This window comes from Salmo trutta, chromosome 35 (genome assembly GCF_901001165.1).
Source record: "Salmo trutta chromosome 35, fSalTru1.1, whole genome shotgun sequence".
NCBI classification, from domain to species: domain Eukaryota; kingdom Metazoa; phylum Chordata; class Actinopteri; order Salmoniformes; family Salmonidae; genus Salmo; species Salmo trutta.
The window spans coordinates 16,802,376-16,946,554 of record NC_042991.1 but is presented as its reverse complement, the minus strand read 5'-3'; the positions used below and the strand labels follow the sequence as shown (position 1 = coordinate 16,946,554).

Here is a 144,179-nt window from a genome sequence, read left to right as displayed (position 1 = left end):
AGGAAAACCAACCAACTCCATATCCACTGCTTCCAAAAATCACCTGTGGTGAGTCCGTTATCTGAATTGCTCGCTGTACATCCTCTTCCAAACTAACTTTGGATTTGGTGTGTGTGTGTGTACTCTCTGTGGATTAACAGTGTACACTGTGCTTCAGGAAACAGGTGTTGTTAGGTCAGTGGTACAGTACAGTAGTTTGTCTCTGGGCACAGTAGCAGGTTGGCCCAGTGTGTGTGTCTCAGTGACCATGGTTGGTAAACTGCCCACTGGGCTGCAGCAGCACTGACCAGACAAGGCCAAGGTGTACTTCAGACAGCCACTCACCTGTAAAATCTGGGGAATGGATGTTCACAACACAAAAAAGCAACTCTGGGAAGTCAAATAGACAGTGTAAACTGTAAAGGAAGCTCTGAGGACAAGTCATCTGGATATTGGCAGATTCAAACAGATGATCATATTTAGCAGAAAACACTTCTTGAGGCCTTGAACAAAAAAAGCTGTTTGCAATTTTGTTCATACTAGTTAATCAGCATTTGATTTGTGTGGCTGCAATATCATTAGACCCTTATCTCTGGTGAATCTTGGAATGAATCATTCAAGGCTACGTTTAAATTGTGTGCAGTGCGATGGACATACAGTATAATTCGCAATGTCTGGGTTGGCAATACTCAGTATAGAAAACAGTTGGACCCGAAACTTGGACCTTCATGCAGTGATGAAAACATTTGCACACAAAAAAGGAGGACTTCAAGACACCAGGGGAGACTCTCAAGTTGGGCTTCATTTTATTTTATTTAATTTACCTTGAATATTGCAGCCCATTTGTGTAGGCTATTAACCAGACAAAACCCGTTGAGTTCAACAATAAATAGCTATTTGATGTGTAATTTTTATAAAATGTTTATAAATAGCAGCTAAATACGTTATATAGCTATAGATAGTACACTGCAAAATGAAACAATCCTTAGTAATCTAATATTTTGAGGGTGGACTGACTGTATTACTTGGCATTAATAGTCTGGTTTTAAGCACATCTTTCTACCCAAGCTGGGAGAGAGCACAAGGACGGCTCATGTCATGCAGGTTCAGGTAGCATACACAGGATAGTTGTACTGTATATACAGTACCAGTTAAAAGTTTGGACACACCTACTCATTCCAGGGATTTTCTTTATTTTTACAATTTTCTACATTGTAGAATAATGTGTAGAATAGTGAAGACATCAAAACTATGAAATAACACATATGGAATAATGTAGTAACCAAAAAAAGAGTTAAACAAATCCAAATAGATTTTACATTTGAGATTCTTCAAAGTAGCCACCCTTCGCCTTGATGGCAGCTTTGCACACTCTTGGCATTCGCTCAACCAGCTTCATGAGGTAGTCACCTGGAATGCATATCAATTAACAGGTGTGCCCTGTTAAAAGTTAGTTTGTGGAATTTCTTTCCTTCTTAATGCGTTTGAGCCAATCAGTTGTGTTGTGACAAGGTAGGGTTGTTATACAGAAGATAGCCCTATTTGGTAAAATACCAAGTCCATAACATGGTAATACAATGCACCTACCGCTGTAATAGAGATCGCCAGCTTGTAGTCCTAAAAAATTGAAATTAGTTGTCATTTTCTACCTCTGGTTTGTTGGGCATTCCTATGGAGGCCGGGCAAGAAGGGAGTTTAGGGATATGCTGAAAATAAGGTCTGAGGTTAACACAGGTTTAGGAGATTTTATACGTTTTGTTCTGTGAGATAATATCAGTCAGTTAACATAACCTTTATGAATTATGAAGCCTTTATGTGTTCAAAATATGTCAGTTGCTAACCAGTCGCTAACTGTCGGAGAAATGGAACGACAACATCAGTTGCAAAAATGTTTGTCACTATGCCAACTACGCAAACTAGTTTAGGCTACAGTCCGCCAAAAAGCTAGTTATTATAGTTAGTTTTCTGCATACCAGCTCGAACGAAAATGCAAGGATTGTATATTGTTTTGCTCCAGGCTGCAACCATATCTCTCCTTCTGGTAGGTGCTCGTTTTGTCGGTTCCCGAACTAAGCTAAGCATGTTAGCTAGACGTAAAGGTATGCAAACTGAGCTGTAGTTGTATTTTTTAAATGTTAGCACATAGTAAGCTTTTTACTTGATTTGATCACATAAATGCTTCAAAATTCACAAAAACTGATGTTAGCTGATGAGATTATATTTTATTATACAACAAAATGTATAATATCTCCTAAGCCTGTATTTACCACAGACCCTTTAAAAAAACATTCATTTCCCCATAGGCTTTCGCAAATGAGCCATTAGTGCCTACGAAAAGACGCCATTACTGTTGCTCTCTATGGTAATCCTAACCATTACCCTGATCTTGGCATAACCCTAGCTTCATGTCCACACCCCGGCTCAACCTAACCATAGCCATAACCCTAACCCTAATCTTGGCATAACTCTAACCTTAGCCCTAGTTCAACCCTGGCTTAACTCTCACCTTTACCCATCCAAATAGGGCTCAGCCACCTCTGAATTCCCAATTTAACCCCTAATGACACCTAAAGAACCCAACATATTTAAAGCATTTGGAAGTTTTACCATAAAGATTTCACATAATTCAGAGAGTAAAACCAGATTATGAGAACGGACACCGTCCATACAGACAGATATGTTAAAACTTTCTATTTGATATCTAATGAGACAGAACCTGTGGTGGGAATCAAAAGGTTCTGTGTGCTTTGACAGCTGGATTCTCTTTCTACTGAGCCCTGACAGCTTTATACTTTCACTACAGTGGGTGGCACAGGTAATAACAGGAGTACAGAGCACTCTCATTATACGCTCAACAGGAGAGTCAAACATCACATCAGCAATGCTGTTTGGTGCATACATGAATGAGAAAGCACGGTGAGCGAGGATGAAGGGAAGATGGAGGGAAGAAGGATGGAGGGAGGATAGAAGGAAGGAGGAGAGAGGGAGGAATGGAGGGAGGATAAACACTCCCATGCATAAGCAGTAAGCATCAGTGCTGAGCTGGCTGCAGAGCCTGTGTTCTCTTCTCACCCAGGCTATTTTAGCCTCCCCAGAGGCAGCATTTTACACTCCAGTCCCGCTGGAGCTCTGTCAGACGTGAAGTCCAGGACAACACACACACACAAACACACACACAGACACACACATACACATGCAAGCCCACGACTGCATTAAGACCTTCACAGATTGAGGTTATTTGAGGAATCTAGGAAAAAGTGTCTCTAGTCGATGGAGTAACACGTAAAACTAAATTGATAAAAAAATCTGAATGTAAACCTACAAAAAACTGACAGTGAGGTGTTCCCCGTAGACTTTGGCCAGCGAGCCATAGCGGAGTTAGCCTCTGTTAGTGCCTACGAAAAGACACCATTACTATTGCTCTCTATGGTAACCTTGGCATAACCCTAACCCTAGCATCATTTCCACAACCCGACTCAACCCTAATCGTAGACATAACCCTAACCCTAACCTTACTCTATGTTCAACTCTGGCTTAACCCTAGCCCCTCCAAATAGGGCTCAGCCACATCTGAATTCCCAATTAACCCCTAATGACACCTAAAAACGGCAACATATTAAAAAGCATTTAGAAGTTGCTTCGCTGGAGAGTTGGGAACCTGTCGGGCGTTTCTCGCTCAGTGTTTTCTCATCATCGAGCTGCAGCCCTTCTCCTTCCCCCCGGACCGCTTAAAAATAGTGTACCTCATCACGCTGATGTTTGGGAGGGCTCTCGGCACAATAGTCAGTGAGAGGCTGCCCGGAAGTTACTCCAGCTTCGGCAAGACTCAGTGTGACCGCAGTGTGGCAGACAATGCGGTGGATTTCCGCACGTTGGCAGCTGAGTGTGCCTGGAACCTGGAATCGCTGTTCAACATGTTCCTGCATGGAGTATCGGAGGAGGTAAAGGATGAACTAGCAGCCCGGGAACTACCGATGGATCTCGACTCGCTCATTGCCTTGACCATCCAGATAGATGGGCAGCTAAGGGAACGCAGGAAGGAGAGGGGGTACAATTCCACTTGCCTGCCCAAGGATTCCACCTTGCCTCCGAGGCTTCACCAAGAGTCTCCGAAGTCTGCCGAATGCCCTCTTCCTCAGCCGATGCAACTAGGGAGAGCTAGGCGGTCCCCAGCTGAACGTCTACAACGGCTTCACACGAAGAGCTGCCTGTATTGTGGGACTACTGGTCATTTCGTGTTGTCCTGTCCACTAAAAGACCAGGCTCAACAGTAGGGGCGGGAACTCTGGTGGCCATACGCAGAACTTTTCCTCTCCCCTTACTCGCACCCCTTTCCATGCCATTCTGCTGTGGGGGAACCTGTCGAAATCTCTCCGGGTACTCATCGACTCTGGAGCCGATGAGAGTTTTATCGATGCTACCCTGGCGTCTGAGCTGGGCATCCCCACTCAGCCCCTATCCATTCCCATGGACGTTAGAGAGCTGGATGGGCACTCTATAGGCCCGGTCACCCACACTACCACTCCCATCAACCTACCAGTGTCAGGGAACCACAGCGAGGCTATCCAATTCATGCTAATTAAGTCTCCTCGGGTTCCCATAGTATTGGGATTCTCTTGGCTCCAGCCCTTATTGACTGGACTGCCCTTATTGACTGGACTGCTGGTGCCATCATAGGCTGGAGCCCGTTCTACCAAGCCCATTGCCTGAAGTCAGCGCAGCCTGCCCCGGGATGTCTTCCGGTGGGCTCAGAAGTTGCCCCGGACCTATCCTCCATTCCCGCGGGGTACCAGAACCTCCGGGACATTTTCAGTAAGGCCTGGGCAACTTCACTTCCTACGCACCGACCCAATGACTGCGGGATCGACGTTCTCTCAGGCACCACACCGCCTCTGGGACGACTGTACTCTTTGTCGGGTCCGGAGCCCAAGGCTATGGAGACCTACATCGAGGACTCCCTAGCTGCAGGGTGAATCAGTCCTTCTGCCTCCCCCGCCGGCACAGGGTTTGTCCTTGTGGAGAAGAAGCACAAAACCCTGCTCCCGTGCATCGACTACCGGGGCCTCAATAACATGAAGGTGAAGAACCGCTACCCTCTACCACTCATCGCCTTGGCCTTCGAGCCGCTCCAGGGGACCACCGTTTCTCCAAGTTGGACCTGTCAATGACATTCTCTGTGACATGTTGAACTGGTTTGTCTTCGTCTACCTCGACGACATCCTCGTTTTCTCCCACTCAGCCCAAGAACACGTGCTCCACATCTGACAGGTCCTCCAGCTCCTCCTGAAGAACCAGCTTTTTGTTAAATCGGAGAAATGCGAATTCCATCGCTCCACCATCCCCTTCCTTGGTTACAACATCGCTGCAGGGAATGTACAGATGGATACCAGGAAGGTGAGAGTGGTGGTGGATTGGCCCCAGCCTACGTCCAGAGTGCAGCTGCAACATTTCCTGGGATTTGCCAACCTTTATCTCCGCTTTATCTCGAGATAGAGCACCCTGGCTTCCCCCCGTCTGGACTCACCTCTCCCATGGTTCCGGTCACGTCATCCCCAGCTGCTGACCGGGCTTTCGGAACCTCAAGCATCGCTTCACCACAGCTCCCATATTGGTTCAACCTGACCCGTCCCGTCAGTTCGGGGTGGAGGCTGATGCTTCGGATGTCGGAGTGGGGGCTGTCCTGTCCCAGCGTTCTGCCCTGGACCTCAAGTTACGTCCCTGCATCTTCTTCTCCCAATGCCTCAATGCCACGGAGAGAAATTATGATGTGGGAAATTGTGAGCTTTTCATTGTGAAGATTGCATGGAGACACTGGTTAGAGGGGGCAGAACATACGTTCATTGTGTGGACGGATCACAATAACCTGGAATATCTCCACACCGCCAAGCGTCTCAATTCCAGGCAAGCTAGGTGGGCCCTGCTTTTCACCCAGTTCAACTTCTCCCTCTCCTGCCGACCGGGGTCCAAGAATGTGCTGTCACACCGCTATAGCCCCACGGCTACACCCTCGAACCCCGAGACAATCCTTCCCACCTCGTAGCTGGTGACGGCACTCAGCTGGGGAATAGGGAAGCAAGTCCGTGAGGCGCAGCATTCCTAGCCACGATAACCGGATGTTTGTTCCTAACGCTGTCTGCTCCTCGGTCCTGAAGTGGGCCCAATCCTCCAGGCTTGCCTGCTACCCGGGCTCCCGTCGGACCGTGGCCTTTGTGTGGCAGCGCTTTTGGTGTCCGGCCATGGTACCGGACGTCTCCACGTTCGTTGCCGCCTGCATGGTCTGTGCGCAAAACAAGATGCCTTGGCAAGCTCTGGCTGGTCTCCTTCAACCACTGCCTGTCCCTCACCGTTCCTGGTTTCACATATCCCTGGACTTTGTCACGGGTCTTCCCCCGTCTGATGGCAACAGACAGGGGGAAGCAGTGGACAGCAGTGGACCGGTTTTCCAAAGCCGCCCACATCATTCACCTCCCCACGCTACCCTCTGCCCAAGAGATGGCCCAGCTCATGGTGCAGCATGTCTTCCAGATCCATGGACTCCCGGTGGGCATGGTCTCCCGACCTGCGTCCTCAGTTCTTGTCCCGGTTCTGGAAGGCGTTCTGCCCCCTCATTGGGTTGTCGGCCATCCTGTCCTCTGGGTTCCACCCTCAGTCCAACAGCCAGTCAGAACGAGCAAATCAAGACCTGCAGAGGACTCTTCACTGCCTTGTCTCTGCCAACCCCACCACCTGGAGCCAGCAACTCATGTGGGTTGAATACGCCCGCAACACCCTCCCCTGCTCTGCCACTGGACTCTCGCCTTTCGAGTGTTCCCTAGGTTATTAGCCTCCGCTCTTCCTGGAGCAAGAGGAAGAGGTCGGCATACCCTCGGCCCAGATGTTTGTCCGTCGCTGTCTCCGTACCTGGAAGAGAGCCCCGGATGGCTCTTCTCAAGACTACCTGCAGGTATTGACGACAAGCGGACCGTCACCGGACCCCGGCTCCCCGGTATCGCCTCGGGCAGAGGGTATGGCTGTCCACTTGAGACCTGCCCTCCGGATGGAGTCCCGCAAACTTTCCCCCCGTTTTTATCGACCCTTTCCCTATCCCCAAGATTATTAGCCCCCCTGCTCTTCGTCTTCTGTTGCACTGTACCCTCTGTATACATCCCACTTTCATGTGTCTAGGATTAAACCTATGTCTCACAGCTCTTTGTCTCCTGTTTCTAGGCCCACACCCCTCTTCTCCCTCTCGTCGATGGTCAACCAGCATACACGGTGAAGCGCCTCCTGAAGGTTCAACTGCAGGGAAAGTGTGCCTGGTTGACTGGGAGGGTTATAGAGAGGTGCTGGGTCCCCGCTAGGGACATCCTAGACCCAGGCCTCATCGCTGAGTTCCAACGCCAGCACCCCGGTAAACCAGGTAGGCGCCCATGTAGGACACCAGGTAGCACCCCTAGAGGGGATACTGTCACACCCTGATCTGTTTCACCTGTCTTTGTGCTTGTCTCCACCCCCCTCCAGGTGTCGCCCATCTTCCTCATTATCCCCAGTGTATTTATACCTGTGTTCTCTGTTTGTCTGTTGCCAGTTCATTTTGTTTCATCAAGCCTACCAGCGTTTTTTTCCATGCTCCTTTGTCTCTAATTCCTGTTTTATAGCTTTCCAGTTTTTTACCATTATGTCTGCCCTGATCCTGAACCTGCCTGTCGTTCTGTACTTTGTCACACCACCCTGGATTACTGCTCTGGACTACTGACCTCTGCCTGCCCATGACCTGTCGTTTGCCTTCCCCCTGTTTTTGTAATAAACTTTTGTTACTTCAAAACCGTCTGCATCTGGGTCTTCTCCTGGGCCTTGACAGAGAGTAAAATCAGACTGTGAGAATGGACACATTCCATACAGACAGATATGCAAACATTTTTGGGATGATATCTAATGAGACAGGAACTGTGATGGGAATCAGAAGGTTCTGTGAGCGTTGACATCTGGATTCTCTTTCTACTGAGCCCTGACAGCTTTTTATTTCCACTACAGTGGGTGTCACAGGTAATAACAGGACTACAGAGCACTCTCATTATACGCTCAACAGGAGAGTCAAACATCACATCAGCAATGCTGTTTGGTGCATACATGAATGAGAAAGCACAGTGAAAATACAGGCTTTGGCGCTCAGAGTGCCGTGGTTCAGAACAATAGGCCATGCAAGGTCAGCAGCTATCGTCTGTAAAAACTCCACGCTCAAACCGCCTCTCCCTTTAGGGGACCAAGCAAAGAAAATGGCTCCAGGGTGATCAATTGAGATACTTTTCAAGAACTAGAATCACTACAGTAATGCCTCTCCGCCCTGTCATAACATTTGTGACTCGTTTCAGGAAACTTGGCGTATGTCATGTGTCACTACATCACAGGAGAGGCATTTGAACGTACATTTAAAAAAAAATCGAAATGCTTTTTTTGGCAGAAATGTTTTCTGGAACATTTGCACTTTCATGTGCCTCAATAACAAATTTGTATGCCATCTGTAAATACGAATAAACTTGTTAAATTACGAGCCTAATTGGTTTAAAAAGACAGGAACCTTCCCGCTAACCATGATTGGCTGAGATAATGGATGGGTTGGACATGCCAAGAGATGAGTTTGGATTGGTCTGCATGCTTCTGTCTACAACATGAGCTGTTCAGTATGTGTAGGTAATCCTTTCTAACGCGGCTTTTTTGAAAGATATCACTTAGTAGAACTGAAAAAGTGTTGCTCTCCACTTTCTGGAGGACCGAGTTTTGAAATCAGTGTAATGCCCGGTGAATTAGAGTATGATAGCTAAGGAGATGGAGAAAACTCTGGCGTTTTATTGCAAACATGCAGAGTTGAAAAGAGAACACTGTTGTATAAAACACCTGTCTCCAGATTACATCTTCAAACTAAGGGCAACCATGACATCTGTGACAGAGAGGGGGAAGTGTCCATCCATTTATATGGGTAAGATAGTCTAGCTAGCTACATTTTCAGATATTATAAGTTTCTAATTTTGTCACAAAGTCATTTTCATTTCAAGTTAAAGTGTACTGTTAGCTAGCTAGCTAACGTTAGCTGTCTGTCTCGCTAGCTAACATTACGTGTAGTAATTGCTAGTTGTAGCCTAATGTTAGCAAGCTAGCTAACATTGATCCTGGTTGGTTAGCTACCTGCAGATTCATGCAGGGTAGTAACGTTATGAGTTGGGATTATGGTTCATTGATTATCTAGCTACATGTAAAAAAAAAAAAAAAAAAAAAGACTCCACTATGCAAGTAACCATTTCGCTACACCTTCTGTATCCTGTGCATGTGACAAATAAAGTTTGATTTTATTTGATATAGCATGTGTTTACCAGATACGGTAATATGAAGAACATGACCTGTACCAAAGTCAAATTAGGATATAATGTTAGGCCAACAAGACAGTGTCCGAGTTCTAAAATTCTCTGGTAGAATGCACTGCTTTTATTTTGTCACACTCACAACCGTAAGCTATTTTCTGTAATTGGCTCACCATTAACTTGTAAATAATGATCTTGTTGTGAGTCTATTTTCCTGTAATAATGAAGACAAATGAGCTAAAGTGAAGATGTTGTCAGCTATATGATACGGTCATTATTTGATCTGGCTAGCCAGCTAACTTAACATTAGCTAGCTAGCTAACAAGCTAGAAACTAACCAAACATTATTTAGAAAGTTGATTTTAGTTGCCTGTTTTGCTAGATTGACATATACTAAATTAATTTTTAAACGGGTGGGTTTATTGGTGATAAAATACACTAGTTATGCTATTTTGGACCACAAGGCTGTAATGCAGCCTGTAGTTTTTTGTGTTTATACTTTTTCATAACGACAATGACAAGTTTGATTTGGACGACAATAGAATGTTGTCACTGATGTCACTGCGACAACCAGCCTTTAGTCTTTAAATCTTTGGCTGTTTAGTACATGGCCTCACTGTAACGGCTGTCGTCTGAAGAAGTGGACCAAGGTGCAGCGGAGTTAGTGTTCATTATTTGAATTTAATGTAAACAACATGAACACTATACAAAACAAGAAAATAGTAAACCGACAGCAAACAGTCCTGTCTGGAACAAAACACTGACAGAAACAATTACCCACAAACCCAAAGGAAAAAACATGCTCCTTATGTGTGACTCCCAATCAGCAGCAACGAGCTTCAGCTGTGCCTTATTGGGAGCCACACTCACGGCCCAAAACAAAGAAATACAAAAACATAGAAAAAGGAACATAGAACGCCCACCCAATGTAACACCCTGGCCTAACCAAAATAAAGGACAAAAACCCCTCTCTATGGCCAGGGCGTTACAGTACCCCCCCCCAAAGGTGCGGACTCCGGCCGCAAAACCTGACTCTGAAGGGGAGGGTCCGGGTGGGCCCTCTTACGGCGGCGGCTCAGGTGCGGGACGTGGCCTCTGCTCCACCCTTGACGTCGCCCTCTTCGGTGGCGCACCTGGCCGCGCCGAAGGTCTGGTGGGCGACACTGACTGCGCCCGGCTGGCGGCCGGCGATGGTTGCGCCCGGCTGGCGGGCGGCGATGGTTGCGCCCGGCTGGCGGGCGGCGATGGTTGCGCCCGGCTGGCGGGCGGCGATGGTTGCGCCCGGCTGGCGGGCGGCGATGGTTGCGCCCGGCTGGCGGGCGGCGATGGTTGCGCCTGGCTGGCGGGCGACCCTGGCTGCTCTGACGGCACTGACCCAGGATTCACCAGGCTGGGGAAACATGACAGAGGCCTGTCCCTAGGCGTAGGCACCGGACTCACCGGGCTGGCGGGCGTCCCTGGCCACTCCGGCAGGTCAGGGCAGTCTGGCCACTCCGGCAGGTCAGGGCAGTCTGGCCACTCCGGCAGGTCAGCGCAGTCTGGCCACTCCGGCAGGTCAGCGCAGTCTGGCCACTCCGGCAGGTCAGCGCAGTCTGGCCACTCCGGCAGTTCAGCGCAGTCTGGCCACTCCGGCAGTTCAGCGCAGTCTGGCCACTCCGGCAGTTCAGCGCAGTCTGGCCACTCCGGCAGTTCAGCGCAGTCTGGCCACTCCGGCAGTTCAGCGCAGTCTGGCCACTCCGGCAGTTCAGCGCAGTCTGGCCACTCCGGCAGTTCAGCGCAGTCTGGCCACTCCGGCAGTTCAGCGCAGTCTGGCCACTCCGGCAGTTCAGCGCAGTCTGGCCACTCCGGCAGTTCAGCGCAGTCTGACCACTCCGGCAGTTCAGCGCAGTCTGACCACTCCGGCGACTGTTGACTGGCGGGCAGCTCCGACGACTGTTGACTGACGGGCAGCTCCGACGACTGTTGACTGACGGGCAGCTCCGACGACTGTTGACTGACGGGCAGCTCCGACGACTGTTGACTGACGGGCAGCTCCGACGACTGTTGACTGACGGGCAGCTCCGACGACTGTTGACTGGCGGGCAGCTCCGAATACTGTTGACTGGCGGGCAGCTCCGACGACTGTTGACTGGCGGGCAGCTCCGACGACTGTTGACTGGCGGGCAGCTCCGACGACTGTTGACTGGCGGGGCTGGGGACACGCACCTTGGGCTTGGTGCGGGGTGCTGGTACTGGGCGTACCAGATTGGAGACACGTACCTCAGGGCTAGTGCGGGGAGCTGGCCTGGGGCTCCATCCTTGCCCCTCTTCACAGCCCTTGTGCCCCCCCCCAAAAATTTCTTGGGGCTGCCTCTCGGGTTCCCTTAACTCTTCCATAGCCCTGGACACGAACCTCCTTAAATCCGCCCATGTCCATCCATCCATGCTGTTCTCCTGCTGCTTGGTCCTTTGGTGGTGGGTAATTCTGTAACGGCTGTCGTCTGAAGAAGTGGACCAAGGTGCAGCGGAGTTAGTGTTCATTATTTGAATTTAATGTAAACAACATGAACACTATACAAAACAAGAAAATAGTAAACCGACAGCAAACAGTCCTGTCTGGAACAAAACACTGACAGAAACAATTACCCACAAACCCAAAGGAAAAAACATGCTCCTTATGTGTGACTCCCAATCAGCAGCAACGAGCTTCAGCTGTGCCTGATTGGGAGCCACACTCACGGCCCAAAACAAAGAAATACAAAAACATAGAAAAAGGAACATAGAACGCCCACCCAATGTAACACCCTGGCCTAACCAAAATAAAGGACAAAAACCCCTCTCTATGGCCAGGGCGTTACACTCACATGTGAAACCTTAAAGAGATGGATGGGACTAAGGCTTAAGAGGGTGTGAACAATGCTGAATGGGTGTGGACAAAGAAGAGCTCTCTGGTAGGTGTACCAAAACATTCAAAGCCCATTTTCTCAAAAGTGAGGTTACAAGTTTATCAACATTCAAAGCAGAATTACTTTTCCATTGTTCCTCAACTGTAGTGTATGATAGACTATTTTCTAGCACTGAGTCTCTACTTTTATCCAATGTAAAAATCAAAATGTCAAATTTTGCTACAGAAAACCGAATCCAGCCGGTAGGTCACATTTGGTCTAAGAAGCCATTTATAGTTCCTGATGTGGGGGTTTGGGAAGTCCTTTTCCTCCACCGTAGACAGATCTGCTGAGGAAGATGGAACAGACTGAGAAGGATAGAGGATGGAGGGAGGGAGGATGGAGGATAATGGGAGGATGGAGGAAAGAGGGAAGTTTGGAGGGAGGGAGGATGGAGGGAGGATGAAAGGAGGGAGGATGGAGAGAGGATGAAGCAAGGGAGGACAGAGGGAGGATGGGGGAGGGAGGAAGGGGAGAATAAAGAATAAAGGAGAATAAACAACCCCATGCATAAGCAGTAAGCATCAGTGCTGAGCTGGCTGCAGGGCCTGTTCTCTTCTCACCCAGGCTATTTTAGCCTCCCCAGAGGCAGCATTTTACACTCCAGTCCCGCTGGAGCTCTGTCAAGTGTGAAGTCCAGGACAACGCACACACACACACACACACACACACACACACACACACACACACACACACACACACACACACACACACACACACACACACACACACACACACACACACACACACACACACGCAAGCACACAACTGCATTAAGACCTTCACATATTGAGGCTATTTGAGGAATCTAGGAAAAAGTGACTCTAGTCAATGGAGTAACACGTAAAACAGAATTTATGAAAAATTCTGAATGTAAAAAAGCGACAGTGAAGTGAACATCTTGGTGCATAAGTCTTCCATTGTTTGCATGAAGACCATTTGAGAGGCATCCCCACTCAGCCCCTATCCATTCCCATGGACGTTAGAGAGCTGGATGGGCACTCTATAGGCCCGGTCACCCACACTACCACTCCCATCAACCTACCAGTGTCAGGGAACCACAGCGAGGCTATCCAATTCATGCTAATTAAGTCTCCTCGGGTTCCCATAGTATTGGGATTCTCTTGGCTCCAGCCCTTATTGACTGGACTGCCCTTATTGACTGGACTGCTGGTGCCATCATAGGCTGGAGCCCGTTCTACCAAGCCCATTGCCTGAAGTCAGCGCAGCCTGCCCCGGGATGTCTTCCGGTGGGCTCAGAAGTTGCCCCGGACCTATCCTCCATTCCCGCGGGGTACCAGAACCTCCGGGACATTTTCAGTAAGGCCTGGGCAACTTCACTTCCTACGCACCGACCCAATGACTGCGGGATCGACGTTCTCTCAGGCACCACACCGCCTCTGGGACGACTGTACTCTTTGTCGGGTCCGGAGCCCAAGGCTATGGAGACCTACATCGAGGACTCCCTAGCTGCAGGGTGAATCAGTCCTTCTGCCTCCCCCGCCGGCACAGGGTTTGTCCTTGTGGAGAAGAAGCACAAAACCCTGCTCCCGTGCATCGACTACCGGGGCCTCAATAACATGAAGGTGAAGAACCGCTACCCTCTACCACTCATCGCCTTGGCCTTCGAGCCGCTCCAGGGGACCACCGTTTCTCCAAGTTGGACCTGTCAATGACATTCTCTGTGACATGTTGAACTGGTTTGTCTTCGTCTACCTCGACGACATCCTCGTTTTCTCCCACTCAGCCCAAGAACACGTGCTCCACATCTGACAGGTCCTCCAGCTCCTCCTGAAGAACCAGCTTTTTGTTAAATCGGAGAAATGCGAATTCCATCGCTCCACCATCCCCTTCCTTGGTTACAACATCGCTGCAGGGAATGTACAGATGGATACCAGGAAGGTGAGAGTGGTGGTGGATTGGCCCCAGCCTACGTCCAGAGTGCAGCTGCAACATTTCCTGGGATTTGCCAACCTTTATCTCCGCTTTATCTCGAGATAGAGCACCCTGGCTTCCCCCCGTCTGGACTCACCTCTCCCATGGTTCCGGTCACGTCATCCCCAGCTGCTGACCGGGCTTTCGGAACCTCAAGCATCGCTTCACCACAGCTCCCATATTGGTTCAACCTGACCCGTCCCGTCAGTTCGGGGTGGAGGCTGATGCTTCGGATGTCGGAGTGGGGGCTGTCCTGTCCCAGCGTTCTGCCCTGGACCTCAAGTTACGTCCCTGCATCTTCTTCTCCCAATGCCTCAATGCCACGGAGAGAAATTATGATGTGGGAAATTGTGAGCTTTTCATTGTGAAGATTGCATGGAGACACTGGTTAGAGGGGGCAGAACATACGTTCATTGTGTGGACGGATCACAATAACCTGGAATATCTCCACACCGCCAAGCGTCTCAATTCCAGGCAAGCTAGGTGGGCCCTGCTTTTCACCCAGTTCAACTTCTCCCTCTCCTGCCGACCGGGGTCCAAGAATGTGCTGTCACACCGCTATAGCCCCACGGCTACACCCTCGAACCCCGAGACAATCCTTCCCACCTCGTAGCTGGTGACGGCACTCAGCTGGGGAATAGGGAAGCAAGTCCGTGAGGCGCAGCATTCCCAGCCAAGATAACCGGATGTTTGTTCCTAACGCTGTCTGCTCCTCGGTCCTGAAGTGGGCCCAATCCTCCAGGCTTGCCTGCTACCCGGGCTCCCGTCGGACCGTGGCCTTTGTGTGGCAGCGCTTTTGGTGTCCGGCCATGGTACCGGACGTCTCCACGTTCGTTGCCGCCTGCATGGTCTGTGCGCAAAACAAGATGCCTTGGCAAGCTCTGGCTGGTCTCCTTCAACCACTGCCTGTCCCTCACCGTTCCTGGTTTCACATATCCCTGGACTTTGTCACGGGTCTTCCCCCGTCTGATGGCAACAGACAGGGGGAAGCAGTGGACAGCAGTGGACCGGTTTTCCAAAGCCGCCCACATCATTCACCTCCCCACGCTACCCTCTGCCCAAGAGATGGCCCAGCTCATGGTGCAGCATGTCTTCCAGATCCATGGACTCCCGGTGGGCATGGTCTCCCGACCTGCGTCCTCAGTTCTTGTCCCGGTTCTGGAAGGCGTTCTGCCCCCTCATTGGGTTGTCGGCCATCCTGTCCTCTGGGTTCCACCCTCAGTCCAACAGCCAGTCAGAACGAGCAAATCAAGACCTGCAGAGGACTCTTCACTGCCTTGTCTCTGCCAACCCCACCACCTGGAGCCAGCAACTCATGTGGGTTGAATACGCCCGCAACACCCTCCCCTGCTCTGCCACTGGACTCTCGCCTTTCGAGTGTTCCCTAGGTTATTAGCCTCCGCTCTTCCTGGAGCAAGAGGAAGAGGTCGGCATACCCTCGGCCCAGATGTTTGTCCGTCGCTGTCTCCGTACCTGGAAGAGAGCCCCGGATGGCTCTTCTCAAGACTACCTGCAGGTATTGACGACAAGCGGACCGTCACCGGACCCCGGCTCCCCGGTATCGCCTCGGGCAGAGGGTATGGCTGTCCACTTGAGACCTGCCCTCCGGATGGAGTCCCGCAAACTTTCCCCCCGTTTTTATCGACCCTTTCCCTATCCCCAAGATTATTAGCCCCCCTGCTCTTCGTCTTCTGTTGCACTGTACCCTCTGTATACATCCCACTTTCATGTGTCTAGGATTAAACCTATGTCTCACAGCTCTTTGTCTCCTGTTTCTAGGCCCACACCCCTCTTCTCCCTCTCGTCGATGGTCAACCAGCATACACGGTGAAGCGCCTCCTGAAGGTTCAACTGCAGGGAAAGTGTGCCTGGTTGACTGGGAGGGTTATAGAGAGGTGCTGGGTCCCCGCTAGGGACATCCTAGACCCAGGCCTCATCGCTGAGTTCCAACGCCAGCACCCCGGTAAACCAGGTAGGCGCCCATGTAGGACACCAGGTAGCACCCCTAGAGGGGATACTGTCACACCCTGATCTGTTTCACCTGTCTTTGTGCTTGTCTCCACCCCCCTCCAGGTGTCGCCCATCTTCCTCATTATCCCCAGTGTATTTATACCTGTGTTCTCTGTTTGTCTGTTGCCAGTTCATTTTGTTTCATCAAGCCTACCAGCGTTTTTTTCCATGCTCCTTTGTCTCTAATTCCTGTTTTATAGCTTTCCAGTTTTTTACCATTATGTCTGCCCTGATCCTGAACCTGCCTGTCGTTCTGTACTTTGTCACACCACCCTGGATTACTGCTCTGGACTACTGACCTCTGCCTGCCCATGACCTGTCGTTTGCCTTCCCCCTGTTTTTGTAATAAACTTTTGTTACTTCAAAACCGTCTGCATCTGGGTCTTCTCCTGGGCCTTGACAGAGAGTAAAATCAGACTGTGAGAATGGACACATTCCATACAGACAGATATGCAAACATTTTTGGGATGATATCTAATGAGACAGGAACTGTGATGGGAATCAGAAGGTTCTGTGAGCGTTGACATCTGGATTCTCTTTCTACTGAGCCCTGACAGCTTTTTATTTCCACTACAGTGGGTGTCACAGGTAATAACAGGACTACAGAGCACTCTCATTATACGCTCAACAGGAGAGTCAAACATCACATCAGCAATGCTGTTTGGTGCATACATGAATGAGAAAGCACAGTGAAAATACAGGCTTTGGCGCTCAGAGTGCCGTGGTTCAGAACAATAGGCCATGCAAGGTCAGCAGCTATCGTCTGTAAAAACTCCACGCTCAAACCGCCTCTCCCTTTAGGGGACCAAGCAAAGAAAATGGCTCCAGGGTGATCAATTGAGATACTTTTCAAGAACTAGAATCACTACAGTAATGCCTCTCCGCCCTGTCATAACATTTGTGACTCGTTTCAGGAAACTTGGCGTATGTCATGTGTCACTACATCACAGGAGAGGCATTTGAACGTACATTTAAAAAAAAATCGAAATGCTTTTTTTGGCAGAAATGTTTTCTGGAACATTTGCACTTTCATGTGCCTCAATAACAAATTTGTATGCCATCTGTAAATACGAATAAAATTGTTAAATTACGAGCCTAATTGGTTTAAAAAGACAGGAACCTTCCCGCTAACCATGATTGGCTGAGATAATGGATGGGTTGGACATGCCAAGAGATGAGTTTGGATTGGTCTGCATGCTTCTGTCTACAACATGAGCTGTTCAGTATGTGTAGGTAATCCTTTCTAACGCGGCTTTTTTGAAAGATATCACTTAGTAGAACTGAAAAAGTGTTGCTCTCCACTTTCTGGAGGACCGAGTTTTGAAATCAGTGTAATGCCCGGTGAATTAGAGTATGATAGCTAAGGAGATGGAGAAAACTCTGGCGTTTTATTGCAAACATGCAGAGTTGAAAAGAGAACACTGTTGTATAAAACACCTGTCTCCAGATTACATCTTCAAACTAAGGGCAACCATGACATCTGTGACAGAGAGGGGGAAGTGTCCATCCATTTATATGGGTAAGATAGTCTAGCTAGCTACATTTTCAGATATTATAAGTTTCTAATTTTGTCACAAAGTCATTTTCATTTCAAGTTAAAGTGTACTGTTAGCTAGCTAGCTAACGTTAGCTGTCTGTCTCGCTAGCTAACATTACGTGTAGTAATTGCTAGTTGTAGCCTAATGTTAGCAAGCTAGCTAACATTGATCCTGGTTGGTTAGCTACCTGCAGATTCATGCAGGGTAGTAACGTTATGAGTTGGGATTATGGTTCATTGATTATCTAGCTACATGTAAAAAAAAAAAAAAAAAAAGACTCCACTATGCAAGTAACCATTTCGCTACACCTTCTGTATCCTGTGCATGTGACAAATAAAGTTTGATTTTATTTGATATAGCATGTGTTTACCAGATACGGTAATATGAAGAACATGACCTGTACCAAAGTCAAATTAGGATATAATGTTAGGCCAACAAGACAGTGTCCGAGTTCTAAAATTCTCTGGTAGAATGCACTGCTTTTATTTTGTCACACTCACAACCGTAAGCTATTTTCTGTAATTGGCTCACCATTAACTTGTAAATAATGATCTTGTTGTGAGTCTATTTTCCTGTAATAATGAAGACAAATGAGCTAAAGTGAAGATGTTGTCAGCTATATGATACGGTCATTATTTGATCTGGCTAGCCAGCTAACTTAACATTAGCTAGCTAGCTAACAAGCTAGAAACTAACCAAACATTATTTAGAAAGTTGATTTTAGTTGCCTGTTTTGCTAGATTGACATATACTAAATTAATTTTTAAACGGGTGGGTTTATTGGTGATAAAATACACTAGTTATGCTATTTTGGACCACAAGGCTGTAATGCAGCCTGTAGTTTTTTGTGTTTATACTTTTTCATAACGACAATGACAAGTTTGATTTGGACGACAATAGAATGTTGTCACTGATGTCACTGCGACAACCAGCCTTTAGTCTTTAAATCTTTGGCTGTTTAGTACATGGCCTCACATGTGAAACCTTAAAGAGATGGATGGGACTAAGGCTTAAGAGGGTGTGAACAATGCTGAATGGGTGTGGACAAAGAAGAGCTCTCTGGTAGGTGTACCAAAACATTCAAAGCCCATTTTCTCAAAAGTGAGGTTACAAGTTTATCAACATTCAAAGCAGAATTACTTTTCCATTGTTCCTCAACTGTAGTGTATGATAGACTATTTTCTAGCTCTGAGTCTCTACTTTTATCCAATGTAAAAATCAAAATGTCAAATTTTGCTACAGAAAACCGAATCCAGCCGGTAGGTCACATTTGGTCTAAGAAGCCATTTATAGTTCCTGATGTGGGGGTTTGGGAAGTCCTTTTCCTCCACCGTAGACAGATCTGCTGAGGAAGATGGAACAGACTGAGAAGGATAGAGGATGGAGGGAGGGAGGATGGAGGATAATGGGAGGATGGAGGAAAGAGGGAAGTTTGGAGGGAGGGAGGATGGAGGGAGGATGAAAGGAGGGAGGATGGAGAGAGGATGAAGCAAGGGAGGACAGAGGGAGGATGGGGGAGGGAGGAAGGGGAGAATAAAGAATAAAGGAGAATAAACAACCCCATGCATAAGCAGTAAGCATCAGTGCTGAGCTGGCTGCAGGGCCTGTTCTCTTCTCACCCAGGCTATTTTAGCCTCCCCAGAGGCAGCATTTTACACTCCAGTCCCGCTGGAGCTCTGTCAAGTGTGAAGTCCAGGACAACGCACACACACACACACACACACACACACACACACACACACACACACACACACACACACACACACACACACACACACACACACACACACACACACACACACACACACACACACACACACACACACACACACACACGCAAGCACACAACTGCATTAAGACCTTCACATATTGAGGCTATTTGAGGAATCTAGGAAAAAGTGACTCTAGTCAATGGAGTAACACGTAAAACAGAATTTATGAAAAATTCTGAATGTAAAAAAGCGACAGTGAAGTGAACATCTTGGTGCATAAGTCTTCCATTGTTTGCATGAAGACCATTTGACCTAATTGAAAGCTAAGCCCTTCCTTCCTGCTGGATGTTGTGCAGCAAACACGCTGGAGAATAAGGAGTGCTTGTGGAAATGTTGTGGTCTGGCAAAGGCTTTAATCCCTTCAGACATAGAAACACTGAAAGGAAAGAGGCAGGAGCCAGTCTCTGACTGCCATTGACTCATTACACACACACAGGCACACACACACACACATACAGACGCACGGACACATTTATTTTGTGTACTGCAGATTGAACACAATTAAGTCCGAAAAGATGACATGCCTTGATTACATCACACGAAAACATACTGTGCATTCGGAAAGTTTTCAGACCCCTTGACTTTTTCCACATTTTGTTACGTTACAGCCTTATTCGAAAATTGATTAAGTAGGTTTTTCCCCTCATCAATCTACACACAATATCCCATAATGACAAAGCAAAAACAGATTTGTATACATCTTTACAAATGTATTAAAAATACAATTATTCAGACCCTTTACTCAGCACTTTATTGAAGCACCTATGGCAGCAATTACAGCCTCGACCCTTCTTGAGCATGACGCTACAAGCTTGGCACACCTGTATTTGGGGAGTTTCTCCCATTCTTCTCTGCAGATCTTCTCAAGCTCTGTCAGGTTGGATGGGGAGCGTCGCTGCACAGCTATTTTCGTGTGTTTCCAGAGATGTTCGATCGGGTTCAAGTCCGGGCTCTAGCTGGGCCACTCCAGGACATTCAGAGACTTGTCACTCCTGCATTGTCTTGGCTGTGTACTTAGGGTCATTGTCCTGTTGGAAGGTGAACCTTCACCCCAGTCAAAGGTCCTGAGCGCTCTGGAGCAGGTTTTCATCATGGATCTCTCTGTACTTTGCTCTGTTCATCATTCCCTCGATCCTGACTAGTCTGCCAGTCTCTGCCGCAGCATGATGCTGCCATCACCATGATTCACCCTAGGGATGGTGCCAGGTTTCCTCCAGACGTGACACCTGGTATTCAGGCCAAATAGATCAATCTTGGTTTCATCAGACCAGAGAATCTTGTTTATCATGAGAGTCTTTAGGTGCCTTTTGGCAAACTCCAAGCAGGATGTCATGTGCCTTTTACTGAGATGTGGCTTCCGTCTGGCCACTCTACCATAACGGTCTGATTTGTGAAATGCTGCAGAGATGGTTGTCCTTCTGGAAGATTCTCCCATCTCCACAGAGTAACTGTGGAGCTCTGTCAGAGTGTCCATCGGGTTCTTGGTCACCTCCCTGACCAAGGCTCTTCTCCCCTGATTGCACAGTTTGGCCGGGAGGCCAGTTCTAGGATCACTCTTGGTGGTTCCAAACTTCTTCCATGTAAGAATGATAGAGGCCACTTTGTTCTTGGGGACCTTCAATGCTGCAGATCTGTGCCTCGACACAATCCTGTCTCGGAGCTCTACGGACAATACCTTAGACCTCATGGTTTGGTTTCTGCTCTGACATGCACTGTCAACTGTGGGACGTTATATAGACAGGTGTGTGCCTTTCCAAATCATGTCCAGTCAATTGAATTTACCACAGGTGGACTCCAATCAAGTTGTAGAAACATCTCAAGGATGATCAATGGAAACAGGATGCACCGAGTCTCATAGCAAAGGGTCTGAATACTTATGTAAATTATGTATTTCTGTTAGACATTTTGCAAATGTATAACATTTTTCAAAAAACCTGTTTCCACTTTGTCATTATGGGGTATTGTGTGTGGATTGATGAGGGGAAAAAAATATGTAATACATTTTAGAATAAGGCTGTAATGTAACAAACTGTGGAAAAAGTCAAGGGGTCTGAATACTTTCTGAAGTCACTGTATGTCTCTTTTCTTATTTGTCGGAATAGAATCTTTTTTTTGCTGATTCCCGGTTTTGGCCCGTGGGTTGCCTGTTGCCGACTGCTGCTGTAGGGTTTTACAGGCTCCATCCGCTCCATCTCTCTTTGTTTTAGTGGCTTTATCCCTCAGTAAATAGACATGTCCTGCAGAGGTTAACATGGTACGAAACAGCCAATGGGGTGATAATGAGAGAGGAGAATGGGGTGTCATTGTATGTGTTTGAGAGCAATATTAGCACTGTCATAAGCCAAATCATGTTTTTGGGTTCAAACCTAGGGAATGCCCTATTATACCTGCATGACTGCCCTTATGTTTGCATTGAATGACCTGTCGCTGCCTATACCCTTATGTTTACATTAGATACCCTATCACTGCCTCTACCCTTATGGATATCATAAGGTGAATGCACCAATTTGTAAGTCGCTCTGGATAAGAGCGTCTGCTAAATTACTTAAATGTAAAAAATGTAATACCCTGTCGCTGCCTATACCCTTATGTTTACATTAGATGCCCTGTCACTGCCTATACCCTTATCTTTACATTTGATACCCTGTCACTGCCTATAACCTTATGTTTACATTAGATACCCTGTCACTGCCTATTTGTTCCTCCATTTCCAAAGAGCACAAAGCAAGAACGGGGGACATACAGTACAGAACTACTGTATATAAATAGCAACAACATTTAAACAGCTCCTATCTGTAGACATGTAAAAATAAGTCAAACTGCTGCCAGAATGTTAAACCAACAGCCTGTGAGAGAATACCACTCTCCTCTCCTCTCCTCTCCTCTCCGCTCCTCTCCTCTCCTCTCCTCTCCTCTCCTCTCCTCTCCTCTCCTCTCCCCTCCTCTCCTCTCCTCTCCTCTCCTCTCCTCTCCTCTCTCAGGACCACGGCAGGACTCCCGTGAGTATTTGAACACACTCCACTTGCAGACAGTGGGCCGGATGTAGCTAGCTAGCCGTAGCATGCAGAAGGCAGGCAGAAGCTGGAGTCATCCCAGTAGTCACACAGGAGCTCGGCTATTTTAGGAGGTCCTCCGTCTGAAGCAGCCCGCGGCTTCTTTGATAATAGATTTGTTTATGAGTAAACACAGCCGCCTCGCATTGGCTCCCCCAGTGCACAGTGTGTGGTGTGTTTGAGTTTGTGGCGTGCACAAAGAGTGTGTTGGTTTCTCTGTATGGTGAGTGTATTTGTGTGTGTGTGTGTGTACATGAGAGACTGAGTATGTGTATATGGTGTCTGAGTGTGTTTGTGTGTGTTTAACAGATAAATGTGTGTGTGTGAGGTTATTATATGGTGAACATCAGGGGGGCCGAGTATGTGTGCAGTATGTGGGTGTGTATGTGGGTGTGTGCCTCTCTACTCTATGTGTGTGTAGCTCCATGGCTGTGCTGGAGCCCTGTGTTGGCCAGCCTTCAGTGGCAGTGGTAGGGTCCAGGCTGTGGGCATGCTGACATACCTGATGTAGAGGGACAGCCATGGGCTACCAGACACAGGCTAGCCCCGTTCCCCAGAAATGCAGCCTGATACACGACAGCTATCACATTCATCATCACTGTGGGAACCCCACCAATAGACCACGTAGAGATACTGAAGGGGAATGCATGTTATGACATAACACAGGAGAGCAGGGGTGCGTGTGGAAAGACCACTAACATACATTTCTGTGTCCGTGGACTTGTAGGGCTGAGTAGTACATTGTGTGTGTGAGATAGAGAGCGAGAGATAGAAAGAGAGAGAGGGGGAGCATGCGTTAGAGCAGGTGGGCGATAAGGACATAGAAAAGCAAGCGAACACAGACATGGTGAGCCATGCCACAGACAGTGAACAAATGGTAGCATGCTGTAGTTAATCTGAATACAAGCCGAGAACAACAGAGGTCCACAGTTATGAGCCAGTGTCTTATTTTAGAGCTGCTGCTTTTCTTAGAAGTTTTAGTATTTTATTAGGATCCTCAGCAGAACAGGTTATCAGGAAAGGTCAGGAACAATGAGAATTGCCATCTTCTGGGAAAGGAGTGGCGTATGACCCACTGTGCTCATGCTGAGAGACGCTCTGCGCGTGTGTGTGTGTTTGTGCAAACTCCAGTGTATACAGTAGCACTGATTGAGGGAACAGTGATGAAGGTCATTTCAGTGCCGAGGAGAAACAGATCGGTGCTAATTAGCACTCTGACTGAGAGCCCAGCATCTGTGTCTCAGCAAGCCGCAGGACACACACACACACGTGGACAAACACCCACGCGCACACACGCGCACACTGGCACACGCACACTGGCACACGCACACTGGCATGCGCATGCGCACACACACACACACACACACACACACACACACACACACACACACACACACACACACACACACACACACACACACACACACACACCCCCTTAATCCGCCTACGTGTCACCGAGATATGCCTCTGCTCTGATGGATGCTAATCTAGACTTCTGCTGGCCATTCAAACATCTCAGTTACCATCACTAATTTCCATTGAAGTCAATAGGCGTAAGGAGCAAGAAAGTGCCTTTCCCACAACTTCTTTCTCAGCATATCTACTCTCAGATCTATATCAAACCTCAGAAGCAATATCACATAGCGTTGATCATCCACGGCCCAAAGCTTGCTATGATAAGGATCAATAGAGGATATCTGCTCTGGTGAAGAGCAGACCATTTAAAAGTAGTTCCGTTAAATGAGTATATCCACTGCCTATGACCGCAATGATTATAGATAGTTCTATACAGCAATCATCAGACAGTCACGAATCTAGTCTTTCCTAAAAACAACCCACCTCTGCGTGTGTGTGTGTGTGTGTGCGTGTGTGTGTGTGTGTGTGTGTGTGTGTGTGTGTGTGTGTGTGTGTGTGTGTGTGTGCGCATGCGCATGCCAGTGTGCGTGTGCCAGTGTGCGCGTGTGTGCGCGTGGGTGTGTGTGTGCTTGTGGCATAGCTCGCCTGTCTTCTGACCTTTTGTCTAGATCAGGGAAGGGCAACTTTGATGGGAGCCACAAACAATCTGAAATCATCATGAGGGGCCGCAGTGACTGCGTACCCACATCCATGCCCATTCACAGAGAGAGAGAGAGAGAGAGCATGCGTTAGGACAGGTGGGAGATAAGGACATAGAAAAGCAAGCGAACACAGACATGGTGGGCCATGCCGCAGACAGTGAACAAGTGGTATGATGCTGTAGTCAATCTGAATACAAGCCGAGAACAACAGAGGTCCACAGTTATGAGCCAGTGTCTTATTTTAGAGCTGCTGCTTTTCTTAGAAGTTTTAGTATTTTATTAGGATCCTCAGCAGAACAGGTTATCAGGAAAGGTCAGGAACAATGAGAATTGGCATCTTCTGGGAAAGGAGTGGCTTTTGACCCACTGTGCTCATGCTGAGAGACGCTGTGAATATGTTTGTTTGTTTGTGTGTGTGTGTGTGTGTGTGTGTGTGTGTGTGTGTGTGTGTGTGTGTGTGTGTGTGTGTGTGTGTGTGTGTGTTTGTGTGTGTGTGTGTGTGTGTGAGAGAGAGAGAGAGAGTGTGATACCAGTGGTGTGCTTTTTGCGAACATATTTGAACGGGCCCTCTTTTGACAGCGGAGATCCATATGGGCATAGAGAAAATGTTGCAGTTTTAAAGCAAGTTTTCTGCCATTCTACACATTTGCCACGGGGCAGAGAGAAGACTTTGCAATTATATAACTCATTTCATGCAATTTTACAAATTTTGCCATGGGGTGGAGAGAAAAATGTTCTGTTTTTAATATAAATATCTGAGTGGGGCCCCCCGGTCGGTAATTCAACCATGATTACTATAAGTTTACATAGCTGGCCGCTAGACTAACTTACCCCAAAAACTATATGTTAACTGACATGGGCTAATTGAGTGACTGTCAGTGACTGACATAACAAGAGAAAAACTGCTGATGCACTATGAAATTTAGAAATTGCACCTTCTGTATTCTACTAGTCTAACTCTCAACAATAAATTGAGACTACGATTTTCTTTTTGGGGGGGGATTGATCCGCGGGCCTACAAAAGGGAGTGGGTCACCTATTCTAGTTAGGTTAACGTAGCAGCCAATAACTGAGCACACTGAGCACAATGGGAAAGGCAGTGGGATATTCTAGACAGCAGTTTGCTCTATGCAGGTGGTGGGAAGTAAATGGGGAGATATTTGGTGCAGACAGTCATAGGCTGTGTTTTTAATCTGATGCCATCGTGTTAGTCTCTCAGCGACATAGAATTACATATTCATTTAATAGGATCTCTGCTCTCAGCACTGTGCGTTTACTGGGCCTGGTGGGCTGTGGACTGGATTTTATTCACACCAGCCGATCCACAGTGGAAGGAAACAAAACTCACTCCCCTCTTATCCTGGTTCCAGATTTGTCTGGATGGGCTTTAGCGAACTGTCTAACTGTCTGACTATGACTCTGATACAGGTCTAGTCTAGCACATGAGAACAATCATTATTCTAGAGGTGTCTCCTTTTTGGGTTCATGAAATGCTCAACCTACATACAGTAAAGGCACTAATATGGTTCAACATACAGTATATCAATGACCTCTGTGTTTGTATCTCAGACAAACCAAAAGTGAAAGCCTGGAGCAGTCAGGTACCTTCAAGTAATATTTTTCAGTCTGCTTGCTTCACCACTGACTAATGAGCCGTACATCACTGTGTGTTTGAGGAAACCCCTTAGCAACAGGCCTGGAGGGTGTCACGGGCAGACACTCACTGTGCTAATTATTGAAGAGAGAGACTGTACTTTAACTTGACCCAGTTGACTTCATCAATATTGCTGGCAGAAACTACTGTATAAAGAGAGATCTCAGTCAAGGAGCGAAAAACATCTTGGCCATTTAGCTAATCCTGAACACTGAGCCAGATAGTGTTGTAAAGTGATTATGATAAGTCTCTCATTATTTCTTAATTAATCCAGCTTTTTTGTCTCCGCATCCCAACTCTGTAGGCTATTTTACTAGAAGGTAATAAGATGTTACTAGAACGCTAACTCTCAGAACATTCAGAGGTTGATTTGAAGCATGGAGTCTTAGCTGGATATTAATATAATCTTTGGTGTGATGATGATAATTTAAACAAGCAACGAAACAATTACTTGTTATTATGGGATGATTCTGTAATCTGACAGGTTTTATTTGAGATTTTTACAGCCTTCCCTAAAACTAACAATGACTATTACTGTATAACCTCTGACAAGACGATTTCTGAAACTTTCTTGAATATGTCAAGTTTATCCAAATAGCAAATACTGTACACTGTATGTCTGGTTACTGCTGATTTACAGTGCATTCGGAAAGTATTCAGACCCCTTCACTTTTTCCACATTTTCTTACTTTACAGCCTTATTCTAAAATTGATTAAATTATTGTTTTTCCTCATCAATCTACACACAGTACCCCATAATGACAAGGCAAAAACAGGTTTTTATACATTTTTGAAAATGTATAAAACATAAATACCTTATTTACATAAGTATTCAGACCCTTTTCTATGAGACTCGAAATTGAGCTCAGGTGCATCCTGTTTCCATTGATCATCCTTGAGATGTTTCTACAACTTGATTGTAGTCCACCTGTGGTAAATTCAATTGATTGGACATGATTTGGAAAGGCACACACCTGTCTATATAAGGTCCCACAGTTGACAGTGCATGTCAGAGCAAAAACCAAGCCATGAGGTCGAAGGAATTGTCCGTAGAGCTCCGAGACAGGATTGTGTTGAGGCACAGATCTGAGGAAGGGTTCCAAAAAATGTCTGCAGCATTGAAGGTCCCCAAGAACACATAGGCTTTGATCAATCTTGGCCTCAATCATTCTTAAAAGTTTGGAACCACCAAGACTCTTCCTAGAGCTGGCCTCCCAGCCAAACTGAGCAATCAGGGGAGATGGGCCTTGGTCAGGGAGGTGACCAAGAACCAGATGGTCACTCTGACAGAGCTCCAGAGTTCCTCTGTGGAGATGAAGTTTCTCTGGTCTGATGAAACCAAGAGTGAACTCTTTGGCCTAAATGCCAAGCGCCACCTCTGGAAGAAACCTGGCACCATCCCTAGGGTGAATCATGGTGGTGGCAGCGTCATGCTGTGGGGATGTTTTTCAGAGGCAGGGACTGGGAGACTAGTCAGGATCGAGGGAAAGATGAACGGAGCAAAGTACAGAGAGATCCTTGATGAAAACCTGCTCCAGAGCTCTCAGGACCTCAGACTGGGGCGAAGGTTCACCTTCCAACAGGACGACCCTAAGCAAACAACCAACACAACGCAGAAGACCTGAAAATAGCTGTGCAGCGACGCTCCCCATCCAACCTGACAGAGCTTGAGGTGTGCCAAGCTTGTAGTGTCATACCCAAGAAGACTCAAGGCTGTAATAGCTGCCATAGGTGCTTCAAGAAAGTACTGAGTAAAGGGTCTGAATATTTATGTAAATGAGATATTTCTGTTTTTTATTTGTAATAAACCTGGAACATTTTCAAAAAATCTGTTTTTGCTTCGTCATTATGGGTTATTGTGTGTAGATTGATGAGGAAAAAAGGGTCTGTAATGAGGCTGTAATCTAACAAAATGGAAAAAGTCAAGGGTCTGAATACTTTCCGAATGCACTCTATATGCCCTTTTAAATGTCACATTCAGATTTGCGTTTTGATCTACAGCTGAGGCCAAGAGTTATTTTAGCATTTCAATGATTTAACTATTTAAACTCTTTCTGAAAAATACATGATGTTAGAACTTATAACACTGTTTCAGACTCCCATCTACTGTGTCTGGTATCCCATTTAAACCAAAGCCAGTGGAGTGGACAGTACGAGACAGACTCTGATCTGGACCGGGGATGAGTTATGACGGGAGATACAGCACAGGGTGTCATATGTGTTCAGATCCAGGGTTAGAGGGAGTGGAAGGAACAGGCAGGAACAGGCAGGTGGCTTTAGACGTAGGGGGTATTTTCAGGTCAGACTTCAGGTCAGACTAGGTAGAAAACAGAAATTCAGACGTCATAAGGCTTTAGAGAAAAGCTGGGATCTGGAATCTGTCACTCACTGCTGAGGGAAGAGGTGAGACGTTACACCGTAGCAAGACATGACATATGAACATCTCAGTCACCTGATCACACTCTAAAATTAAAAGATCAAAAAGAGATGTCCTGTACAGAGCCTCTTAGCACATACAGTACAGCACATCTACTGTACAACACAGGCGTCTGTAGTTGGGCAAGGGGCGTCTTTGGAGTGGGAGCACAGAATCAGTTAAGTGAGTTTGAGATTGAGTGCCAGAGGCGTTCGACATGAGCTGAATGCCATTTCACGGCTATAAGTGAGGAGCGTCAGATGCTGCCAAGGGGAGCAGAAAGGGAGTGAGGGGGGAATGCGGGGGGAGGGAGAGGAAAGGAACGTCGAGGATAACGGCAGTCTGAGTGCAGTTTAATTATGAGGCATGTGGTAGTGATTTGGAGAGTGCCCAGGTGCCCAGGTGCATTGTGGGAGGACAGGCTGTCACCGATCTGTCGCCGCCCTCACGTCGCATTGGCGACATGGGCACAGCTCTGAAAGCATGCATGAAAGCACGCACACACACACACACACACACACACACACACACACACAGGGTTGTATAATCACACAGGTAAGGACTGCAAATGACAACAGCAGGAATCACAGCTTCCTTTGCTCTTCACACAAATCAGAAGAACAAAGGATCCTACCTCTCCGTAACCACATTAAGGAAGTGATACAGATGCCAGACAGGTGGACAGGATACAGCAGGAGACAAGAGATGTGGTAGTAGGGCAAAGTGAGGTAAGAACACATACTGTAGGACTCTGACAGTGTCACTGCATCAAATATTGTTATCAGGAAACAACTAGTCTCTGGTGATATATTCAGTTCTAGGTGCTGAGATTAGGAAACAACTAGTCTCTGGTGATATATTCAGTTCTAGGTGCTGAGATTAGGAAACAACTAGTCTCTGGTGATATATTCAGTTCTAGGTGCTGAGATTAGGAAACAACTAGTCTCTGGTGATATATTCAGTTCTAGGTGCTGAGATTAGGAAACAACTTGTCTCTGGTGATATATTTAGTTCTAGGTGCTGAGATTAGGAAACAACAAATGCATGTGTGCATAAATAGGTTATAGTCCTTTATCCATTTCAAAAACCTACACCATGACAGGAAAAGATAAATAAAAAAATAAACACATTACATTTCAAAAAGAGAAAGCTTCTGATGTCACATTTTAAAATAGTCATACTTTATTTCATAAACAATTATCTAAATTCATCTTAGGTTGACACATACACAGTAAACATACAAAATGCTCTTAAATCAGAAAACAACAATATGGGCATTCCCGTCTTGTCCTTGAGTAAAGGTTAATGCAAAACTTCTGCGTAAAGATGCATGATTACGAACTATGCAGCAAACCGACAGCATTGGTATAATGAATTCTCTGAAAGACAATAAAATGAAACAGCATTGCCAAAAGCTCTGTAGTCCATAGCTGTTTTCAGACACTGTTTCATTATTGGCAGCATCTGCTAGCTAATGGTAATGACAGAGGGGGTAGTTAGAACATTAACAGTGTCGTTCATTTGATATATTAGTCATCTTACAGTGGAGGCTGATATGCCATTCACTTATATTTGCTGAAAAGTATATTGGACAAAGTGTGAAGGGAAACAATTCATTTTAAATGACTATGAATAATTTAAGTGAATGAATAAGTACCACATTCGGTCCATTATGGAAACAGTGATACCTTTGCTCACTTGGGTAGACTATAGAGTATTGAAACACAACCAAACATCGCAAATATTTGGCAACAAAAATGATATAGGCGTACACTACTGTGCAAAGAATTACTGCTTTTCTAGTTCTAAAAAACAAGCTTTAATTTCTCTACCAAATAACAACACTATAACCACAGAGAATCACACAATACTCCATTTGTATATGATTCTTCGTAGATCATATTTCCATTAGAAAGGATTTTGTTAAGAATACACAAAATGCACACATCACAAAAGCCATTCACATATGTAATGTATATAAACACACAGGCCATGTATTGTATTGCAGCAGGTAAAAATGCAACATTCGCTGACCCGGTTTCCTTGTCCCTGAACAGAAGGTTCACCATGTCTCTGTACAGGATGTGTCATCTCCCCTTCCCACCAGTGAAGAAGAAGCTACTATCGGTGAGACTCTAAGGGCAGATGGGTGTAGAAGAAGACCTGTTTGTCCCGATGACAAACACGACTGTGCTGTGCTGTGTTTCTATGTGCTGTGCCTGAGACAAACTGTGCAAACACTACTGTGTACCCTACTACGGTAGTGGTGATGCTACTGTACTTCTCCAGGACAGGACAGGCTGTAAGTACAGACATTAGCCGGGCAGTGACGGACAAAAGTAGATATGGTGGTCACTGTGACTCATAAAGGACTTTTGAACTATAGAGAACTGTAAACAGTAATGTCCCTTTACATACATTGAGGAGACAATGGGGACTGGAGCTGAAATTCTTCCCTTCCCCCCAGACCAGACCCACCGACTGTCCTTCTGATGAAACAGAAAAATTGTGACCCAAAGTGCTATTTTTTGCTGCAAAGTTGTTTTTTGTGCTAGCTAGTTGGAATTCCAGAAAACAGTCTCTGATATCCGGAAGATGGCTCAAATACTGAGAGTTTTACTGTTATGAGGTTACCAAGGAGTAGACCATACTGGAAGACAAGAGAGGAGGAAAAACACAAGATAACAAATCAATGACTGAGACTACAGTACATGATTGGACCAAACAGTAAAAACAACAACAATAACTATCAACAGTGCCAAAAATGATCCCATTATAAACTGATCCACTGGAATGAATAAAAGAAAGGAGCATTCAAGTGTGTGTTAAAAGTGTTTCAGAAACAACTGATTAATCCATGTGTGGTATAGTAGTGTGTAGTGTCTTTTTTAGGACCCATGCCTGGGTGCCTGCCAGATTCACTGATATTTGTTTGTGTTTCTTTATTTGAAGTTGCAATTAAAAGAGCCCTTTAATGTTGTGCATATAGCCTTCTCAACCACAAAGGATAAACATTTTGCCTATTCAAAACACGAGCAAATAAATAAGCAAGAAATTGATGTGAGGCCGCTGCAGTTATGCTTGATTAAGCTTGTCGATAAACCAAATGTAAATATTTAATATTAATTTGAAGAACTGGGCTCGAACTAAGAGGTATGCCTATGTCTTAGCGTGGACAACACTGTTCATGAAATATACGATTTGATGGTTTAATAAAGTAAGGACAGCCCTAGAGTTTTGTTCTTTACAAACTATTAGTCATGTTAGCCTAATAACATTTTGTGAGCTGCTCAGACAAGCCTAGATCTCCCAGATGCCAATACTTAACATTTGTTCTTAGCCTTAGGTAAATAAACATCTTCTAAAATAATTCAGCTTCCTAGCTAACTGTACCATAATAGCTTATTTACTGCTTTAACTAATCATGATCACTTAGCTACTCCCAAATTCAGAAATGTGGTGTCCTCTGGCCAGCGAGACACTAATCCCTGCTGCTGTGGTGAAGCCTGAGCTCACCTGTCTGTCTGGGTTATCAATATCCATGTTTCCTAATGTAATGGACGCACAATACGTATGGTGGCCTGGAGGTGTCATACGCAGGGGAACCAGAGGCAGCTTAGATAGACCATGCCCTCCATAATGCCCAGGCTCCATCACCCCTCAGAGCTGTAGCTAGATTAATAAGTAGCCTGTATCTACAAATTGTAGCTCATCAGATGATCACTGGGCCTATTCTACCGTACAAACATCTTCATTATTACTCAGCTGTTAGGTGAAAAAACACTGGTTTAATCACCTGGTCACTTGATGAAGACCAAGCCTGGTCTTCAACACTGCACCAAACAGTAAGACAACAAGCTGAACAACAGCTGATGAGATGTGTAGAACAGACACTCTCTAGCTACTGGATCTCCCACTTACTGGTACTGTAAAAAAAACTTCAAGCCCTGTACTTGGAATCTACATTCAGTTTGACAAGAGGTTACCGTTACTGCATTAACATAAAAAAAATTCATTACATCACATTATGTCTTTAGACTGCTATTCATGGTAGACAGAGATGCTACATATGTCCTTGCTGTCAGCTTGTCATCTCTCTGTCATCGAGGTTGTTTCAATTCACCCAGTAGCTTGGCTTCCACAGGCGAATATAGCATATTCCTCACTGAGGGCTTGTCATAAACATTTATATGGAGCTCTGCTTCCTTATCACAGCCACGTAATAATTTCTTGTTCCATTACATTTAAACGGCTGTTGGGCTAATGAACCGAAGCAAACCTGGCCATTGTAATTGGGAGGATTAGGCCTCCAGAGTCAATCTTTGATTTCCCATCAATCTGTGAGTGGGAGAGCATTATTCAGCTGATGCTCAATAGCTTCAGACTGTGTGTGTGCGTGTGTGTACAGTAAATGTGCGTGTGTGTGTGTGTGTGCGTGCGAGAGAGCGAGCGTGAGTCTGTGTGTAAGTGTGTGTGTGCAAGGAAGGGTTAGAGATCATGCCAAAGACAAGTGAAGAAGTGGGTGAGAACAGTTTAGGAGTGGTACTTATTAGACAAAGAGGGAAGCATTCATATACAGTAACGTTACATAACATCCATAGCAGTGGTTAAACATCAGGGGAAAATGCACATCTCATCAAGGTTAAACAATGGAGGTCAGTTGTTATATTGGATTCCATATTGGACTCCACCAGAGTGACCACCTCCACTGTGACAAACACCAGTAGGTCAGGGGGGACTGAAGTAATGGAGGTCAGAGGTTAGGGGTTAAAGGTTATCTCCCTGAGGAGGCCCATTCTCCAGAAAAGGCTGTGTCCGTTAGTGTTACAGTATCGCTGAGTGAGGAGAAACAGAGAATGAGAGGGAGAAAGGAGGGGAGAGAGAGAGAAACAAAGAGAGAGAGGGAAAGATTCACAGGTGTGGTATGGTGGTGTGCAGGGGGCAGGGCACCGTGGGGCAGTGAGGGGGTCAGTATCACGAGGTGACAAACCCACTGAAGAGACTCACTACTAGAGGAAGGTCCGGTCCAGTACACGCTACAGGCGAGAGGAGGAGAGTCACATTCAACACTTCTGATTGGTCAATGGAAAAACCCCCTGTGCCTCTGGTGAGAGGTCACTAGTACTCCAGGGACTGTGGGGTCCATTCCATTTCAACTTAATCAATGAAATGAATGGGTTTATGAAAATGTTTTATTAATGCGTTTTAGTTCGGGAATTGAAAATTACCCAATCACTACCTGAATTGGCTAAACCGAAATGGAATTGACCCCATCCCTGGTCAAATCAAATCAAATAAATGTTTAGTGGTTGCGTACACAGATTTGCAGATGTTATCGCAAGTGCAGCGAAATGCTTGTGCTTCTAGCTCCAACAGTGCAGTAATAATACCTAGCAATACAAAACAATATGCACATAACATGCTTGTGAAAGCATGTAAAAGCCTGTACTAAACATCTGGAAAATGTACAAGAGTAATAACAACTATACTCTACTTAGGCTAGATGTACTGTATATAGTTGATAGTCACTTTGAGGTGAATGATGATCATTGTCTGTATCCTTAACACATTACCAAACAACACAGTGGAAAGCGCATTTGTCACTCACCAGTAGAGATAGTAGAAGAAGGACAGGACGAAGAAGGACATCTTGCACCAGGCCTCTTTTTGGCAGAACTTGAGTGTGTCCCCGTTCATGACCGAGGCTGGGTCATAGAGGAGCTCCTTAGTGTCTGTGGGGCTGTGGAAGTACCTACCGAATAGGGACACGACACACGAGGGGTAGTTGACCCGTAGAGACGGAGGGACGGAGGGGAAGATGAAAGGAAGAATGGAGAGATGGAGGATGAGTAGGGGGACACATGAAACATCTGACTGTTCATGATTAGTATGATTAAGTTGTACATGATTAAAGGTTGTAGGAATTGTAATGCATGGTTTATGCATATACGTAGGTACAGTGGCTTGCGAAAGTATTCACCCCGCTTGGAATTTTTTCTATTTTGTTGCCTTACACCCTGGAATTAAAATGTATTTTTTGGGGGTTTGTATCATTTGATTTATACAACATGCCTACCACTTTGAAGATGCGAAATATTTTATATTGTGAAACAAACAACAAATAAGACAAAAAAAACTGAAAACTTGAGCGTAACTATTCACATAACTACAGCATAACTATTCACCCCCCCAAAGTCAATACTTTGTAGAGCCACCTTTTGTAGCAATTACAGCTGCAAGTCTCTTGGGGTATGGCTCTATAAGCTTGGTGACAAGGCTGTGGGTAACTGGTGAAAGGAGTCAGGCGCAGGAGAGCTGAGATGTGTGGACAAGGTATTTAATACAAGATAACACCAGTATAAACACAATACTATGGTGCGGGAAACATACCGGTACCACGAAATGAACGGGCATAATAACAAAACCCGGCAACAATAATACCAGCCGGCAGACACAGCTTTCACAATAAATCAAACACGCACACAAACATGGGGGAAACAGAGGGTTAAATAATGAACATGTAATTGGGGAATAGAAACCAGGTGTATAGAAAACAAAGACAAAACAAATGGAAAATGAAAAGTGGATCGGCGATGGCTAGAAAGCCGTTGACGTCGACCGCCGAACACCACCCGAACAAAGAGAGGGACCGACTTCGGCAGAAGTCGTGACACTTGGCACATGTAGCCACTGGGATTTTGGCCCATTCTCCAAGGCAAAACTGCTCCAGCTCCTTCAAGTTGGTTGGGTTCCTCTGGTGTACAGCAATCTTTAAGTCATACCACAGATTCTCAATTGGATTGTGGTCTAGGCTTTGACTAGGCCATTTCAATACATTTAAATGTTTCCCTTAAACCACTCGAGTGTTGATTTAGCAGTATGCTTAGGGTCATTGACCTGCTGGAAGGTGATCCTCCATCCCAGTCTCAAATCTCTGGAAGACTGAAACAGGTTTCCTTCAAGAATTTCCCTGTATTTAGCGCCATCCAGCATTCCTTCAATTCTGACCAGTTTCCCAGTCCCTGCTGATGAAAAACATCCCCACAGCATGATGCTGGCATCACCATGCTTCACTGTGGGGATGGTGTTCTCGGGGTGATGAGAGGTGTTGGGTTTGTGCCAGACATTACGTTTTCCTTGATGGCCAAAAGCTACATTTTTTGTCTCATCTGACCAGAGTACCTACTTCCATATGTTTGGGGAGTCTCCCACATGCCTTTGGGCAAACACCAAACATGTTTGCTTATTTTGTTCTGGCCACTCGTCCGTAAAGCCCAGCTCTGTGGAGTGTATGGCTTAAAGTGGTCCTATAGACAGATACTCCAATCTCCGCTGTGGAGCTTTGCAGCTCCTTCAGGGTTATCTTTGGTCTCTTTGTTGCCTCTCTGATTAATGCCCTCCTTGCCTGGTTCGTGAGTTTTGGTGGGCGGCCCTCCCTTGGCAGGTTTGTTGTGGTGCCATATTCTTTCCATTTTTTAATAATGGATTTAATGGTTCTCCGTGGGATGTTCAAAGTTTCTGATATTTTTTTATAACCCAACCCTGATCTGTACTTCTCCACAACTTTGTCCCTGACCTGTTTGGAGAGCGCATTGGTCTTCATAGTGTCGCTTGCTTGGTGGTGCCCCTTGCTTAGTGGTGTTGCAGACTCTGGGGCCTTTCAGAACAGATGTATATATGCTGAGATCATGTGACAGATCATGTGACACTTAGATTGCACACAGGTGGATTTCATTTAACTAATTATGTGACTTCTGAAGGTAATTGGTTGCACCAGATTTTATTTAGGGGCTTCATAGCAAAGGGGTGAATACATATGCACGCACCACCTTCCCTATTTAAAAAATAAAATAATTAAAAATTACTTGTTTATTTTTTTTCACTTCACCAATTTGGACTATTTTGTGTATGTCCATTTCATGAAATCCAAATAAAAATCCATTTAAATTACAGGTTGTAATGCAACAAAATAGGAAAAACACCAAGGGGCTGAATACTTTTGCAAGGCACTGTACATGCATTTAATTATGTTAATAGATACATGAGCACATGGTTTATAATGATTTACCAATAGTTTGCTAATGACTAACAAACTATTCAGTAATGGTTTATAAGTCGTTTGTACTAGACAGACTATTAAATAAATTGTGACAGGGCTTTTGAAATTCATGTAGAACAAGATTGCTGTTAATGAGAATGTGTGAGAGAATGCCTTGCCAGACAGTTTAATGTACCTGATAAAATAAAGGTTAGTCAAAAATAAATAATACAAAATCAGAACCATTCTGCCCATTCCATTTCTACTCATGCACCTTGTAACACCTGAAAAACCCAGCTGAACCTGAATCTCAACCCACTACCACTACTACTACCACCTGGTAAGTCACTCCACTAACACATCTGCATCATATAGTACCTCTACTGTTAGGACAAGCACCACCTGAGACAGTAGTGCCCTATTTCACAGCAGACCGTAACTCATTGCTGTGGGGTGGCCTATATTTCTACAACACACTGATTGACTCCACCTGATAGGTTGTGGGGCTCCACAGCACCTGAGGTAGCGTGAGCTACAGGCACAGAGAGAGGGACCCACATGGAGGTTTGTAGAGAAAGACATCCCTCTCTGTGACAGTGAGGGGGTCATGGTGGGGGATAAGGAGCAGCTGTCTGTACAGTATGTGTGCTAAAGGATGAGTTCAGCTCAAAACACAGAGAGAGTGGGATCCCTTCTACTGTACACACACAAAAAAAGAAGATTCCTCAAGGTTCTTTTGGAAGGGTGATGGTTCTATGGGGATCCATAATGACCCAAAGAAACCTTTGAGCTCTTCAATGGTTCTTTACAGTTCACAAAATGTTTATTTGCTCTTTTAAAATGTAGGGGAGGCAGCTCATTACAATATTTTGGGGTGTGGTTTGCTTACAGCTCTTTTTGCGCAACAGTGATGTCACGTCCTGACCAGTAATAGGGGTTATTTGTTATTGTAGTTTGGTCAGGACGTGACAGGGGGTATTTGTTTTATGTGGTTCGGGCTGGTTGTGTTAGTAGTTGGGTGTTTGATTTATTATTCCGGGTTTTGGGCACTGTTCTATGTTAATGTATTTCTATGTTTAGTCTAGTCATTTGGTTTTCTATGTTTAGTTAATTGGGGGTTGGACTCTCAATTGGAGGCAGGTGTTGTCTAGTTGCCTCTGATTGAGGGTCCTATAAATAGGTATGTGTTTGTGTTAGTATTTTGTGGGAGATTGTTCTTGTTTAGCTATGTGTGCATGACAAGACTGTCAAGTTCGTTTTGTGTTTTGTATACGTTTTTGGTGTTTTTCCTTCTTCACATAAATAAAAGAAGATGAGTGTACATTTTCCCGCTGCGTCTTGGTCTCAACCCTACGACAACCGTGACAAGCGAGTGAATGTGTCATTCCACTAATGTGTTGTGTTATCCTGTTACATATTATACTGTATATTACACTTGAGTCTCCTCAGAGGAGAAAGGGGAGGACTATCCTACTCAGTGAATTTAATAAAATAAAAATCGTGAAACATTAGAAAGTTATCCTTCTTAGAACTATAGTAAATATATTTGCATCACCAAATAACTGATTTAAACACTGTTTTGCACTAAAGATCTACAGTAGTCTCAAAAGCACTCTGTAGGGTAGCACCATGGTGTAGCCGGAGGACAGCTAGCTTCTGTCCTCATCTGGGTACATTGACTTCAATACAAAACCTATACAAAACCATGGTTCTCGCCCCCTTCCTTAGACTTACACAGTAATTATGACGACTTCCGGAGGACGTCTGCCTTGCAGCATGAACTGACATGTTGTCCATCCAATCAAAGGATTAGACAATTAATCTCGTACTGAAATCATAAACTACAGCTAGCTAGCACTGCCGTGAATAAAATATGGTGAGTAGCTGACTCAAAAAGTTTGTCAAAAATGTTTGTTTTTTTAACTTTCACTTACACTAGATCATTTTGCCTGCTCAACATCCTGACTCAAAAAGAGAGGAATGATATGTATGTTAGCTAGCTGGCTAAGGCTATCCAACACTTCCAATTCAAGGTAAGCTTTCGGTTTTATAAATGTATTGCCACCGGGGGCCGCCGGTGTAACTGCTAAACTGCTTGCTGTACACTACTGTGTGATTGTACACATGGATTGGATTGTGGGTTTACTAACGCGTTAGTTCTTGTAGCTATGTTGACTATGACGTTAGCTAATATGGTGACAACGATGTAGGTTGTGTGTTGCGGTTAAGGTATAAAGTTTTTTTTTTCTTCGCCTGGTCACAGACAGTTGTTGTGTTGTGCACCGAAGTCTACAAGTGATAATGATATACGACTATGGCCAGTGACGGTGTCTTGTGAAAGACTCATGTATAGCCTTGTGTCAATTGAGAACAGTTGACTAAATCAGTCAGTGGTTCTCTCCTCAGGGACCCCCAGCTGTTCCAGAGATAGCTCACTTGATTCAACTTGTCAATGAAGACAATAATAAGAATTAAATGTTAACAATATAATATGGCTGACCAGAATAGAAAACCCTGTGTGGTTCTTCAAAATAATCTACAAAGAACCTTTAAGATTGAGAAAGGTTATTTATTGAACCCTTCTCCATAAAGGTTATATAAAGAACCATAAATAATTGTTCTATATAGCCCCAAATAAGGTTGTAACCATAGCGGAACCATTTTTGGTGCTATATAGAAAGAAAATGGTATGGTTCTTTATAGAACCTTAGGAAAGGGTTCTTTATAGCAACATACAGGTTCCATTTAGAACCTTATGAGCATGGTTCTTTATTGAACCTTCAATAGCACCAAAAAAGAGTTCCGTTATGGTTACAAGCTTAATAACCCCTATCTGGTACCATTTAGAACAGTGGAGGTCAGTGCCGTTTCAGATTAGGGATGACAATCTTTTTTTCATGAGCATGGCCTTATTTCTATTACATCATATTGGATGACTGTCATTCATATTCCAATCACCCAGCTCAATGTAACAGCGATAGGTTTAGGCTACTACATGATACTCACATTTTGCCTGTACCCATCATGCCTATGAATGAAAGTTTACAACGTAGGTGCACACAGGTCGAAAGACAAATTTGATGTGACAGACAGTGACACATGGACAGACAGTGAAATCAATACCGCCTTGCACATTGTTGTCTGCATCTAGCTGATAGTGGGTGTAATCATTAGTCCAACAGTTGCAAACGAGAGTTTCTATTGGATAAATTCAGGTATGTTTATCCCCGTTTTGTTTTGTTTGCTTCTGTTTGTGAAACATTTTTCAACAGAATCGGAAAGATTGAATACACCCCGTTGTATTCCTTCACAGCCATGTTGTATTCCTTCTTGCATCTACGTTATGCGCTCTCCTCCTTTCACCTCTTCCCTTCACTTGTGGACTTCAATGCACAACACATCAGCTGTTTGTGACCAGGTGATAAAACCTTTCCAAGGCAAACCGCTACACATAGCCTACATCGTTGTCACCATATTAGCTAAAGTAATGTCATAGTCAGCATAGCTAAGAGAACTAACGCGTTAGTAAACCCACTACAATCATGCAGTAACGTTACAGTGTACAGTAAGCAGTTACACCGGCGGGCCCTGGTGGCAATAAATTAGTCAAACCAAAAGCTTGCCTTGACTTGGAAGAGTTCCAGTGTTGTGTTGCATAGTCATAGCTGTTTGAGCAGGATGTTTCAGTAGGCTAAACTAGCTAGCTGCATTTGCTAGCTAAGTAAGTGAAACTGAAGAAAAAAAATTACAAAATCTCTCTCTATTTCTCTCTTGCTTCTCCTTCATTTAGGAATAAATTAATTTGTACAAAACTGTTTAACAATTTTTTTTCTCTCTCGTTTAGTTAGCTACTCACCACATTTTATGCACTGCAGTGCTAGCTAGCTGTAGTTTATGCTTTCAGTACTAGATACATTCTCTGATCCTTTGATTGGGTGGACAACATGTCAGTTCATGCTGCAAGAGCTCTGATAAGTTGGAGTACGTCCTCCGGACGGAAGTCTATGGAAGTGGGTGAGAACCATGAGCCTCCTCTTTTGATGAAGCTATGGAATTGGCCTTAAACTGAGACGTCTTTCTCAGAAATGTAGCCACTGCTTTACATCGGCATGTACAGTATGTACATTATCTCCGCTACACAGGTAGTGGTGCTCCATTCCACTGTGTTGCTGCTGCTAAACCTACTTCTAAACCTCTCTACTATCCTGTGTGTCACTGAGCCCCTGCTGCATGTGGAGGTGGGGAGGAGAGGCTGGCAGAGAGGCAGAGCCAGTGGGGGCTGATGGAGAGGAGAGGGACGAGCTGAAGACATCAGGCATAAGCTGTGCTCACTGGGAAGGAAAACAGAAATGGACAGATCTATAGCTGCTGTGGGTCACCCTCCCCCATATCTCTGTATCTCTCTCTCTATTTCTTCATCACTCTTTGTCTCTGTGCCTCTATTTCTCTCCCCCCCCCCCTCTCCCTGTCTCCCCTCAGATGTGTAGAGAAAACAGCATCTGTTGCCACTGGGCATCTGGCAGAGTCTGCAATTAATGAAACAGTGAGTGCTGCTGCGTAACTTCAACCGGCTGAGCAAAACAATCACAGAGTTCTGCAAGTGATTCACATCAAATAACGAAACAACAACAAGCCCAAAGAAGGGAGAAAACAACATATTAATGGGAGGAAGCCTTGACAGGTGACCAATTTTCAAGGTGAGATTTCAGTGCATCATAACCAAAGTCACTGACAGCCTGTCTGTCAAATTATAAATGCTCAAGTCGTTAAATACAGTGAGGGAAAAAAGTATTTGATCCCCTGCTGATTTTGTACGTTTGCCCACTTACAAAGAAATGATCAGTCTATAATTTTAATGGTAGGTTTATTTGAACAGTGAGAGACAGAATAACAACAAAAAAATCCAGAAAAACGCATGTCAAAAATGTTATAAATTGATTTGCATTTTAATGAGGGAAATAAGTATTTCACCCCTCTGCAAAACATGACTTAGTACTTGGTGGCAAAACCCTTGTTGGCAATCAGAGGTCAGACGTTTCTTGTAGTTGGCCACCAGGTTTGTACACATCTCAGGAGGGATTTTGTCCCACTCCTCTTTGCAGATCTTCTCCAAGTCATTAAGATTGAGGCTGACGTTTGGCAACTCGAACCTTCAGCCCCCTCCACAGATTTTCTATGGGATTAAGGTCTGGAGACTGGCTAGGCCACTCCAGGACCTTAATGTGCTTCTTCTTGAGCCACTCCTTTGTTGCCTTGGCCGTGTGTTTTGGGTCATTGTCATGCTGGAATACCTATCCACGACCCATTTTCAATGCCCTGGCTGAGGGAAGGAGGTTCTCACCCAAGATTTGACGGTACATGGCCCCGTCCATCGTCCCTTTGATGCGGTGAAGTTGTCCTGTCCCTTTAGCAGAAAAACACCCCCAAAGCATAATGTTTCCACCTCCATGTTTGACGGTGGAGATGGTGTTCTTGGAGTCATAGGCAGCATTCCTCCTCCTCCAAACACGGCGAGTTGAGTTGATGCCAAAGAGCTCCATTTTGGTCTCATCTGACCACAACACTTTCACCAGTTGTCCTCTGACTCATTCAGATGTTCATTGGCAAACTTCAGACGGGCATGTATATGTATTCTTGAGCAGGGGGACCTTGCGGGCGCTGCAGGATTTCAGTCCCTCTTGGTGACTATGGTCCCAGCTGCCTTGAGATCATTGACAAGATCCTCCCGTGTACTTCTGGGCTGATTCCTCACTGTTCTGATGATCATTGCAACTCCACGAGGTGAGATCTTGCATGGAGCCCCAGGCCGAGGGACAGTTCTTTTGTGATTCTTCCATTTGCGAATAATCGCACCAAATGTTGTCACCTTCTCACCAAGCTGCTTGGCGATGGTCTTGTAGCCCATTCCAGCCTTGTGTAGGTCTACAATCTTGTCCCTGACATCCTTGGAGAGCTTTTTGGTCTTGGCCATGGTGGAGAGTTTGGAAGCTGATTGATTGATTGCTTCTGTGGACAGGTGTCTTTTTTTACAGGTAACAAGCTGCTCCTAATCTCAGCTCGTTACCTGTATAAAAGACACCTGGGAGCCAGAAATCTTTTTGATTGAGAGGGGGTCAAATACTTATTTCCCTCATTAAAATGCAAATCAATTTATAACATTTTTGACATGTGCTTTTCTGGATATTTTTGTTGTTATTCTGTCTCTCACTGTTCAAATAAACCTACCATTAAAATTATAGACTGATCCTTTCTTTGTCAGTGGGCAAACGAACAAAATCAGCAGGGGATCAAATACTTTTTTCCCCCACTGTACATACATCATATAATATAATACATACATAATATAATATATGCACTTTATAACATAATATAATACATACATAATATAATATAATTCATACATAATGTAATACATACATAATATAATACATACATACATAAATAAGTGCTTATCTTCTGGGCACCATACTGAATTAATGACATCTTACAAAATGAAAGAAAGACAAGAAAAGACTAGTCCAGCTTCGATAGTTACCTCCATGTGTTGTAGAAGAACAGAGGGATGTTGAGGCCTACTGTCAGCCACTCCTGGGCACACAGGAACATGATACAGAACAGCCCATGGATAGAATACTCTGGAAGCACCAACTGGCAGGGAGAGAAGGAGGGAGGGAAGGAGAGAGAACGGAAGAGAGGGGGGAGTGAAGGGGGTGGTAAGAGGGAAAGTGAAACGCTCTTGAGAGAGGTCATTTCCCATCAAATCTTCTCATTCACAGATTATTCATCACAATTTGACATGGCGTTAAGGCGGCGCTTGTGTCTAACACAGTTCGTCATGCAAAAACTGGGGCACTCGCATTTTCCAGCCCTAACGCCAGGTTCGGCTGTTTACCTGTCTTAAAAACATGATCCGAAGTGCTAATTTCAGGCAGCGCTGATGGATAATTAAGACCAACCAAAAGCTGGTTTTAGCGGTAACGCAGTTGGTTATGGCATGAATTTGGACAGCGGAAACGCAGCCTATCCAGCCATGGCACACACTGCCCATACGTGCATGGAACAAGAGTAGCCTAATGTCCCCATGTACTTTTTGTATTGATTTGTTGTTAATAAAATAAATAAATCATGAAAATAGAAATAAAAAGACAAACAAATAACACAATAAAACATTAACAAGAAGAGCAGCCAAATGTGATTTGAAGCCTGCATACTTCGTATTTAGAAACATACAACCAAGCATAGCCTCCCCTCATCTCAATGAGGGCTTTTCTTGTTGACCCAATGCAATCTGGAAGTAATCAAAAAGACCGTCAATAAAGAGTTTGGCTTCTGAGGCTTCTTGGAAATAAATCTTAATCCCGAAAACTTTATTAAAATATCAAGTTTGAGAGGAGTGAAACAGTGAGCTGACATTCCCTTTTTATCTATGAATTGTAGGCAGGCCCACATTATTTTAGCCATGCAGGTACCGTTTTGGATGTCCATTAAATTCTCCATAGTCTGAGTTGTTTTAATATTATATGCCCACGGGGAGAAATGAATATGCCTGTAAGTGTGACATAGCTTATTTAAAACAAGTTGTTGTTTAGTTTTGTTTAGATTAGAATTATTCATTCTCTTTTTAGGCCATCAATAATGAATTTAATCTTGCTTATTGACAATGTTTGGCATGTCCATGCTCAACCATAATGCAATATACAGTAGGCCTAGCCCCTGTATCAGTGTGAATGCTACTGAAGTCATTCAATAACTTAGAACAATGTGGACTGCAAATTTAGCAAAGATCGGATAGGTCTATATTTGATTATTTTGTTTCTGAAAGCCATTTGATAAACTAATACAGACAAACATTGAAATTGGTGTTGATTGAAAGGCAATACATTAAAGAGAGTAAATATACAAACGAAAGCAACTGTCACATCCTGACCCTAGTAAGATGTCATTTTCTATAGTAGAGTAGGTCAGGGTGTGGCAGGGGGTGTTTTGGGTTGTTCTATATTTTCTATTTCTATGTTTAAGTTCTAGTTTTTCCATTTCTATGTTGGGATTGTTTGGGTTGATCTCTAATTGGAGGCAGCTGATCCTTGTTGCCTCTGATTAGAGATCATATTTAAGTAGGGGTTTTTCTTCCTGGGTTTTGTGGGTAGTTTTCTGTTTAGTGTATGTCACCTGATGGAACTGTTGTCGGTCGTTTTGTTTAAATATATTCATTAAAAGTAGATATGAGCACATCCCACGCCGCACCTTGGTCTCCTTTAGACGACCCACGTTACAGAACTACTCACCATGATTGGATCAAGCGGCGTGCCTGGGCAGAAATGGACACCTGGTCACATCAGGAGTGGATTGAGAGGAGAGACAGGACTTGGGGCCAGGTAATCGAGCGATATCGGAGCCTACCTGGGAAGAACGAGAGGCAGCCCCAAATTGTTTTTTGGGGGGGGCACACAGATAGTTTGGCTGGGCCAGGACTGGGACCTGAGCCAATTCCCTGGGCTTTTTGTGGTGAGCATGTGCCTGCCTCTCTCACTCTCTCTCCAGTGCGCCTCCATAGCAAGGTACGTCCTGTGCCTGCTCCTCACGCTCTCCCTCCAGTGCGCCTCCAGAATCCAGTACGTCCTGTGCCTGTTCTTCGCACTCTCCCTCCAGTGAGCATCCATAACCCAGTACGGCCGGTGCCTGCTTTGAGCACTCGGTCCTCAGTGCGTCTCCCCAGTCCGGTGAGACCAATTCCTGCTCCACGTACAAAGCCTCCAGTGATAATCGATGGTCCGACGCCTGTAGAGATGATCCATGGCACTAAGCCTCTAGTGATGATCCATGGCCCGGAGCATGTAGGGATATTCCATGGCACGAAGCCTGAAGAGGTAATCCATGGCCCGGAACCTGAAGAAATAATCCTTGTCAAGAAGCCTGGAGGGATTATAAATGGTCTGGAGCCTGTAGGGATGAACCATGGCACGAAGCCTGTAGGAATAATCCATGGCCCGGCACCTGTAGAGATAATCCATGGTAAGAAGCCTCCAGTGATGATCCTTGGCGCGGAACCTGTAGAGATGATCCATGGCATGGAGCCAGCAGCAACGGTCACTAGTCCGGAACCTATTATGACGCCTCCCAGTCCGGAGCCTCTGGCGACGCTTTTCCGTCCGGAGCCTCCAGCGACACTCCTCAGTCCAGAATCTTCAACGGCGGTCTGCAGCCCGGAGTCTCCAACGGCGGCCTGCAGCCCGGAGCCTCCAGCGGCGGCCTGCAGCCCGGAGCCTCCAGCGGCGGCCTGCAGCCCGGAGCCTCCAGCGGCGGCCTGCAGCCCGGAGCCTCCAGCAATGATCTACAGTCCGGTTCCTTCAACGACGATCCACGGTCAGGTGGTAATAAAGCAGAAGGATCAGCGGATGGAGCGGGGAGTACGCCCAGAATCGGAGCCGCCTCCTATGCTGGAGGTTATGTGGACTGCATTTGAGCCACCATAGACTTTTGTCACCCTCCCTTTGTGTTTTGTGGTTGTTTTGTTTATGTTGCATTCGGGGCCTGCACCTTTGGGGGGGAGGGGGGGGGTACTGTCACGTCCTGACCCTAGTAAGATGTCATTTTCTATAGTAGAGTAGGTTAGGGCGTGACAGGGGGTGTTTTGGGTTGTTCTATGTTTAAGTTCTAGTTTTTCTATTTCTATGTTGAGATTATTTGGGTTGATTTCTAATTGGAGGCAGCTGATCCTCGTTGCCTCTGATTAGAGATCATATTTAAGTAGGGGTTTTCTTCCTGGGTTTTGTGGGTAGTTGTTTTCTGTTTAGTGTATGTCACCTGACGGAACTGTTGTCGGTCGTTTTGTTTAAATATATTCATTAAAAGTAGATATGAGCACTTCACACGCCGCACCTTGGTCTCCTTTAGACGACCCACGTTACAGCAACCGTATATATTTCGCCATGGACCAAGCCTCGACACACTCACAACTTGTTAATTCATCAAAACCCAGCACTTTCGAGCCAACAGCAGCAATTGTGCGGATAATTGTAATAGTGAAAATAGAAAAAATATTTCTGACACACCCCTCAACCTATAGTGCTACCGCCTGCGCTTAGATTTACCATTGTGTTAGGTTTGTTAAAATAGAGCTCTAATTATACACTGAACAAAAATATAAACGCAACATGTAAAGTGTTGGTTTCATGACCTAAAATAAAAGATCCCAGGAATTTTCCATACACACAAAAAGCTTATTTTTCGCAAATGTTGTGCATACATTTATTTACATCTCTGTTTGTCAGCATTTCCCCTTTGCCAAGATAATCCATCCACCTGACAGGTGTGGCATATCAAGAAGCTGATTAAACATGATCATTACACAGGTGCACCTTGTGCTGGGTACAATAAAAGGCCATACTGAAATGTGCAGTTTTGTCACACAACACAATGGCAAAGATGTCTCAAGTTTTGAGGGAGCATGCAATTGGCATGCTGACTGCAGGAATGTCCACCAGAGCTGTTGCCAGAAAATTGAATGTTAATTTCTCTACCATAAGCCACCTCCAATGTCATTTTAGACCACGTGTAACCACTCCAGTCCAGAACCTCCACATCCGGTTTCTTCACCTGCAGAATCGTCTGAGACCAGCCACCCGGACAGCTGATGAAACTGTGGGTTTGCACAACCAAACAGTTTCTGCACAAACTGTCAGAAACCGTTTCAGGGAAGCTCATCTGCATGCTCGTCTTCCTCACTAGGGTCTTGACCTGACTGTATCATAACCGATTTCAGTGGGCAAATGCTCCCTTTTGATGGCCACTGGCACTCTGGAGAAGTGTGCTCTTCACGGATGAATCCTGGCTTCAACTGTACCGGGCAGATGGCAGACAGCGTGTATGGCTTCGTGTGGGCGAGCGGTTTGCTGATGTCAATGTTGTGAACAGAGTGCCCCATGGTGGTGGTGGGGTTATGGTATGGGCAGGCATAAGCTACGGAAAACGAACACAATTGCATTTTATCAATGGCAATTTGAATGCACAGAGATACTGTGATGAATGCAACTAAATGCATGCTATTCAATCGATCACTGCCCGCACCTGCCCGCCGTCCAGCATCACTACTCTGGACGGCTTTGACTTAGAATACGTGGACAACTACAAATACCTAGCTGTCTGGTTAGACTGTAAACTCTCCTTCTAGACTCACATTAAGCATCTCCAATCCAAAATTAAATCTAGAATTGGCTTCCTATATCACAACAAAGCATCTTTCACTCATGCTGCCAAACATACCCTCGTAAAACTGACCATCCTACCGATCCTCGACTTCGGCAACGTCATCTATAAAATAGCCTCCAACACTCTACTCAACAAATTGGATGCAGTCTATCACAGTGCCATCTGTTTTGTCACCAAAGCCCCATACACTACCCACCACTGAGACCTGTACGCTCTCGTTGGTTGGCCCTCGCTTCATACTCGTCGCCAAACCCACTGGCTACAGGTTATCTACAAGCCTCTGCTAGGTAAAGCCCCGCCTTATCTCAGCTCACTGGTCACCATAGCAGCACCCACTTGTAGCACGCACTCCAGCAGGTATATCTCACTGGTCACCCCCAAAGCCAATTCCTCCTTTGGTCACCTTTCCTTCCAGTTCTCTGCTGCCAATGACTGGAACGAACTGCAAAAATCACTGAAGCTGGAGACTCAGATCTCCCTTACTAGCTTTAAGCACCAGCTGTCAGAGCAGCTCACAGATCACTACACCTGTACATAGCCCATCTATCTACCTCATCCCCATACTGTATGTATTTTATTTATCTTGCTCCTTTGCACCCCAGTATCTCTACTTGCACATTTATCTTCTGCACATCTACCACTCCAGTGTTTAATTGCTATATTGTAATTACTTCGCCACCATCGCCTATTTATTGCCTTATCTCCCTTATCTTACCTCATTTGCACTCACTGTATATAGCCTTTTTTTTTCTTTTTTTTCTACTGTATTATTGACTGTATGTTTTGTTTATTCCATGTGTAACTCTGTGTTGTTGTATGTGTCGAATTGCTATGCTTTATCTTAGCCAGGTCGCAGTTGCAAATGAGAACTTATTTTCAACTAGCCTCCCTGGTTAAATAAAGGTGAAAAAAAAAATGAGATCATGAGGCCTATTGTCGTGCCATTCATCCGCCACCATTACCTCATGTTTCAGCATGATAATGCAAGGCCCCATATCGCAAGGATCTGCACACAATTCCTGGAAGCTGAAAATATCCCAGTTCTTCAATGGCCTGCATACTCACATGACATGTCACCCATTGAGCAAGTTTGGGATGCTCTGGATCGACGTGTACCACAGTGTGTTCCAGTTCCTACCAATATCCAACTACTTCGCACAGTCATTAAAGATGAGTGGGACAACATTCCACAGGCCACAACCAACAGCCTGATCATCTGAAGAAATGTGTCGCGCTTCTTGAGGCAAATGGTGTTCACATCAGATACTGACTGGTTTTCCACACCCCTACTTTTATTTTTATAGGTGTCTGTGACTAACATATGCATATCTGTATTCACAGTCATATGATTTCCTTATATGAGCTGTAACTCAGTAAAATATGGCAATCATAGACAGCTCCAAACAATTACCCACAGGGCTTCACAATGTCATTGAGCAACTGGCTAGCCTGTAAATGTTTTTTTTGTAAAAATTTTAATCTTTATTTAACTAGGAACAAATTCTTATTTACAATGACGGCCTACCCCGGCCAAACCCTTACCCGCTGGGCCAATTGTGCGCTGCCCTATGGGACTCCCAATCACGTCCGGTTGTGATACAGTCTGGAATCAAACCAGGGTCTGTAGTGATGCCTCTAGCCCTGAGATGCAATGCCTTAGACCGCAGCGCCACTAGGGAGCAAATATACATGGGCAATTATCATAAATGTTACTCACTGATCTTGTGCCATGTCATGTGTTTGATAGCATTACTGTACATAAGCTTTTCAAATTGAGTGAGTGGGGTCAAACACATGGTGGCAAACTGCCATCAGTCACTATAATGAATCCAGCATCAGCAGCTATTAGTCATCAGAGTGGAGCTCCAAACATGGTTAGAGTCTGACAAAGAGTGAGTACCGAGATTACAGAGTAGTCATTAGCACTAGCTGGGCCACATACAGTGTCTCTCTCCCCAAAAAGTCAGCGTCATCTTTTCTTGTGGTGAAATGAACGCTGTGTGAAATAAAACATTTGGAGGACGCTAGGAGCCTACCCAATAAACGTTAATGCGTCAAGTCAAAAATGAAAGCCTTAGTTTAAATTGTGTCTGCTCTGAATAGTTTTTATAGAACTTTGTGGATATGATTATGGTACGAGTCAGGTGTGTTAGTCATAAGCGTATCCCATTGATTATATTGGCACATAGTGGTGGAAGACTTAGGATATCCATACGGTAATACAACAGGATTAGTAGTTGTATTCATGTGCGTAGTCAACCTGAAATTCAGTGCGATTGCCACCCCAGTGCTGATAAATACAATGTCTTGAGTCCTAAATGCTCACGGTGTAAGCCCTGTTTCCAGCTCTGTGTTTGTGTAAACACACGGAAAGGGGTTTTAGGTTATTATGTTTGACTCATACAGAAGGTTTTATCCTAGGCAATACCAACAATACCAGGATTTGTGCTCCTTAGCGCCACAGATGTACCCTGTTGAAAACTCTAAAATATGTAACGATTTAAAAAGAAAAAAAGCTTTCAGAGAAGCAGAAGGAGAGATGCACCGGCCGAGTTAAACTACTGTATGTAGGCTTAATGCTATTCCCTAATGCTATTTTACTGCTGCTCTTTAATTATTTGTTACTTTTATTTCTTATTCTTATGTCGTTTTTAGGTATTCTTTTATTTTGGAAAATGTTTCAGCTGCATTGTTGGTTAGGGCTTGTAAGTAAGCATTTCACTGTAAAGGTGTACACCTGTTGTATTCGGCGTATGTGACAAATAAAATGTGATTTGATTTGATGTGAAGCCCTCCACACGTTCATGTATATTTAACAAGCTAAAGGCACAACTGGAGCCTTGTCTGAAACACCTGGACTTGTACACGATGTGCATTGGCTCTATTATACATTATTCACAGTGCTGCATACTCCCTAATAACATAAAAACACATTGGAGCACAGTGGAGAAGCTCCTTAACAGCAGGTGATGGAGAAACCGCTGCTCAAACAGATCTATATATAAACGCGACACTTCGCCATGCTTCATTAAAATACAAATAGTCACGCTAAACTTTTTATTACCCCCGCTTATTCTCAGCCCCCATCCATCAAGTCCCAATCCTACCCTCGCTGTCGCTGGCTAAACTCCTGCTGAATGCAGACAAACATTATGAACCACTCCCATGCTAATGTACCAGGCTTCTGTATAACTAAATTCAACCTACAACCTAAAATACATTGTGAGCACATACATCAGTAGCAGTCATCACACCAACCGTGACTAAAACAGTGACATGATGGAAGACAAAGGGTTTGGTTGCGAGGCACATGGAGCAACACATGATACTGTAGGTCTAATGACGAGGGGATCTGTCTCTGGGCTCTGAGCCCTGAAGGGTTCCTCCCTCTCTGTCTTCCACATCTGAACACCCCAGGGCACACATACACACACACACTAGCCGGTAGCGAGGCAGGGTTCAACCTGTAGGCCAATTAGAGCGGACTCCTGCGAGGGTCCAACTCAGCCACAGTTCAAAGAGGCTGGAGTGTCAAAGTGCTTTTCAAGTGTGATTTGAGGCAGCTCCCTGGGAGGGAGAGCAGAGCAACACTTGAAGGCAGGCTCTCTACAGCACACAGAGCTAATGACAGAGGGCCGCTGCTGCAGAGCGACTCGCACTACTCTGCTCCATTCTGGTGTTATACAGAGCTATAGCCCACTCTCCTCTACTCCACTCTGGTGATATACAGAGCTATAGCCCACTCTCCTCTATTCCACTCTGGTGATATACAGAGCTATAGCCCACTCTCCTCTACTCCACTCTGGTGATATACAGAGCTATAGCCCACTCTCCTCTACTCCACTCTGGTGATATACAGAGCTATAGCCCACTCTCCTCTACTCCACTCTGGTGATATACAGAGCTATAGCCCACTCTCCTCTACTCCACTCTGGTGATATACAGAGCTATAGCCCACTCTCCTCTACTCCACTCTGGTGATATACAGAGCTATAGCCCACTCTCCTCTGCTCCATTCTGGTGATATACAGAGCTATAGCCCACTCTCCTCTACTCCATTCTGGTGATATACAGAGCTATAGCCCACTCTCCTCTACTCCACTCTGGTGATATACAGAGCTATAGCCCACTCTCCTCTACTCCACTCTGGTGATATACAGAGCTATAGCCCACTCTCCTCTACTCCACTCTGGTGATATACAGATCTATAGCCCACTCTCCTCTACTCCACTCTGGTGATATACAGAGCTATAGCCCACTCTCCTCTACTCCACTCTGGTGATATACAGAGCTAAGGCCCACTCTCCTCTACTCCACTCTGGTGATATACAGAGCTATAGCCCACTCTCCTCTACTCCACTCTGGTGATATACAGATCTATAGCCCACTCTCCTCTACTCCACTCTGGTGATATACAGATCTATAGCCCACTCTCCTCTACTCCACTCTGGTGATATACAGAGCTATAGCCCACTCTCCTCTACTCCACTCTGGTGATATACAGATCTATAGCCCACTCTCCTCTACTCCACTCTGGTGATATACAGATCTATAGCCCACTCTCCTCTACTCCACTCTGGTGATATACAGAGCTATAGCCCACTCTCCTCTACTCCACTCTGGTGATATACAGAGCTATAGCCCACTCTCCTCTGCTCCACTCTGGTGATATACAGAGCTATAGCCCACTCTCCTCTACTCCACTCTGGTGATATACAGATCTATAGCCCACTCTCCTCTACTCCACTCTGGTGATATACAGATCTATAGCCCACTCTCCTCTACTCCACTCTGGTGATATACAGAGCTATAGCCCACTCTCCTCTACTCCACTCTGGTGATATACAGAGCTATAGCCCACTCTCCTCTACTCCACTCTGGTGATATACAGATCTATAGCCCACTCTCCTCTACTCCACTCTGGTGATATACAGAGCTATAGCCCACTCTCCTCTACTCCACTCTGGTGATATACAGAGCTATAGCCCACTCTCCTCTACTCCACTCTGGTGATATACAGAGCTATAGCCCACTCTCCTCTACTCCACTCTGGTGATATACAGATCTATAGCCCACTCTCCTCTACTCCACTCTGGTGATATACAGAGCTATAGCTCACTCTCCTCTACTCCACTCTCGTGATATACAGAGCTATAGCTCACTCTCCTCTACTCCACTCTGGTGATATACAGAGCTATAGCTCACTCTCCTCTACTCCACTCTGGTGATATACAGATCTATAGCCCACTCTCCTCTACTCCACTCTGGTGATATACAGAGCTATAGCCCACTCTCCTCTACTCCACTCTGGTGATATACAGAGCTATAGCCCACTCTCCTCTACTCCACTCCCTCCATTCTTCCTCTCTCTCTCTCTGATCAACAGTCCTTCACTCCTTCTCTGCCGCTTGATGTCAAGTCGCTTGCAACGGCCAATTAACACCACTTAACAGTGATTATACAGCCCTCAATACTACAAAGGCTCCTTATGACATGCACTCCCCTCTATATGTATTTGGACAGTGAAGCTAAAATTTATACTCCAGCTTTTTGGATTGGAGATCAAATGTTTCATATGAGGCAACAGTACAGAAGGTTGTTTTCATACATATATGTTCTACCGTTTAGAAATTAAGGCACTTTATGTATCTAGTCGACCCATTTTAGGAAGTCAGAAGTATTTGGAAAAATTCAATTACAGTGTATTAAAGTAGTCAAACATTTAGTATTTGTTCCCATATTCCTAGCACTCAATGACTAAATCAAACTTGTGACTCTACAAAGTAATATATTCTGGTGTGCTTTCTTGGTGACCGATGTGATGTTGTCCTCCCACTTGATACTGTGGGAGATGATGGTCCTCAGGAATTTGAATGATTCAGCCGTACCAACAGCAGAGCCATCAATCTCGAGGGGGAGAGATGGTGCAGGGTGTTTCCGGAAGTCAACCACCATATCCAGGATTTTTTCTGTGATGAGTTTCAGGTTATTGTGACTGCACTAGGCCACCAGCCAGTTGACCTCCCCAAGGTACATGGACTCATCGATGAGATGAATGGGAAATTTACAGAGGCACAAAGATCATACCCTCCCAAAAATGCTGACCTCCCCTGTTATTAGTAATGGTGAGAGGTTAGCATGTTATGTTGTAGATGTTCTCACTCACCATTATTCATGATTCATTCATGATTTGTCTTAATCATGGCATAATCAGGATTCATTTAGACGTGTTCAGAAACATCACCAAAACAAACTGTAAATGCATTCAATGAGTTTGTAGAGTCACAAGCTTGATGTAATCATTGCATGCTATGAATATGGGACCAAATACAACACTTTTTGAATACTTTAATAAACTATAAGTGCATTTGTCCAAATATCTATTGACTTCTTCAAATGGGGGGACTAGATACATAAAGTGCCTTCATTTCTAAATGGTAAAACAGATATGTATGTGAAAATACCCTAAAATAAAAGATGACATTCTGTACTGTCGGCTCATATGACACATTTTATTTCAAATCCAAATTGCTGGAGTACAGAGCCAAATGTAAAATAATTGCTTCACTGTCCAAATACATGGAGGGGAGTGCATGTAGCCTTCACTACACTCACAATACAATGGAACCAGAGGATCAAATGTTCTAAAAAGTTAACAAGGTTTACTAACTGTCTGAAACCATAGCACCAACCCAGAAAGTCCATCTTTCTACAAGTGCCATGACAGTGCCAAGTGTTGCTGCCATTAATGGCTATGGTACAGGAAGTTCATAATTATACAGTAGCAGTTTGTCCATTATAAAAAGGAATCAATTACATGACTTGAATTAACTTGAAGCAGAAAAGGGGTTGAAACTAGCTGAAGTTTATCTGGTTCAGCAAACCCAGTGGCCTCTCCAGGCATCCATCATATGAAACGCCTGTAACACATATGCAATCACGTATGCAATATTGTTCTCCGCCTCGCTCATTTGGGTTTGTGACTAATCTGGATATCACTCTCATTTGAGCAGCAGTAAAATGTCCTCTGCTGCCGCCAGAGATCAAAAGAGCTCCTTCTCTCCATGTACTCTCTCTCGTTACAACAGCAACAATAATTAAAAGTAGCAAATAATTATACATATTTTCTCTTTAAAATAGACGTATTCCTCTGAGACCCAATAGCACATAAGTCTACAGTACATTTAGTTTGTAAAACCTTGTGGATAGATGAAAAGTTGGCCCCAAAGGCTGAACTGGAAGGCATCTGTAGAATATTAGGCGACACGTGTGCATGGGCACTTTTTCTTTACATTTATTTCCAACTGACTTCACAGAAAGGTATAATTGCATTACAAGCATACAGAGTTGCTACTGCTTTGATAGTCATACGGTAGCTCCAAAACATTTCTACCGACAATTTTCAACTCAGCACCTCTGATATTTGACATGCTTGAAGATAGAGTTAATCAGGAAAACCTGTTACTAATCAGGTTAAACATTGTTCATGTTCTGAACACAAAAGTCTGCGGACCATTCTTGTTTTTACACATGAAAGGAACAAATGGTTTGAATTCCACTCCAATCCATTCCAGTGAAAGCCATGGTCACTACCCCATGGTTATAGGAATAAAACAATCCACAAGTCCCCATATAAACAGAAGCTAGAGTGACTTCAGATGACACTTGACAATAAAGTAGGTGACTGGTATCTCTGCAGTATTTTGCTACTAGACCTTTGATCCTGAGTATCCAAGGACACATCAACACCCTTGTTAATGAAGTGCAGGTATCTAGGCAGTATGCTGCTGCAGAATGCTGCTGCTAGCCCCCTTTGATCTAGTGCCCAGTGACATAGCAGAAATCTGCTGGGAGCTGCTCTGCTCCACACACCCCGTCTGGAAGAGTCATGGCATCATGAACACAGAGCTCAGACATGCCTTACTCACTCTTATAGCCCACTAAGAGAGGTAGAACAACATACAATGACAGAGAAATGAGGGGCAAAGTGAGGAGATAATGGGTAGACTACTGTATACTAGAGGATCGTATGGAACAAGACACAGGCTAGATGTAGAACAGTGGGTTTCAGTGTGTTTCACCTAATGATAACATGCAGTAGTTCTGCGAGGCGATCTCACACCTCCACTGACTGCACATTGACTCGACGTGTGACACACTAATGGCTCCGTCCAGCCCCCAGCCCCCGGCCCCCGCCCCCAGGCCCCAGCCCCCAGCCCCCGCCACGCACCCAACACTAACTCAGCCGCATCAGGCCTTGGCAAGACACATCAGCTGATTACATCCTGCATACAGTACTATTCGATTTTTAAAATCGTAGAGATTTGAGAATGTATTTTTCTATGAAAGAGAGCTAGAAGGGGACTTTAAACACCAAGGCATAAGAGTTTACTTATTTTTTCTGTCTCATATTTGGGTAAAGCCAGTTTAGCATTTACATGTACAGCTTAAAAGCCACTAATGTTGGACTACCACGCTGTTTCTCGTTGTTTTCCCAGCTGTATATTGTGGCTGCTCATGTCTACTCACAGTAGTCCAACTCAGCAGTGGCCTGCCAAACTGCCTGATGTCTATCAGGGATTCATCAAAGCGTCTGAGAAAGAGAGAGAGAGAGACGGAGAGAGAAATAGACAGAAAGAGAGAGAGAGAGAAATAGACAGAAAGAGAGAGACAGACAGAAAGAGCGAGAGAGAAATAGACAGAAAGAGAGAGACAGACAGAGACAGAGAGACAGAGACAGAGACAGAGATAGAGATAGAGATAGAGAGATTGACAGAGAGAGAGAGATACAGTGCCTTGCAAAAGTATTCAGCCCCTTGGTGTTTTTCCTATTTTTTTTGCATTACATCCTGTAATTTAAATGGATTTTTATTTGGATTTCATGTAATGGATATACACAAAATAGTCCAAATTGGTGAAGTGAAATGAAAACAATAACCCCTAAATAAGATCTGGTGCAACCAATTACCTTCAGAAGTCACATAATTAGTTAAATAAAGTCCACCTGTGTGCAGTCTAAGTGTCACATGATCTGTCACATGATCTCAGTATATATATACACCTGTTCTGAAAGGCCTCAGAGTCTGCAACACCACTAAGCAAGGGGCACCACCAAGTAAGTGGCACTATGAAAACCAAGGAGCTCTCCAAACAGGTCAGGGACAAAGTTGTGGAGAAGTACAGATCAGGGTTGGGTTATAAAAAATATCAGAAACTTTGAACATCCCACGGAGCACCATTAAATCCATTATTAAAAAATGGAAAGGATATGGCACCACAACAAACCTGCCAAGAGAGGGCCGCCCACCAAAACTCACAGACCAGGCAAGGAGGGCATTAATCAGAGAGGCAACAAAGAGACCAAAGATAACCCTGAAGGAGCTGCAAAGCTCCACAGCGGAGATTGGAGTATCTGTTTGTAGGACCACGTTAAGCCATACACTCCACAGAGCTGGGCTTTACGGACGAGTGGCCGGAAAAAAAATAAGCGAACATGTTTGGTGTTCACCAAAAGGCATATGGGAGACTCCCCAAACATATGAAAGAAGGTACTCTGGTCAGATGAGACTACAATTGAGCTTTTGGCCATCAAGGATAACACTATGTCTGGCACAAACCCAACACCTCTCATCACCCTGAGAACACCATCCCCACAGTGAAGCATGGTGGTGGCAGCATCATGCTGTGGGGATGTTTTTCATCGGCAGGGACTGGGAAACTGGTCAGAATTGAAGGAATGATGGATGGTGCTAAATACAGGGAAATTCTTGAGGGAAACCTGTTTCAGTCTTCCAGATATTTGAGACTGGGACAGAGGTTCACCTTCCAGCAGGACAATGACCCTAAGCATACTGCTAAATCAACACTCGAGTGGTTTAAGGGGAAACATTTAAATGTCTTGGAACGACCTAGTCAAAGCCCAGATCTCAATCCAATTGAGAATCTGTGGTATGACTTAAAGATTGCTGTACACCAGAGGAACCCAACCAACTTGAAGGAGCTGGAGCAGTTTTGCCTTGAAGAATGGGCAAAAATCCCAGTGGCTAGATGTGCCAAGCTTATAGAAACATACCCCAAGAGACATCCAGCTGTAATTGCTGCAAAAGGTGGCTCTACAAAGTATTGTTTTTTTGTCTTATTTGTTTGTTTCACAATATAAAATATTTTACATCTTCAAAGTGGTAGGCGTGTTGTGTAAATCAAATGTGTAAGGCAACAAAATAGGAAAAATGCCAAGGGGGTGAATACTTTCGCAAGCCACTGTAGACAGAGAGACAGACAGACAGACAGACAGACAGAGAGAGAGAGAGAGAGAGAGAGAGAGAGAGAGAGAGAGAGAGAGAGAGAGAGGAGAGAGAGAGAGAGAGAGACTGTTTCCCCTGTGGATCCTCTCCTCTCCTCCACTTTTCCCTGGCCACAGCACATTAAAGGCAAAAGGCTCCAGGCAGTACTGGTTGTTTCTTCAGAGTGAATTACAGCACAGAGGGTGTAGATCAGGTTTGTCTGAGACAACACAAGCATCTCACTGCTGCTGTGACACAGTGCCTGAGGAAAGTAAAGGTCCTCTCTGTGGCCTTGTAGTATGGTAGTAAGGCAATACAGATACTTTGTATTGTATGCGGTCACTGTGCAAACAAACTCAACTTGATTCACTAGTCTCCCTACAGTACATCAGTACCTGCACAGCACCATTACAACTGGACTGAATTGCAACATATTCCTCAACGTCAGCAAGACTAAGGAGCTGATCATGGACTACAGGAAACAGGGAGCGGGGAGGACTTTTACAGCTGCACCTTTGAGAGCATCCTGAATGATTGTATCACTGTCTGGTATAGCAACTGCACCGCCCTCGACCGGAAGGCCCTACAGAGGCTGGTACAGACGGCCCAGCGCATCAAAGGGGATGAGTACCATCCGGCAGGCGGTCCCGGCGCATCAAAGGGGATGAGTACCATCCGGCAGGCGGTCCCGGTGCATCAAGGCTCAGACCAACAGACGCCTAAACAGCTTCTATCCCCTGGTCATAAGACTGTTAAATGGCTAACAACTACTGCTCTCCCTCTCTCACAGACTATCTAGCCACAATGACTCGATGCCCATCCACAGGTCTCTACCCACTCAGACATACACACCTTCACTGTCACTCTTACTCACACACACACACTCCCACACACCCTCACTCACGCAGTCATTACTGAAGCCACACACTTAGACCCACAGGCACAGACTCCCTCACACCTACACTGCTACTAAAATGATTATTGACTAGATTTATTACTATCATTAAGCTGCTGTTCATTAATTATTGATTGCATTTACCATTAGTATCCATTTATTTATCCTGCTACTGGTCAATATTACTTGTTTGCATGTATATATTATCATTTATATTACCATAAATATTTTCATATTCCTGCTACCAGTCACTTTTCAGTCCTGTTTACACAGTTATATTGTTTACTATTAATATTATTATTATTATGTATCCTGCTACCAGTCTCTTTCTCCTAATCCCTTCCTATATGTACATATCTACTATCTAGCTAACTCAACTACTCCAATATTCCTGCACACTGTACATTTGGTACTGGCACTGACCCTGCTTACACTCTCCTGTTGTTTTTATTCTTTCATTATTACTTCCGATTTGTTGTGTTTTTTGTTATACTATTTTGATTTTGAATACCGCATTGTTGGGTAGGGCTTGCAAGTTAAGCATTTCACTGTACTTGTGCGTGTGACAAATAAAATTGGAAACTTTAATGAATTACTGCAGGATTTCAGACTAACAAATCTCGTTCCTGTCTTGAAGGGAATTCCTTCGTTATACTGTATTGATGTTGAGAGAGAGATGAACATTGATTTTATGCTGAGTTCACAATATCCACCAAAGTAAGTTAATGGGCTCAACAGTCTGAACCAATGATTTGGGGGATTTCCTGAAAGATTATCTCGCTCTGTCTAACGATGTCTATGTGCCTGTCTCTATCAGTACATTGTAAATGAAGTAGCCTAATGTAGTATATATATATACAGCTTCAGGTCCTCTACAAAATATGTATTTTCTCTATCAGAGCAGTGAAAAGAAAGTATGTATTTTTTTTTTATATAGTAACTCAATCGGGCAAATATCATAATGTATATGCGTTACCGTGAGAGTGAAAGTGTATCTCACTATCCAACCATAACATCAAAGCAGCAACAGTTCGGACATCATACACTTGAAATAACCCACACATCAACATAACGACAAGCAAACCCATAACCACAGTACAGTATAGCCCCAGATCTTCAGTGCAGTGTACCTTGCCATGTCGTACTTCCTGGTTCACATCAACAGTCCTTACAGGAGCTTCCTCAAACCACCAAGTTATCTATGGCCTACATCAGACACTGTAGCTACATCATCTGACTACATCACCAGTCGCTTGTGTCTGTACCCTGGTAACATCTACTTTCTCCACATGAAGCACTCATCTTATCTGTCAAGCCTACCTCCCTCCCCGCTTCTCTGCAAACTGACAATCCTATGCAAATGCTTTTTGGAGAGATGAATGCGGCGTGAGACGGTGTGACAGAGTGGACGGAAACCTCTGTACTGAAACATCAAAAGTAGCTCCTCGTTTGAAGAATAAACATGAGGCGCTACGGAAACCACCGGGGACTGTTCTGTGCTCAACCACTCGCTGAGCACTGATTGGATGTGAGGGAGATTCACCTTGACACTCACAGTGGAGAAGAAAAAAAAAACAAGGCTTCTTCATCCAGGAGGTTTTCTGCAACCGGGACATTAACCCTTCTCGATTAGGGAGGAAAGGAGGAATGAACAAGGGATGAAAAGTAGATGCAGATGGATGTGTAAAGCGCTGGGGAGGTCAAGGCATGTATCCAAGTCTTCCTGCTGGGGACGTTTTATTATTCGACAGCCCAAGCATCAAAGCAGAGGAGTAGAGTAGCACTAAAGCAGCGCTCCAATCAAAATACTGGAGGCTACAGGAGCAACTCCGGCATGAGTTACCCAAATCAATGGATGACTTGGAGAAATAACAAATGCAAACTTGAATGAATCGATCCGAGATTAAACGTACAATATGAGTCTTTAAATTAATTATTAGATGAATGGAATTCTACTGTTATAATGTACAATCCCTTCATTGCAAGCATACAACACCAACAACAGTCAAATAACACTATGTTCCCCACTACTCATATCCCAGTTCCATTTCCAATGCCAAACACACTGCACTGGCGTGATTAATATTAATTCCATTTGCTTAGCGGTGGCTGTCAATCACCAGTGGTGTTATTTTCCTCTCTCTCACTGCCTGGGATCAGAGCTCCAGTTCTTTTGCATAAATTCAAAATATTCTGGAGAGAGAAGTTGGCAATTTCACGCACCTGGGCGAGGGAGGGTGCTGAGGAAACACTATTCCTTATCACCGCTGAGCTCACAAGGATTTGTTGTTTTTTCTGTCATGATGATGCAAAGCCACATGCAGGATTTGAGGAAGAGTTTTTTTTTATTGACTTCTTTTTTAATCTCCTTCTGTAGGGTAATAATGTGGGGCTGGGAACTGGGATGAGCTGTTAGAAAGACAAGAGGATAGTACAGTCAAGTATGAGAGATCTAAGAATATCAGGTAAAAATCGATTTTCAATATCCTGTGAAGACAGATCCACACACGCATCTACTAAGACTCTCTAATGTTAATAATCCATGGTAATCCTCTCTTCCTTGGTTGTGTCATAATTTACATTCATATTTCATCATCATTACTATGTCGCGGCAGGTAGCCTAGTGGTTAGAGTGTTGGACTAGGAACCGGAAGGTTGTGAGATCGAATCCCCTGAGCTGACAAGGTAAAAATCTGTCGTTCTGCCCCTGAACAAGGCAGTTAACCCACTGTTCCTAGGCTGTCATTGAAAATAAGATGTAGTTCTTAACTGACTTAGTTAATAAAGGTCAAATAAAACACTGTGCTCCCTTAATAGTACAGACAGTAAGAGGATGCTTTGACTTTGATTGAGAAACAGCATAACAGGAGGAGTGCAAATGACACAGTGTTCAAAATATTAAGAACACCTTCCTAATATTGAGTTGCACCCCTTTTGCCCTCAGTACAGCCTCAATTCGTTGGGGCATGGACTCCACAAGGTGTCGAAAGCTTTCCACAGGGATGCTGGCCCATGTTGACTCCAATGCTTCCCACAGTTGTGTCAAGTTGGTTGGATGTCCTTTGAGCGGTGGACCATTTTTGATACCACGGGAAACTGTTGAGCGTGAAAAACACAGCGTTGCAGTTCTTGACACAAACCGGTGCGCCTGGCACCTACTACCATACCCTGTTCAAAGGCACAAATATTTTGTCTTGCCTATTCACACTCTGAATGGCACACAAGTCTCAAGCCATGTCTCAATTGTCTCAAGGCTTAAAAATCCTTCTTTAACCTGTCTCCTCCCCCTCATCTACAGTGATTCACTTTAACAGGTGACATCAATACGGGATCATAGCTTGCACCTGGATTCACCTGGTCAGTCTATGTCATGGAAAGAGCAGGTGTTCCTAATGTTTTGTCCACTCAGTGTATAGCTTGATGAGCTAAACTGTGCCTGGTGGTAATATAGTAGGACAGAAGGTCAGAAGGTGTACGCTCCTTATCGCTTCATAACCCCTTACATTGGGAAACAGCATACAAGGTGTTCTGTTAACTCTCCATGAGCTGAACTGTGCCTGAGTGTAATACAGTAGGTCAGGATGACACTCCCCATCCATTGCCAAACAACATGTTGAAGTGTTGTGAGAAGTCTAGTTTGCTGAGCTAAAAACGATGCGTGGTAGTACAGCCTGAATGACTGGAGGCTGTCTGTTCAGTCTGTGGTAGTACAGCCTGAATGACTGGAGGTTGTCTGTAAAGCCAGACATGGTGGCATGGCGTGGGTCCAGCCAGGCACCATGTGGGGGGGAGTGGAATCCTCCATGACTCAACAGTAGACAGAAATGCTCTGATTGGCTCGGAATCAGCAGCCCTCCCTCATCTCTATCTCTCTCCATCTCTTCCTATCTTACCCCCTCTCTATCTTTCTCTCATCTACTGTACCGCCATTTCATGTCCCGTCAAATGATAGGGGAGGGAGAAAATGGAACTCCTATGTATTTTAGGAGCAGGAATCGAGCAGGGTTGCAGGCTCCACCGCCTTGCAAATGAACACGCTGGCCTAACCGCCTCTGTGCTTCTGCTTCTGTACTCACAGAGGTGTGTGGGGAATGGGGAGGGAGAATGAGACAAAAAAAGAAAGAAAGATAGACGAGCAGCACTCTATGGTTGGTTCTGTTGCTGTGACAACACCGCTGTTTTACACTCCCAAAGCGAACGGGAGAAATAAAACCACCAGCCAGTGACTGGCTTGCAAAGCACAGCACCTGCTGCCATAACACAAACCCCACAATCTATCCAAGATCAATTTCTATGTAATATTGTGTGGGGTGACTCATATCCGCAAATGCTGAGAGAATGCATTTGTAACAGACGAGGAACAAACAATAACCATTTCTACAGTAACATACACGTAGTCCATGTAGTGCTGAAGATCCTCTAGGAACGATGAAATCTAATGAATAAGCTTTATGACTCCAGGCAGGGTAGGACATTAACTTCTGATGTGGTGTTGATGGTGCAGCTCAACACTCTCATTGGGTCAGTACTGCAACAGTCCCCAGGAGTGACAGACGAGCCTAAGGCAGGGTTGACAACACAGATAAAGAACAAAAACGGCCTCCATTCCAGCAGCCCCAGTATGAAGGAAGTTAGAGGCAGTTTCGCGAGCCAATGCTAACTAGCATTAGCGCAATGACTGGAAGTCTACCGGAACAGCTAGCATTCGAAACTACCTCAAACTTCCTTCATACTGGATGCAGAGACATGAAAATGGTATCCATGAGTTCATCTGACCCTCGGTAAATCGCTAAATCTCCCACTATCCCTTTAATGTTTTGAGATACAGTGACTGAAGTACTGTACTCACCCCTGTGCAAAGTCTTGATCAGGGATGGGCAACTTTGATGGGGGTGGGGGCCACAAAAAATCTGAACTCATCATTTATTTATTTAACCTTTATTTAACTAGGCAAGTCAGTTAAGAACAAATTCTTATTTACAATGACGGCCTACCAAAAGGCAAAAGACCTCCTGCGGGGACAGGGGCTGGGATATATATATAAAACATAAATATCATGAGGGGCCGCAGTGGCTCGTGGGTCTGCGTACACACATCTATACCCACATATGCAGTCAGTGCCCTAGCCCTAAGTGAAATTTAGCAGTCAGAGCCCCCCCACTACATTGGATGTAGTGATCATAATATAATAGCCATATGTAGAAAAAAACTCTATTGTGTATAAGCGAATATACAATATACAAGAGGTTTTGCAATGATTCCGATGTCAAAGATGTGAAAAATATTTGTTGGTCTGATGTATGTAATGAGGAACAGCAGCACTTGCAGCACTTATGAAATTGCTTCTTCCGTTTACTGATAGGCATGCGCCCATCAAGAAACTGACTGTTAGAACTGCCAAATCCCCATGGATAGATGATGAATTGAAAAACTGTATGGCTGAGAAGGATGAGGCAAAGGGAATCGCAAATAAGTCTGACAACACAGCAGATTGGCAAACAAAATCACGTAACTAAACAAAAAGAAGAAGAAACTATACTATGGAACAAAGATAAATTATATAATGAATGATAGTAAAAAGCTCTGGAGTACCTTAAAAGAAATTCTAGGCAAAAAAGCGAACTCAGCTCCCTCTTCATTGAGGCAGATGGCTTGTTCTTAACAAAACCCTTTGGTATTGCCAACCACTTTAATAACTTTTTGTTGATAAGATTTGCAAACTTAAGCATTACATGCAAACAACAAATGCTGAGCCTTCATATTCATGCATGCCGTCTTTCGGATGGGACGTTAAACGGGTGTCCTGACTCTCTGAGGTCATTAAAGATCCCATGGCACTTATCGTAAGAGTAGGGGTGTTAACCCCGGTGTCCTGGCTAAATTCCCAATCTGGCACTCATACCATCACGGCTGTCTAATCATCCCCAGCTTACAATTGGCTCATTCATCCCCCTCCTCTCCCCTGTAACTATTCCCCAGGTCGTTGCTGTAAATGAGAATGTGTTCTCAGTCAACTTACCTGGTAAAATAACGGTAAAAAAAAAAAAAAAAAAAAAATATCGAACCAAATAATGAAAAACAAGCGCTGTATTTTTGAGTTTGGCAAAAATGGTGTGAAAGAGTTACATTTTTTTAATAAGGACAAACCACCTGGTACCGACAGTCTGGGTGGTAAATTACTGAGGTTGGAAGCAGAATACATTGCGACTCCTGTTTGCCACAGCTTCAATTTAATCCTAGAAGATGGTGTGTGCCCTCAGGCCAGGAGGGAGACAAAGGTCATTCCGCTGCCCAAGAATAGCAAAGCATCCTTTAATAATGGTATAAACAGGCGACCAATCAGCCTGTTACCTACGCTTAGCAAACTTTTGGAAAAAACAGTGTTTGACCAAATATAATGTAATTTTACAGAAAACAAATTGACAATGGACTTTCAACATACTCATAGGGAAGAACACGCAACACGCTCAGCACTGACACAAATGACTGATGATTGGCTGAAAGACATTGGTAATAATAAAGAGCTGTTTTGTTAGACTTCAGTGCAGCTTTTGATATCACTGATTATAACCTATTGCTGAAAAAACATGTTGTTATGGATTTACATTCTCTTCCTTATCATGGATTGAAAGTTACCTATCTAATAGAACTGGGGTGACCACATTTAAAATCCTCCTGGGACAACAGGAGGATTTTGCTGGACATTTTGCTGGACAGTGTACACACACACACACACACACACACACACACACACACACACACACACACACACACACACACACACACACACACACACACAACTCTCGCTCATGGTGCAGTGCACATTTTTTAAGTGCCGGGGAGAGCAATCAAAATGTAAATTATGTCAATATTTCTCAAAGTATGTACCGACAGAAGTACACTATTGAATATCATTATAGAATATGCATAAAATGCATCTTCCAATTGCAACATCTGCCTATGCCCACACATATTGTCTCAAAATAAAAATGTATTTTTAATACCCTCAAACACCATTTGAAAATAGGCCATGGCATCATCACTGTAAATTATGAATGATAATTCTTCACGTTTTACCAGTGAAAATGTCCAAACTGCGTCTGCCTGCCAATCATTTGATCTCAATCAGTTTCATGGGAATATGTATTTAGATCTTCTGGAAGTGTTTTGCGAGCAAATTAGAGCAGTTGGTGTTAAACTACAGAGCCTTCCTGTGTTTTGTTTCAATCGGAGCACATTCAACCTAGTGGTGCACTGTTTTGAGTTTTGGTGGTGTGAGATTATTTTGGGACTAATCAGCTAACCATCCTAAAATCTCATGAAATGAGGTGGTGTTTTTGATGTAACAGCAACATTATACTATGCTATTATACTTGGTTATGTTATGCAGAATACTAATGAATCATTATGTGATCTTCCAAGACACTGATTGAGCTTTGATGTAAATTTACTGAACGAGCACCATTGTGAGAAGTGCAGCACTACACCCGGACTACACAGCACTCGGCGCAACTAGCCAACTAATTGTTGCCTACCGCAAAATTTGGTGATGCAGAAACGAGAGACCACGTGTGGCCGTTTTATGAAAATCTGGGAATATTTGGCCAATATTTGGTTTTAGGGAATGTAAAACAGCTAGGAAGGGAGGCTTTTCAAGTGGGATTGAGACTGAGTGAAGCAGCAGCAAATTATGTTGAATGAGAAACTAATGAGCGTGGAGAGCCTCACAAGTTTGATGAAATTACCTCATCCAAAAGTATGTGGACACCTGCTTGTAGAACATCTCATTCCAAAATCAGGGCAGTCGGCTTGGGCCATTATTGTTTTCTGTTTTTACCAATGACCTTCCACTGACCTTGAATAAAGCCTGTGTGTCTATGTATGCTGACGAGTCAACAGTATACACGTCGGCTACGACAGTAAAATAAATAACTGGCACCCTTAACATAGAGCTCCAGTCAGTTTTAGAATGGGTAACTAGCAATAGGCTGGTGCTAAATATTGTAAAAACTAAAAGCATCGTTTTTGGGACAAATCACTCGCTCAACCCTAAACTTCAGATCTATTATTGAATAATGTGGCGTTTAAGCAAGTTAAGGAGACTGAACTGCTAGATGTAACCCTAGATAGCAAGCTGTGATGGTATAAACATATAGACTTAATGGTTGCTAACATGGGAAGAGGTCAGTCCAAGATAAGGCGTTGTTCTTCTTTCTTGACATCTCAATCAACCAGACAGGTCCTAGAGGCCCTAGTTTTGTCGCACCTGGACTACTGCCCAGTTGTGTGGTCATGTGCAAATAAGGACATAGGCATAGTTGCAGTTGGTCCAAAACAGGGAAGCACATATTGCAACTAGATACATATGGAGGGCTGAATGTCAATGGCATTCATGTCAATCTCTCCTGGCTCAAAGTTGAGGAGAGATTGACTGCATCACTATTGGTCTTTGTGTGAGGTGTTGATGTGTCGAAGGTACCGAACTGTCTGTTCAAGCAGTTGGAACACAGTTCGGACACTCATCGGTACCACACAAGACATGCAACCAGAGGTCTCTTCGCAGTCCCCAGTTCCAGAACAGAGGCTGGGAAATGCACAGTAGTAAATAGAGCCATGTCTACATGGAACTCCGAGCCACCCCAGGTAACTCAAGCTAGCAATAATTTGTTGTGTTTTGTTTCCTGTTTGCACCCCATTAAGAGTAGCTGCTGCCTTGGCGGATCCTAATAAAATACTAATATTAAATATACCTTGCTAGCAAAACATTTTAGCGGAACCCCTCTTTTGTCATGGGGCATAGATAAAATATTGCATTTTTAAAGCTTATTTGCGGCAATTTTACACATTTTGGCATGGGCAGAGAAAAGATGTTGCAATGTACAACAAATGCAATTCATTCTACTAATTTTGCCATGGGGCGGAGAGAAAAGGTTGCAGTTTTACAGCTAATTTCCTGCAATTCTACACATTTTGCCATGGGGTGGAGATACATGTTTTTTATATGATATCTGAGTTAGAGTGACTAACAAAATCAATGGGGGGCCCCCTGGTCGGTAATTCATCCATGATAACTACAGGTTTAAATAGCTAGCTAGACTAATGTTAACTGACATGGGCTAATTGAGTGACTGTCAGTGACTGACATAAGAGGAAAAACTGCTGATGCACAACCACATTTAGAAATTGCTCCTTGTGTGTTCTACTATTTTAACTCTCACAAACTAGCAGGCCACCAGTCTAGATATAGAAGACCGTGATCATTTGCTGGCTTTAAAATGTAGGCTAAATGACACATGCACATGAAGTAATAAAGGAAATGTTTTAAATAGGACAGTGTTCAGTGGCTATTTACCTTTCTCAGCAGGCAGCAAATCCTCTCAATGTTCCGGAGTCGCTCTCTCTGTTGGAGCCAAACAGGAAACAGTTACATCACCTGCATTAAATATACATATGGAAACACAACAGTTGTTCTGATGAGGTTCAGCAGTCCAAAAATATGGGTATTTTACAGGCCTTAGTGACTAGATAGTGTAGTAAGTCCAACTGTCTAGTCACTAAGGCCTGCAGCATACTTGTTACAAGCTGGGGAGAATCAGGAATGTTTCAGGAGTGTGTTAGGTACACAGGAGTGTTTGGGTAGCATGATGCCGCTGGCCTGTGAAGCTGGATTTGCACTGTGTAGGCCCACAGTGAGACATGGATGATGCTGGTTCCTTCCTTCCCACCTCTGCTTAGCTATAAGCAGACTCTGCATCTTCCTCTGCCTGTGTCTGTCTGTGTGTGGTGCTGGGGCTTTGTGGAGTCAACCCAGCACTGCCTAAAGCACTTGTCTACCCCCCACTTCTTGGCCCAGCGCTCCTCTCTCTGCAGAACTACAGTGCAACCAGAAACTGGCGAGGACATCAAGGGCCATATTTAGAAAAACCAATGCCAGGCGACACCATTTCTTGAATGGCGCATGTGAGCAGCATGGCATATGGCGATTACATAGAAACGTTCCCTATTTTGGGCAGTGCTTGTTTCTACGCCTGTTGTGGATGGATACCTCGCCCTGACAGTCCCAGTCTGTACATGTGTCTCTATCAGACCAAATTGACTTGGTTGATGTGCAAAATTGTCATACTTGGGATGATGTGCTATCTTGAGGATAAATGATATATGAATGACACCCAAACAGGCTTATCTTCCTCTGCAGAGTGCTGGTGAAAAGGCCCCTGAAACGGGGGGGGGGGGGGGATGTTATTTCCCAAAAGCTGCATTAATCAAGACTAAACATACATATTTGATTAGTATTTTGGAGAAAAAAAACCACTACAGAAGAACTTCCTCTGATGGGATGTATAATTCATCATGGAGTCGCCTGTACGCCTCTAAATAATGTAATCGGAGGTAACACTACTGTAGAAAGCCAGTCTAGTGTACGTTGGAACTAAGACCATTGTAACGGTTCTACAGGCTCTGTGGGGAAAATGTGCAGTCTGGTGGCTGATCTCCATTTGAGCATCAGCCGTTTTTTATCTCTCATCTCAAAATCTGATACGACACATAATCTACACGTCAGTCCACTTGGAATTGTTCTGGGTAAAGATGCTGGAAAATGTCTTCAATTGCCTCCTTTTACTGTACTGTTTTTCTATTTTAAAAGTGCCAAGTGTATTGAGATGTTTTAAATGCACTTTAAAGTTTCACTTTAAGGAAGTCCCCTTCCACTGAGAGAAATGTGCTATTATATTATTAAGAGTAGAGGTAGGAAAGAGGTTGGGGTTGAGGAAACGTCAAACTGAGCTGCGTGTAGTCTCATATACATATGTGAAGTCAAATCTGCAGAATACTTTGATGTTCTCCAAGCACATTTTGCATTGCTTCCTCCTCCCCATGTCCTCTCACGACCCACTGCAGTAGTTCAGCATAAGAAACCACAACATCTATGAGAAGTTACCGTAAATTAGCCCTATTTTGGGACTGCAGCACCTCATTTGGGCGAACCTGAATTTGCCTCTACACATGTTTCCTCTCCTCTCCCATCTTGAGGAGTATGAACGAGGCCATGCTAATATATTCCAGTGGTAGCCATGGAGACGCCAGATAACTGCCGACGTATCAACACTTCTCATTAGCAAGCAATTAGACAGGGCTCGCTTTGAAATGTTACTCAGCGAGAATTTGCTTGACAAGCAAGTGTGCTGGGGTACTGTAAATAAGACACACAAAAGTAAACTGAGGCTCAGGATGAGAATAGAGAGGAGAGCTAGAGAGGTCAAGGAACTGTTGAGAGAAGAAGAGGAGTGTTTGACAGGTGAGAAATCCTTCTCTGGAGTGTGTACCTTCACTGTCTAGAGTACACAGTGCTCTGTCAGAGGAGTGAATGAAAATGGGCTAATTACTGGTTCACTTTCTGGAGATGAGCATTTAATATTTTATTAGGATCCCCATTAGCTACAGCCAAAGCTGCAGCTACTCTTCCTGGAGGTCCACACAAAACATGACACAATACAAAACATGAATAGACAAACAATTCCTCAAGCTCTGTCAAGTTGGTTGCTGATCATTGCTAAACAGACATTTTCATGTCTTGCTATAGATTTCCAAGACGATTTAAGTCAAAACTGTAACTAGGCCACTCAGGAACATTCAATGCCAATATAATATCTCAATATAATACATTTTAAATGATGGCTTTAACACAACAAAATGTGGGAAAAGTCAAGAGGTGTCAATACTTTCTGAAGGCACTGTACACTGACATTCCAACACACACATAGACTACATACGCTCACGCTCACACGCACACAAATCACACATACAGTTAGGGAAAAAAGTATTTGATCCCCTGCTGATTTTGTACGTTTGCCCTACTGACAAAGAAATGATCAGTCTATAATTTTAATGGTAGGGTTATTTGAACAGTGAGAGACATAATAAAACAAAATAATAATAAAAATGTTATTTGAACAGTGAGAGACAGAATAAAAAAAAATTATAATAATAAAAATGCATGTCAAAAATTTTATAAATTGATTCGCATTTTAATGAGGGAAATAAGTATTTGACCCCTCTGCAAAACATGACTTAGTACTTGGTGGCAAAACCCTTGTTGGCAATCACAGAGGTCAGACGTTTCTTGTAGTTGGCCACCAGGTTTGCACACATCTCAGGAGGGATTTTGTCCCACTCCTCTTTGCAGATCTTCTCCAAGTCATTAAGGTTTCGAGGCTGACGTTTGGCAACTCGAACCTTCAGCTCCCTCCAAAGATTTTCTATGGGATTAAGGTCTGGAGACTGGCTAGGCCACTCCAGGACCTTAATGTGCTTCTTCTTGAGCCACTCCTTTGTTACCTTGGCCGTGTGTTTTGGGTCATTGTCATGCTGGAATACCCATCCACGACCCATTTTCAATGCTCTGGCTGAGGGAAGGAGGTTCTCACCCAAGATTTGACGGTACATGGCCCCGTCCATCGTCCCTTTGATGCGGTGAAGTTGTCCTGTCCCCTTAGCAGAAAAACACCCCCAAAGCATAATGTTTCCACCTCCATGTTTGACGGTGGGGATGGTGTTCTTGGGGTCATAGGCAGCATTCCTTCTCCTCCAAACACGGCGAGTTGAGTTGATGCCAAAGAGCTCAATTTTGGTGTCATCTGACCACAACACTTTCACCCAGTTGTCCTCTGAATCATTCAGATGTTCTTTGGCAAACTTCAGACGGGCATGTATATGTGCTTTCTTGAGCAGGGGGACCTTGTGGGCGCTGCAGGATTTCAGTCCTTCACGGCGTAGTGTGTTACCAATTGTTTTCTTGGTGACTATGGTCCCAGCTGCCTTGAGATCATTGACAAGATCCTCCTGTGTAGTTCTGGGCTGATTCCTCACCGTTCTCATGATCATTGCAACTCCATGAGGTGAGATCTTGCATGGAGCCCCAGGCTGAGGGAGATTGAGTTCTTTTGTGTTTCTTCCATTTGCGAATAATTGCACCAACTGTTGTCACCTTCTCACCAAGCTGCTTGGCGATGGTCTTGTAGCCCATTCCAGCCTTGTGTAGGTCTACAATCGTGTCCCTGACATCCTTGGAGAGCTCTTTGGTCTTGGCCATGGTGGAGAGTTTGGAATGCGATTGATTGATTGCTTCTGTGGACAGGTGTCTTTTATACAGGTAACAAACTGAGATTAGGAGCACTCCCTTTAAGAGTGTGCTCCTAATCTCAGCTCGTTACCTGTATAAAAGACACCTGGGAGCCAGAAATCTTTCTGATTGAGAGGGGGTCAAATACTTATTTTCCCTCATTAAAATGCAAATCAATTTATAACATTTTTGACATGCGTTTTTCTGGATTTTTTTGTTGTTATTCTGTCTCTCACTGTTCAAATAAACCTACCATTAAAATTATAGACTGATCATTTCTTTGACAGTGGGCAAACATACAAAATCAGCAGGGGATCAAATACTTTTTTCCCTCACTGTACATGCATAGACGCCAAACCCACACATGCACACACAGACACACTTTCACACTCGTCACGTACGCTGTTGAATACTCTATACACTATGCTTATTATCTGTCCCGATTGCCTAGTCACAGTTACCCCTACCTACATGTACATAATTACCTCAACTACCTCGTACCCCTGCACATTGATTCGGTTCCGGTACTCCTTGTATATAGTCTTGTTATTGTTATTTTAATGTGTTACTATTTCCTTCTTTTTATTGCACATTTTTCTTACTTTGTAACTGTATTGTTGGGAAAGAGTCTGTAAGTAAGCATTTTATGGTAAAGTTTACGCCTGTTGAATTCGATGCATGTGACAAATAACATGTGATTTGATTTGGAACATGTACTCATAATAACGGCTACACTGCAGTCATCCATTTTGTTGAAGCTGCTTACTGTTACTATTGCAAGTCCGGATCCTAATCTCTCAGAACCAGTTGTTCTGTAAAAACTAACCAGAATCTTACAACATTAGGAACTACCCGTGTCCTTGGTTCTCCCGTTTGACGTCAATAATATTCATAATGAGAGGAGAAATGTGACGATACAGTAGTGGAGGCTGATGTACTGTCAGTATAGTGCAGGTGGTTCTCTAAGCTGGCTTTATATTATGACTTACCTTGCCTGAGATCTCAGGACTTGTGTCGACTCCCAGAGCTAATACCTAGAGTTTACCCAGTGAGCCGTCATCCCAGGTTTGATATCTGGCCGATTACATGGGCCTACTGTAAAGCTTTCAACATTTTCTTGTAACAACGACAACAACAACGTTTTTAGACAGGACCCAGTATTATGCCAATCCTCCATTCACCCTTTGGAGTCACACTGACATATAACTTATAGTACTCATTTACTAGAGATCTGATTAAAATGTAACCTATATGAGCACATGGGTAGTATGCAATTCCATGATCAGTCTAGGGAAATAAAATCATAACACAAGTAATACTCCTCTCTCTGCATGATAATGCAACTATGGCAACTGCTTCCCTTTCCTTGCATTCATTTATTCACTGTTTTATCTGTCTGATTTTTAATGCAAGACTTAGATGATATTATTTGCTTCAGGCTAATCCCTGGCTGATAGAACGTTAGTTCAGAGTCGGAGAAGCAACAGATGCCATCAGCATCACAAAGCAGGGCCCCATCACAAGAAGGGCCCTGAGCGCTGTGGGGAATAAAGTATTAAAGCATAACGTATTCTCATCAGGCTCTGCACTGGTGTGTCATCTGAGAGTCTCAGAAGAGATAGGCAGATAGGCACTGGCCTCCTCAAAGTAAACAACATTGGCAGTGCTGAAATACATCTGGGCCTGAGTGTGCGTCCCCATAGACCCAGAGGACTTATACATTACACACAAGGGCTCGCGCACACACACACACACACAGACACACACACGTCCACCCCCTTCTCGAACACAAACTCTCTAGGAATAAACCTAGTTTTTTTCAGCCCACTGTTCTCTGTGTTGGCACTCCTCCCTGTGATAATAGGCCCTGTCTTTATATATGTGCCTGAAACCCCAGAACCAGAGACTCACAGCTGTGTGTGTATGTTTGTGTGTGAGGTTTGATTCTATATGTGTGTGTGTGTGTGTGTGTGTGTGTGTGTGTGTGTGTGTGTGTGTGTGCGTGCGTGTGTGTGTGTGTGTCTGTGGATCCCTACTATGGTTGCTCTAGGTCTAGGGTGAGCCCTGACTCCCAGAGAGCCCCCTGGGGGAGGGGCAGATGACAGTCAGCCACTAATTAGCCTGCTGCCTGGGTGTGAGGCTGATGTAGCAGACAGGGGCGTCATGCACCCCAAAAATCTGAGAGGGCACAAAGTATGTGAGGATGGCTGGTGGTGGAGAATTGTGCATTTTTCAAACACCTGAAGCAGCTTGTTCCTGCAATCTAGAGCCATAATCATTATGCTTAATTCTATGTAAAAAAAAAAAAATGTATCTAAGCATACCTCTTGAGCTGTCTGTATCCTCCTGACTGGTGGTTCTTTATTAAATAAACTATATATTCTTCTCTGCATCTCTGCTAAAATCTGGGTAAAAGATTGAGAGGAATGGGAGTCTTATTCAGTACATTTAGTTATTGCTTGCTTTTCTAAACTCTACCAACCTTGGCAGCAGGCATGCCAGCTATGATAGCTACTCTAACTTGATTGATAGCCTGAAATGGCTTCTTGGTGGCTAGTTATGAGGTTGGGAGATTGGGAACCTACAGTATCTGGGCTAGCTAAAGCCAACTTTATAAAATTGCTAGACGGCTAGTAGTTTTAAAGAGAAACAATTATCTTTAAAAACAAATCTGAGTGGGCACATGCCCCTGTCCTCCCTATGGGAATGACACTGCTGGTGGCAGAGGTGGCAAGGGTGGAAGGGGAGCAGGGTGGTGCCCAGGGCCATCAATCTCCAATCAGGACTCATGAGGTGGTCGAGGTGGAGAGAGGGAGGGAGGAGAGGGAGGGAGAAATGGTGGGAAGAAGAGAGATGGAGGGAGAGAAAAAGGGAAGGTGGTATCCATGTCACAGTGGAAGGAAAGAGCATGGAGGCCATATGGAGTGAGAGACTATGAAGTAGTGCAATGGATTTTACTAAATACATTTTTATTTCAAAGTATTTAAAGGTTGAGTAAGTCATATCAGAAGCTAGCAGTTTCACTTCTTACCAACAACAGCTGCAAATCCCAATAAAACTACACCACGTTTTGAAGTTCACTTTCATTGCTTGAATAAAAACACGGTGAACTAATCTAGCAAATATGCTTTGTGGTCAGAGTGCAGTACTTATTTAGTTCCATAGCACAAATGTTTGCTAGCAAGTCTTTTAAACTGGCTTGAGCCAGACCCTGCCTGGGCAAGTCCAAGGGGTTGCCTAGCAACGTGTGCCTCGGTGGGAGGCAACTTCTGCATAGCCTGACACATTTTCATTTGGGAATCTGTTTTGACCGAACAGCTAGTGCGACAGCTAAAATGGCTTTGAAAAAAAATCTGCACAGTGATAACGACACAATTTCTTTAAGTGGCAAAGACTGAACACTCAGGCTCTTTCTTTCTCTCTCTCTCTCTCTGAGATCACAAGTATTAGCATCAAGTTTAGCATCCAGGTGCTGTTCATAATTACATGTAAAGCAAATGCTACAAAAACAAGTGTCGCTGTACTTTCAGATAATTTTCAAAGCAACAATGACTTTGAAAAAAGTAATTCATACATTTGCATTTGAAACTGCTCAGCAATCCTGTTCCACGAAAATGCTGTCTCTCCATCCACCTTTTCTCTCTAGTTATCCCAAAGGACACACAGCTGTCAACATTCAAGTGCTGCGGCAGTACAGTCAAAGTCACCTCTAAACTGTGTTGTCCCAGGGACATCATACCTAAACTGCTCAAGTCATTCTCCTGTATTAAGGAGCCAGAGGGAATAATAAGCCAGAAACCCCAGAGGGGATTCATGGAGCGGAACCTGTCCTTTATCAACCTCAGTGTCCCATCTCTTCTCTGATGAAGGGGGTATCATTTATACAGAGCTTGCACCTGAAATGGCACTACATGGTATGTGGGCCCAGGTCAAAAGTAGTGCACGATATTTCAGACACAGCCAGGGTGTTGTGGCCTTTAAACCTGTGATGTGAGGTGCCTGTCAGCCACTCAGTCCCAGTCCAGAGGAGGAGGAATTGAACAGCATGCAGCCATCTGGTCCCTGTAGTATTAATGCAGAGCTGCAGATGACTGAGGGAGATCTTCTAGAGCAGCAGGGTGGGACCACACCTGGCCGTGGCCCCTGGTGCTGATTACACACCTCTTCCAAGGCCCCCCGCCCCCTCCCCCCACACACACACAGATACACACACATGAAGACACACACGCACGTAGACACTAACACACGCACCACATATTTGCCCAAAACAATCAGCACACACACTCACATGCTCTAAACACGTTGGTTACACATGCATATTCCAGATACCACACTCATGACACATCACACACTAATTCCACACGCTTTCCATTCGCCATAATAAACACGCTACTGGAGTGAGAGAGCATGTTTGAAAGTAGTACATGAGTAACATGTAAGTGTACTAGCACAGCAGAGAAACACACGTACCGCATGGAGAGGATTGCCCTGATCGATGGGGACCTTAAAGTCTGCCTGCAGTTCATCAAAGGCTGTTATCTGAGAGAGAGAGAGAGAGAGAGAGAGAGAGAGAGAGAGAGAGTGACAAAGTGAGGAAAAAGAACAATGTGTTTTAGTTCTCTGCCTGAATCAGTGTTAATCACTCACAGTGGCTGTGTCAGTGGCTGTAGCTGTGTCAGTGGTTCTATAGGCTGTCTGGGAGCTAGCACAGCGATTACAACACTGCATGACAAACAGGATCAATCAGACAGACAGCGCTGCATTAGGAATAGGACTAGAAGCAGTGCTAGTAATTTCATAGGAGGGTCTCGTCTTACAGAGACAGCTGACATTGCATGTCTATTCCCTGTGGTCATACAGCGGCACAGCAGAGGCAGAGAGTGGATGTGTTTGCATGTATGTAAGTCCTTAGGGTCGTGTGTGTGTGTGTGTGTGTGTGTGTGTGTGTGTGTGTGTGTGTGTGTGTGTGTGTGTGTGTGTGTGTGTGTGTGTATTTTATGATTTTTTTCAGTGTTACACACACACACACACACACACACACACACACACACACACAGCCAGCCAGCCAGCCAGCCAGCCATATTTCCCTGTGGTGTGATTCTGGCGGGCTCAACTGTGTGTTGATGCTCCCTTAATTCTTCACGGGCCGATGGCAAACAACATGGATGGACTGTTTGTAAACACCTGGGGCAGTGGGGTGTGATGAGGAGATGGAATGTTCAGCAAATACACACATATATATTCATGCTTGTCATCCTCATCATATGAGGTGACATCTTGTATGCACACAGTTGACATCATGCCACCTTTGGGTGGTTTCAATAGAAGTCTTTGAATTCAATGTTGCCTAAACTGACACAGTGACACCTCCTGCTCACCAGGTGTAAACATACACTACCGTTCAAAAGTTTGGGGTCACTTAGAAATGTCCTTGTTTTTGAAAGAAAAGATACTTTTTTGTCCATTAAAATAACATCAAATTGATCAAAAATACAGTGTAGACATTGTTAATGTTGTAAATGACTATTGTAGCTAGAAACGGCTGATTTTCAATGGAATATCTACATAGGCGTACAGAGGCCCATTATCAGCAACCATCACTCCTGTGTTCCAATAGCACGTTGTGTTAGCTAATCCAAGTTTATCATTTTAAAAGGCTAATTGATCGTTAGAAAACCATTTTGCAATTATGTTAGCACAGCTGAAACGGTTGTGCTAATTAAAGAAGCAATAAAACTGGCCTTCTTTAGACTAGTTGAGTATCCTGAGCATCAGCATTTGTGGGTTCGATTACAGGCTCAAAATGGCCAGAAACAAAGACCTTTCTTCTGAAACTCATCAGTCTATTCTTGTTCTGAGAAATGAAGGCTATTCCATGCGAGAAATTGCCAAGAAACTGAAGATCTCGTATAACGCTATGTACTCCTCCCTTCAGAACAGCGCAAACTGTCTCTAACCAGAATAGAAAGACGAGTGGGAGGCCCCGGTGCACAACTGAGCAAGAGGACAAGTACATTAGAGCATCTAGTTTGAGAAACAGACACCTTACAAGTCCTCAACTGGCAGCTGTATTAAATAGTACCCGCAAAACACCAGTTTCAACGTCAACAGTGAAGAGGCGACTCCGGGATGCTGGCCTTCTAGGCAGAGAAAAAGCCATGTCAGACTGGCCAATAAAAATCTGTTCGGATCAATTTGAGGTTATTTGTATTTGTAGATATTCCATTAAAAATCAGTCGTTTCCAGCTACAATAGTCAATTACAACATTAACAATGTCTACACTATATTTCGGATCAATTTGAGGTTATTTTAAATGGACAAAAAATGTGCTTTTCTTTCAAAAACAAGGAAATATCTAAGTGACCCCAAACTTTTGAACGGTTGTGTACATCCATTCATGAGATTGGCTGGCTGCCCTTGGTCCACAGACTGTGGTCGACTTGCAACTCAACTGTTATCTTTGTTTGTGAAAGACCCTGACCCTCTTTGAACACATTCCCTACCTTACGTCACTGCCATTCTACTTTAGGCATTCATATACATAAAAATAACACTACAACTGCGATGCGGAGAACATCAATTCTGATGAAAAAGACTACAAGTTGGATGTTAATAATTGACCAGTTATGGTTAATTATTCAGGAGGATTTTAAAATGCCTGAAATGGGTTAATTTGAACATCATTGGGTGCAGTACTTCTCTATGACTGGAAAGGCAATCATGGACTGACAGGTCTGGTTTGCTCACAGTCACAGTCATTGCAGGATGACGCCCCAAATCAACTCACTAAACTGAATACCAAGAAAATGTCTGATGTGCCCAGTGCAACCGTTTGGAAGCTTCACAAACGTTTCCTTGGTGAGTGGAGACTGCCCATTTGGGGATTGCTGCTCTTTTTGATGTGGCTGCAGGCAGCAGAGCTACATGAAGGGAATGGACTTTATATTATGTGTTTTATTTATTTTATTACATTTCCTGAAGCTTTCTATCAATACTTTTTTTTAATGGCATTGGTTCCATATCTGGGACTTGACGTTTCTGCTTCTTCATGGTTGACTGGCCTTAAAAACATGCTCACATCTGTATAGGCCTACAGTATCTCTCCAAAGACCAGCATGGCAAGTAATATTTTTGTTTTTTTCCCCCTGGCTCACAATAATAAAATCCCTATCTCCTCTTGCCAGGAAAATACAATTTCATTTATACAAGGCAATATAACATACAGTGAGAAACAATGTAACTTAATGTAATTGATGTCATATTGATGGATGAACAACCTATGAGGAATTAATGAATGTGCGGGACTACGTGCAAAACCAACCACAAAGGCTGTGTTTACACAGGCAGCCCCAAATCTGATCTTTTTTCCACTAATTGGTCTTTTGACCAATCACATCAGATCTTTTTCAGAGCTCACCTGATTAGTCAAGACTAGTTTGTGAAAGAAATATCAAAATTGGGCTGTCTTTATAAGCGCAGCCCTACTGAACTAAACCCAAGCTGACTCTTATAGAGCCACTTAGGTTACTCACAGCCTCAAAGATGAAGAGAAATGTTCTTATACTGCACATAGATTGAAATTTGAAGCAAGATGTCCTTTCCAAATAATACCATGCTCTGAGGACAGTAGCATTGAGTGGAGGAGCATGGGAGTCAGTGTGAAGGATCCTTAGACCTGTGAATGTCCTGTACTTGCCTAAGGAACCAGCACGAGGCACACATTAAAGCAGCAGGACAGAAACCATGCATACATATGACTCCTTCATAGTTTCCTACTACGCTTATGATAATCTAACCGGCATCCACTAAAAGCGTCAGAAAAACGAAAACAACAATATACTGTATGGCCACAATGAAAGTGAATGACGTTAACTTAACATATGCCCTCTTAGCCAATGGACTCTCTCTACACATCATATGGGCACGGGGGTTTTCCCAGAAGTCACTGGGTCCACAGGAGCCGTTCACATGGTGATAATGACACTCATAATACATTAGGGGCTTTGCTACATAGAGGGAAATCACTCAAGTATTTTCTGTCGGTGAGTGTGGAGCTGAGCGGAGTGCAAGAGAACACAGTTCATTGGGTATGTTAATTAAAATTCCCCCTAATCTGTTACAAGCTGTCCCAGGAGTGATGGTGTAACCGGGATTACATGATTGATTACTGATCATTCAATCTGGACAGAAGCTCGATAGCTAACCAGTGAGGTGTGATTTTCCTTCCACAGACGGAGTGACTTTTAAGCGTATCGAATGAGATTATCTTGTTATTGATCAACCTTGAACATGTGTTAAGCTAGATAGAGTCGAGGGCTTCAGCTTAGTCAATGAACTTGACGGCTGAACGTCAGCTTGTCTTTGTCACTACCATAAAAATCTATTTCACTGCTATAGATACAACATTTCAGAGTCCCCCAAAGCCCAGAATGGGGAGTGCTGTGCGGTCTGGACATGTAAAGAAGCATCATCACTGAGACTGAAATGATGATTTCTTGGACATGGAAGCTCAACAAATCCTATTCATCAGTCAACGTAGCGTCTGATAGGTTTCTCATCAGTCAGCCTTGGTGCAGTACAGTACATGCCCTGTGAGAGATGAGACTGCCTGTTAACAGGCAGTGATTAATGACAAGACATGTCCTGATATTCCAAACGTGTCAGGAGAGTAAAGAGGAGGTCATGGTACACATGACAGGTCCACTGAAAAACAGGCAGAACTGTAATAAACCTGTCAAGTAGAGGGATGCCATATTTGGCAGGACAATTATAGATGAAAGAGAATGAATAAAGTCCCACTGGGCACAGACATTAGTTCAACGTATAGTTTTGATTTACATTTGGTTGAGTTGTCAACTAACTGTGAATTCAATGTGAAATCAATATGAAATGTCACCAAGTCATTGGATTTAGGTTAAAAGCTGGGTGAAGAAAATACGTTGATTACTGATTACTTTTTGCAAATCCAATGAGCTTTTCTATGTTGATTCAACGTCATCAGATTTATATTTTTGGTTGAAATGACTTGGATTTTTTGTTGTTGATTTAACCAGTTTTTGCCCAGTGGGATGGATATTTACTGTACTTGTATGGGTACATTTCACTGTCAGAGTGTATGGGATCATGTATTACAATAACCCAGATGATGTCTGGATGACAGGCATGCTGTAATGTGAAAAGGGCTGGTAATTAAACCCCATTTATTTGACTATGCATGTGACATCACGCCATAAAGCCTGCATAACAGGCTATTCGTAGCTTATGCCTGTGTTTTTGTGAATTGAAATCGCCACCCTGCCATCAGAAGCATTGTGTTTCCCATAAGTCTCAGTTGGTTGGAACATGGTGCTTTACAAGACCACAGATACATTGAATGTACTGTATGTATGAGCTGTTAGTTGTTTTGGATAACAGAGTGTGTGTGTGTGTGTGTGTGTGTGTGTGTGTGTGTGTGTGTGTGTGTGTGTGTGTGTGTGTGAAATTACCACTTTACAGTATATTACAGTAATATAGACAGAATGAAAACATCCATGGTGATAATTCTGCTCTTGGCATAAGCTGTATGTTCTTCTATTCCTGAGTAACAGGCAGACTAGATGAGATCTGTCCACCACTTTGTACACCATATGGGCCTGACACATGCCATGCCTCCAGTAATTGCCTGGGATCAGAAGTAAACCTGAAGCTCTCCTTCAGTCTCGGGTCTATTGCTATGCAAAGGTACGCCGGACTGTGTGACCAGACCGAAATCTGCCTTTACATAAAGTTCCGCAGGAGGGCGCAAGGGCTTTCAGAGTAAATAATTATATTATCCAAATATTGTAATGCGTTCTTATTGGCATTTCTGTGTTGCAGGGTCTCCCGGCTGGTTTGAACAAAGACAATAACACACAGATAAAACTATGTGCGGGGGAGAATTCGTCTCAGTGTGTCCAACGTCTCGTACAGATTTCCCAATCGATTGCAGAGGTGCATGATGACTGAGTCAAGTGAATTGTAAAACCCTTTGATGAAACCATAGCTAAAAAATCTGCAAAAACAAAATAAAACCGATATGACCATTTAGTCAATTAAGTGGAAATGAGTGGTGTTAAAGGCTAAACGTCCGAGATACAGGTGCGCACGTGTCAATTTGGGGATGTATTATATTTTCCTACCCATTAGAGCGGGTGGCATCAGCAAATGGGGATCTTAATAAAATTACAATTCAAGTGAAAGGTTGGGCATTGAAACAGCACCTTTGCATACATCGAATAATGTATTAATTATCTTGCGCAAAAGTCAAAGGGCTTGTGAGCAGGTATAAATACACTAGGCTATTACGCACCATTATGGAATATTGCCCATAGCCAAAATCATTCATAATCATATAAAAAATCATTTTCATATCTTAAAAAACGTATAACAACAACAAAAACAAGTAATAAAACACCCACTTACATGCCATATCGCAAAGAAGATCAGGGAAGCACAGAGGACCAGTGACAGCATATAACAAAAGGCAGCGAAAGTGAACATAATTGAATAACACGAAAAGAGGATTCAGATGAATCACATTTAAAAAACTAAATCATTAAGGTGCCATGGCAAACCGAGGTGATAACGTCTCCATCCATCACTTTGCTCTGAATGTTTGCAACAAATTGTTGCAGAACGTCTCCAACGAAACGTGCATCCACTGTCTCACTTTGAAGTCGAAACGTTTTGCGGCGCAATTTCTTAATTGGAAATTAGACCAGTGGCCTAGACTTGATGAAAACGACAGACATTTCAATGCAGAGATTACACAATAACAATATAAATAATATAAATCCAAGCGATGTCTTGAAATGGATATCAAGAGATCCAAATTGTGGTCAAAAACATCCCGGATAGGAAGAATGCTTTGGACAGGCAAATTACTAAAGAGAATCTGGTTGGCTACAATGTAACGGTATTAAAATAGGAGCTCCGCAACACTCCTGGCACTCGTACTAAACGGTGTCTTCAAACCACAGTTAACCTATAGCTCCACGATTCCGAAGGCGCAGTCTTGCGCCCCAACAGGTGGATTTAAAGCGCCAGTGTTCAGGCAGTAGTTTTGATCTAATTTATCTTCCCGATTCCCATTCAAAAGCATATGCTTTTTAGAATTTTGAAGTTTTAGCAAATATAAATTACTGTAATCTATTGTTTTCAAGCAAGTGAAGAGTCGACAGATTATCTCAAATAATAAGACACACCCCACATTTAGGCTACAGAGATAGGGTTTAAAAATCTAAGTACAACTTGTGGCTCAGTTGGTAGAGCATGGTGTTTGCAACGCCAGGGTTGTGGGTTCGATTCCCACGGGGGACCAGTACGGAAAAAATATATATATGCATTTGTAACAGTGTATGTTCCGTCCCTGTCTTCGCCCCAACCCGGGCTCGAACCAGGGACCCTTGCACACATCAACAACTGGCACCCACCGAAGAATCGTTACCCATCGCGCCACAAGAGCCATGGCCCTTGCAACGCAAGGGGAAACCCTACTTCAAGTCTCAGAGCGATTGACGTCACTGATTGAAATGCTATTAGCGCGCACCACCGCTAACTAACTAGCCATTTCACATTGGTTACACATTCACTTCTGTAAGTCGCTCTGGATAAGAGCGACTTACAATTCGCATTACGAATTGCAATTTACTCTGCCAAAGCCTTTGACATATGTATCTAGACTAGGGCACATCAGGGCACCATTATGAGACAGTCAAGTTTAGGTCTTGACTAGGTCGTAGACAGGCAAATGCTTAGTAAATTATCTGTTGGCGCCATCTAGTGACTATGGTTACATAGTATCGCCTACTTGTCTGAACATACAGAAAAAACATGACACTGATAAATTGGTGTGACAGATAATGACACCATAATCAGAGGCGCCTCTGGCCGTTAAAAAAAACAAAACTCAATTTACTGTTGAGAGTTAGTAAATTAGAATACACAAGGTGCAATTTCTAAATTTGGTAGTGCATCAGCGGTTTCTCACTTGTTATTTCAGTCACCGACAGTCACTCAATTAACCCATGTCACCTAACATTTGTAGCCCATGTCAGCAAACAACCAAATCTCATTTCTGACCATAATGATGACAAAAAAGCAAATTATGCCGTTTTTAAATAGTAGCCTACAAAATAGGTCTACATTTGTAAACGGCACTTGGTCAACAGTACTATTGGATGGCTGGCTAGACTACCTTACTTTGCAATATATATGTTTTTAGCTGACATGGGCTAACTGAATGACTGTCAGTGACTGACATAATAAGTGGAAAACTGCTGATGCACTACCAAATTTCGAAATTTGCCTTCATAAAACCTTTACAATGCCTATATAGATTCTTCACAAATAATCTATATGCAAATTCATACTAAAATAGGTTATTATAACAGGTCATACAACTGATACTGTCAATGTGGTATAGGCCTGACCCTTCCATGCTTTGCACAAGTAACCCTCCCATCACCTCTCATTTTCATACCTGGGTCGTTCCATGAAATTAGTGCTTTTGATATTTTAAGTAGAAATTGTGCACAAATATCACATATTAAAATCCTATTAAATTAAATTAAGTGCCATTTAACACCTAAAAGTCTAAGCCTTTGTGTGGTGGGGTGGGGGTGGTTAGAGCTCTGCTACCGGACCCTAGCAAGACAGCCCCCCCCCCACCCATCTCTAGTTTAAACAGATGGGGTTTTGTAAATTATGTAATTAGATTGACGCACTGAAAAGTCAACCAATCAGATTTTTTTTTACGAATAAAGACTTGCTAAAGTGCCAAAATTCTGCATTTTGAAATGTTCCTCTGTGTATCCTCTGTGACTTCAAGTATGATTTTAACCCACTTAACACCAACATTTCTCCAAGCTTTCACCATCATTGTAAAGCCCTAATTACTCAAGATTATTATTTATTTCATGTGATTAGTGATTCATTTTAAGGTACAAAAACAACAATTTATTCCCTTATTTTAAGGTCATCCCTGTTACGTGAACTGAATTGTTTTAATATAGTGAAACTATTCCTTTAAAAGAAACATTGAATAGTCAAATCATAGTGTAATGCAGGTGAGCTGGTTCTACTCTTTTTAGCCACACATCAACCCTCGTTACCCATACTGTAGATAGACAGACTGAAATGTTGTATTTATTTAAGATGAAATTGTCAACACTGTAAAGCTTACCGAATGCTTCTAAAACTGCACATATATTACGACGAAGTTTTACGATGTTTTTGTTGGTTTTGGTATTCGTCACGTTTGTTTTCGGCTGTTTGAGCACAAATTTTCTTAAGGAAAGTCAAAGTTCGTAGCCGAATTCTACGCCCCTTTGTCGGTGACTGGTCAAAAACACTACTAGTATGAGTGGGAACATGAAGTGTTTGTTGTCATTCAATGAGAGATTAGTTTTCATGCAGATGTTTTCACATGAGAAATACTGCACCAAACATCATAGTTAGATGTAAAATTGTGTGACTAAGTCCTCCTTGGCAAAAACATTGAAATGAATGACAGATTTATTGATTTATTTTAGGTTAATTCTGACTATTTTGAGGAAGTGTTTCTGACTATGTTGTTGCTACAGTGACTCAAGAGGGACAAACAATAGCACTATTGACAGTCTTTAGGGAGCACGCAAGCACAGATGTTTGTTTCACCTAGCGGTGTTCTGCTAGAAGCAAACCAAACCTCTGTATGTGGGCACCTTCACGTTCAACCCTGTTATCTGTCGATGAGCCCTTGAGCAAGGCACTTAACCCTAATTGATCCTGTAAGTCGTTCTGGATAAGAGCATCTGCTAAATGACTAAAATGTAAATGTAATGGTAGATATTTTATTTGACCTCTTGAGATGGGGAAACAGGTTTTTTATTAAGTCGAACATTTGCTCTTTATGACAGAATGTTACAATTAGGAGAAATAACACGTATTCTTCTCTCACGAAGTTACACTCCTCAAAAGGCACCTAATTGGTGGAACGACCCACCCCCCAGAGAAGTTTGTCATTTTCTCCTAGCAACAGCTTGGGTCGTTTTAAAGGCTACAAACGTGTCATACAGGTCTATTGTTTCCAACAACTTTTTTTGGGCGAGACGCATTAAACTTAATCTAGATAACATGAATGACCGCTGCAAAACACGGTCAAAGTAAAATAGCTATCAGGATACGCTTCCTTGTAATATCAAGTAATAAACTCGTGCAAAAGGTGGTTCCCATTCAGCATGTGTTCTTTTGGCGCGTTGGACAAGCTCGGACCCCAGGACAAGCTCGGACACCACGACAGACACTATTCACATGGAGGAGAGATACAATACAGACCACACATTCGGCACATAGAGCCCAACCTAACAGAGTAAGTGATCGTCTTTAGACTATTGTATTAACATCAACACAGTTGATAAAAGGGTATTCAATGTACAGGGATAAAGGGTTACTTTACGAACAACTGAATGTATAGTCTAGAGGTTAAAGTTTTGTAACCTACCAATCACTTTATTTTGTGTGCTTTCTCTTTTTCTACACTGTTTGTTTGTAGGGTAGCTAAGATACAGAGCAGGCACAGTGACCTTTGCAAGCTAAATCCAAGTCCAGCGCGTTGAGAGGATCTAAGAACACCAGACTGTAGGCAATAGCATTCCTTTATAATTTCACTTCATTCATTGACATACCAAGATATGTCATTGACATTAATGTAAGATGAACACAAAAGACTAACTGAGAAAGTGTTTACTCACACCACTCCCATGTCTGGAACTGGCTTGACACAATGGCATTCTGACAGGGCTGTCTGTCTCATCATTAGCTATGTCACAATGTCAGAGGAGAGGAAGCTGCAGCAAGCCAGCAACCAGTAAATCCTGCAGTGCTTCTAGACAGAAGCTCAGCCTCTCGCCTTATCTTATATTCCCAATTTCATGATGCCTCATGTTTATGGCACCTTACCCTTAACATAAGACAGCTAATCAAGCTATTGATTGTTAGTTGATGATTAACAGATGAGCTCTGTCAGGTGTGTAAGTGCTGGGCTGGAATAAAAGCCTGCACACCAAGTAGCTGTCCAGCACACAGATTGGTGACTGGGTACTGTACTTCTCCAGGTGTGACCTTGACTGGAGCTCTGGTCTGCGGTGGCTGCCTGCGCCTCGCTACAGTGATGCTCCACTCCCTCACATCAAACTGATCAAGTTCCCTGAAGAGACCAGACTGCTCAGGTCCTTCCCACGTGAGTCACTGGGCTTAGATCATGTCTACAAATGATTGATTGATTGTTTGTTTGAAAATGCCCCCCCCCATTTAATTTACCAATATATAAGAGGCCATGATTTCACAATGTACAAAACATTAAGAAATCTTTCTCTTTCCATGACAGACTGACCAGGTGAAAGCTAAGATCCTTTATTGATGTCACTTGTTAAATCCACTTCAATCAGTGTAAATGAAGGGGAGGAGACAGGTTAAAGGATTTTAAAGCCTTGAGACAATTGAGACGTGGATTGTGTATGAGTGCCATTCAGAGGGTGATTGGGCAAGACAAAACATGTAAGTGCCTTTGAACGGGGTATGGTAGTAGGTGCCAGGGGCACTGTTATTTCACTGTTGGGTATTTCACGCTCAACAGTTTCCCGTGTGTATCAAGAATGGTCCACCACCCAAAGGACATCCAGCCAACTTGACACAACTGTGGGAAGCATTGGAGTCAACATGGGCCAGCATCCATGTGGAATGCTCCCTGTGGAATTCTGTAAAGTGAGTGTGGAAGAGGTGAGAGAACTTTTGTCTATCAACAATGACAAGCCATCAGGGTCTGACAACTTGGATGGAAAATTACTGAGGATAATAGTGGATGATATTGCCACTCCCATTTGCCATATCTTTAATCTCAGCCTACTAGAAAGTGTGTGCCCTCATTCCTGGAGGAAAGCAAAAGTTATTCCGCTACCTAAGAATAGTAAAGCCCCCTTTACTGGTTCAAATAGCCGACCAATCAGCCTGTTACCAACACTTAGTAAACTTTGGGAAAAAATGGTGTTTGTCCAGATACAATGCTATTTTACAGACTTTCAGCACGCTTATAGGGAAGGACATTCAACAAGCACGGCACTTACACAAATGACTGATGATTGGCTGAGAGAAATTGATGATAAAACAATTGTGGGAGCTGTTTTGTTAGACTTAAGTGCGGCTTTTGGCATTATCGATCATAGTCTGCTAATGGAAAACTTGTGTTATGGCTTTACACCCCCTTCTATATTGTGGATAAAGAGTTACCTGTCTAACAGAACACAGAGGGTGTTCTTTAATGGAAGCCTCTCCAATACAATCCAGGTAGAATCAGGAATTCCCCAGGGCAGCTGTTTAGGCCCCTTACTTTTTTCAATATTTACAAATGACATGCCACTGGCCTCGAGTAAAGCCAGTGTGTCATGTATGCGGATGAGTCAACACTATATACGCCAGCTACTACGGCGAGTGAAATCACAGCAGGACTTAACAAAGAGCTGCAGTTAGTTTCAGAGTGGGTGGAAAGGAATCAGTTAGTCCAAAATATAAAAAAAACTAAAAACATTGTATTTGGGACAAATCATTCACTAAACCCTAAACCTCAACTAAGTCTTGTAATGAATAATGTGGAAATTGAGCAAGTTGAGATGACTAAACTGCTTGGAGTAACCCTGGATTGTAAACGGTCATGGTCAACACATGTTGATACAACAGTAGCTAAGATGGGGAGAAGTCTGTCCATAATAAAGCTCTGCTCTGCCTTTTTAACAGCACTATCAACAAGGCAGGTCCTACAGGCTCTAGTTTTGTCACGCCTGGACTACAGTTGTGTGGTCAGGTGCCACAAAGGGACCTTGGAAAATTACAATTGGCTCAGAACAGGGCAGCACAGCTGGCCCTTAAATGTACACAGAAAGCTAATGTTAATAATATGCAGTAAATCTCTCATGGTTCAAAGTGGAGGAGAGATTGACTTCATCCCTACTTGTTTTTGTAAGAAGCGTTGACATGCTGAATTCACCGAGTTGTCTGTTTAAACTACTACCACACAGCTCGGACACCCATGCATACCCCACAAGACATGAGGTGCTCCCCGAGTGCCGCAGCGGTCTAAGGCACTACATCTTAGTGCTAGAGGCATCACTACAGACCCTGGTTTGATTCCAGGCTGTATCCAGCCGTGATTGGGAGTCCCATAGGGCGTCTCACAATTGGCCTGGGTTTGGCCGAGGTAGGCCGTCATTGTAAATAAGAATTTGTTCTTTACTGACTTGCCTAGTTAAATAAAATGTCAACAAAGGTCTCTTCACAACCCCCGAGTAAAGAACAGACTATGGGAGGCGCATAGTACAACATAGAGCCATGGCTACATGGAACTCTTTCACATCAGGTAACTGATGCAAGCAGTAGAATCAGATTTAAAAAAACAGATAAAAATACACCTTCTAGAACAGCGGGGACTGTGAAGAGACACACACACAGGCACAGACACACATGATAAGACACCCACTCTACACAGACGTACACATGGATTTTGTATTGTAGATGTGTAGTAGTAGAGTTGTGGCCTGAGGGAACACACTTAATGTGTTGTGAAAAGTGTAAAGAAATGTAATATTTTAAATTGTATATAACTGCCTTAATGTTGCTGGACCCCAGGAAGAGGCAGCAGCTAATGGGGATCCTTCATAAATACAAAATACAAACACCTTGTAGATTCCATGCCCTGATGAATTGAGGCTGTTCTGAGGGCAAAACGGGGTTCTTAATGTTTTGTACACTCAGTGTATAAAGTGCCAATAATCTGACATAAACAGTACCACGTCAGTAACCCCTATTGAATGTACAGTACTACATCATAAATAGAACTGTGTGACGTCATTCTTTATTAGATCACTAACTCGGATGTTTTGCATACTATTAATCAAACCTCTGTATTTACGTTTATTACTGTCTTTATTTATTTTTGTAGAGGCCAACATGGTGTCCCAGACTGAGTGGACGTTTTATCCCAACTTTGGTCAGCCCAGAACCTTCCATGTTGGCAAACGCTGTTTGCTGGAGGGAGGTCACCATTATAGGACCATACGGTGTTCTTCAGAGAGAACTCTGGAGGCCACCATTGGGAGGAAAAAACAAGGTATGTACAGCAAATATTCAGTAGCAGTGAAAACGCATACGTTTTGCAGAATGTTCAAAGTATTATTGAAACAAGATTATCCAATGAAGGCTATTGTGTTAAAGTTGATAAGTAGTTTATGATTATCTACGTTTATGGTTAGGCTTTCTGATGGTAAATTGGAATGCATGATTTAGGCTAATAGAAGAATACATTCTAGATTGGCTATGCTCTGTGTAATTTCTCCTGGACAGACTAAGTAAAAATAAAATTACACACAATGTTATTTCTGGGTTAAACAAGGTTATGCTCAGTGTTAAATGTATTATAATCTCAGTTAACCCAGAACTAAAATCTTGCATCATTTGGTCAGACGCTCGATTATGTTTACGCAGTCTGTCGACGAGAGAATATATGTATCATAATGTAATCGCTTGTTCCTCCATTCTAGCCAGGTTTACCTGCCATTCTGCACCTGGTTCTAGACCCTATCTAACACCTGAGTACAGTCCTGACTTTCACAAGTTTGGATCAACATTAGCAACAACACATTTTGGGTAAGGTTTTTGTTTTCCTTCAGTTGGGTTGATGGTACATTTGATTGAAATAGGATACAGTAGGCTACGGTGCTGTAGATATACTGCAGCTCTGTCTTGTTTTCATACATGAAGTACTACAGATGGCTGAAAGATGGTGCTATTGGTCTTTATATTGCCCAGTTTCAAGCGACAAACAGCAAGTGTACAATTTCGCACACAGGGAGCATCCCAATAATCTCTCCTCTCACCTGAAGTGTACACTTGTTCACTACTTTGTTCACTACTTTCAATCAATCTAAACGCAGTAGAATGGTGGAGTCATGGGGCAGTGGGAGCTTCCACCATATTTCCTTTCAAGTCAGTGAAGGGGAGTGGACAAATGCACACTTTGGAAGGAAAGAGAGATAATTGAGACATAACCACAGTTTCACATTTGTGAAAAGATGGGTATCAGCATGCTCAGTGATGTGTGATGGTGGTTTCATACTCACAGTGGAATTGTCCTCTGTAGGTCACTGACCTTCAGTGCAGATACATTCGTTCCACTTCAGCCACCTCCAAAAAAGACATGGTGAGACATATAACCAATTAAGATAACTCTTAAACTAGTGCACTTCTGGAGACCTGGGGAAGAAGAATTATATTTAACGAGTGATATTATTTATGCAAATGTACATGATTGATGCAAGGTTTAGATGAAGAGGCATTCCAGATGTATAGTATGTTTTGCCATTTATTTGTGGCTGGTGTGTGTGATGTCTTTCTGCAGTATTCCATATGTAGCGAGGAAGAGGATGGAGGACAGAGAGGCAGACATCCTGGAAGTGAAGAAGCTGAGTAAATGGAGGCCTGCACCAGTCATATTCAAAACTGTGCTGGACAACTGACAGACATGTCAAAATGTTTTTTTAGATGAATGAGGAGAAATGGATTACAATTCCAAACGGTATATTATGATCATTTGGCATGATTACAGTCACGTGGTTTTGATTCTACTGTAGTTTGATAAGGAAGTTTGGTGGGAGGGGGGGATCAAAGATGTAATAAAGTGTGATTAATTGTCATGACATCATTTTGAGCTTTTGCCATCACTATTCACATTTGAACAATTGGGTTATGCAATTTGCTGAGGGGAGATAAACAACAATAAGCCAAGCAGGGAAAAAAAGTTCCCAGGTGGCCTGACTTTGCTGAGTTCCAAAAGCCGTTAGGTCAGCAACAGTTAATAACCTGACCTCTGTTTTGCCTTATAGTCTGGCAGAGGTGCATCGCATAGATTTCCTTAATTCCCAGGGGAAGATAAGTTGTGGGCTCAATCCCTCATTCAGCAAAACAACACTGCTGATCCCGTTCAGGATATACAGGGACAACTAGGGCGGCCACTTTTAGCTGCTTAATCACTTCAGCATGCCTCAAGGTTAGGGAGGGGGTGTGTACAGGTTTTTAATAATGGTCCCATGTGTCTCTGCATTCATGACATGTCGAATCAAGGAAGCTCTGAATTGTTATGACTTGGAAACTCATTGTAGAAAGATGATAGGCAGTAGGCCGTTCAAAGTTTTCCAATTGGAAAGTATCAGAATCAACCAATAGGAAGCTACACGCAAATAACTTAACTTTAATTCGGAGATTTGGAGGTTCTGACTTGTGATGAATGCAGCATCTGTGTTAAGGTACGTTTTCATTTGCGGAGGCTTTCCAGACCAACAAGCAATGGGTAGAGCAGGAATCATATAGCTCAGTGGGTTTGCCTGGCCATATTCAGTACAAAAACGTTTTTGAATGTTTCCTTTAAGTGTACTTTTTTGAGATTACTAATGTTACTGTCCCACTACAAAAAAACAACATTGAATCTAAAAACTGTATAATTCCATTCATTCCTATGGAGGGCTGCTCCTACTGGGGAGTGCCAATATGGCCGACCGGTGCCTTCAAAGCCTCTCAATGGCCAATAAATAGCATCAGCAATCCAGCGTTTATATACATCGTTGGTACCCACTTCTCTCTACGTATGTGACACTAGCCACAATAAGGATTAGCCGCAATTGTGGAATTTGCGTTTCGTCTGCAAAATCTAAGTCCCTCATTGAAAGTGATGCAAATGGATACAAATAGTGGATTCATGCCATATTTTGACTAGATAATAATTAACCAGGTTGGAATGTTATTACATATTTGTTGACACGATGGGTTCACAATCCATAGGTAAGGCTTTACAGTGCACATAAGTATTCCCCAATGCAATTATGCAGTCTAATACATCCACAATGGGATTTCAACAGCTTCTTTCTCTCTGTTGTCAAACTAATTAATTATTGTATTTCATTTAAAATTAGGCAACAACATTCCAACCTTCTTTAGCATTATCTAGTCCAAATATGTCATGATTCCACTATTGGTAACCATTTGCATCCTTTTCAGTGAGGGACTTTTATTTTGAAAGCAACCCGCAAATTCCACACATTATAGCCCTGCACGGGCATTCATTTTAAGTCCGAGCCCTACCCATGCCGTTCAGGCCCTAGCGTACCCCAGGCCCGATTTGCTTCTGCCAAATGTAAGGACTGAGCTTGGGCTCTATTAGTTGCTGCTCTCTGTCTGTCACTCACTCCTTGCACGCGTTTACATTTTTACATTTGTCATTTAGCAGACGCTCTTATCCAGAGCGACTTACAGTAAGTAGCAAGTTCATACTGGTCCCCTGTGGGAATCAAAGCTCCAACCCTGGCATTGCAAGTGCCATGCTCTACCAAGGTAGCCACACAGGACTAGCAAAACTGTGGCCTCATAGCGGCTCTGATCAATTTAGTGATACCCGAGCCCTGCCTGTACCCTAGTTATTGATGAAAAAACAGGCCCTACCTGGCCCTAACCAGATGTACAGAACAATGTCGGGGCCGTCAGTCTTGGGTCAGGTAGCAGAGCTCTAAATCAAATCAAATTTATTGGTCACATACACATATTTAGCAGATGTTATTGCGGGTGTAGCGAAATGCTTGTGTTCCTTGCTCCAACAGTGCAGTAGCATCTAACAATTCACAACACTACACAAATCTAAAAGTAAAAGAATGGAATTAAGAAATATATAAATATTAGGGCAAGCAATGTCGGAGTGGCATTGACTAAATACAGTAGAATGGAATGCAGTATATACATTTGAGATGAGTAAAGCAGAATGTAAACATTATTAAAGTGACTAGTGTTCAATTATCAAAGTGTCCAGTGATTCTACGTCTATGTATATAGGGCTCTAAGGTGCAGGGTTGAGTAGCCGGGTGGTAGCTGGCTGGTGATGGCTATTTAACAATCTGATGGCCTTGAGATAGAAGCTGTTTTTTAGATCGGTCCCAGCTTTGATGTACATGTACTGACTTTGCGGGGTGAACAGGTCACGGCTCGGTTGGTTGATGTCCTTGATGATCTTGTTGGCCTTCCTGTGACATTGGGTGCTGTAGGTGTCCTGGAGGGCAGGCAGTGTGCCCCTGGTGATGCGTTGGGTAGAACGTATCACCCTCTGGAGTGCCCCACGGTTGCGGGGAGTGCAGTTGCCGTATCAGGCGGTGATACAGCCCGACACGATGCTCTCAATTGTGCATCTGTAAATGTTTCTGAGGGTCTTAGAGGTCAAGCCAAATTTCTTCAGCCTCCTGTGGTTGAAGAGGCGCTGTTTTGCCGCCTTCACCACACTGTATGTGTGGGTGGACCAATTCAGATTGTCAGTAATGTGTACGCCGAGGAAGTTAAAGCTTTCCACCTTTTCCACTGCAGTCCCGTCGATGTTGATAGGGGTGTGCTCCCTCTGCTGTTTCCTGAAGTCCACGATCAGCTCCTTCATTTTGTTGATGTTGAGGGAGAGGTTATTTTCTTGGCACCACTCCGCCAGGGCCATTACCTCCTCCCTGTTGGCTGTCTTGTCATTGTTGGTAATCAGGCCCACTACTGTTTTGTCATCTGCAAACTTGATTGCGTTGGAGGCGTGCGTGGCCACACAGTCATGGGTGAACAGGGAGTTCAGGAGGGGGCTGAGCACACACCCTTGTGGGGCCCCAGGGTTGAGGATCAGTGAAGTGGAGGTGTTGTTTCCTACCTTCCCCACCTGGGGGCGGCCCGTCAGGAAGTACAGGATCCAGTTGCACAGGGTAGGGTTCAGACCCAGGGCCCCAAGCTTAATGATGAGCTTGGAGGGTACTATTATATTGAAAGCTGAGCTATAGGCAATGAACAGCATTCTGACATACTGTAGGTATTCCACTTGTCCAGATGGGATAGGGCAGTGTGCCGTGTGAAGGCAAATTCATCGTCTGTGGATCTATTGGGGTGGTAGGCAAATTGAAGTGGGTCTAGGATGTCAGGTAAGGTAGAGGTGATATGATCCTTAACTTTTTTGGGATAGGGGGCAGCATTCGGAATTTTGGATGAAAAGCGTGCCCAAAGTAAACTGCCTGCTACTCAGGCCCAGAAGCTAGGATATGCATATCATTGGTAGATTTGGATAGAAAACTGTTAAAATGATGTCTGTGAGTAAAACAGAACTTATTTGTCAGGCGAAACCCCGAGGACAAACCATTCAGGATATTTTTTTCGAGGTGACAGTGTTTTCAATGGGTTTTTTCAATGGTTTTGGATCTAGATTTCTAAGGCACTTGCTTGCAGTTCCTATCGCTTCCACTGGATGTCAACAGTCTTTAGAAATTGGTTGATGTTTTTCTTTTGAGTAATGAAGAAGTATGGCTGTTCAGAACGAGGGTCGAGTCTAGTGTACTGTTGTGGTTGGGGCGCGCGACCTGAAAGCTCACTCCACTTTGTTTTCATCCGGTATTGAACACAGTTTATCCCGTCTTAACTTTGATCGATTATTTACGTTAAAAAATACCTAAAGTTGTATTAGGAAAGTTGTTTGGATCAAGATTACAGGTAATTTATTAGATATTTTGTAGTCATGTTGCGCGAGTTGGAACTGGTGTTTTTCTGAACCAAACTCGCCAAATAAATTGACATTTTGGAGATATAACGACAGAATTTATTGAACAAATCGACCATTTATGTTGTTTATGGGACATATTGGAGTGCCAACAGAAGAAGAGTTTCAAAGGTAAGGCATGAATTATATCGTTATTTCTGAGTTTTGTGTCGCGCCTGGCGGGTTGAATTATGATTGTCATGTGTTTGTTTGATGGGGTGCTGTCCTCAGATAATAGCATGGTTTGCTTTCGCCGTAAAGCCTTTTTGAAATCTGACACGGTGGCTAGATTAACAAGAAGTTAAGCTTTAATTTGGTGTATTGCAGTTGTGAATGTATGAAAGTTAAATATTTCTAATAATTGTTTTTGAATTTCGCGCTCTGCCATTTCACCGGATGTTGTCGAAACGTTCCGCTAGCGGAACCCCTAGCCGTAAAAGGTTATTTAACCACATAAGGATAATGTCCTCTTAAGAGCTTACAGAACACTGGCAAAGCTAGGTACCAATACTTTGAGCCACTACCTGGGCAAACCCATTGCCTCAACAAGCAGGGGTGCACACACCTGCTTGAAACCTCCTTAAGGCCTTGGGGACCTCCAGCCGTTCCATGTATTTTAACTATTCCAGAGCTAGCACACCCGATTGAACTTGTCAATCTATCATCAAGCCCTTGATTAGATGAATCAGGTGAACTAGTTCAGGGCTACAATAACATTTAAACATTTGTGGTTCCACGAGGAAAGATTTGACAACTGCTTTAAGCTACAAAATGAAGGCTAGGCCTATACTACAACCGTCTAGAAGTAGACCACCAAAACATCACATAATATTCACAGGCATTTCTAAAGCAAACCGTTATTTAATCATAAAAATCTCAATTAAAATGATAAAAATGTAAAAGTGGTGGCTAAAGAAATTAGCAAATGGAACCATAGCCCCGGGAAGTAGGGGTCCTGAGGGTGCTGCAGCACCCCCTGGAAAATCAGAATAATTTTTTTTTTTTAATAAAAATATAACTTTTTTGAAAAATATTATTTTCACACATGTAGCGCATGCACACAAAAAAACATGTTGAAATTGTAAGAGCTGTTGCCCTGTCCCGTTCTCTGCGATTTGTCATTCTAAAGAACAAAATCCAGTCCTCAAACATTTATATTAAAAGGTGCTTGGCTATGGGCAAAGACAAAATATCTACATCAAATAAAATATTTTACTTGATCAAATAACATGGGAAAACAACAACTTTATGCAGTATTAATTTACCATCCTTACAAACCACTTAATGTATATGTACATTACTGTATTGTGGCTGGTCATCTAGGTTTGTACCTGTAGACTTTCCATCACCACGAAGAAGAACAATACAGCAATTGAGTACATTGAGATGTCACAGGGTTTGTGATGATGTGGCTCAGTTTTAGAGCATGGCACTTGTAATTCTATGGTTGGGGGTTCGATTCCCACGGGGAACCAGTACGAAAAAGTTAGAAAATGTACAACTGTAGGTTTCTCTGGATAAGAGCATCGACTAAAATAGAAACGAAATAAACAGACAATTTCAGTTTTCACATAGAAATAAGTTGCATTTGCAAAGTATTAAAAAAACAGGAAAATGTACAGTACCAGTCCAAAGTTTGGACACACCTACTCATTCCAGGTTTTTTTTTGTACAAAATTTGTACAATTTTGTACATTGTAGAATAATAGTGATGACATCAAAACTATGAAATAACACATATGGAATCATGTAGTAAGCAAAAAAGTGTTAAACAAATCAAAATATATTTTAATTTGAGATTCTTCAAAGTAGCCACCCTTTGCCTTGATGACAGCTTGGCACACTCTTGGCATTTGCTCAGCCAGCTTCATCAGGTAGTCACCTGGAATGCATTTCAATTAACTGGTGTGCCTTGTTAAAAGTTCATTTGTGAAATTTCTTTCCTTCCTAATGCGTTTGAGCCAATCAATTGTGATGTGACAAGGTAGGGGTGGTATACAGAAGATATCCTTATTTGGTAAAAGACCAAGTCCATATTATGGCAATAACAGCTCAAATAAGCAAAGAGAAACAACAGTCCATCATTACTTTAAGACATGGTCAGTCAAAACGGAACATTTCAAGAACTTTGAAAGTTTCTTTAAGTGCAGTCGCAAAACCATCAAGTGCTATGATGAAACTGGATCTCGTGAGAACCGCCACAGGAAAGGAAGACCAAGGGTTACCTCTGCTGCAGAGGATAAGTTCATTAGAGTTACCAGCCCAAATAAATGCTTCACAGAGTTCAAGTAACAGACACATCTCAACATCAACTATTCAGATGAGACTATGTAAATCAGGGCTTCATGTTCGAATTGCTGCAAAGAAACCACTACTAAAGTACACCAATAAGAAACTAGCAATGGACATCAGACCGGTGGAAATCTGTCCTTTGGTCTGATGAGTCCAAATTTGAGATTTTGGTTCGAACCGCCGTGTCTTTGTGAGACGCAGAGTAGGTGAACGGATGATCTACGCATGTTTGGTTCCCACTGTGAAGCATGGAGGAGGAGGTGTGATGGTGTGGGGGTGCTTTGCTGGTGACACTGTCAGTGATTTAGTTAGAATTCAAGGCACACTTAACCAGCATGGCTACCACAGTATTCTGCTGCGATACGCCATCCTATCTAGTTTGCGTTTATTGGGACTATCATTTGTTTTTCAACAGGACAATGACTCAACACAGCTCCAGGCTGTGTAAGGGCTATTTGATCAAAAAGGAGAGTGATGGAGTGCTGCATCAGATGACCTGGCCTCCACGATCACCGGACCTCAACCCAATTGAGATGGTTTGGGATGAGTTGGACTGCAGAGTGAAGGACAAGCAGCTAACAAGTGCTCGGCATATGTGGGAACTCCTTCAAGACTGTTGGAAAAGCATTCCAGGTGAAGCTGGTTGAGAGAATGCCAAGAGTGTGCAAAGCTGTCATCAAGGCAAAGGGTGGCTACTTTGAAGAATCTTAAATATGAAATATATTTTGATTTGTTTATCACTTTTTTGGTTACTACAATGTTAAAAAAAAATTCAAACCCTTGAATGAGTAGGTGTGTCCAAACTTTTGACTGGTACTGTATATCAAGCAAGTATTTTTATGTTCCACGAGTATTATCAGATGAACTGTTTTGTACAGTTAATTATCAGACTCAAATTACAAATGCTGGTAAACACTCAAATACAGCACATTTAGTTTACATTTTTTCACAAAAGTAGTGCACTGGGCCTTTACTAGTCCTGTATTAACAGACTAATATATAACCCATATTTATGTTTAGTTATTTTCCTTTTTGTACTTGAACTATTTGCACATCATCACAACACTGTATATAGACATAATATGACATTTAAAATGTCTTTATTCTTTTGGAGCTTTTGTTAAATAATTATTAACAGTAAAAGTTATCTTTTGTTTATCTATTTCATTTGCTTTGGCAATGTAAACATATGTTTCCTATGCCAATAAAGCCCCTTGAATTGAAATGAATATAGATGTCTTCAGTGCAGGCAAAGTTGTTTTCTTCTGCAGCACCCCCACCTCCAAACTACTTCCTGCGGCTATGCATGGTACTCAGAGATGGCCAAAAGGCCAATACAGCAGTAGGCCTATAACTTCCATTGTCCACTAAGTAAAATACATAGGCCTAAAGCCGACAAATAAAAACAATCGAAAATATGCTGATGAAAATGCAGGTTCTTTCAATCATGTATTTAAGGAAAGTTAATGTAACCAAATGACGGGGATTAACGGTACATTTACTAGGCCTACTGGTTACATATGTAATGGGGAACTAATAAATTAAACAATCAGAGGGCAAACAATTCACACAATGATACAATGAATGTGCAAGAATTGGTGGGAGACAGCGGAGCACATTCTGGTGCATGCGTTCTGAAGAGAGGCACCCATATATTCTCCACATACCCCTCCCTTCTTCATGTCTCAGTATTTTACATTTTACTCGAGACACATTATCTTCACACATTTTAGACGGTTTTCACTGACAGCCGCAACTCAATAATCAGCTAGGCCAATTGCCACGTGCGCTGCCCAAATTGTTGGCTTCTCAAATATGCATAGGCCTACGCACATGTGATTAGAAACAATCCACAGCTACTGTATTTACATTCTTTTTTAAATAACCTAATGAGCCTCTGTGGCTAAGCCAAGCTCTCTGGTAAAATATTTTGAATGATTTTTTTAGACAGGAGTAATTATATAATTTGGGCAAAACATCAATTTACTTTAGCAGGAAGCAAGCATCCAAACTGTGCACCCGCCAATGTTCCTTTTAATTTGCAAGTGGCTGAAATGAGAGATTTGTATATAATGACAAAATGTTCATGTCTCCACCCTAACAATGCGAGTCATTGTCCAAAAGTCGGGAATGCAGGAGACAAGCTTAGGTCTGCATATTATGCCCATAGAAACACATTGGGCTTATTCAGGACAGATTTTGGCAAGAATGAGCCCTCGCGCATCGTCACTTCCTCTCTTCTGAAACTAGCGAGCGAAACAGCACCCCTCTCTGACTTACTTACTATATGTAGCCCATGTTTCTCATGCCATCTCGCCAGAAAAAGTATGACATGCCATACTTGTCTTGTTTTGTACGCTTTGTACAAATAATAAAACGCAGAACTACAGGATGTTTCTTAACATAACTCTTTATTAACTAGCTACAACTACATGTTCGCTTATCTCCAACCACGATCAACTGACGATGCCCTAACCGTCTGGGTGGTCTTAACCAATCACTGCACAGTAGGATACGGCGGTAAAATGCATCCAATTATAATTCAGTATGTATTCACATATGAATATTACATCCCCCTTCTTTTAAAACAAAATACAAATGTTTACATATTCTAAGCTTTTCTTTTGAATACATGCTCTGTAGTTTGAACTCAAGGTAAGTAACCATTTATATTGCATAACACACCAACTGAATCAACATAGACTCTGAAACAATGATCCAACATACTGTTACTTTTAGAACAAGGGATTCTCAGCAACTCAGCTTTCACTGTAGAAATGACATCTTAACATTTCAAACAAATACAATACCAAAGCATTTCAAGTGAACTTTCAATAACAAGTTTACAGTCTGGAACTCTTTTAGGGCAGCGATCCGCCTACACCCTTTGACATTTCACAGGTCGAGGACAGCTCTGGGCTTGACCTCTCTTCCTGACCTTGTGCGATATGATGTTGAGCATGCTTCTGTGTCAGTCAACAGCTCTTGTGGTGTTGCAGGTAAGTATGGTGTATGTTGTGCTGTGTGTGTGTTTAGTCCATCACGTTCTCTTTCAGGGGAACAGTTCATCTCATCAGTGTGTTGTTCTTTTGTGTTCAGTAAGTGACGACGATTGCGGCGGTACACTGCTCCTTCTGCTGTGCGGACGTAATATGAACGTTCAGTGTCAGCTGGCTGGATGACGACTGCTGGTTTCCAGAGGCCATGCTCCTGGATTCTAATTGACTCTCCGTCGATCAGTGGTGGCAGTGGTCTAGCTGACCTGTCGTAGTATCGCTTTTGTTGTTGTCTCTGTGCACGTTTTCCATGCATTTCATTGTAGCTGATGACCTCAGGTTGCAGCTGCTGGTTGGTGCTGGGAAGGGTTGAGCGAAGTCTGCGGCTCATCAACAGCTGGGCTGGTGATTTGAAGTTGTCAACTGGAGTGTTGCGGTATTCAAGGAGACTGAGATAGGGGTCTCTCTTGTCTGCTTTTGCTTTGTCCATGAGTGATTTAGCAATCTGCACAGATTTTTCAGCAAGGCCATTACTTTGAGGGTAATGTGGGCTTGTGGTGACATGTGTGAACTCCCATGCTTTTGTGAAGGATTCAAACTCATTTGATTTGTAACAGGGCCCATTGTCAGATATTAAAGTCTCTACAATGCCATGCCTGGCAAAGGCTGCTTTTAGCTTGTGTATCACAGCTGCAGATGTGGTGCTGTGAAGCTTGTCGAGTTCGAAGTATCTGCTGTAGTAGTCCACTGTTACGATGTAGTCCTCGTTGTTCCAGGTGAACAGATCGGTTGCCACGACCTGCCAGGGTCGGTCTGGGATACAGTGAGGTAACATTGGCTCTTTGGTGTTTGAGGGGCGTCTTTCAAGACAGATGGTGCATCTACCAACAATGTCCTCTATTTGTTTGCACATTCCAGGCCAAAACATAATGTCCCGTGCTCTCTGTTTGCACTTTTCCATGCCCATGTGTCCAGCATGGATCTTTGTCAAAATCTCTTCTCTGAGACTGGTAGGAATAATGATTTTCTCTCCTTTGAAAATGATTCCGTTGATCTGTGATAGTTCATCACGATGGTTCCAGAATTCTGAGACGCTCTGAGGGCATTTTCTCCTCTCCTCAGGCCATCCATCCTGTATGACTTCCCTCAGCTGTGTGAGTTGAGAGTCCTTTCCTGTTTCTGCTTGGATCTCCTTCAGTTTTGTGTCACTAACTGGTAAGTTGCTGTACACAGTGTGTACTTGCATGTCCATGCCTTCACTGAGGCTGCTGTCCTTGTAGGTAAGAAACTTCCTGGAGAGTGTGTCTGCGACAGGGATGTCTTTGCCTGGACGGTGAGTGATTGTGAAGTCGTATTTTTGTAGTTGAAGGATCATTCTCTGTAGCCTTGGCGGGGCTGCAGCTAGTGGTTTCCTCATGATTGACTCAAGGGGCTTGTGGTCGGATTCCACAATGACTTGTCGTCCATATACGTACTGATGGAAACGTTTACATCCGAACAGAATGGCATAGAGCTCCTTTTCAATTTGAGCGTAGTTGATTTCACAGTCTGTGAGAGATTTGGAAGCGTAGCCGATGGGCTTTCCTTCTTGCAGTAGCACTGCACCTAGTCCATACTTCGACGCGTCCACTTGGAGTCTGAGCTCTTTGTTGGGGTCGTAGTAGGCAAGGATTGGTCCTGGTTCTCTCGTGATCAAGTCTTTCACATTCTGGAAAGCAATGTCGTGTTGCTTGTCCCAAAGAAACTCACTGGACTGCTCTAGCAGTTGACGCAGGGGTGCATTAGCATTGGAGAGGCTGGGTGCGAACTTGGATAAGTAGTTGACCATGCCAAGCACTGTTTCCAGCTCTGCACGTTTTTTTGGTGGCTCCATTTCTTTTATGGCTGAGATCTTCTGTGGATCTGGCTTGATTCCATTCGCTGTGAGAAGATGTCCGAAGTAGCTGACCTCTGTAGCGCCGACTGTGCTCTTCTCTGGGTTGAGCCGGACTCCTCTCTCGCGGGATCTTTGCAGCATCGCGCGGAGGTTTCGGTCGTGCTCCTCTTTGGTTCGACCATAGACAAGGATGTCATCCACAATTGCCACAACTCCGTCGAGGCCTTCGTACACTTCGTCGATCTTTCGCTGAAACTCGTCTTGGGCTGAGATAATCCCAAAAGGCAGGCGACGGAACCTGTAGCGTCCAAACGGTGTGTTGAATGTTGTGAGCTTAGATGACTCTTCTGTGAGCTTGATAGCCCAGTAGCCTGATCTAGCGTCCATGACACTGAAGTAGTGTGCTCCCGCTAGCTTGTGTGTGATGCCATCTAGCGTCGGTAAAGGGTAATGGGGCCGTTTGATAGCCTTGTTCAAGTCTCTTGGGTCGAGGCACACTCGGAGCTTGCCTGTGCGTGGTTTCTCCACCACCACTAACGCGTTTACCCAGTCGGTCGGTTCTGTAACCTTGGTGACTATGTCAGATTGTTCCATGCTCTCCAACTCTTTCTTCAGACGGGCACGGAGAGCAAGGGGAATCTTTCTCGGGGGGTAGACCACAGGGGTTGCGTCTGGGTCAAGGTGAATGGTACATTCTCCTGGGAATAATCCTATTCCTGTAAAGACATCAGCAAACTCCTCCATTTCCTGTCTCTACTGGTGCTGTTACTGATAAAACTAGCTTGATGAGGTCCATGTCTAAGCATGCTTTAAGACCTAGCACTGCAGGTGCTCTAGTGTCAACAACGTAAAAGTCCAACATCATGTCACTTTCCTTGTATTTGCATTTGAAAGTGCATGTGCCTTTTACTGGGAGCTGTTCACCACCATAACCAGTCAGTCTGCGCATGGTGGGCTGTAGCTCGCACTCAGATGTCAAGCTGCGGTACTTATTCAGAGGAATAATGTTTACTTGTGCACCAGTGTCTAGTTTGAACTTTAGCTTTGTGCCTTGTGTTCCTATCTCAATGTCAGCAAAGGCTTGCTCTGTCTCTGATATGTGACTTTTTTGTGTCACTGAATCAATAAACAGTTCATCATCATTTGACTCTTTGATTGACATTTCATCTTCACTCACTGTGTGTACTGTTTTTCCACGGTAAGCTCTGCACACTTTTGCAAAGTGATTCCATTTACCACATTTAGTACACTGTTTGCCTTTAGCTGGGCAATTTCCTTGTTCGCCATGCACTTTGTATCCACAATATACACATGTTTTGGGGCGTTTTGAGTCTGTTTCGCTCTGTTTTGGAGTTATGTCTCTCTCCGTTCTGAAACGCGCTCTCTGGGCACCGGAGGTGTGCTTTGATGTCTGCCTGACTGCGTGCACTGCTTGTTCACGTGATGCGCTCGTGCTGCGGCGCGAAATGGTTTTCATCTGAGCCTGTGCTAGCTCGTGAGATCTGGTTATGTCGATAGCTTTGTCCAGCGTTAGCTCAGACCCAACATTCAAAAGTTTCTCTCTCACTCGCGGTGAGTGTATTCCAAATACGATACGGTCCCTGACCATCTCATCCTTGTTTGCATAATCACAGTCTTTCACAAGCAGACGCAGCTCAGTCACAAACGTTTCAAAAGACTCGCTAGCTCCCTGTACTTTCTCATGGAATTTGTACCTAGCGAAAATTGTATTTGTCTTCGGCACAACATATGCTTCAAAACGATCGTAGTATGTTTTCAATACCTTTGATTCAGCCTCGGTAAGTGTCCATGTGTTGTAAATATCTCTCCCTTTTTCACCGATCCAGAGGAGCAGGTAGCTACATTTTTCCTCTTCTCCTCTTTCCTTCAGAGGACCCGTGAACATTAGCTCCACATGCTGTTTGTACTTACGCCATGCATCGGGTAAGTTTGTAGACTCCCAGTCCATTCGAGGTGAAGGAACTCCAGAAAAAGCCATCTTTTAAGACCATTTACTCTGACACCATGTCTTGTTTTGTACGCTTTGTACAAATAATAAAACGCAGAACTACAGGATGTTTCTTAACATAACTCTTTATTAACTAGCTACAACTACATGTTCGCTTATCTCCAACCACGATCAACTGACGATGCCCTAACCGTCTGGGTGGTCTTAACCAATCACTGCACAGTAGGATACGGCGGTAAAATGCATCCAATTATAATTCAGTATGTATTCACATATGAATATTACAATACTCTTTTTGTCCAGACTGTTTGGCTCGCTCGGATGCTTTATCTGAGATTGATGCATCTTTATGTCGGCGTGCGTCTCGGTCAACAAAATTATCAATATTTCAATATTTTTGGGGGGACAGGCAAGGAGTTAAGGTAGGGCAGGCTCCCTAGGGCCCGCCCATAACGCTAGCCCTGCTACCCTACAGTTATTTTTTTATAAAACCAAAAATGCCTACTGCCGCCTGCCCATAAGACCAAGACAGTAAGTACCCTACACAACTACTGTATATAAAAGGTAAGAACGTCATGTAACAACAACGTAGGCCTAATTCCCAAGGTTTCTCATTACAGTTTGTTGTTGTATTGACTAGGATTTAATCACAGAAAGAAAGGCTGCCTTTCATGGCTCCTAAAAACAGATCCATCTTTGACTGTTTTCAATGGGCTGAATGCAAAAGCCTCCCATTTCGAGTTACTGACTGAAACTCGGCGTTGTCAGGACATCATTTGTAACGTGGATACAAATGGCTGCTTTACAACTGCATTGTTATGCAAACTGCAGATCATTTTCTGATAGTTGCTCTGTTGTGGTAGTGTAGATATGACGAGGTAGATACAATTATTATTTGTGGTAATGACTTTGGGTTGAACAATGGCTCTGGACATGTTGGATAAATTGCCATTTGAAAACCCCTGCAGCATACACACTAACCCTTTTTGCATTTATTATTTAGGCAGTAACGCAACAAAATGTGGAATAAGTCAAGGGGTATGAATACTTTCTGAAGGCACTGTACAAGGAGTACCAGTACAGAGTCAATGTGCAGGTGTACGAGGAAATTGAGGTAATACAGTATGTACAATTAATCTTCTCCTTTCCCCCTTCTGATAACCAGGTGGCGAATCGCATCTCTGCATGTCTGGCAGACATATCAGTGTGGATAACACCACCTTCCGGAGACACCTGAAACCCCACCTCTTTAAGGAATACCTGGGATAGGATTAAGTAATCCTTCTAACCCCCCCCCTACCCCCCCCCAAAAAAAGATATAGATGTACTATTGTAAAATGGTTGTTCCACTGGATATCATAAGGTGAATGCACCAATTTGTAAGTCGCTCTGGATAAGAGCATCTGCTAAATGATGTAAATGTACATGTAGGGAAGGGTAGAAGTGACTAGGCAATCAGGATAGATAATAAACAGAGTAGCAGCAGCATGTGAAAACTGTGAAAGAGTGTGAAAGAATGTGAAGAGTGTGAGAGAGAGTGAAGGTCAGTCTGTGTGAGTGTGTGTATGTTAGCTTATTTAGCTAAGCTTGGCAGTTTAATGATTTTTTACTGTATTTGACATATAAACTTACATACAGATGCCTCCCTATGCAGTAGACTGTATCATTATTGTTATGATTATTTGTTACTTTCTTTGCACTGACTCTCTTGTACTTGTTCTATGCATACTCACTAGACTCTACCCACACACGCACACATACTAAACTGACACTCCAACACACACACACACAAACACACGCTCACACACACAAAACACACAACATGCATATTGACGACACACACACTCACATATAGACACACTCTTCACACTTTTCACAGTCTTCATAAGCGAATGTTACTGTTTATTATCTATCCTGATTGCCTAGTCACTTTTACCCTTATCTACGAGTACATACTGTATTACCGCATTTACCTCAACTACCTCTTACACCTGCACATTGACTCAGTACTGGTACTCCTTGTACAGTGCCTTCAGAAAGTATTCATACCCCTTGACTTATTCCACATTTTGTTGTGTTACAGCTGAAATTAAAAATTGATTAAATATTTTTTTTGTGTCACCCATCTACACACAATGACTGAGCGAAAACATGTTTTTAGAATTGTTTGCTAATTTATTGAAAGTGAAATACAGAAATATCTCATTTACATAAGTATTCACACCCCTGAATCAATACATGTTGGAATCCCCTTTGCCAGTGATTACAGCTGTGAGTCTTTTTTTCTCTAGGTGCTTTGCACACCTGGATTATACAATATTTACACATTATTCGTAAAAAAATTCTTCAAGCTCTGTCAAGTAGTTTGGTTGATCATTGCTAAACAGCCCTTTTTAAGTCGTGCCATAGATTTTCAAGACGATTTAAGTCAAAACTGTAACTAGGCCACCCAGAAACATTCAATATGTCACGAACGTCGTTGTAATAATGATGGTCGGACCAAGGCGCAGCGTGAGTAGCATTCCACATCTTTATTATAAAGTGAAACTTAGCAAAATACAAAACAAAGAATAAATAAATGAACCGTGACTATAGAGATGCTACGTGCACTAACTCAAAACATACAATATCCCATAACCCACAGGTGGGAAAAATGCTACTTAAGTATGATCCCCAATTAGAGACAACGGTAACCAGCTGCCTCTAATTGGGAATCGTACAAATCACCAACGTAGAAAATCAAACCTAGAACGCCACATAGAAATAAATAAACTAGATAAACCCCCCAGTCACGCCCTGACCTACTCCACCATAGAAAATAAGGACTCTCTATGGTCAGGACGTGACACAATGTTGTCTTGGTCTTTGCCTTGTGTTTTAGGGTATTGTCCTGCTAAAAGATGAATTTGTCTTCCAGTGTCTGTTGGAAAGCAGACTGAATCAGGTCTTCCTCTAGGATTTTGCCTGCGCTTAGCTCTATTCCATTTATTTTTATCCAAAAAAACTCACTAGTCCTTGCCGATGACATACATGCAGCCACCACCATGCTTGAAAATATGAAGAGTGGCACTCAGTGATGTTGTGCTGGATTTCCCCCAAACACAACACTTTTCTTTCAGGACATAAAGTCAATATCATTGCCACATTTTTTGCAGTTTTACTTTAGTGCCTTATTCCAAACAGGATGCATCTTTTCACTCTGTCGTTTAGGTTAGTATTGTAGAGTAACTACAATGTTGTTGATCCATCCTAAATTGTCTCCTATCACAGCCAATAAACGCTTTAACTTCTTTAATGTCACCATTTGCCATAATGGCGAAATCTCTGAGCAGTTTCCTTCTTCTCCGGCAACTGAGTTACAGTAAGAAGGACGCCTGTATTTTTGAAGTGACTGGGTGTATTGATAACTTCACCATGCTCAAAGAGAAATTGAATGTCTACTTTTTTTAAATGTTTAACCATCTACCAATAGGTGCCCTTCATTGCGAGGCATTGGAAAACTTCCCTGGTTTTTGTGGTTGAATCTGTGTTTGAAATTCACTGCTTGACTGAGGGACCTTACAGTATGTGTTGGGTACAGAGATGAGGTAGTCATACAAAAATTATGTTAAACACTATTATTGCACATAGAGTAAGTCCATGCAATTTATTATGTGATTTGTTTACTCCTGAAGTTATTTAGTCTTGCCATGACAGAGGGGTTGAATACTTATTGAATCAAGACATTTCAGATTTTCATTTTTTGGTAATTTGTAAAATAAAATCTAAAAACATAATTTCCCTGGTCTGTGTGTAGGCCAGTAACACAACATCTAAATTTAATACATTTTAAATTTAGGCTGTAAAAAAACAAAATGTGGAATAAGTCAAGGGGTGTGTACTTTCTGAAGGTACTGTATATATTTTTTGCAAATATCTTTCTTACTTTTTAACTCCGCATTGTTGGGAATGGTCTCGTAAGTAAACATTTCACGGTAAAGTCTACACCTGTTATATTTTGTGCATGTGAACATTAACATTTGAAATGTAAACTTACAGTACATGTAGAAACATACACCTGCCATTGCTTCCCTGTGTGTGACTCAGTGTATTAGGAACTGACTGTCCGGTCCTCCCTCCTTCCAGGAGAGTAGAGGAGAGTCACTTACAGTTCGATCGACTCTCCCAAGCTTGTATTTTGTCATTGTCATGCACCTGCAGCCTTGCTTCACCACCCACAGCTCACAGAGCATGCCTGTTGTCCCTGATGAGGGGGAGATTAGAAGCACAGGCTGGCAGGCTCTCCCTGCTGTTCAATAGGCTGAGCATCTGTTTATAAAATTAACCAGTTTTTCTAACTCGTGGTTCCCCCATGCTTAATATTACCTTATCTGGGTGGAACAGACCCTGCTCTTGACTGCTGCCCTTTCACACTGACTCTAAATACATGGAAATCTGCAGTTGTTTTGGGTGAACTGAACACAAGGATGTTTCTTGTGTTGCATTTTTATTTTATAATTGGAGAACAATTAACTTTCTGAGAACAATAGCTATATTGTCGTGTTTCGTTTAAAAATAGCTTAACTCAGTAAATCAGGGCTTGAAAGAGTCTGAAGCATTAAATTCTGAAGCTTTTATTTCCTACTGTATGATATTCTGGCTAATGGCAAATATTGTAATATGAATAACCAGCATGGTCTCACAGACTAGACGTAACATAGTAAATGTAAATCCGTTACACTTAAATTTGTATGATATGTTATGTTTGGTATGGTTACATGGTTGGTCAGGGTGGGCGTATAATGCGAAGGTCTAGCAACCCAAAAGTTGCGAGTTCAAATCGCATCATGAACAACGTTAGCATTTTAGCAAAATTAGCAACTCTTTAACTAACCTTAACCCTTTTAGCTAACCCTTCCCCTAACCCTAACCCTCTTAGCTAACCCTACACCTTCCCCTAACTCTAAACTTAACCCTTTAACCTAACTCCTAAACTTAACCCGAACTTTAACCATAACCCCTAAGCCTAACCCTTAGCCTAGCTAATGTTAACCAGCTAGCTAATGTTAGCCACCTAGCAACCTAGCTAGAATTCGTAGCATATAATAGTTATGCGAATTATTGACATATTGTACATTTTGTAAATTTGTTACATATAATATGAATTTTCAAATAACCGAAAATTATTTCATTTTCAAATAACCGAAAGTGAGAGGTTGTAATTTGAATGAAGGGAAAAAGGCCATTCTTGAAAATGGTGTGAGACGTTCTTACTAATCTGCTAGAGAACCAGTTCGGATGTAAGTATAACTTTTGTGTGACTGAAGCCTTTAGTGAGAGGTCTAATGCTTTAATATTTAATCATTTCTTCCCTCCGAATTCATATGCATTATATAAATAGGCTCGTTTAATTTTGTCTGGCTTGCTGTTCCAAATAAAATGGAATATTTTCTGCTCGTGTAATTTAAAAAGAAGTCGCTAGGGGTAGGCAAGGCCATAAGCAAATAGGTAAACTGGGATATGACTAAAGAGTTAATCAGGGTTATTTTTCCACAAATAGACAGGTATTTTCATTTCCACGGTAGAAAGATCTTATATTGTTTTGCTAACTTTCTATTCAAATTTATTTTGGTGAGATTATTTATTTATTTCGGGATATGAATACCGAGTATGTCCACTTCACCTTCAGACCATTTTATTATTAAACTACATGGCAATGTACATTTTTTTATTTATTGGTGATCCAATATGTAATATAGTACATTTATCATAATTTAGTTGTAATCCAGAGAGGTTACAACAATTATCTAGATCCTCTATGAGGCTGTGGAGGGATCCAAATTGTGGATTTAAAAGAAAACATGAATCATCAGCGTACAATGACACCTTTGTTTTTAAACCCTAGATTTCCAGGCCCTGGATATTATTGTTGGATCTGATTTTATTAGCTAACATTTTGATGGCCATAATAAATAGATATGCCGATAGTGGACAACCTTGTTTTACTCCTCTTTACAGTTGCACTTTATTAAAAGCCCTCTTCTATGAATACCAGTCCTGGTTACCCATAGTGTTCTATTGTTTCCAGTAATTGTCATATATTATCTCCAATATATCGTCCATGTAAAAAATCTGTCTGATTAGGATGAATAATATCCGAGAATACCTGTTTTGGTTCTATGCGCATTTTGCTAGAATCTTTGCATCACAACTAGGGACGTCACTAGACATTCAGAACATCCAGGGCTCAGCCCTGAAGACCTGGGGTGACTCGGGGGGGGGGGGGGGGGGGGGGGGGGGGGTGATCCCTACATGACCGAAATGAGGCACCCCGCAGGCTAGCAGTGAACATTTTGCAGAAACATAACTTAATGTTGCATATCTAACTGCTTTCTTCCATGTGCTGTTCTCCTGACGCCAAATAATGAACACTTCTTAATATTAATTCAATGGATTGTGGTCAGTAAACCCGTAGAATATTGTGTCAATAATATATTTTTTAAATCTATTAGCAAGTACTAACTACAAGTGCATAACTATATCGTAATTTTCCATGAAATATTTTTTTGGGGGGAAATAGTATTTATCATTTTGTTGCAATGTTTCCATAAACCATGTTGAATATTTGAAAAGCCTCCTGTTGATGTTAGTCACATTACTATAACTAATGTGAGCTAGTCATACTGCGCGCACTGTGCAGTTCCAAAATATTCCAAATGGTTGCAGCCTAAACCACAAATTAATTAATGTTTTGCATGAAAAAAAAACTAGTTACATGCAATATAGCTGGATTGAGATTTTAGGCTGCCATCCTTTTGGAATATGTTCGAACAGCATAAATGTATTAGCAGTAGCCTTGTATTATAACTGTAGAGTGGGGGGCAGTGGGGACAACAAATCTTTTACATTTACATTATTTAGCAGACGCTCTTATCAAGAGCGACTTACAGTATGCATTACAGTAGTGAATGCATACATTTCACACATTTTTTTTTTCTGTGCTGGCCCCCCGTGGGAATCGAACCCACAACCCTGGTGTTGCAAACACCATGCTCTACCAACTGAGCTACAGGGAAGGCTGACCGAAATTTTACATATCATATGTACAAACGCAGGCACCAAACACGCTTGAAAATCAGGATTTTATAATATTTGGGGGAATAAATCACAGATTTCAAGGTCAATTAGCTACAGGATAATATTTCTACCTTATTAATTACACAAAAACAAATACATCCCCTCCAACATCCCTGTAGTAACAGCATTTCACAATTTTACACACATGTACATACCAGCATACAATCCTTTCTCCAAATAAATATTCACAATCTTTGCGAGTTATATTACACAGTACTAGGATTTTAGTCCATCCATAAAGATTAGAAATTAAACAAAATTAAACTGTAGGTGAAAACCTGTCTATGACTTCACTTTTTCCCAAGCGCGTTAGTATGTATATCTTTGTCAATTGTCATGATGCATTCTATCTTTGGTCATTGGGCTCCTAAACCATGTATATAGACGTCTTAATGCACTAAAGGATCTCTCACAGCTGCTAACTGGAATGGTCAACGCAGCCTGTATGATTGCCTTCAGTGATGGGAACATGTCAGGGTCTAGCAATTTATACATACCGGATTTGTCAGAAATGTCATGTTCTTTTTTTGAGAGGTAATGTTTAGCAAGGTCTACTTCCTCTGTCTTGAGAGGAATATGCCATGTTTGACTTGTGTGGGCCTCCCCTCTCTCTTTGTTCTCCTGTGTTCTCGCTCTGACCTGTCTGCTCCCCTCTCTTCCTTGCTGTCGGAAGTTCTGCTTTCCTGGATCTCTTATATTATTACAGAGACAGCATAGTATCAGTGCCATAGCAATATGGAGTATTCTGAACAGACGAACACACACACACACACACACACACACACACACACACACACACACACACACACACACACACACACACACAATATGAACAACAGGCAAATAATGTTTACCTGAATTGAGCTAAAAGTAAAATCTCGGATCATTTCTGTTCCTTAATGATATTAGCAGTTCACTCAATCTTAAACCTGATTAACATTCAGCTGTCTTACCCTTCACACTAACCACAATACCTGTGTTCTGTCGCTTTAGCTACAAAATCAAAATATGTGCAACCATGGGCAAAACAGATGAGGTTGGCTTAGAATGTTAGCATGTAAGCTATATTTCGTCTCCAATATTTATTGAAATCAAATACATTTGCAGAATGACCACTTGTTTCAAATACATCATTACAGTTGTTGGTTAGCTACAGTAGCTAGCAAATTTTCTGCCATATTTGCATTGACATGAAATCAGTCAAAACACCTCAAAACAAGACATGGTATCAATAACATGATGAAACATGCTGAAATAAGCCACTTATTCCCCACATGGCAGTGCCATCCAGAATCACAACAGGCTGATTTAGGCCCCATGGAAGCACGTACGTTGTTTTCGTGACGTTGTCAGCCAACCCATCTATGTAGCTACAGTTGAAGTCGGAAGTTTACATACACTTGGGTTGGAGTCATTAAAACTTGTTTTTTAACATCTCCACAAATTTCTTGTTAACAAACTCTAGTTTTGGCAAGTCGGTTAGGACATCTACTTTGTGCATGACACAAGTCATTTTTCCAACAATTGTTTACAGACAGATTATTTGACTTATAATTCACTGTATCACAATTCCAGTGGGTCAAGAAGTTTACATACACTAAATTGACTGTGCCTTTTAAACAGCTTGGAAAACTCCAGAAAATATGTGTCATGGCTTTAGAAGCTTCTGATAGGCTAATTGACATCATTTGAGTCAATTGGAGGTGTAGCTGTGGATGTATTTCAAGGCCTACCTTCAAACTCAGTGCCTCTTTGCTTGACATCATGGGAAAATGAAAATAAATCAGCCAAGACTTCAGAAAACAAATTGTAGACCTCCACAAGTCTGGTTCATCCTTGGGAGCAATTTCCAAATGCCTGAAGGTACCACGTTCATCTGTACAAACAATAGTACGCAAGTATAAACACCATGGGACCACGCAGCCGTCATACCGCTCAGGAAGGAGACGCGTTCTGTCTCCTAGAGATGAACGTATTTTGGTGTGAAAAGTGCAAATCAGTCCCAGAACAACAGCAAAGGACCTTGTGAAGATGCTGGAGGAAACAGGTGCAAAAGTATCTATATCCACAGTAAAACGAGTCCTATATCGACATAACCTGAAAGGGCGCTCAGCAAGGAAGAAGCCACTGCTCCAAAACCGCCATAAAAAAGACAGACTACGGTGTACAACTGCACATGGGGACAAAGATCGTACTTTTTGGAGAAATGTCCTCTGGTCTGATGAAGAAAAAAAAATAGAACTGTTTGGCCATAATGACCATCGTTATGTTTGGAGGAGAAAGGGGGAGGCTTGCAAGTCTGAAGAATACCATCCCAACCGTGAAGCACAGGGGTGGCAGCATCATGTTGTGGGGGTGCTTTGCTGCAGGAGGGACTGGTGCACTTCACAAAATAGATGGCATCATGAGGCAGGAAAATTATGTGGAAATATTGAAGCAACATCTCAAGACATCAGTCAGAAAGTTAAAGCTTGGTCGCAAATGGGTCTTCCAAATGGACAATGACCCCAAGCATACTTCCAAAGTTGTGGCAAAATGGCTTAAGGACACAAAGTCAAGGTATTGGAGTGGCCATCACAAAGCCCTGACCTGAATCCTATAGAAAATTTGTGGGCAGAACTGAAAAAGCGTGTGCGAGCAAGGAGGCCAACAAACCTGACTCAGTTACACCAGCTCTGTCAGGAGGAATGGGCCTAAATTCACCCAACTTATTGTGGGAAGCTTGTGGAAGGCTACCCGAAACATTTGACCCAAGTTAAACAATTTAAATGCAATGCTACCAAATGCTAATTGAGTGTATGTAAACTTCTGACCCAATGGAAGTGTGATGAAAGAAATAAAAGCTGAACTAAATCATTCTCTCTACTATTATTCTGACATTTCACATTCTTAAAATAAAGTGGTGATCGTAAGTGACCTAAGACAGGGAATTTTTACTATGATTAAATGTCAGGAATTGTGAAAAACTGAGTTTAAATGTAGTTGGCTAAGGTGTATGTAAACTTCCGACTTCAACTGTAGATACTAAATACCTGTATTGTAAACACAGACACACAATATATTCACTTACTCCTGCAAATGCAACAACCATCTCTATGTTTGCTGAGCTGCATCTTCAATTCTGTATGTCCATCTTCTCTACAATAGATTTTTTTAACTCAGCTATCCAGCTTAGTTATTTCAATAGATAGCTAGCTAATTGAGCTGACGTTACCAAAAGTAGCTAACATCATGTTAGCCATTTACATTTTAGTCATTTAGCAGACGCTCTTATCCAGAGCGACTTACAGTAGTGAATGCATACATTTCATACATTTTTTTAAAACAATTTATTATATATTATTTTTTTGTACTGGCTCCCCATGGGAACAGAGCTCCAGAAGTTGGATTCAGTGTCCAGATAGCTAATCAATAACTGTACTGTCAAAACCCTGTTCATTTAGCTAGGTTGTTAATGAAGCAGCACTACTAGCGAGACTGGGTAGTCCCTCATGTTAGTTAGTTAGCTTAATACTAATGTTATCTGTCAGTGCAGCTTTTGAGTCAACATGTTCAAATGTATGTCACTGGAATCTGGATTACTCTGAGGTCAATACTCTGAATAATCTCATCATGGTCTAACAAAATGTTCTATAGCAATGGCAAGCTAACAAAGTTTCCCTCCTGTTCTCCTTCTCAGCTTTGCACTCTCTCCCTCAGAGAATGAACAGTCATACAAGAGCGGCAAAATATAATTGTTTTGGATGAATCAAAAATGACTTTGGGAAACCACTGACTCCGCCTCCTAAAGTGCCACTGTACACAGAAATGCTGTTTTTAGGCAGCACTAAAAAGGCAGGGCAGGACAGGGCTCATGTTTGTAGTATCCATTGCAGTGTGTAATGCAGTGTAGCCTAGCTTGTTTACACCATCCCAGCAGGGCAAAAGACTCGGGGCTAAAGCCCCAAAAGCCTGGGTCTGGTGACGTCAATGACCACAACAATGAAGTGTAAGGGGCCTCAAATGTTTTAAATGGACTGGATCTTTATATTTACAACTTGGGTCCAGTTTCAGTAATAATGAAATCAGACCCTGTTGAGTATCTGATAATCTACCATTTCTATAGGAGTGGTTAAAACATTATTATAACGATCCTCTGAGTACATCAAACAAGGTTTGGTATACCTCAACTGGTATGCCAGCCAGCCCTGGAGTTTTTCCAGACGTAAAAGCTTTAATTGCATCAAGAAGTTGCTCTTTCATTTATTCTTCACATTAGTCTTTCTGTACAGCTGTTAAGTTCACATTATTAATAGGAAAAACATCTTTACAATTAACTTTGTTTAGTGGAGATGGAGGAGACTGAAATGAAAACATATGCTTAAAGCACTTTGCTTCCTTTCAAAATAAGGTTTGGTGAATGATGGGAGACTCCGTCATTTATATCAAGTTTCAATGAATATATTTGGTAGCATTTCTACAGTGGCAAGAAAAAGTATGGATTTCTGCATAAATTGGTAATACAATTTTATCTGATCTTCATCTAGGTCACAACAATAGACAAACACAGTCTGCTTAAACTAATAACACACAAACAATTCTAAATTTTCATGTCTCTGAACACACCGTGTAAACATTCACAGTGCAGGGTGGAAAAAGTATGTGAGCTCTTGGATTTAATAACTGGTTGACCCTCCTTTGGCAGCAATAAGCTCAACCAAAGTTTTATGTAGTTGCGGATCAGACCTGCACAACGGTCAGGAGGAATTTTGGACCATTCCTTTTTGACAAAACTGTTTCAGTTCAGCAATATTCTTTGGATGTCTGGTGTGAACTGTTCCCTTGAGGTCATGCCACAGCATGACCTCAAGGCGTATTTTCTTCTGTTGAAGGCGTATTTTCTTCTGTTGAAGCCATTCTGTTGTTGATTTACTTCTGTGTTTTGGGTCGTCGTCCTGTTGCATCACCCAACTTCTGTTGAGCTTCAATTGGCAGACAGATAGCTTTACATTCTCCTACAAAATGTCTTGATAAACTTGGGAATTCATTTTTCCGTCGATGATAGCAAGCGGTCCAGGCCCTGATGCAGCAAAGCAGCCCCAAACCATGATGCTCCCTCCACCATACTTTACAGTTGGGATGATGTTTTGATGTTGGTGTGCTGTGCTGTGCCTTTTCTTCTCCACACATAGTGTTGTCAACTGTAGTTTCATCTGTCCACAGAATATTTTGCCAGTACCACAATGGAACATCCAAGTGCACTATTGCAATCTTCAGACAGCAATGGGTTTTTTTGGACAGCAGTGGCTTCTTCCGTGGTGTCCTCCCATGAACACCATTCTTGTTTAGTGTTTTACGTATCGTAGACTCATCAACAGAGACGTTAGCATGTTCCAGAGATTTCTGTAAGTCTTTAGCTGACACTCTAGGATTCTTCTTAACCTCATTGAGCATTCTGAGCTGTGCTCTTTCAGTCATCTTTGCAGGATGGCCACTCCTAGGGAGAGTAGCAACAGTGCTGAACTTTCTCCATTTATAGACAATTTGTCTTACCATGGACTGATGAACATCAAGGCTTTTAGAGATACTTTTGTAACCCTTTCCAGCTTTATGCAAGTCAACAATTCTTAATCTTAGGTCTTCTGAGATCTCTTTTTTTCGAGGCATGGTTCACATCAGGCAATGCTTCTTGTGAATAGCAAACTCAAACTTTGTCAGTGTTTTTTATAGGGCAAGGCAGCTCTAACTAACATCTCCAATTTCATCTCATTGATTGGACACCAGGTTAGCTGACTCCTGACTCCAATTAGCTTTTGGAGAAGTCATTAGCCTAGACGTTCACATACTTCCAACCTACACAGTGAATGTTTAAATAATGTATTCAATATAGACAAGAAAAATACAATAATTTGTGTGTTATTAGTTTAAGCACACTATGTTTGTCTATTGTTGTGACTTAGATGAAGAGCAGATCAAATTTGATGATCACTTTATGCAGAAATCCAGATAATTCCAAAGGGTTTACATACTTTTTCTTCCCACTGTATGTTTAAGATTAAAAAATAATTTGGTGCATTTTTCCCAGTGTTCCATCCAGTTTGCTTAATTTTTAAAATAATATAATATATATATTACACTGATCTTTCTTGAATAAGTTCCTCCATTTCTTTTCGTTTTTCCTCTAACGCATTCTATGCCTCTATGGTACAGTTTTTTTGTGCTATCTATCTGTACTGTTAGTCTCTCTATTTCCTTTGTTAATATTCATTATTTTGACCTGTATTGCATGTTGCCTGTGTATTCTCTGTATGGAGGTGTATCGTACAACTGAAGAAACACTGGGTATTCTTTGATAGGGAAAGTGCCTGTTGAAATGTAAAGCAGCGGCCTTGTTCATGATGGAACATTTAACACCCCTGACATTCATTAAGAAGAATGCCATGCTCAGTCAAGAATTACAAAGCTTTGAGGATTACCTTTAAAACATTTGTGTCACTGCTGCAATGACAAATCCTTGCACAAAATAGGCTGGAGAAAAGCAGATCACCAAAAGTATCTTTCCATTGTCCTCTCATGGCAAGAATTGGCTGATATACTGTAGGACACAGCTTTGTTCTTAACAGAAGATACAATGTACAGCTTCCCTTTCAAAGGGTGGGTTATTATAATCCATTAATGGCATGCACCCCAAATTTAGTGTACAGTACATTTGATTTTACTAGGCAAGTCAGTTAAGAACAAATTCTTATTTTACAATGATGGCCTACCCCGGCCAAACCCTCCCCTAACCCAGACGACACTGGGCCAATTGTGCACCGCCCTATGGTACTCCCAATCACAGCCGATTATGATACAGTCAGGGATTGAACCATGGTCTGTAGGGACACCTCTAGCACTGAGATGCAATGCCTTAGACCGCTACGCCACTCAGGAGGCTGAGGGAAGTTGTTGTTTTTTGCTCTCATTAACATTCCTTGAGATACAGAATGCCCCTTATAGTATGCACATTTTAGCAAGGCCTGATTTCTACTGACACAGTGATGTGACTGGTACAGTACAATTCCAGATCTCAGGCTTGGTTTTACTTTTCTTGCACTGGTACGTTTGGCCTCAGGGCGTATTGATTAACACATTATCACATTTACATTTAAGTCATTTAGCAGACGCTCTTATCCAGAGCGACTTACAAATTGGTGCATTCACCTATAATATTCAGTAGAACAACCACTTTACAATAGTGCATCTAAATCTTTTAAAGGGGGGGGGTGTCGAAGGATTACTTTATCCTATCCCAGGTATTCCTTAAAGAGGTGGGGTTTCAGGTGTCTCCGGAAGGTGGTGATTGACTCCGCTGTCCTGGCATCGTGAGGGAGCTTGTTCCACCATTGGGGTGCCAGAGCAGCGAACAGTTTTGACTGGGCTGAGCGGGAACTGTGCTTCCTCAGAGGTAGGGAGGCGAGCAGGCCAGAGGTGGATGAACGCAGTGCCCTTGTTTGGGTGTAGGGCCTGATCAGAGCCTGAAGGTACGGAGGTGCCGTTCCCCTCACAGCTCCGTAGGCAAGCACCATGGTCTTGTAGCGGATGCGAGCTTCAACTGGAAGCCAGTGGAGAGAGCGGAGGAGCGGGGTGACGTGAGAGAACTTGGGAAGGTTGAACACCAGACGGGCTGCGGCGTTCTGGATGAGTTGTAGGGGTTTGATGGCACAGGCAGGGAGCCCAGCCAACAGCGAGTTGCAGTAATCCAGACGGGAGATGACAAGTGCCTGGATTAGGACCTGCGCCGCTTCCTGTGTGAGGCAGGGTCGTACTCTGCGAATGTTGTAGAGCATGAACCTACAGGATCGGGTCACCGCCTTGATGTTAGTGGAGAACGACAGGGTGTTGTCCAGGATCACGCCAAGGTTCTTAGCACTCTGGGAGGAGGACACAAGGGAGTTGTCAACCGTGATGGCGAGATCATGGAACGGGCAGTCCTTCCCCGGGAGGAAGAGCAGCTCCGTCTTGCCGAGGTTCAGCTTGAGGTGGTGATCCGTCATCCACACTGATATGTCTGCCAGACATGCAGAGATGCGATTCGCCACCTGGTTGTCAGAAGGGGGAAAGGAGAAGATTAATTGTGTGTCGTCTGCATAGCAATGATAGGAGAGACCGTGTGAGGATATGACAGAGCCAAGTGACTTGGTGTATAGCGAGAATAGGAGAGGGCCTAGAACAGAGCCCTGGGGGACACCAGTGGTGAGAGCACGTGGTGCGGAGACAGATTCTCGCCACACCACCTGGTAGGAGCGACCTGTCAGGTAGGACGCAATCCAAGCGAGGGCCGCGCCGGAGATGCCCAGCTCGGAGAGGGTGGAGAGGAGGATCTGATGGTTCACAGTATCAAAGGCAGCAGATAGGTCTAGAAGGATGAGAGCAGAGGAGAGAGAGTTAGCTTTAGCAGTGCGGAGAGCCTCCGTGACACAGAGAAGAGCAGTCTCAGTTGAATGCCCAGTCTTGAAACCTGACTGATTAGGATCAAGAAGGTCGTTCTGAGAGAGATAGCAGGAGAGCTGGCCAAGGACGTCACGTTCAAGAGTTTTGGAGAGAAAAGAAAGAAGGGATACTGGTCTGTAGTTGTTGACATCGGAGGGATCGAGTGTAGGTTTTTTCAGAAGGGGTGCAACTCTCGCTCTCTTGAAGACGGAAGGGACGTAGCCAGCGGTCAAGGATGAGTTGATGAGCGAGGTGAGGTAGGGGAGAAGGTCTCCGGAAATGGTCTGGAGAAGAGAGGAGGGGATAGGGTCAAGTGGGCAGGTTGTTGGGCGGCCGGCCGTCACAAGACGCGAGATTTCATCTGGAGAGAGAGGGGAGAAAGAGGTCAAAGCACAGGGTAGGGCAGTGTGAGCAGGACCAGCGGTGTCGCTTGACTTAGCAAACGAGGATCGGATGTCGTCAACCTTCTTTTCAAAATGGTTGACGAAGTCATCCGCAGTGAGGGAGGAGGGGGGGAGGGGGAGGAGGATTCAGGAGGGAGGAGAAGGTAGCAAAAAGCTTCCTAGGGTTAGAGGCAGATGCTTGGAATTTAGAGTGGTAGAAAGTGGCTTTTAGACAGAAGAGGAAAATGTAGAGAGGAGGGAGTGAAAGGATGCCAGGTCCGCAGGGAGGCGAGTTTTCCTCCATTTCCGCTCGGCTGCCCGGAGCCCTGTTCTGTGAGCTCGCAGTGAGTCGTCGAGCCACGGAGCAGGAGGGGAGGACCGAGCCGGCCTGGAGGATAGGGGACAGAGAAAATCAAAGGACGCAGAGAGGGAGGAGAGGAGGGTTGAGGAGGCAGAATCAGGAGATAGGTTGGAGAAGGTTTGAGCAGAGGGAAGAGATGATAGGATGGAAGAGGAGAGAGTAGCGGGAGAGAGAGAGCGAAGGTTGGGACGGCGCAATACCATCCGAGTAGGGGCAGAGTGAGAAGTTTTTGATGAGAGCGAGAGGGAAAAGGATACAAGGTAGTGGTCGGAGACTTGGAGGGGAGTTGCAATGAGATTAGTGGAAGAACAGCATCTAGTAAAGATGAGGTCAAGCGTATTGCCTGCCTTGTGAGTAGGGAGGGAAGGTGAGAGGGTGAGGTCAAAAGAGGAGAGGAGTGGAAAGAAGGAGGCAGAGAGAAATGAGTCGAAGGTAGACGTGGGGAGGTTAAAGTCACCCAGAACTGTGAGAGGTGAGCCATCCTCAGGAAAGGAACTTATCAAGGCGTCAAGCTCATTGATGAACTCTCCAAGGGAACCTGGAGGGCGATAAATGATGAGGATGTTAAGCTTGAAAGGGCTGGTAACTGTGACAGCATGGAATTCAAATGAGGAGATAGACAGATGGGTCAGGGGAGAAAGAGAGAATGTCCACTTGGGAGAGATGAGGATTCCAGTGCCACCACCCCGCTGGCTCGATGCTCTAGGGGTATGCGAGAACACGTGGGCAGACGAGGAGAGAGCAGTAGGAGTAGCAGTGTTATCTGTGGTGATCCATGTTTCCGTCAGCGCCAGGAAGTCTAGGGACTGGAGGGTAGCATAGGCTGAGATGAACTCAGCCTTGTTGGCCGCAGACCGGCAGTTCCAGAGGCTGCCGGAGACCTGGAACTCCACGTGGGTCGTGCGCGCTGGGACCACCAGGTTAGAGTGGCAGCGGCCACGCGGTGTGGAGCGTTTGTATGGCCTGTGCAGAGGGGAGAGAACAGGGATAGACAGACACATAGTTGACAAGCTACAGAAGAGGCTACGCTAATGCAAAGGAGATTGGAATGACAAGTGGACTACACGTCTCGAATGTTCAGAAAGTTAAGCTTACGTTGCAAAAAATCTTATTGACTAAAATGACACAGTACTGCTGGCTGGTGGAGTAGGCTAGCTAGCAGTGGCTGCGTTGTTGACTTTGTTTGAACGTGTAGCTGGCTAGGTGTAGCTGGCTAGGTGACCTCGATAGTTTCAGTACTACACCTTGTCATGATACAAAAGCAACTTTGTAGCTAGCTAACATAACACTAATCAAGACGTTCCTTTGTAATGTATTTAGTTTCTACAGTGTTACTCGTCGGTAATAGTTGGCTGGGTTTGGAAAAATGGCGTCGCGGGGGACGGCAATAGCTGGCTAGCTAACCTCGGTAATTACTAAACTACACAATTATCAAGCTATGACAAAGACAACTATGTAGCCAGCTAGCCAACACTGCACTAGTCAAATCGTTCCGTTGTAAAGTATTAGTATCTACAGCGCTGCTAGTCGGTAATGGTTGGCTAGCTGTTGGCTAGCTAGCTAGCAGTGGGTTAATGATGACTAGGTGTGTTGACTACGTCTGGCGTCGCGGTTGGCTAGTTACTAATAATTACTCTAAACTACACAATTATCTTAGATGCAAAGACAGCAAAGACAACTATGTAGCTGGCTCACTAACACTACATTAATCAAGTCGTTCCGTTGTAAAGTATTAGTGTCTACAACGCTGCTAGTCGGTAACGGTTGGCTAGCTAGCAGTGGGTTAATGAAGACTAGGTGTGTTGACTAAGTCTGGCGTCGCGTCGCGGCTGGCTAGTTACTAATAATTACTCTAAACTACACAATTATCTTAGATGCAAAGACAACTATGTAGCTGGCTCACTAACACTACACTAGTCAAGTCGTTCCGTTGTAATGTAATAGATTCTACAGTGCTGCTAGTCGGTGGAAGTTGGCTGGTTGGCTAGCTAGCAGTGTTGACTAGCTAGCTAGCAGTGATGACTACGTTAGGAGGACGAAGATAGCTAACTTCGATAATTACTCTAAGCTACACGATTATCTTTGATACAAAGACGGCTATGTAGCTAGCTAAGAAAAAATTGCTCAGATCAAACAAATCAAACCGTTGTAATGTAGTGAAGTGTAATATTACCTGTGGAGTGAAGCGTGGAGTGAAGCGTAGTGCGACTGCTCGCTCCAAACCGGAAGTAGACACAAATTGATCAGAGAAACACCCTACACAGCACTCTGTATGGATCTGTTTCAGACTGCATGGGGGACGGCTGTACCCCCACATTATTAACTGGACTGCTTTTTTCTTCAACTGGCCTTTAGTCTTGCGGTATATACCCCATCACAGACAAATAGAAGGGGACCTTCTGTACCGTATGTATCCACTGACACTGACATACAGGGCTCATGTACAAGGTAAGTGCAGAGAGTTAAAATAAATCTTCTTCGGGATTGGTGCCCCTTCCACGGGACGGTTGAGCTAACGTAGGCTAATGCAAATAGCATGAGGTTGTAAGTAACAAGAACATTTCCCAGGACATAGACATATCTGATATTGGCAAAAAGCTTAAACTCTTGTTAATCTAACTGCACTGTCCAATTTACAGTAGCTATTACAGTGAAAGAATACCATGCTATTGTTTGAGGAGAGTGCACAATTTTGAACATGAAAGGTTATTAATAAACAAATCAGGCACATTTGGGCAGTCTTGATAGAACATTTTGAACAGAAATGCAATGGTTCATTGGATCAGAATAACACTTTGCACATACTCTGCTGCCATCTAGGGGCCAAAATCTAATTTGCACCTGGGCTGGTATAATACATTATGGCCTTTCTCTTACATTTCAAAGATGATGGTACACAAAAAAAACAAAAGAACGGTTGTTTTTTTCTTTGTATTATCTTTTAACAGATCTATTGTGTTATTTATTTTCTCCTACATTCCTTTCACATTTGCACAAACTTCAAAGTGTTTCCTTTCAAATGGTACCAAGAATATGCATATCCTTGCTTCAGGGCCTGAGCTACAGGCAGTTAGATTTGGGTATGTCATTTCAGGCGAAAATTGAAAAAAAAGTCTGGATCCTTAAGAAGCATGCTTTTACCAGATGACTTCTTGACCGTATCCATTATGTCCCCTCTCAGCCCTCAACTCCAATTTTGTTTACAATCCATTTTACGGCCCATGTCAATATGCCACAAAGATAAACTAGGCCTTAAAGGTCCAACACAGTCATTTTTTTCTCAATATCAAAACATTTATGGGTAACAATTAGGTACCTTACTATGATTGTTTTCAATTAAAATGGTCAAAAATAAACAAAAATGGCTTATTAGCAATTTCTCAAGTAAGAATTTTGCTAGGACTGTCTGGGAGTGATCTGAGCGGGAAGGGGAAAACTAGCTGTTATTGGGTGAGAGGTTTTGAACTCTCTTTCTTATTGGTCTATTAGATAATTACTTTTAATCCCAACTAATTTTCATCCCACCAAAACAGGCTGAAATTTCAGGGGGTGTCTTCAAACAGCTCTTACACTAAAAGGGCATTATCATAATTTTCACAATTTCACAGTATTATTCCAATTTCATAGTGTAGAAATGCATATAAAACACAGGAAAATCACATTTTTGAGTTTGAGTTTATTTTTTATTTTTGCACCTCATTCAACGTTTCAGTGAAAGTAATTTTTAACCGCAGTCCCTGGGCAGGTTATTAAAAACAATTACAATAACAATACAGATAAACAATGAGCATTGAGCACATGCAGAGCAACTTATAACAAGCAACACGTAGCACGCAGACAGAGCAACATAGAACAAGCAACACGTAGCACGCAGACAGAGTAACATAGAACAAGCAACACGTAGCACGCAGAAAGAGCAACATAGAACAAGCAACACGTAGCACGCAGAAAGAGCAACATAGAACAAGCAACACGTAGCACGCAGACAGAGCAACACCACAAAAAGCAACAAAACAAAATACATAAAAGAAACAGTGTTTCCACACCTCACAAGCTACAGACAACATTAAAAGCGGCAATACACAGCTAGGGATTATGTTCACAAGTCTGATAGGCCTTTAGCCATGTCTTTATGTTTTTTGTGAAAGTGTGATAGGTGGTGCAGTTATGTGTTTCTGATGGCAGTTTGTTCCAGACATGGTAATCTCTCACAGAGAAAGCAGATTGACTAAAGGTGCGTTTTCTTAAGGGAACTATACAGTCACCTCTCATGGCAGACCTTGTGGATCTGCTGCCATGGGTTTGGGTTTTCTGTTTAACAAAAGTACTTGGTGGGGAGCCAGGCCATTTAGGATCTTGAATACAAGACGTGGGTCGGTGTATTGCACAAGATTTTCCCAACTCAGGAGCTCATACTTTCTGACAATGTAACAGTGATGATGGCTATTGGGCTTTCTATCAAGCACTTTGACAGCCTGTTTGTAGACACACTGCATGGGTTTTAATGTTGTACAGCAAGCTTGGGCCCAACTAGTCAAGCAGTATGTTATGTGGGAGAGTATTATTGATTTGAATTACAGTTTTGCTACCTCTGTAGTCAAACAATTGCGTATGAATATAAATTAGCTAGGTTGAATTTGGTTATTTGAGTTACCTTTTTCACCTACTTTTTAAAAGAGATGTTGGAATCAAGTATGATGCCAAGGTACTTCAAATCAGATACCACCTGGAGCTTCTCCCCTGACACGTACTGTAGACATCTGGCTCAGTAGCATCAGCTGCCCTCTTTGTGAAGCACAGGTAGACTGTTTTTTTCACATTGAGATGAAAGCATGAGTCACTGAGACACTTTGTAACCTGGGCCATTACAGTAGTGAGTTCTTGTGCAGCTTGTTGTTTGCTCTTTCCATGCACATATATCACTGTATCATCTGCGTACATTTGAACTTCAGTCCCAGTACAGACAAAAGGCAGATCATTAATGTACAGGCTGAACAGAAGGGGGTCCAGTATTGACCCTTGGGGCATGCCCACATCATAGCTGAGAGTAGTTTTTAAGAAAGGTAGATTCCAGCCCAAACACATATTTGACTTTAGAGTTCTTTAGTGAGCTAATTACCTTTTTCATCCCTGACTCAGAAACCTCCCTTATGATGAAGACAGGTTGAGTGTCATTCACTAGCACTGAGCCCAAGAAACCAGTGGAGGGGTTCTGTGTCAGTATCTTGACAGAGTCAACAAAGTAGGAATTGAATGCTGTTCCTATTTTGACTGCATCCTCTGTTAGACTGTCATTCACATTGATTTCTAGTCTTTTACAGTGTTACTATGGTCTTTCCCTGTTAACTTTTTTAGAATCTCCAAGATCAATTTAGAATATCCCTTTGCTTCACCAATTATGTTGATAAAAAAGTTATCTATGGCCTGTCTGATTTCTTTCATCACATTATTTCTCACCATGGTAAACCTACGTCTGTCATGCTCTAATTTGGACTTCAGGGCTGTTTTTAGAGCATGATCTCATTCTTTCATCAGTTTCCAGATTTCTCAATTTAGCTAAGGAAGAGTATTCTTTTGGCCAGGTTTGGATTAGATTTTCTTTAAGAAGCCATTTATTGTAGTCTGGATTGTGGATAGAAACACCTGACTATCAGCTACCCTATCTGTATAGGACAAAAGATCATTCCAGTTAATTCCCTCAATTGCATTTTCAGAATAATTTCATTCACTCTTAGGTATTCTGAGCAGAACAGGCTTTCTATCAGTAGAAAGGTTAAACCTGTTCGTGGAAAGATTTCTGGCTATAAGTGTCAGATTATGATCAGACAGCCCAGTAACCATAAGGAATGATTTAGTCACTCTCTCAGGTTTTTTGCTGAACACCAGATCAATCTGTGTTTTAGAACAACAAGTCACCCTGGTTGGCCGTCTAACTAGCTGTGTAAGGTCAAAGGTATTAGTGATCCATTTGAGGGTTTTTCTACAAAACTTGTCTTCATAATTAATGTTAAAATCTCCCATTAAGATGACCTCTTTCCCAAAATCACATTCCCTAAGCATGTTATTAAACTGATCAAAAAACACCCTTTTGGTGGAAGGTGGTTTATACATTCCAATAAGAGTAAAATACATTTGGGGGACAGTGTAACTGAACTGGGCCTTTAAGTATTTTGATTTCATTTTCTGGGCACCCTCCAAGTGTTTGTATAGGGTTCTTGAGCAAAGAGAGTCTCCATACACAACTATCCTTTTAAGATGCTTCTTTACTCACGACTGTGTTCTCAGGCAATATCTAAGGGCAGTTTTGTACACAACCAGGGAGGCTAGGTTTAAAGATTAGATCTATTCTGCACACTCACTATCCATGGTAATCTCTTGCCATTTTCCATTTCAGAGGAGAGTCTGCCTTGTGGTGAGGCCTTATCTCTAGGTGTTATCTCCATGACCCAACACACTCTGATGTATTATGTATGGACGGGTTTGATGCATTCCAGACATTTATTCCAGACATTATCTGTCACTTTATTTCTAGTTACACGGACATATCTACCTTACCCCTGCACATCAACTCGGTAATAGTACCCTGTTTTTAATGCCAAGTTATTGTTACTCATTGTGTATTTATTATGACTTTTATTATTACATGTTATTACTTTTCTATTATTTCTCTATTTTCTTTCTCTCTGCATTGTTGGGAAGGGCCCTAAGTAAGCATCGCACTGTTACTCCACATCTGTTGTATACAAAGCATGTGATGAATAACATTTGATTGAAAGTGAGATATCACCCCAATACGATATGATGTATGATTCAATAGGTTATCATTCTCTGAGCTTATTCAAGTCTTGTGAATACGCATTACTGAGCATTTTGCAGGTAACTACGCATAGGAACCAGAGGAGATTATGTACAGGAAGTTTTACTGCAAAACGAGTCAATGGGTGGGCACCATTTTATATGTGCTATTGCACACAACATATTTCAGTCTAGCCAGTTGGGTGACAGAGAGTTACTGTAAAACGACAGCGACCTTGGGACGTGAACGTCCCTGACAAGTTGCTGATTAGTCATCCCTGTTGCACCAAGTTGTGCTTTGTCCCTCCATCCACACAAAAACAGAATAGATTTTTACAGTCTTTCAAGAATGAATAAACCACCGTACAAACCTGTGTGAAAATGTACTGTAGCCTTCTGGTAATGTACAGTACGTTATTGGCACTGTGTTATAGAGACAAACAACTAGAGGACAGTGTTTCATTGCTTTCCTCTTTCCTCTCCATCTGCCTTTATGGAATGTTATCTTATCATGCCTCCAGTCCAGTATAAATTATAGGTTGTTTGAAACTTTAAGAAATGTAATTATTTTACACAAACAATTGACCACTTTCAAAGTAATATACAGTGCATGAGTTCTTGCTGCAACAGACATAGTGTACAGCTGAAAGACATACAGTAGCCTACAGTATGGATGATTCTCAATGTTACTCAGTAAAGGTTCAACTTCATCTCTTTTTCTCTGTGATGTTGATTGTGAATAGCCACCGTGTGTCAATCTAGGGAACTCTATCAGGCCTAACTGATGAAGAGATGAAAGAGAGAGAGAGAGAGAGAGCTGCCTATCGTGCTGCACTGGCTCAATGAGAGAATGCTGCAAAGTCAAAGCGGTCTGACTGAGAGTGATTCTGCACACTGAGGACTGAGTAACAATGCCTGCCTGCATGCCTTTCTAAATTTGCCAGCGAGCATCAGCCTATCTGTGTAGGACATGGTGTGCTGGATCAGCGCTTTGTTCTAACCCAGTCTATTCTCTGTGCCTAGCGCCTCCTCTTTTCTCCTCTCCTCTCTTATTTTCTCTTCCACTGTCTAGCTCTTTTATCATTTCAGTAAGAGTTTTGCCTGCCATTCAATCAGAAGGGCCCTGCTTTTTAATTGAACTTTAGTTGGCAGTGAAGTCAGCATCCTTAAATCAGCCTGGAAAATATCTCCAGGAAGAATGTGATTGTTAGCCAGCCAGACAAACTAAACTGGTGTCCACATAGCAACGTCCCTAGAGTTCACCTTGTAAATGTAAATGCACAGCTAATCAATACTGTACATTATACGCACAACAATAGGATCCAAAAGATTGCCTCTTTAGATGCAGGCCAGGGATTGAGTTTATTAAGGGTCCCATTGTTGCCAGTTCCTCAACCCCGTTCTCATTACTGAGTGTGCTCTGTGGCGCTATTGGATTGATTTTTTGGGGCCTTGGCTTTCTTCACCGCCGCAGAGGTTGTGTTATAGGCTGGTTTTAAAAGACATTGAGTTACCTTTTTTATTCTGTTTCACTCTTAAACTGGACTCAAAGGAGTGTTTCATTTTAGAGACTGTGTAGTCTTATTAGTGAAGTAGAATTGAGGTTGTCAGTGTTCAAGACCTCTATTTCTGAATACACACTCTTAGGCCATATCTTGAACAAAACACAAAACATGTGAAAATGTTTCAAATAATTTGTTTGATCAAATTGACAAGATCAACATGCCCTGCAGTGGCTCCCAGATCCCTCCCTCTTTTATCCAGGACCCAGATTGAGCTGGGTCATCAACCCTGACCTTCATGTGTGACTCACTGAATGCTCCGGGTACCTCTGGGCCACTCAATAAACACTGCGGTTAAATCCACTGCCGTTACACCCTGCCAGGTGTGTGGCGAGTCTGTGGTCACTGACGGGGACACAATCAGACTGCTATGGGGACGTGGTCAGATACACAGTACCTGGTGGGCTATTGTAGGGGCATGAGTTCCTTTGATCAGATCACACAGTCAGGATCAGGAAGAACTTAGGGCCCCTAGCTATGTCATCCAGGTTAACCCCAATCATGGGTACCAGACACTAATGCCCTGCAGGTATCTTCCTCTACACCACTAACTGTAGTTTTGCCACACAACAAATATCATTATATCTGCTCAGGTTTAGGATTGCTTTGCCCAAATTCCAGAATTCCCAGTTGAAACCTTACTCAGGTTTGAATCAATGTGCTTGAATCAGAGGTGTTTCTCCTGGACAATTAACTATTAACCTCTATGATGTCATAAGTGATGCCAACGCTGTCCAGATGGCCAGCCCTCACTGGTGGCTAATCTTTATGGGTCACTATCAAACCTCAGCTCTCCTGTACAAGTTCAAATAGTAAGAGGCACTTTATGAAATGACTACCAACCAAACCTTAACCTGAAAAATGACTCAGTGACACAGTTTCTGTGATTCTAATTCCCTAAATAATTCTGCCTTGTTGGAAATGCGAGATAATGAAAGAGTACCCCAAAGTTGAGTGTCTTTTATCACAGTGTTGTTGCGGCATTATACAAACCAGATCCCTCTCTTCCATTCCCTTTCTTTGCCTGACCTCATTATCAGGCAACCATCTAATGCTATGAAACATGTGTTAATCCAAAAAATAGAGTTCTTTCTAACCAGGTTATACAGAAACATCCAGGGATGCTAGATAGCAGCATAACCAGGAAATGAGAGCTGGATTTAAATGAAGAGAGCCTTGCACATTTCTATTGCTTTGTTGTAACATACACTACCAGTCAAAAGTTTTAGAACACCTACCCATTCAAGGGTTTTTCTTTATTTTTACTATTTTCTACATTGTAGAATACTAGTAAAGACTATGAAAATACACATATGGAGTCATGTAGTAACCAAAAAAAGTGTTAAACAAATAAAAATGATTTGATTCTTCAAATAGCCACCCTTTGCCTTGATGACAGCTTTGCACACTCTTGACATTCTCTCAACCATATTCACCTGGAATGCTTTTCCAACAATCTTGATGTAGTTTCCACATTTGTTGAGTACTTGTTGCCTACTTTTCCTTCACTCTGTGGTCCGACTCATCCCAAACCATCTCAATTTGGTTGAGGTCTGGTGATTCTGGAGGCCAGGTCATCTGATGCAGCACTCCTTCACTCTCCTTCTTGGTAAAATAGCCCTTACACAGCCTGGAGGTGTGTTGGGTCATTGTCCTGTTGAAAAACAAATGATAGTCCCACTAAACGCAAACCAGATGGGATGGCGTATCGTTGCACAATGCTGTGGTAGCCATGCTGGTTAAGTGTGCCTTTAATTCTAAATAAATCACTGACAGTGTCACCAGCAAAGCACCCCTACACCATAAAACCTCCTCCTCCATGCTTTACGGTAGGAAATACACATGCGGAGATCATCCATTCACCCACACCGCGTCTCACAAAGACACGGCGGTTGGAACCAAAAATGTCAAATTTGGATTCCAGACCAAAGGACACATTTCCACTGGTCTAATGTCCATTGGTCTTGTTTCTTGGCGCCAGCAAGTCTCTTCTTATTATTGGTGTCCTTTAGTAGTGGTTTCTTTGCAGGATTCAACCATGAAGGCCTGATTCACACAGTCTCCTTTGAACACAGTTGATGTTGAGGTGTGTCTGTTACTTGAACTCTGTGAAGCATTTATTTGAGCTGCTATTTCTGAGGCTGGTAACTCTAATGAACTTATCCTCTGCAGCAGAGGTAACTCTGGGACTTCCATTCCTGTGGCGGTCCTCATGAGAGCCAGTTTCATCATAACGCTTGATAGTTTTTGCAACTGCACTTGAAGAAACTTTAAGTTCTTGACATTTTCAGCATTGCCTGACCTTCATGTTTTAAAGTAATGGTGGACTGTCATTTTTCTTTGCTTATTTGAGCTGTTCTCGCCATAATATGGACTTGGTCTTTTACCAAATAGGGCTATCTTCTGTATAACAACCCTACCTTGTCACAACACAACTGATTGGCTCAAACACATTAAGAAGGAAAGAAATTCCACAAATTAACTTTTAAGAAGGCACACCTGTTAATTGAAATGCATTCCAGGTGACTACCTCATGAAGCTGGTTGAGAGAATGCCAAGAGTGTGCAAAGCTGTTATCAAGGCAAATGGTGGCTATTTGAAGAATCTCAAGTTTAAAATATATTTTGATTTGTTTAACACTTTTTTGCTTACTAGATGATTCCATATGTGTTATTTCATAGTTTTGATGTCTTCACTATTATTCTACAGTGTGGAACATAGTAAAAATAAAGAAAAACCATTGAATGAGTAGGTGTTCTAAAACTTTTGACTGGTAGTTTCAAACAAAACAAGCATAAACAGACTATTTCTTTCAACTCTATATCTTATAGCATAAACATCATCATGTACTGTACAGTAGCTATGTGCAGAGAGATGGCTACAGTTACAATACCAAATGAATCCCTGAAGCATAGCTTACCGCAGTTTCTTCACTACTGTATATCTCAGCTGTCACCTGTTCAACTGAGAGGAAAGGCACAGATCTTGTAGAGGTGTAAACAGGTCGTGACACAGGGCGCCCAGGGACCCAACTTTGTCAACGTAGCATGACACCCATGCCTCGTTGAACACTGGCCGCTCTGCCATACTGCACACTGCACAACTTTCATTTAGGATTCACAACACATCCACCACTAAACCCACCACAGTGGACCATCTATTCTACTCTACACAATGTTATTCTCACCACCATCAACATTGAATCTCACTTTTTTCCCTGTCTTTGGTTCATTCACACTGCCAGGCAGGCAGGACCCTCCAGCCATGCAGGTAGCAGACGGAGCAGATGGATCCATGGTGATGTGATGTATATGACTAGATTTGACTGGAGGAAAATGGGCTGGGATGGAGGAATGGAGGAATACTATTACCACCAGGGAATTACTCATTCCTGATAGCAACACTGGCTGTCTGCTGCAGTCTGCATAGACTTTCACTGGGCCGGGAGAGAGACTCTCCTATCCGGAAACCCAATCCATACATGCTAAGCGTAATTTATTATGTATGACATGCTTGGCTGACAGAAATGGATGCAGACGAGTCATTTTTAGTAACTCTGTCCTCTCCTTATGGAACATTATGGTGAAATGCAGCTAGGAGACAGAGAAAATGAGAGCAACAGCTCTGGTAGGACAGACAAGTAAGAAAGAAAAAAAGAGGTAGAGTATTTGGAATTGATTGTATTGGCAATATTAATTAATGGAAGTTGCCAATACACTGTACCATTGGGAAAATAGAACAGAACCAATAGGCCCTCTGGTGTTGTCACTGGTGGGTAGAATTTGGGCTGCACTGTATATCCGTACTTAAAGTTTACCCATATCATTCTGCTCCCTCATTAGTGCTCCTAATTAAAACATCTTTGAGACTTAACCTTTCTGTAGGTCCTTGCTCTCTGGCGGCAGCAGAAACATTCCCTCAGATTTAATGTGTAATTCCTCTCTGGGGACCCATGGCAACAAAATCGATATCATGTTTATCATTAAACACAAAAAAACTGAGCAAAGTTTTGTGTCTTCATGATGGACCTTACAAATGGCTATGCAGCAAATGTTAATGATGTTTTGATAGAAAAAAAAGCTGTGCTTCAAGGTACCCAAACCACTTTGCATCTCACTGCTCGCTCCTGTAAATAATGGCAACATTCCCCCCCTTTATATCCACGAAGTCCCATTCCCTTCGATATATTCAGAACACCAGTGCGGGTTGGAACTTGGATATCCTCCTTTAACCATATTTCCCAAAGTTAATATATTAACTTAATCCTCCCAATTTCTCTAAATTGTTTCTCTTCAGATTGTGTGATGAAATGAGCCATAAGGAAGTTAGAAACGGCTCCAGAACTGATGGGAGTCTCCCAGAGGATTGTTCTGTCCGGCAGTTGCTATGGTCCTACTTCTGCTTGACCACAACGTGACCTGAGGAAAGATCACAGGATGTGGATTGGCTGAAAAAACATATCAATGTAATTAAACCAAGAAAAATAAAATGGGCTCATTTTGGCTTGGATCATAATATTAAATCCAGTATATGCTCTGGTTTGTTTATGATACAGTCTAATATGAAGTAGGAACAACCTACAGTTGTTGTGTAGGTGTTACTAGGGTCCTTAACCATCCATCACCACAGACAGCAAAGTCTCTGGTATTCTCTTATGTAAGAAGTTACCAGAATAACAAATTATTCTTCGGGGGAGATTTATTATATCTTGTGTTTTTTAAACAACAACGTCCATTACTTTCTGCCCCCTGTACCTCCTCATTTCCCTTTCCTCACACCTCATTTAATCCTCTCTATTCATTTGTCTTATATTTTATTTACTATAATAGTGTATCCCCTCCCTCAGCAGTCCTTATTAGTTTGTTAACCTGCAGCTGTCCAAGATTGCTCTACCGTTAATATCCTTTAAATTTCAGGATATTATTTTGTCAAATTCTATTGGCTGAATAGATCAGGGTATCTGCATGCTCATCTTGATGATGTTCTGCTTCTTCATGTTGTAAGTTGGCTCAAGCACTCATGAAGCTGGAAACAGTTTCTCAGTTCAACATAGCTGTTGTTTGCAGCACAAGGAAACATTTACATTTGAAATTTGTGTCAATTAACAGACGCTCTTATCTCCAACATTTTCTCTCAATAAAGTGTGTGGGGGGTAGATGTTTTTGGAAGATGGACAGGGACTCTGCTGTCCTAGCTTTAGGGGGAAGCTGATTCCACCATTGGGTCGGGGTGGGAGGGCCAAGATACCAGAGGTGGCAGATCGGAGTACTCAGGTTGGGTTACAGGGTTTGAGCATAACCTGAATATAGGAAGGGGCAGTTCCTCTTACTGCTCTGTAGGCAAGTACCATGGTCTTGTAGTGGATGTGAGTTTCAACTCAAAGCCAGTGGAGTGTATGGAGGAGCGGGATGACATGGGAGAACTTGGGAAGGTTGAACACCAGGTTGGCTGCAGCGTTCTGGATAAGTTGCAGGGGTTTGGGAAACCCAGCCAACAGCGAAGTGTAGTAGTCCAGATGGGAGATGACAAGTGCCTGGATTAGGACCTGCACTGCTTCCTGGGTGAGGTAGGGTCATAGACAGGGTGTTGTCAAGGGTCACGCAAATGTTCTTTGCACTCTGGGAGGGGGACACCATGGAGTTGTCAACCGTGATGGAGAGGTCTTGGAGCGGGCAGGCCTTCCCCGGGAGGAAAAGCAGCTCCATCTTGTTGCGGTTGAGCTTGAAGTGGTGGGCCGACATCCAAGCTGAGATACCTGCTAGGCATGCAGAGATGTGTCAGAAGGGAAGAAGGAAAAAAGTAGTTGAGTGTCAACCGCGAAGCAGTGATAGGAGAGACCGAGCGGAGTGACTTGCTGTATAGAGAGAATAGGTTTAGAACAGAGCCCTGGGGGACACCAGTAGTGAGAGTACATGGTGCAGACACAGATCCTCTCCACGTCACCTGGTAGGCACAGGTGCAATCCAAGAATGTGCTGAGTCTGAGACGCCCAGCCCTGAGAGGGTGGAGAGGAGGATCTAATGGTTCACGGTGTCAAAGGCAACGGATAGATCAAGGAGGATGAGAACAGAGGAGAGAGTCAGCTTTGGCAGTGCGGAGAGCCTCCGTGACACAGAGGAGAGCAGCCTTGGTTGAGTGACCCGTCTGACGGTTAGGATCAAGAAGATTGTTCTGAGAGATAGCGAGAGAGTTGGTCAGAGACAGCACGCTCAAGTGTTTTGTAAAGAAAAGAAAGAAGGTACACCGGTCTGTAGTTTTTGACATCAGAGGGGTCGAGTGTTGGTTTCTTGTGGAGAAGAGAGTCTCTGGCCATTTTGAAGTCAGAGGGGATGCCGCCAGTGGTCAGGATGAGTTGATGAGGGAAGTGAGGAATGGGAGAAGGGCTCCAGAGATTATCTGGAGAAGGGAGGAGGGGATGGGGTTGAGCGAGCAGGTTGTCCTGGCAGCTGGACCTCACTAGTTGCAGGGAGAGAGGGCAGAAGGGGGGAGGGTTCTGTGTGAGTGGACCAGCGGACTCAATAAGCTGAGTGAATGAGGAGCGGATGTCATCAACCTTCTATTCAAAGTGGTTGACAAAGTCTACTGGAGAAGATCGTCAAATTAAACATCATTCTTTCATGTTCAATATTATGGTCATGCCACCGTAGCGTCACTATATGTCAGCTCTTCTGCTTTTGAGCCATTGTAGGGTCCTTAGATATGCACTCCGAGAATTGTGACCATGCATGGTTTAAAACGTGAGTGTAAAAATGTTGATAAAGAGTATATAATCCCCAACATTTTTGTGACAACTAACCAGAGCTATTGTTCCAGTAGCTCTTGCAGGAAAGGTAATTTAGGTAATATACTGTTATCTACAGACAGCCTGTAAACAGGCAATCAACAGGCCCAGAATAACTTCCATCCTACAAAGAAACCTTATATAGTGCCCTTGGGACATTTTCCTAACAGAATGCTGTAGTTACTGTCTTCCTGGTGTGTTTGGAATGGCTGATAATTCAATATCCGGATTGGGGAGGCAGGGTCTGATAGTATGATAGGAACAGACTTAAGATGTTTATCACACTAACACGTCTGTAAAGCAGCCTTGCAGTGGGTCTCAGCTGCAGATTCATATTCACGATAGGTGTTTGCTAGTTCAGGAGCTCTCTGTGTGTACTACTGTGTGGCCTGCTGTGGAATGACACTATTAGCATTGCAGATACATCACTCTCCACGCGGAAAACGCACGCACGCACGGATGCAGACAAACAAACCCAAGAATACATGACATATCCTGAGGCCAAATTCAAGGAAGAGGTTTAGCAAGTAATAAGATTACTATACTGTAGGAGGGAGTAGGCTGATTCTTGAACCTCTACTGTGGAGATATCCATCCCACCATACACAATACACGCTATATTGGGATCTGCCTCTGTCAAATATCAATTCCACTGACTGGATGTAAATGGTCTTTCCAGGGCCTGAAATATGAAATCACAATAACACAGGACGTGATGCACAGGCACAGCACATCCCACAGTTGTTTCCTACCCCTTACCATTTTGGAGCAGAGCACTGTCATACAATCTATCATGAGATTACTTCAGATGGAAGAGATGACATGCCATTGCTCATAAAGGCCCACCACGGTGGTGCTGCATCGCTGGGTTGTAAACAACCCTTTCATTTGACCTTGTTGCAGGTTGATGCTTTGCCACACTTCCCCTTGCTGAATGTTGCCCTTCACCATCAAGTCAACCTTTAACCTGACTGGTTCGCTTTCATTTGGCGTAGAATGGGAGAAAGCATTTTGAAACCTCTAACAAAAGTTATTTGTCCATAGAATCCAGAGTGCTGTAATCAAGACCTTCATTGTATTTAAGGGATACTTCAGGATTTTGGCAATGAGGCCCTTTATCTACTTACCCAGAGTCAGATGAACTCATGGATACCATTTTTATGCCTTTGTGTCCAGTATGAAGGAAGTTTGAGGTAGTGCTAGCTAGAGTTAGCGCAATGAATGGAAGTCTATGGCTATCTAATAGAATACTAAAATCCTCTAGTATCCCTTTAAATACATTCAGAACTGGCACATTTTGGCTGGTACATTCAGGATTGAGCCCCAATCAAATATTGAAGTTCCAAGCACGATGATGCTGAATTCAGTCAGTGACTGAGTCGCCATGAAGATATTTGCATCCATAAAATAATTACTTTTAACAGAGTGAGTGGTGCTCTAATGCTCTTTGTATTCTGACTAGATTGAGTCTTACAGTGCCTTGCAAAAGTATTCACCCCCTTGGCGTTTTTCCTATTTTGTTGCATTACAACCTGTAATTTAAATAGATTTTTATTTGGATTTCATGTAATGGACATACACAAAATAGTCCAAATTGGTGAAGCGAAATGGAAAAAATTAGTTGTTTCAAAAAATGCAAAAATATTCAAACGGAAAAGTGGTGCGTGCATATGTATTCACCTCTTTGCTATGAAGCCCCTAAATAAGATCTGGTGCAACCAACTACCTTCAGAAGTCGATAATTAGTTAAATAAAGTCCACCTGTGTGCAATCTAAGTGTCACATGATCTGTCACATGATCTCAGTATATATACATCTGTTCTGAAAGGCCTCAGAGTCTGCAACAACACTAAGCAAGGGGCACCACCAATCAAGCAGCACTATGAAGACCAAGGATCTAACCAAACAGGTCAGGGAAAAAGTTGTGGTGGAGTACAGATCAGGGTTGGGTTATAAAAAATATCAGAAACTGTGAACATCCCACGGAGCACCATGAAATACAATATTCAAAAATGGAAAGAATATGGCACCACAACAAACCTGCCATGAGAGGGCCGCCCACCAAAACTCACGGACCACTCAAGGAGGGCATTAATCAGAGAGGCAACAAAGAGACCAAAGATAACCCTGAAGGAGCTGCAAAGCTCCACAGCGGAGATTGGAGTATCTGTTCGAAGGACCACTTTAAGCCGGACAAGGAAAACATCATGTCTGGCACAAACCCAACACCTCTCAGCACCATGAGAACACCAAAAATTATGTTTTTCATCGGCAGGGACTGGGAAACTGGTCAGAATTGAAGGAATGATGGATGGCGCTAAATACAGGGAAATTCTTGAGGGAAACCTGTTTCAGTCTTCCAGAGATTTGAGACTGGGATGGAGGTTCACCTTCCAGCAGAACAATGACCCTAAGCATACTGCTAAAGCAACACGAGTGGTTTAAGGGGAAACATTTAAATGTATTGGAATGGCCTAGTCAAAGCCCAGACCTCAATCCAATTGAGAATCTGTGGTATGACTTAAAGATTGCTGTACACCAGCGGAACCCATCCAACTTGAAGGAGCTGGAGCGGTGTTGCCTTGAAGAATGTGAAAAAATCCCAGTGGCTAGATGTGCCAAGCTTATAGAGACATAACCCAAGAGACTTGCAGATGTAATTGCTGCGAAAGGTGGCTCTACAAAGTATTGACTTTGGGGGGGTGAATAGTTATGCATGCTCAAGTTCTCAGTTTTTTTGTCTTATTTCTTGTTTGTTTCACTAAATAAAATATTTTGCATCTTCAAAGTGGTAGGCTTGTTGTGTAAATCAAATGATACAACCCCCCAAAAATCAATTTTATTTCCAGGGTGTAAGGCAACAAAATAGTAAAAATGCCAAGGAGGGTGAATACTTTCGCAAGGCACTGTATCCTACTTGTACATATCTACCTACTTGTACATAATACCTTGTACCCCTGCACATCGACTTGGTGCTGGTACCCTGTGTATGTAGCCAAGTTATCATTACTCATTGTGTATTTATTCCTTGTGTCATTATTTTTATATTTTTATTATTTTTTGTCTCTGCATTGTTGGGAAGGGCCCTAAGTAAGCATTTCACTGTTACTCTACACTTGTTGTTTATGAAGCATGTGACAAATAAAATGTGGATTTGATTTGGGAAGGAGACCAACTTTTGCCAAATCCAATGTCAAACACGTTAAGTACTCAATACACCCACCCACACAAAGCCTGGGGCAGGAGGAAGAAAATCTGCGGGGGAGTTTTGGGACTAGTAGACATGGTCATCATGAGCTGAATGCAGTGTAGTGGTACTACTGGTGCTGCTGCTGCTGTAAAGTTCTACAGCAGGCATTAGGCTGATTTACCAGCCCTGTGCATTGTGACTAATGAGGGGGTGTGCTCCCTGTTTTACCCATGGGACCTCTTGTGGTTAAACCTCTCACAAGCCACCCTTCTTCCTGCTTGCCTGCCACAAACCAACTAGCCCTAATGGCCGTAATATATGGCAGAGATTTGTTTTATGTTTACACTCAATCGATGAGTGTAGTTTTATGTGACATTTCCTTTATAACACACAAATGGAAGCTTTCAAGGAAATTAAACTCAGATTGTTTGGCTCTGCTACGATGGTGGTCTGAAAAGACTGATTCTGAAAACAACATTCATGCGCTGCCATTTAGTTAAACTGGCTGGCAAGCTTTATGGTATAAACCATTCAGATTTACTCTGGGGTTTGTATTTTGTATTTGTGCAATATTATACAATAGCATGGTGTTGTTTCTATAAGATTTCTCATTTGAGATGATAAATTACCCCTGACGTTATCTGCTTGTGTGGCTATACCCTGGCACGGAATACATACAAAATACATAACAAATAGTCCTCAGAGGAATTGTTGAAATATTTATTTCCACAAATGCGCTCAGGTAAATGTATAGACACACAAACACGACCTCCCCCATCCCATCCCATCCTTAGACACAAAAACAAATGAGGTAAAATGTTTGTCTCCATCCTGTTCTCTGTGTGTAATGGCCTCCCAGTCTCCACTGGATTCACCTGAATCTCACTGCATCCAGATCCCAATTTGAGAAAACATATTTCATAATTTATGTAGAATGCAATGCCGAGGGTGTCTGCACAATCTGTGGCGCATTAACAAAGTCCCTCGAGAAATCTGATGGATCTCACATGAAACTATTCTGCCACAGCCAATACATTTTTTAACATTCACAATTATTGCCGACTGACAGTTTTATAAAAAGATCAGGAAGCCTCCGTCACTCTTGGACTCATTTTCTATATTTGGAAAAAAACAGCAAGTGAATCCAGGAGTCATTGCACAGCGGAGATAATTGTGGGTTTATTTAGGGTGGGGCCTCTGCCTCCTTCCCAGCCTCTTTCCCCCTCCAATGCTTTATGTACATTATCAATTATTTACCATGCATTTTTCACAAGCTGTACCTCCTGCCATACAGACACAAGGGGTTGTCCTACTCAGGGATGTACAGTAGCCCACTGTCCCTACCCACCACCCTACCCTGCTGGGGACCCGATGGAAAATTCCACTCTGACTCCATGGTTTTCAAACATTCCACAGTGTTCCATCTGGGTCATCTTGGAATCACTAGGAAGGAATAACCTTCATGGAATTTTCTCAGGCTGTGAAGACAATATGCTGCCTCCCCCATACAATACAGTATACCCAGGGATTCTGCCCGGATTACATAATGTCAGAGGGTTCTGATTGAGAACACAACTGACATTGATGTATGATGGAACGGAATAGGAAAACACAGGAATTTATAAACCCCGTGGATGAATGGAACTATATTTCAATATATAATACTGGCCTGTCAAAGAGCCTTACTGTATTAGGCAAGCATCTATCTGGTTCACTTAGATGTGCATTGATCAAGGCTCTCCTTGATCAATGAGCCTTGATCACATTTGCTATAGGCTATACAGCCAGAATGGATTTTCATGGACTTGTCAAAATATCAAAGATTCAGAAAAAGAACAGTGTTTCACCTTTACCCATGACAATGTAATGACACTGTCACTAACATACTATATCATACAAACTAATCCCACCAATGTGCTGTATGTCATTACCAAATAGGGATTAAGATCCTCTCTGTCAGTGTTCCATCCTACCCTCCTGTTATGTTTGCAGCGGCCCATAATTCCCCACCGTTGTTAGGAGCTGGTTAGGAGGGGATGTAAAAATAGCAGCATGAAGATGAGAGGAGCGGATGTCAGGACAAAATGAAGAGCAAGAATCCTGCAGCTCCTGGAATAGAAGAAAGGGAATAACGATCAGAGGCTTATTATGACATGTTACTCACTCAGCCAGTCATCTGCTGTTGTGGCTCAGTGGCTGCTAACATCAACTGCCCCGCACAGCATTCTAAAATTAGGGCTTATCGCTTTGAGGAACAACGGGGGCCTCTTGTACGAGGTTTTAAAATAAAAGGGTTCTGAGCTTTAGCTAAATTTAGTGTGCTGTCAATCCACAACGATAATAAAAATACAACGTTGCATAACCGTAAGTCATTTCAGTAGGCCTAAACACTCTAATTCATGTTTGTTATGATGTTGCTCATGACTTTTCTTCTAAAAGGCATTGCAGCCAAAATATCGACAGTAAATAGTATCCATCCTATCTGTTTGCATCTGTACTTTATAGCCTACACAAACACGGCATAGACTCTAAGACATATATAGCTAAGTATTCCACAGGAGGCAGCTCTCCACTAATGACTCTTTGTTTTAGTATCTTATGAAGTCTGTTTGCTATCAGCCATGTACTAGAACTATAGTACAACATCCAACGCATTACAATGCAGTAATGAGAAAGTACTCCATGTGAAGCAATAGCTAATAAGGACATAGTGTCCATAATCTTACAGAATTGCATTCTTCGCTCACTGAAATCTTCCAACAAAAGAATATACATTTCATTGAAAAGGAACACTATATACTACGAAATCTCCCTCTGTAAAAGGGTTTTTCCCAGTGTAGGCAACCCCCCTTATCAGTCTCTGTCTCTCTCTCGTCCGAGTGGAGGTGAGATCACAGGGATTAAGCGTTTAGCCAATCCAAGATGGCCGCCACTGCCCCACTGTCATTCCATCAGCGTGAAACCTCTAAAAAATACATGACCCTGGAGATCTGCCCGGCGACACCTCAGTCAGCGATTTCAGCCACATGCTTCAGAGATTTCCTGCCTCCCCACATGACACTGGAACATGCTAACGTGGGTAGTGGAGATTCACTGCCACTCATTAAATAGTCTTTTTTACAGCTCTTCTTGCTGATAAGAACATCTTGCATATGTGTTTTGACATGTGGGCATGAAGTGCGCTGGTGTTGGAGGTAGAACGTTACCAATGCTTTTCATGCATCTTTTTTTTGATGGAAGGACCAACAGATGTAGAGCACAAGCCATGGTAATTAGCTACAGCTAACTGGAGAAATGTTGAAATCCAGTAATGACCAAAAAAGTAACAGGCCATAATGGGCTATAACTGAACGCTCCATTCCTCCTAATTATCAGGAAGAGTAATGACATTTAAAGTGACCTTATATTCCCAGCTGTCTCCACAGACACTGCCAGACTCATGCTGGAGGCATCTGTCAAACAATGTCACAAGTGTGTTTTTTTCCCCTCTGCTTTCCCCCCTCTTCTGTTATTAATGTTGCTCTCCCCTCCATGCCCAAGAGGCCCTTACTTTAGCAGCCTTCTTCAGCATAATCACAGACTTGCACCATGTGTTTTGAGGCAGTTTCTGTTTCTGCTGCTATCAGACATCACTTACTCAACATCACTTACTCAATGTCTATGCGTTTTCATGATGCATTTTTTTGTCGCAGCTATGCATTTCACTGATGACGCGTCGCCGACGCTCGTCTCTGACAGGGTTATTGTGGTGGTGAGACCAGAGAGCAAGAGGGATATTTAGACATTGGAAAAAGTATTTAGCTCAGGACGGATGACTGGGAAAAGAGGAAATGCATCCCTAAGTTGCAGACAGTTTGTGTTTGTCAAGGCTGATCAAAGTGTGTGAGAGAGGCTAACTAACAGTCGATGTATGGTATTAAGGAGAGTAGCAGGCTTTCTGCTGACGAGTCTGAAACACACTCAACTTAATTCTCCCAGTACTCATACATGAGCTGATCCTGTTCTCACAGACCATAGTGGAGATCCACTTCAAGCCATCACCATCCACTGAGAGGTGTTGCAGTTTCTACTTAATGAGAGTATAACTTCCAAAGCAACGTATATATCTGTAAGAGTAGCAATGTTATTGCTGTAATAACAGTGTTACTACACAGCTATGAGAGTAGTTTTCTTTCAGTCAAAGCCACTTTTGTGTCATAAGGCCCTTTCAATTAGCAGTACGCTTATTTGTGAACCGGTACTTATAAAGTGTTAATAAAAAGCCAGAATCATGCCAAATAGCAAACCGAACGCTGGACATGCAGCACATTTGTGAATTACAAATGTCTACACTACTTAATGTAGCCTATTTAGAACAATATGTTAACGTGCTGCTATAGTGCCTAAGTGCATCAATGGAGTTCTCTTTCTCATAAAACAAAGTTTTGGCTGCATTTAGGGAAACAAAGGTTTGAACAAGAGTAGCAATACCCATTTATTAGAAATTCTAATCTTAATGGGTTTAGTTTATTTATTTATCTATACAATATAATAACTACAGTCAGGCGTCTGTGA

The 144,179-nt window shown here is 43.2% G+C and overlaps 2 protein-coding genes across 4 annotated transcripts; one reads left to right on the top strand and one right to left on the bottom strand.

Moving 5' to 3' along the window:
• Positions 1–29,832: 29,832 nt before the first annotated feature.
• Positions 29,833–83,306, bottom strand: LOC115174732 (protein cornichon homolog 3). Of its 3 annotated transcripts, XM_029733544.1 has the most exons (7): positions 82,659–83,306; positions 76,688–76,756; positions 68,450–68,497; positions 43,247–43,359; positions 34,282–34,425; positions 33,681–33,709; positions 29,833–31,323 (listed from the first exon to the last, which is right to left on the bottom strand). In XM_029733544.1, exons 1-7 carry the CDS (start codon positions 82,734–82,736, stop codon positions 31,304–31,306), a joined length of 501 nt encoding a protein of 166 aa, XP_029589404.1. In that variant the 5' UTR covers positions 82,737–83,306; the 3' UTR covers positions 29,833–31,303. The 3 variants fall into 3 exon arrangements, with proteins under 3 accessions (XP_029589404.1, XP_029589405.1, XP_029589403.1); XM_029733545.1 differs by lacking the exon at positions 33,681–33,709; XM_029733543.1 differs by lacking the exon at positions 29,833–31,323 and having other exon boundaries at positions 31,886–33,709.
• Positions 83,307–86,337: 3,031 nt separating this feature from the next.
• On the top strand, positions 86,338–91,908 carry spats1 (spermatogenesis associated serine rich 1). The gene is made up of 6 exons (XM_029732887.1): positions 86,338–86,586; positions 87,332–87,456; positions 90,208–90,375; positions 90,806–90,911; positions 91,405–91,464; positions 91,663–91,908. The coding sequence occupies exons 1-6, from the start codon at positions 86,456–86,458 to the stop codon at positions 91,778–91,780; spliced, it is 708 nt and encodes a 235-aa protein (XP_029588747.1). The 5' UTR covers positions 86,338–86,455; the 3' UTR covers positions 91,781–91,908.
• The last annotated feature ends 52,271 nt before the right edge of the window (positions 91,909–144,179 follow it).

What these genes read in the sequence shown, in the direction of transcription:
- LOC115174732 (XM_029733543.1), bottom strand. Translation starts at nt 82,736, where the DNA reads ATGTTCACTTTCGCTGCCTTTTGTTATATGCTGTCACTGGTCCTCTGT. An exon ending in TCTTCTTTGCGATATGGCAT is followed by an intron (nt 76,757 to 82,658) that starts GTAAGTGGGTGT and finishes TCTCTCTCTCAG; the next exon opens with ATAACAGCCTTTGATGAACT. An exon ending in AGGGCAATCCTCTCCATGCG is followed by an intron (nt 68,498 to 76,687) that starts GTACGTGTGTTT and finishes TGGCTCCAACAG; the next exon opens with AGAGAGCGACTCCGGAACAT.
- spats1 (XM_029732887.1), top strand. Translation starts at nt 86,456, where the DNA reads ATGTGTTCTTTTGGCGCGTTGGACAAGCTCGGACCCCAGGACAAGCTC. An exon ending in ATAGAGCCCAACCTAACAGA is followed by an intron (nt 86,587 to 87,331) that starts GTAAGTGATCGT and finishes GTACTTCTCCAG; the next exon opens with GTGTGACCTTGACTGGAGCT. An exon ending in CCACCTCCAAAAAAGACATG is followed by an intron (nt 91,465 to 91,662) that starts GTGAGACATATA and finishes GTCTTTCTGCAG; the next exon opens with TATTCCATATGTAGCGAGGA.